Source organism: Mugil cephalus, chromosome 11 (genome assembly GCF_022458985.1).
Source record: "Mugil cephalus isolate CIBA_MC_2020 chromosome 11, CIBA_Mcephalus_1.1, whole genome shotgun sequence".
NCBI lineage: Eukaryota > Metazoa > Chordata > Actinopteri > Mugiliformes > Mugilidae > Mugil > Mugil cephalus.
In genome coordinates, this window is record NC_061780.1 from 5,250,973 (window position 1) to 5,395,151 (window position 144,179).

General features: G+C 40.2%; 1 protein-coding gene across 1 annotated transcript; it reads right to left on the minus strand.

Moving 5' to 3' along the window:
- Window positions 1-26,374: 26,374 nt before the first annotated feature.
- Window positions 26,375-115,415, minus strand: grik3 (glutamate ionotropic receptor kainate type subunit 3). Its single transcript, XM_047599216.1, has 16 exons — window positions 113,503-115,415; window positions 67,357-67,530; window positions 66,918-67,175; window positions 66,645-66,826; window positions 63,723-63,776; window positions 59,824-59,994; window positions 58,646-58,789; window positions 54,176-54,283; window positions 52,081-52,194; window positions 49,535-49,738; window positions 43,527-43,750; window positions 39,249-39,367; window positions 33,829-34,046; window positions 30,692-30,917; window positions 30,222-30,472; window positions 26,375-29,583 (listed from the first exon to the last, which is right to left on the minus strand). Exons 1-16 carry the CDS (start codon window positions 113,615-113,617, stop codon window positions 29,218-29,220), a joined length of 2,928 nt encoding a protein of 975 aa, XP_047455172.1. The 5' UTR covers window positions 113,618-115,415; the 3' UTR covers window positions 26,375-29,217.
- Between the last annotated feature and the right edge of the window lie 28,764 nt (window positions 115,416-144,179).

Here is a 144,179-nt window from a genome sequence, read left to right on the forward strand (position 1 = left end):
TCAAGAATTTTTCAGTTTTGGAACCAAAAATCACAGCAAGATGACATTTTCATGGTTGAAAGTGACATTGTTTGCCTCAGGCTTCCCTCTGTTTTGCCTCAAGTTAACATTATGACGTCACAGTGACGTAGGCCATGAAGAAGTCTATATGAACTACCTAAAATGACAGAAACCTTGCTTGAAAAAACAAATATTTGATGTGTATTTTAGTCCCCTCCAATAACATGGAGGGGGTGGAGCTTATGACCTATACTTGCTCTACTTGTTTTGGCTTCACTTTTGAGGAGCTGTTCCCTTGTCCATCTTGACAGGCTATGGTCCAGACTCTGCTCCGCCCCCTCCTCCTGGCTTACTTCTGTTGCAAGAACTGTTGTTCACAAATTAGTCGATGACTTTACTGCAGTCTGTACTCACATCCAAGGTAATTTACAGGGGAGACCATAGCTGAAAGGAGAGTGAACATGTATTCATGCTAGCTTTCTTCAAGTGACCACAACCATAACTCCATAAATGGAATGCTAATGTTGCTAATGTTGCACCATCTGCTCTAACCGTTAATAGACAACTTCTCTCAGCACTATAGCTGTATCATGATGATAACATGTAAGGGTCCGACGTGACATTTGCAAAAAGAACATCAACCAGTGCTGCTTCAAAATATTTTAATTAATCATATTCATATTATTCATCATAATAATGAATGTCATAATGATGAATAGCATCAGTGGCACTGAAACCTTTTGTTTTTGAAGCTGAAGTTTTAAAGGTAGGTCATGCTATTATAAAATGAGTATAATTGTTCTCATGTGTGATTCAACCATCCATTCCACTATCGGTCAATAATACATCTGCAGCGTTATGCTGCTGCAGAAAGAGTCTGGATAAAGCCAAGCTTGTTTTAGGCATTAGCTTGCGCTTGACGAATAAAGCACTAACGAGATAGCGATCAGAAAGGGCCCAACTCCAAAGGCAGGCTGCTTGCCTGGCAGCGCTTGATAATCTCTTCGTTGGTTTCACTCAGCTCCCTTTAATCTGACTTCACATAATCCTTTTTTTTTTACCCTCCTGATCAAGTAAACGCTTAATTATGGCTAATGAATTCCATCCAGAGCTCGGGTAAACATGTCTATCAAAAAAGATCATGCTGATTTTTAGCTGAAGAGAGAAGGGAGAAAGTAAAAAAAGAAAGAAGCAAATATAGGAGAGCAGTCACTAACCATGAACATATTCAGTGCCAAAATGACTGCGGCCCCTCTTAGGACTTGGAAGAGAGATAGGTCTATAGCTGTAATAGCAGCAATTTGTTGCTAAATGGAAAGAAGTGTGTATGCTGTTGTGCTAGTACTTTGCAAACCTGGATATCAACACAAATTAATTTATGATACAACATTATCATTTCCAGGTAAGGGAAAAAAGACCAACTCAGTTTTGCAATATACAGTTCCCTCCCTGAGCAGGCAGCAGCGTAGAGTACTATCTCCATTCTTTCATAGCATGAGCAGCATCGTGCCATTACTGTATGGACAGGTGTGCAAAGGGATGTTTGTCAGTTAAATATTTACAGCAAAGTAATGAGATGTATATATATGTATGTATTTATGTATGTATGTTTATATATGTGTATGTGTTTGTGTGTGTATATATGTATGTGTGTGTGTGTGTGTGTATGTGTGTGTGTGATCACTTATACAGAGGAGAAGAGCTTAACTAAGCATAGGACACATAATGGGCATAACTGGGTGTATGCATTTCACAAATTGTTGATAAGAGCTCTGTTGATGCCAAGAAAGTCAAAAAAAGAAAACATGAACTACTGGCGGTGTATTTTATAGCGTACTGTTTGACGCATCTGGACTTCTTGCTGCTTTTTGTATCATTAGTTGATGACGTGTTGTAAATGCATGTTGCAGATATTCCATGGAGATTTATGCTGGTAATTATTTATGTCCACCACAAAATATATATGTGCAAGAATACAAGCCAAGCACAAAAAGTGTTTGTATTTAGGATTGTTCATTATAGAAGAATATAAATCCAAAATGTAAATATGTGAGTGTTTGTTCATGTCGCAGTAGCTGTTTGATTGGCCACGGAGCTGCCCGTACATGTTATTTACTCCGAAGAACCAACCACATTGAAGCGATTTACCGTGGTGCTGCACAGGTTATGATGATGACACACTCCATCAGTTTAAGGAGCTCATTGCTTATCTTGGCTGTGAATGTTGTTTACGGGAGGATTTGAACAATCTACAAGATGCCACTGTTTACTTTGGGTCGCCATTGTCATTCACTATCCATGCTTGACAGTTGGGCCTGGGCAATTTGTGCTTGGCATCCTTGAATAGGTTTCCCCTAATGAGGCTGATAGAATGACCATTCATCCACAGGGGGCTCTTGATGTGCCACAGTTCAAATGTTAATCACCCGAGCTTCTTTGGCAAATTGACAGAGCTTCATTCACTGCTTGCTCTGTGAATGTGTCCCCTCTAAAAGCCAGGCTTGTGTGCGTTCTCTCGTTTCTTGATGTGGGACCAGACGCAGGGAGTCCCCGCTGACCCTGTTTTACAGTCCCCAGCTCACCTCCCTCTCATTTTTTTTATTCTAACGGACAGAGTGGTGGCACCCTTATCCGCCGCGGCTCAGATCTGGGGGCCGGCTCTGTGGCTCACTGACGAGGTCCCATCCGGACTCCCTCCATCATCATGTCAGCGTTCACTGAGAGTTCAGTCTATTAAACAAAGGGGTCTTGTTTATACTTACAACTCGGCTAACCCCCCTGGCTCAGGCGTTTACAACCCCTCCACTGAATTTGAATAACCAAACAAGTTTATTCAAGATGCAGTGACAGCAAACCTGGAACTTAAGTTAAGCTAAAAATCCTTTCCTTTTGTAGAACATAACAGCAGTAGCAATATCGGTATGTAGAAAACTCATTCTACAGTGTATATTTATAATCTAAACAGCAAAACAAAACTTCTGTGTAAATGGTTTATTGAGCCTTTGCAAACATGTCACAATTATCACATGACGAGGGAAACAGCGTCAGGATGGATGGCAGACAGAGATAGACTGGGGAAGCCAACAACAAAAACAAATAAAATGTTGCAACGGATGAGTAGCTATTCTATTTTAAATTTAAGCGATGCCTACCAATAGACAGAATAATGTTATGTAGTTGTCATTTCAGAAATCTAGTTACCTTATCATAATGGCAAAGGTGAGACATACCTATTAGCATTATAGCTATGCATTAGCTGGATGCTGCTGCCATACCATAGTGTGTTATGGCAGCAGCGGCTAGATAATGCATAACCAGTCCTGTGAAGAGCTAGCTAGCTGTATGCTTTAACCTGTTTGCCCTAGGATGCCATCGAAACCCAAAAAGTCAACAGTCTTGCCCTCTAGCTAGAATTGTGTTGTGCTACAGCTATCGAGTAAAACGGCGCCTGCACTATCAGTAATTTCAGGTCCATCACATCAGGCTCCGTCTGCGACCCAACTGAAACCATGGGTGTCTTTGAAGAAGGATGGAACCGTTGTGTACATGTACATGTAAAACAGGCCTTGGAGACGTCTGCTCCCACATGAAATGTCCTGAACTGTAATGCACCTGCTTGTTTTAAATTTGACATCCACTGTTCTTCAGCTGTCCTTTATGTCGTTCATTTATCGCGCGAGTGGAACGTGAGGTCATGTGCAAAGGGTCAGTCCTAAATTAGGAATAAATATAAAATAAAAAACTGTCATATCCATTTAATACAGTAAAATGACTTGTTTTGTCCGTCTGTTCATCGGTCTTTCCCTTTTTTTTCAGTAATACATTTTGCTACGTATCACCAGTAACCAGGAGTGAAGATAAGCCATTGTGCCGTACATCCATAAACTCAACTCCCTCCACTGAACCTCCTCAAAAGCATAAGCATACTCTCTAATCCATAGAGGTTACGTTTCTTTATGGATTGCTGTGTTTACCTTCAGCAAACATATCCGGCCTTGGTCACACCGTAGCACCACTTCAAAGCCTCCTAGGTCATGGTTATGGATTTTGCCCCAGTGAGTGCAGAACAATCTATATTTATATAGCACTTCAACAGCGTGACGTCCAAATGATCCAACTCTGGCCAGCTCAGAGGTTCAGTGAAGTCTGGGTACTCCATCACTGGTTGTACAACCTGCTCATACAGATTCACACGATTACACTCTAGTAGTTTATGACTACAGCTCATTCCTGGGTCGTGGTTAAACCCTCAGTGGTCCTAATGGCCGGCAGCAGTGCACCTCCCTTGAAACAGGTGATGCATTACAGCGAGTGTTGCATTTCCAGCTGGGGATCTGGTAGTAAATGAGGCCCTTTCTCGTCTGAGGCATTTTTGTGGCACCAAATTGAGGCAGATATCAGGGGGTCCCTTGTTATTGAGGGTGACACAGTATCTCCCACATAAACAGACATGGCCGGACCGATGGTCTTTACAGAATAATGTACAACCGAGAATGATTTCTTCTCTTGTCACATTAAGGTGTTGTAACAAAGCTCCTCTGCAGCAGCTCAGTGTGGCAGGAGGGGCATCACAGCATCTGTCGCTGACAGTGATGAAACAAGCATTTAACACAAGGCGACAACCAACACGTGTAGAATCATCACTTCCTCAAGGTGTGGAAGTGGCTCTGTCATATTCTTAATCATAATATCCATCCCAGCTCTGTGGCCAGATTAAACAGCCCATTACCCCGGCTCTTATTAAAGTGCAGGCGCAGACACCTTTATTGGTAGAAACTTGTGCAGTGAAGTGGAATATTTCTCACATTCTCTGTTCTGTCGCCCCAAATGTATAACTTCTCACTCTAGTTTCTGACTTCCAGTCAAGAGACACATGTATACTTTCTGATAACCAGTACACACAGTTGTTTATGTGCATTTATTGTCTCCTTTTTTGCTTACTTGAGATTTTAATTATTTGTTTGCAATGACATGCCTATTAATGATATGTCAACATAATTGGAATTTAGCTTCTCTAGAGCTTGACCAGAATATTCAACTGTTGTGCTATTAAAATGTGGGGAAAAAAAATTTGGTAGTACCAATGGTACCAATCTCTGATATCCCCATCACTCAGAGCAGAGCAGTGAATGGCTGTGATGTTTCAGCTCACCTTGGCTATTAATGTGAAAAGAAGACTGTAACAGTGTATGGCAACACTTTAAACTGGGCAGTGATATATGTCATCGTCGTCTTTGGACCGGAGCTACTTAGATAACTTAGATAACACAGGCAGAAGAAATGTAACTACTCACTCATAAAAGAAACAAGAATAAAACAAATGGCTACAATCCCATCAATGTAATGATAAAAGCTTAAAAGAAATTGGTGGAATAAAATAAAATCCAACATATAAGAAAGCTGTAGATAAAACACTAACACTTGTAGGGGAGTTAGCACGACCCACCAGATACTCTAATACGCATTAAACATCTGCTTTATTGCACATTTATGTAATCCTGCAGAGTGCCGTATAATATTACCTTAAGTTAAGGAGGCTGAAATGTGCCATTCTGGAACTCGGATATCGGAGTCCTAGTGCTTCTTAGTTTTTCGTGAGAAGAAGGGAAATTGAAAACACTGCTAGCCAGGTGAGAGTCCTTTACAGCTGTAATGCCCTTGCTTTGTAATCTGGCCCTATAGATTTCCACTAAGGGTGAAGATCCATCTGTCTGTCCTGGTGTGGTTGCCAAACCACAAAGTTTCAGGTAAAGATTCTCTCTACTCCTGGGTACACTTACACAATTTCTGTTAATCTGAAAATTCTCGGTGCTGTCCTCTGATATCAGGGTGGAGGATATTGCCACTTTCGGGAATTCATTCATTTTCGTCTTGCTGAATTTCAGTGCCCTTGACATATATATGCCAATCAGCCAAAACAAACACAATAACATTGATCATCTTATGATAATTCAATGTTCTGATGTGAAACCTTTGGACCTGGTATTCATGTAGATGTAGGTGTTACTTAGACATGTGCTACCCACCTAGACCAGACCAGACACCCCATAGAAATGACACTCCTTGATGGCACAGCTGTCCTCAGCAGGATGCCGACTGACACAAACAAGGACTCAAAAACAATGAGCACAAGGTTTTGACCTGGCCTGTTACATCTGATCTGTGTGTATATATATATATAGTTCACACTGAGTAGAGGAGAGGAGACAGAACACTGATGCTAATGGTCAATGATCCTTGAATCATTAATTATTTTTCCTAGCTTTTACAAGGTACTTGACATTTTATTTTCATACATATGTGAGATATTTCCATATAAAATACATGTTACAAGAGAGCTAATAGAAAATAATGTGCTCTTGCTGTCTGGACTGAAACCTGTTGGTTGCGACAACCAAACAATGTCTCGCTGTATAGGCTGTCGGGTAGTGATGTCACCTTCTTTCCTGACTCCCACCCAATCGTGACATTTTTTCACCCTCTTGCCGCTGATGCCTCCCAGCGAGAAGGTTCGAGTCCAGCTCGGGCCTTTCAGGGTGGAGTCTGCATGTTCTCCCTGTGCCTGCCTGGGTTTTCTCCGGGTACTCTGGTTTCCTCCCACCTCCATGCTCATTAGGCTAATTGACCCTACCCCCTCTGAGAGTGAGTGTGAATGGTTGTTTGTTTCTGTGTTAGCCCTGCGATAGACTGGAGACCTGTCCAGGGTGTACCCTGCCTCTCGCCTGATGCCAGCTGGGACAGGCTCCCTGACCCTAGTGAGGATTAAACGGTAGTAGAAGATGAGATTAGACAAACCCATCTTCAGTCTCACAGTTTGAAATAATGATATAATGAATACAGTAGCCTGAATGCAGACTGACATCTTAAATCGACCCAAACTAAACTCACAAATGTCCTTGACAAAAAACAAAAAAACTAATTTTAGAGAAAGTACTTACCGGTAGCTTATATTTTCCGTATTAATGATGTGCGATCATTTCACCTATACCCACAACCAGTCTGCAGTTAATCACAATCATTTTTATGACCCAGCCCACCCAACACGCTCTGATCATCACTTCCTGTTTATCCTGTGCATGACTCTACATTACATATCAAGTGGTATACTACACAAACTCGATGTATGTTTACACTTCATGTTCATGTTTATACCATTGATGCATTCACTATTTAAGTCAGTAAATTATTCAAATTCAGCCTTGCTCTAAAGGTTGCGAGGAAGTTCCACTTGAATAGAAATTTCAGCTTTTTCCATGCTGAATGAAAGACAAACCATTTGATGTTGAAACCATTTATCATCATGTCCCTGTTGGATGAAGCTTCACAGCTGTCATGAATCAGCAACAGCTATTGTTTCTTTTTCGCAATTCACAGAGTCGGTAGGTTCCGTTTGAACGTCGGGGTTTAAATGAGCACCTGTTTTGACAGAAAGGTTACTGACATGTTCCCAAACGCTGATGTGACCAGCTGAGATATTATCCTCCCAAAACTGGAGGCAGGCCTCTAAATGTAAACGTGGTTAGACCAGGGAAATAAGTAAGATTTATTGCCTGACAACATGTGTCTTCTTAACCCAGACTCAGATATACAAGTGTCAAATGGCAGGATAGATAACGCGCTTTAATCACTGTTGTTTACACTACATCCCACCTCACTGGGAATGTTATATCGCTGACATAACAGGAGGTTATCAACCAAATTATAAGAGTTCATTCGGTACTATACGTGGGAGGAATACCCATGGATGCAGCCTGCGCATGTGTTGCTGTTACAATGGAGGAGCGTTCAACAGAATAGGTTTACACATTAGTTATCATAAAATGGATATTTTCCCATAGGGAGTGGATGGGAAAAAAGAAATCAATATCACAGCAATTGTATAGTAAAACACACCCACATAATTTGACATTTTGACCTAAAATATCTAAATGAATTAATTTGTAGCTATCTGTGTCAACACGAATGTTTCAATTTACATGGTGCACTTCAAGTGTTGACACAGACTGAGACATAAATTCGATATGAAATAAGATTGTTTAGGCACTGAGATGATATTTAATAATTCAAGGCGCAGAAGAATTATATGACGAGCCAATTACAGTAGACCTTCTCCACAAGCAATTCTTCATAGTTTTTAAGCAGCAGTAGTTTATTTCGATAACACAGTGTGTATGCAGAGGTCTGCAAACGCACACTCTCTTCGGTTGTGGCTCTGAAGATAATTTCCTACTGCTGCAAATGTGCTTTTATGTATCCATCAGCAACACTGTTTCTGCTGTGCTGTGTCCAGGAGAATATATGGAACGTTTTACTGCATTCAAATCCTCTGCAAATGTCAACACCATTTTCAGGGTCTTGCTACGAGGTGTTCGGGAAATGGGAGGGAAAATAAAACACAGCATGCAGGAAAAGCTGCAAGGAAAAAAAAATAATGATAATAATAAAAGAGGCAAAAACCGTACACAGAGCTCACAGTGTTAATCAAGATGATAACGGGCGTACGAGGACGGGATTGCTGCATAACTTTCCACTAATTTAACTTATTAATCAAATGCATTTGACTTCAAGCAGCCGTCTGTCGTCTGCCCCACATTTAAATCAGTCCAATCAATTAGTTTTGTCCATTTATTAAGAAATCTTAACCTTGTTGCCGTGTGCCTTTGATTGCTTTTGTTTCATCGGATGTGTCCAGAATAAAGTTGCCTTTAAAAAGTCTGCATCAAGAAACTGAATTTGCAAAGGTTGGGTGTTACTTTCAATCGAGTTTGAAAACAATAACTAATGCGACTTGAGATTTGTGGCAGGATGCTATACAATACTTTTTGTAGGAAAACAGAGAAGAAGAAGTTGTTCCCCTTGACATTTCTACTGACAATGGTCGGCACCTCCCTCCATATTCCCGAGCATTTCAGGAAATGGGAACACACGCAATATGAGAGCAATAACCAGTAAGCACTCATCAGCTCGCGGAGGTGAGGAGAGGAGCGAGAGGTTTTCTCCTCACTGCAAAACAAATTACTGATTCGGTCTTGTTTGCTTCGAGCCTCTTTACACGCTGCCTGTTGTTGGCTATTTGAGCTATTTAGAAGTGCCCCCTCTTAACATGATTATAGCGTGAAAATAAACAGATTTTAGGTGAAAATACTCGGATTTAGTTGAAGATCAGCTTAAACCAGTCCTCCTCTGATTTTGTTTGCATGCATAAGAAATCCTCTGCTGCAAGAATACACTCACTTTTTCTTTTTTTCTTTTTAAATTTTCTTTTAGCTGTGACTTTACCCTGCCTGGAGTTTTTTTTTTTTAACTATATTCTCAGCAATTATTGTTAATATTTTTCATGTTTTCATATTTTTTATGCTTTTGTAGTATGTCAGTAAATATAGAATGAATGCTGGAGAACTGAGGAGGAAAATCAAACAGCATTCCCAAAGTTTTTGCCTTTCCCCTTAGGCACTGAAACTTTTAAGGCAAATCTGCCAGTGGGAGGAGAGGGAGACTATGCTCTTCATGCTACAGCTCACCTGGGAGACTGACAAGACCTTGCTTTATGGGTCTGCAATTCCCTTCATGTACAACATTTGAGTTAATAGAAGTCTTCATCCCTGACCAACCTCATCAGGAGCTTACTGCCAAGGAAATTATGGGGCTAAAAATGGCCGTGCAGCAGCAGCAGCAGCAGCAGGGTAACCGGGGAGAGGGGGGGGGGTGCTGAGGCAGGACAAGGGAATATCATTACAAGGTTAGATGAGATATGGGTATCACAAAATAATAAGCAGGGCTCAGTTTGCACATGTACAGCGGGTTGACAGTCCGGATTAGTAAGGTAGTATAGTACCAGAATGTAGCCCGGCGACAACCCTGCCCCTGCTACGTCTCTCTCATCAGGAGTTACAGCTACGTACAACTGACCCTCGCTGCTACAGCCACTACAGCAGCATTGGAAATGGTTCAAACTAATTAACTGGGTAGATAATTACACTAGTTGAGCAACTGTTTAGCTTCACACTATTACATTTCTAAGTACTCTGTTTTGGTGCCACTGCTGGTTCAAATTCAGTCCTTTTTTCAGTGTTCATCCGGAATGGCTGAACACATATTCGCAAACAGAGTTAAAGGATTCAAATTAATGCGGCTGTACACATCTTCTAACATAATAATAGAGTTTCTCCCTCTCCCGCTGCATTCTCTACAGAGCATATGTGAGGCGGCAGAACAAATAGGTACGAGAGGGTGAGAACGAGATGAGATTTCTCACCGGTGACTTTTTCTTTTAGTTATGTTCTTCTCAGGCACAGTTTTGTAAAAAGGAAAAATGCTGAAACATTTCCCCGAATATACTTTGGCAGCCATTCATTTATCCGGGTGAAACACTAGTGTTTTACTTTTTAGGCGACATATCACATTGATAGCAAAGGTCTGTGACTATCACCTTGAAAAAAAAATGCCCACATTGCCGACATCAAAAGTGGCTGTAGGACTTTTACTATTTAAAATGTTTCCACACTGCAGACTTTTTTTTTTTTTTTTTTGGCTGCGTCCAGCTACAAATAGTTCTGTCTGCTTCCAGGTCCACTGAGACCGTTGACATAAAAACAAAGGATCAGGCTCATGCAGCACCAGCGGAATAACAACAGGCTACTAGTCACTGACGGCCATGCCAGTGGTGATATGAAACTACAAGCTGATGCCTGACACCTGTTGCTGCATGATGCACGTCATGTTGATGCAGTGACTTGTCAGTCAATCATATGTTGGTTTGTTTTTCCATTCTTTATTTTTTTTTTTTTATCATTTTTTTTTTTTACCCTTCAAAATATTTTTGATTTTGAACTGGTGACTGGGCGGAGGGAGAAAAGTGAGTGGACATTGAACTTATGCACAGCAAATTGTAAATATTACCACCAAATACTGTGCGTCTCTGTTTGTGGTGATCCCTCTTCACCCAAACAAGCGCCATCTATTATTGAAGGTGTGAGTAGGTGATTTGTCACTACACAGGTATAGACGGAGAGTTAATTTAGTGAACGAAATCTCTTAAATTGGGACCAGATTTTAAAGGAATCTTTCTGGATGTAGGTTCAGATTTAATTGTGATTGTGATTTTACCATTTGAGATTTAATGTTTTTTAACCGGATGCCGACTTAACAACCACACCTGCCGCTGATCTCTGCTGTTTTCTAGCGTTGCTTGCGCTCAGGCCTAAATCAGTTCAAAATCATCTCAGTGTTCAATCTTCTCAGATCTCCATCCACACCAAACTCCTTCTTTTTAGCTCTATAACAAGGTCACCAATCTCCTTTCTTTGCTTTAATTAATAATAAATATCAAAAAAAAGTACCAACAAACTGATTTGTTAACCAGTGGCGTCCCCCACCCTATTGTAACTCGCGTATCATGCGTCTTAGACGAGAAGCAGTGGTTGCTGGGGTGCATTATTTATCCAAAACATATTCTAACTGTAATCTGAGGAAATGGGGTTAGACATGGTTCAACCGTCATACCATACATGCATTGATCAGGCAAGTAAAATCTCTTGATTTACACATTTGTATGTGGTATTTTGTACGTACAGAGCAGAACAAAGGAGAGCTGATAAATTATGTAAGATATACAAAGTGGATGGATAGCAGTAATCTAACAACCAAATAAAAGCCCCACTCTCTCTTTGTGTGCAGTGTCTGGGAAGTGACTCCCTAAATGAGCTTTTGGATTGATGCATTATGGGAAGGACAAGGGTACTGCCAACAACCATGCCGTCAGTGCCACTTACGAGGGGAGAAGCTCCAGATAAACATATGGTGTATTCAATCTTGCTAAGCCTTGGGGGTTCCCAGCAATGAGTGATACAGTGAGGAGCTCCATTAAGGACTGCCTGCTTGTATTTGCACTTTATTACTGCAAATAGATGCTCTCCCCTTCGATTCCATTGTTCCTTGAGTACTCAATTTGTCTGTTCTCTAACCCTTTGACAAAGCATCGGTTGGGCTTTGCAATTCAGATTTTGGTTTGCGCTTGCTTCCAATCTTTTATGTCGAGCGAAAAGTCTGTGCCACAGTCGATCAAGTTGTCTGTGTGGAGTGGTCAAGTGCGTCGCAGTGGGGACAGCATTTTTGTGTAACATATATTGATGGCAAGCCCTGAAATCAGTCATTCCGGATGTAGAGTACAGTATAACTAAAAGCAAGTGCAGGGGATTCATTCGTTATGGCGAGACTGCTCAGCAGGCAGGCGTCTCCCTCTCCGTCTATTGGCTTTGAACCCAGGGCTGTTGCCAAGTGACATAGCCATCAACTCAGATTACAGACCACAAGCCTTTCCAAGTTAATGTCTCAACTCCTTGTTAAAGATTGGCGAAAAGAGAAAATAAATGTCTTCACTTTTCACTGTGACCTGCAAGGACAGACATCTGTCATAAGCACTGGGGAAAATTGGGGTCAGACGTTGGTTTATTTACCTTGGGTACATGGCTGGAGAAAGTATTTAATTCTCCCCGTGCTGGAACAGTTCCTCCATGGAGCCAGCTGTAACCCGTCAGAGGATTATAAATGACACCTGCCATGTTTTCTGGAAAATAAGAAGTGATAACCTTCAACTGTTCCAACAGCTGTTGTTCTGCGGCAGACATGCCGTCACACTAATGCATTGGAGCGCAGCGAAAGGTGTTTTCTAGAAACCTCGTCAGGTGATCATTTGATTGACGGTGAAAACATTGTCTGCGTGCGCCACAACTCTCCCTGGAAGGGAGGAAAGAGGCTGACTGTAATCAGAGGGAGACGACAACAAAACATCCCCTGCACCTGATTTGTAAAATATCTGTAGTGACATCCAGAGTATTCGGCACACGTGTGTGATGGAGACGGCGCCGGCTGTAAGAAGCATCAGTTTTGGAATCAGTGTGGCAGGCCTGACACGTTGCTATTCCACAAGATGCATAACATGCACTCCAGCTAAATGGAATATTCCCTGGAAATTGAGGTCATTTCTATTCAAATGACGTTTGTTTTTTTGACAATCCAACAGGAGGGGAGCGATGCTATAACATACTAAGAGTAACTTTGGTTATAATGGAAATATTGGCACAAAATATCTTTATTTTTCTTTGCGGGGGGATCTGTGTGTTTTATATATGTGTGTGTGTGTGTGTGTGTGTGTGTGTGTGTGTGTGTGTGAACACACACACACACATATGTATTTAATGGCGACGACTAACATACGCATGAATGAATTCTTGTTCTCATCCTGCAGTTCACAGAGTTTCTGAGGAATAATATCTTTGCATACGCATGAAAAAAAAAAAAGCCCTGTGATTTGGAGGATTTGTAATGCAACATAATTTGGCTGAGCATCCGCCTTAATATTTTACTTGCTTAATCAAATTGCAAGAAAGGGTAATGCGCACCGCTAATTGGATTGTGTCATTTAATTCAATAATGAACAAGAGGAAGGGAAAAAATAAACAAATGAGATACACTACTCATTTATGCAATTAATTCCAAATCATATTGTAAGTGTCAGCTCACGGAGAGTCAGTGATATTAAAAGCTTACACTTAAAACGCCTGTTAGTGCACAGTACAGACGTGTTGGAAAACATGTATGCACAGTTTTTGTTTCTAGTGTGGTAGCTGTTTGGTAGCTTGGTAGCTTGATTCTCCGTGTTTTTATCTATCAGCTCTTCCCAGAGTGAAACATATTTCACCTTAACACTAGCTGCGTCTCCATTACAGTTTTTCGCAAAATTATTGGAGATTCTTTAAATTTTGATAAAGCACAATTGCGTTTTCCATTGAAAGGTGTTTTTACGCGAGGCTTCACTCTGGGGAAGACATTAAATGAACTGGTCACAGTGACAGTGAAATGTGAAAAAAGTGTTTCCATTGCAGTTTTGCAATGAACTTTTATATCAATACGTCTGAAAAACCACCTCATGAAACAATGTTTTAGCGATATTTGAGATATTTTTCAAAATATAGGTGTTTTTACCATTACCATTACCAGTTTTTTTTTAAATTTAGGTTTTGCGCATTTAAAGGACTAGTGGAAACGCAGCAACTGATTTGTTGAAATGAGATGATTAGCCAAAAAGTGTCCAGCAATACTGGGAAACCTGGCTTGAACATGTACCACTTAACATTTTTGATGTGACGATAAGCTAGATTTTTATCATTTAATCTTACTTTTATTAGTCCTGCCGAAAGGTTTTTCATGAAATCTTACGCAAGGTTAATCAGCGTGGACTTTATACTGCAAAAGCGCAGCTTTGTTCACGTTTGAAAGCAAAACCCCACATCCTAATCCTTCTCGGCAGTGCAACATACAGCTGTCAGACTTGTGCCTGAAATTGACAGCAAGGAAACGAGTAGCCAGAGGCAACTTCCCCAGGGAAGCCCAGGACATATGGTTGTTGCAATGAAGAAACTTGTTATTCTGCAGTAAAGGAGTCCCACTGGGCCAGTTAAGTAGTAATGACAGTGCGGAATGAATTGACGAGTCATATTTCCACAGGTGCTGCGTTGATGTCCCACTCAGTTTCCCCGGCTTTCAAAATTGATACTCTGCCTCATCAAAGGGCGTTATTCCTTCAGAAAAAGAATGATTATTTATTGTGTCGATTCCTGCACGGTGAGAGCCACAGCATGGTTGGGGTTCCTCTTCTGCTGCTGTGAGGATGTAATGCTAGTGCTTTCCCAAAGCTAATAAGACTCTGATCACATTTAGTACATCCTGATCTGGCAGGTCAACAAGCGTGTAAAAACTAGTGTGCTCATTAGAGCACGGAACATTGATTAAGATTAAAATTAAAATGCGCAACGGCACAGCGAGGCCCAAGGTTCATGTGCGAGAATATGAGCAATGTTTAATTCACCGCCGCCTGTGTTGACTCCATGAGAAGGTTTGCTTTGCTAGTTTTTCTCAATAATCAGCAACAGGACATTTCCTATACAGCACATATTATCCTAAGCTACATCCTTGTGCATTCCAATACTCAATAAGGTAGAAACGTCGAGCTATTACTAAATTATCTGTGTATTATTCCAGTAATGGGAGATGGTGGAAAAGTTGCGTGTCTTCAGACATAACTAGACGGGACAGGCATGGCCAGCTGAGCACTGCAGAGAGGTGAGCTGCTTCTCGGCTGTCGCGGGTCAGCTGATTATCATCAGCCAGCGTCAAGCAGCTCCCAGCAGATATCAGCACATTATCTCAGGTTTAGTACAGCCTCTTAATCACACCAGGCACAAAAATCCATTAGTCTCTGTCACTTTCTCCCCAACTCAGGAAGCTAGATCGCAATCTGCAATTTGAATGTTATAGTCCCCCCCGAGATTTTTTTTTTTTCCTCCCTCTTCCATCCCACAAGACCTTTCCAAACACTGCCTTACCATTACATTTCCTGCATTTGTTGCATACTGTGTATTTCCATTTGTGTCTGGGCAGCATCTCATCGTTCCATCATCTGCATCCCTCCAAAACACATTCTCCCCTCGTGCCCTCGTCAGGAAGATGCATAGCACACAAGGCAATCTTCCACTGACACCCTTTTCAGTGTCTTACCTGAAGCAGGTGAGGTTCTGATGCAACAGGGAGATTGCCCATATTTTTTATTTTTTGCAAACTGTTGTAACGTGACTGAATTTCTTTAGAGAATTGACTTTTGATTGTTCCAGAACTAATGCCAGTACACTTTCAGTGCAGTACACTAACACGGAAGCATACGAAGTTAAAATGTCCCAGGCAAACTGAACAAAAGTATTTAAATATTGATTTAAAAAAAGAAGAAGGGAAAAAAAACCTGGACATAACCAATATTTTTTGTTTATGCCTCTGTGCAGACTATTTTTGCTTATAGAAAAATCAATAGCGCTTGAGTTATCAAATCCAACGTGTGTTGGAAGAGAGTGCCAAAGGGGAAAGCAAGCGGCAGCAAAATCGATCCTGAGATATTGCCTTATTTAACAGGTGCCATAAATAGCAGCATTATGATGTTAACTATTGCTGAAGTTACAGGGAGGACAAGGAGAGGTCACACTGCGAGCTCCTCTCACTTTTTGTCTGCCTAAATGTGTCCGCTGACTCATTGAAGTGTACACTTTTGAGGTATTTTCAAAATAATGCAGTGCTTCTAATGTAATAGTCACACTGTGCACATTGTACTGCCACCAAATTTAACTCCTCAGATTTTATCAGCTAAATGGGGATCACTTGTCACTGTATAATTAAGTAATCTCCAGTGCCCCGAGACCTTCTGGAAGCCCATTTTTTTTGCTATCTTGATTTCTGGCACGTATGCATATGAAAGCGTCTACTAAATAAAGGAGACGTGTTACGGAACTGGAAAAATTAATCAGTGAGGACAATTAGGGCGAGAAGTTTACAGACATCAGTAGATCAATAAGAGTAATATATCATTTTGAGGAGGACTGGCATGTCTAAGTAGATTCCATTAGGTAAAGAACTACATAATGAAGGTACTTAATTGACAGATGAGGTATATTAATCCAAGAAAACCCCAGTCATAAAAGTGACGCGATGCAGTGTGAGAGGGTCTAAATGCGCAACATAAATGGATATTGTAATTGCACACTGACACTAGTAGGAGATGGTTGTGTGTGTACTTTAAAAGATTCCCCCATGCATTTCTTTTCAAATCTGGCTTCATTCATCAATTCTGCTTTGAATGTATTAGTTTCATGGAAAGGGTACTGTCAGCGGGTGCCTTTCTTTAAAATTAGATTTGGCCTCTATATCTAATCTGCGTCTATATGGCCGTGCTCCAACAGCATCTGCTGAAACTGTATCACTATGCTTAGTGTGCCCTGCTGCAAGGGAGCCAACCTCTTCCTAATCCTTCCACCACCTCCTTGCTTACTTCTACATGTGAGCCATCTTGGCAGAACTACAGAGGGAAAAAAAGGGCTTATTAGAATTTATAAATCATATAGCCCAACGTTGCACAGAGCCACACTGGCCATCAAATCTATGTTTTTTTTTTAGGCTGACCTTAAAAAGACACAAGAGTACAATCTGCAAACAAATACATGTATAGAAATACATGCACTCGTCAGTCTGACTCACTCTTTAAAAACATCTCCCAAGTGCTAGTTGGCGTTGTGTCTTTTTTCCTACCAGTCAGGTCATAGAGAGATTTGTAACTCTTAACCTTTCCTCGATGTGTTCCATCTTTATTTATCCAAAACAATCAATTCAAAATAGCATGGCATGGAGAAGCAGCTGGAAATACTAAAGCGGAAACACGCTACTACCGAGTGGACCAATCACAGATCTTGCGCTCTGCATAAAGATTAGGTAGGTGTTTGCACACAATTTTCTCCGTGGAAGTTTGCATCCCACAGACTTTGTCTTTCTACTTGTAAGTCCTGCACCTTCAAACCCTGAAAATTCCTGAGTATTTCACAAAGGTGTATGAGTTGATGCAGACACAAAATATATTTCCAAATGAATGATTTTCAGTTACAAAAAATGGACAATAGATAACATTTTGAATATTACATAAATTGCTTTGAGACTGTGTTTTACATAATTGAGCTAAATCACCTGAGACTGAGTTGTTAGGCTTAGGCCAGTTGAATTGGGGTGTACAAGCAGGAAGCACTTTTAATGAAGCCATGTGAATGTCAAGAATGCCTCACAAGCAAATGTGCATACTTTCTTGTTATAAATGTATTTCTAGCAAGTATATTAATTGCACTGGGTATAGTCTCTCAACCTAGACATTCATAAACTTGAACAGTATTCCCTAGAAAGTCTTCCTAAATAGGCTAGCAGACATTGTGTTACTGGCAAGCAGAGTTGCACCTGTTTTGTGTCTTCAGGTTGAATTGTTGGATTTTGGTACCTAGGTGCAGGTGCCATGCTGCAAATGTCACATAAATAGATGAGCTTGTGATGTTGGGGGAGAAGAGAGGGTCAACCATGCTATGATGATGAAAACCATTTCTATACAGCATGGTGAGACAGGAAAAAAAAGAGCTTGACACCGACATGTTTCGCAGTAGGGGATTGCAAATCAGAAGTCATTCATCCACATTTTAACACCGATATCAAAACCTGAAGGTCACTATGGCCTTTGCAACGCAGCAGCAAGACACCACACAGGTATGCTGGCCTAGCAGACTATTTTTCTTCCTTTTGATATCTCAATGCATAGGGTGTGGACGGCCTGTCTTTCATCCTTCATCTGGTCTGTCTGTGCCGTTCCATCAGTAATGATCGTGCTAATCAGATTTTGAACATCTGGGCCTGATAAATATCATAGCTGTGGGCCATGATTTAAAATCCACACTTGACAAGTGCGGGCGTTGGTACATGTGGATACAGTGGATTGTATACATTCAAAAAGGTTTTCATGGCGCAATACTTGAGATACTGTGGATTGTACTTACTCAAGTGCAACAGAATTAGATAAGTTAGATAATTAGATATGTTTTTTTTATATTGCTCTGTGGTTGAAAACAACAAGGACAGAATTAATCAGTTTTGCCCAGAATGAGAGTGGATCCTTTTGTCAGGGATGCCATGTTTGCTGTTTCTTTGTTTAGGAAGGCTCATTTTTACAAAAGTAGACTGACAGACCCTGAGGGATTTGTTCCAACTTCTCACTGCTGTCACTTCATGAAATCTACTGCGGTTCCACCAATTAATAGTTCATAGTAAAGAACTGCTCTATGTACTATAGAATACCTCTCATTATTTTGGAGCTGTTTGTTCAGTCACGGCAGAATCACTGGTGGCGTGAGCTCAACAGATGAGGTCTCTCTCTTTGAGCAGCTGTTGCAGGTTATTGATGACCTCATTAGAATGCTGCCTGCGGCATGACGCCTGACTTTGAAGGACTTCCCATATGCAATGGCACAAACCGCCAACGGAGCCCGTGCCATTCGCTCCATGCCAGACAGCATTTCCTAACGGTCTTTTAGTGGCAAAAGTCGAAGGCAAGGAACTGGAGTGTTTTGTAGGGGGTCCCAAATCCTCTATCCAAACTGGAGGCTTTTGATTACTAAGTGTGACTTGAGTGCTTGGAGGAATTCCGGTAAGCTGCTTTCCAGATCCCTTTCCGGACACATATTAACTCTGATCCCCTTCATTAAACAAATTAACAATACCCACAGAGTTTAGTTTTTCAGGCAGTTTAACTGAGAATTGTTGTCAATCCCCAGATTCACTGGCATGCATTTATAAATTGAATTACTCTGTTATTCAATGTCCACCACCCGTTTATTCTCAGCTGCAGGTGCCATCTCTTTATCTTTTATGTCTGAGACACAGGCCTGCATTAACAAAGCCTCATTGAGCAATAATACTCTGTAATTAAATTTGACTTTACATTTGGCCTCACTCATAAACAAGGTAGGCAACAAGAAGCCACGAAAAATAAAGAACAATGGGAGGCGTAAATTGTTATTTTCAGTGGCTGCACATTAGCATTTTCGTAGCTTTGTGTGGATATTAAACCCAGTCTAGCACAACAGAAGTCATCTGCCGTAAATGCTAAAAGCGCAACGCACATTTTAATCACAGGCTTTATGGCTACAGTGTGTGGCTTTGTTTCCAACTGCATATTTAACATGTGGCTTAAGGTGACGCTGGTTCCCTGTCTGAAACCAGGGAAGCCTCGTCTATTACAGAATAGATAGATATGTATCAGAACCGAAATTTGAAAGTCTAATAAGGAGTAAATGAATAACTGTAAAGTGGTGGCCTTAATATGTCATGCAAATTCACTATCTGTTTAATATTGAGTGTAACATATGTTATGCATAAAATAAAAAATTTACAGCTATAACCTTGATGTAAAATTCACATTTTATATTTGGATATTGTCACCGGATAACCTTATCTTGACTCAGCGAAGCAGTAACTTGGTCTTAGAGGTGGGAGGCAGCTGTTCTTTCATTTAACCACCACATATTGGGTTCAACAAAGCACCCAGCGTTCACTTGCAATTCCGCTTGAGGTGCCAACAGCGCATGCCAAGTCCCTCCAACTGTCACTTCCTTATTTAATATTAATGAGCAGTTTGCAGACACAAATCCATGGCACTTCCTTGCAAGATATCAAATAGTTTCCAACAGTTTGACAAGAGTTCTGTTACTTTGCCGAGAGTGTTTTTCCACCTGATAGAGGGAGGAAGGTGCCATGATGTTTTTGTGAGCACAGGCCTTGACAGACAATAGATTTTCCCCCAACCAGCCACAACCACACACTTTCAAGCACCTTCCTTCTTGACAGATCTTATATTGTCCTCTTCTAGACCAGACACATGAAAACAGAAACTTCTCTCACTGAGGGTTTTTCATGTTTGTTTTTTTTTGTTTTGAGGAGGCAACTGGAGGTTTTTCAGAAGACGATTGTAAAGTAAAATTGGCCTCATCTTTTAGTAGAACAAATTAAACTCATGGTAACATCATTAGAGTGAGAATGCCATCCCTAAGTAGCTGCTGCTAGCATACTGTGAATCATTCTTTTAGCACCAGTACAAACCACCTGCCCCGTCATGGTCACGTTAAATCATTAATGGTAAATATTGCCTTTGTTCAGTCTTGATCTTGATCTTATTGTTGAAAGTTTGACTGAGGTCTACATGAAAGAATACTGCAGCATACCTTGGCAGCTTCCCAAGCTGATGGATAAGAATGCAGGTATGAAGTTTGATAGAGAATAGCAAATCATCTGCTGGTGAACTTCATCCCCCTCTGGAACTGAATGGAGTCTGGTCCAGGGCCAACATCAAACAGCCTTGCTGTAGGCTGCAGGCAACCTTGGAATCAAACACTGACGGTATCCACTCAGGTAGAAGTGAGGAAAGAAGTTTGGAGTTCCTGTTTGGTGATGAGAAAGATCTGCTTTGTGTTATCTTAGTGTCCATTCTGCTGAGCACATCAAGCCCGAGCCACTTTTTTTTTTTTTTTGAGTCCATCTGTTTTGTTTAGATGCAAACTAAGTCATTATGCAGTAATTTAAAACTCCATCAGATCCACAAATGGTGGCACCTTTAACAGACTGTACATTAACCACAGAGAGGAGTGATCTAGTTCACATGTGCCCCTTTGCGCACCTGCAGTTAAATACTTCTGTGAATTTAACTTGTGCTTCTTGCATGTTACATCACTAAAATGGGTGAAGCCTGCCCTTATGAAACTTTTCATTTGTGATTATGGTACAACCCTGTCTCTGTTTCATCGAGAACTGAATTTTTCCGATTTGAGGACCCAACAAGATACTAGAGGCTTTCAATCAATCCCAGTCTTTGATGACTGGAATAAATCAGACATTCTCTGAAGGTGCTTCTTAACTTTTCCTCCCTTTTGTTAAGGTTTGAGATCTAGTGTTTGGACCTGTAGGTAGCACTATTCCTGGAAGTGTGGGGACACAATCTTGCTGAAAAATCACTTAAAATCTACACCTTTAACAAATCCTGAATATATCTGCTGACAGCTTAGCAAAACTGAAAACGGTGAGTATTACTGGTTATGAAGGCTGCTGCAGTCTTGGCTTCATGAAACTATATTATGACTAAAACTGAAAAATGTCTGTGACTTGTTGTCCTCCCACTAAATCATTTTGTGTAATATGTTTGATGAAATGATGAAGTGATTAACCCCAACGTAATGCTTTCATTACAGCATAGTGACAAGTGCATAGTGTTGTACATGCAAATTAATACTAGGTTAATTCCACACTTACAGTGGCTTAAGGCTCTTTTTTAAGCTTAACCTATCAATGTTATGGTTCATTGAACTGTGTTTTAATGAAATGTCCCTTGCACAATAATGTTTTACTGTGCTATACACACTGTGAATCTGTCAGCTTTTGACACCTCTTATGAAAAGGTGGTTTTGCTCTTGGGCTCAGCAGCTGGCTGAGTGTGCACAATGTAGTTCTAGGTAAAGTCTGTGGTGTCAACACATTGCATCATGTATCTTCTTACACTTAGCTTAATAGTATACATATTCTTTACAGGGTGCATTAACATGTGACTCGCTCTCCAGAGCGAGAGCGAGTGATTTGCATAAATGAAAAGGTGGAGCGGTCACTGTGTGCTCAAAGCGATGTCAAACTACACAACGCCTTCACGACAAACAGTACTCTGCATTAAATGTTTGAAAGTGGTATTGTTCACACACTGGAGGAAATTGCCTTTCATCCAGATGTATATTTATATTCATGAAATGATTCCAGCCATTATCAGGGTCAAAGACGAGAGGAGAAGGAACGAGCCACTAAGGCATATCACAAGCAATGTCTCCATCAGCCTATTTTACCTTAAAACACCGATGGATAGTTCAACATGAGGGTGTGAAGAGAAAGCTCTCATGCTGGTTAGTGTCAGTGATTTGCAATGAAAGAGATGGGGTCTGGAATACACAATGGTCTTCTCTTATTATGTCTGGCTGCCATATGGTGTCTCCCCGTACAAATATGACGATTGTAACGCCAGGCTCATTACGAAAGGTGGAATATGCATGAGTATTCCCACTGTGCTACCACTTCATTAGAGCATTACAGTGTACTGTAATTACACACTCATTAATTGTTCATCGTTTTCAATGTTATTGGGATGGACAGTCAACTTATTAGTCCCATAAAACTACTGTGGCTCACTGCCCGCATGTGAAACGCGTCAGTTTGAATACAGCCTCAGTACACGCGATCTGTTTTTGTTTTGTTTTGTATTTTTGGGCCTCTGGGCTAAATTATTTTTGATTTTGTCCTGGCATATGAATAACACAAACACGTCTCAAATACACTTGGTAGGGAAGAGAAGCAGCGTAGTTTGTTGTCTTCTTTTCTTCATCTAACAGCTCAATGGCTATGTTAACATGCTCAAAATGTTTGGCCTGAAAGGGAAAAACAAAAAACAGCGTTCCTCCTAAATTGCCTGTGTTGCTAATAGAAATGATTATTCCACCGCATGCTGCAGAAACATTTGACTGTGCAAACATGTTTGCCCTCTTTCATGCCTTCAGTTTTTGTTTGTGTCCTGTTTATAAAACCATCCATTGTCCATGAAGCACATGGCTAGTGAATGCAAACATACCAACTGCATTTTGCGGGATCGCCAGCAAACTGACTGCCCCAGCAATCTAGAAAGAGCGGGTTATGTCTGACAAACGCAGGCTAGTGCCAGCCCACTCTCAACCTGTTCAACCTGTTCAGATTGCATTGCAGTGTGCACAGTTAGAAAAACAACCGCCTCATATGAGACTCTATATAAGAATGATTAAAGTGATTTGAAACCGGACAGAAACCACCCAGAAGTGGTGGACCCACAGCGCTCTGTGAAACGGTCCGTTGCTGACTGGACTACATTCAGCAGAAGTGAGATTGGTAGGGAAAAGTCCCAAGAAAAAAAAAATGTTTAAAGCAGTTTTGCTATTTGGTTTGTCTAACACAATTGAACACAGGAGGCATAGTGGCAGATAAAGTGTTGCAAATGAAAATAGGTTACTGATTTGGTCTGCTGCAATCATTTATTTAGAGAAGTTGTGTGAAAGTTGTGACTGTGGCTCTGGTTTAATCACTCTCTTGCAAAAAAATAAATAAAATAAAATAAACCTGACAAAATGAACCATTTGTGGATGGTTTTGCCACAAACCCAGTGTGGTTACTATTTCACAGTTACTAAATGTTTTGCCAGCCCGGTTCTTTTATTATGTGGCTTTAGCTTTACTGCACCTCTCATATGACTTTAAAAGGCTGACCAATCAAAGGTGAGACTGATATCACTGAAGTCTAAGTAAATGTGGTGCATTACATGCTGCGTAGTGTATTTGTGACTCACTTGGAAGTGTGAAGGCAAACTGAAATTTGAATATTTATTATTATTATTGACACAGTCTGCTACTCCTGTGTCCGAAAAACAATTACTACTGGAAAAACCCACAGCAACCATAAACTTTTTTAAGAGAATAGCTTTAAAGTCAACCTCCCAATCCCTGTTTGTAATACCCTCTGCTCTTTTATCATCGTAGGTGATGTCTGTTTTCGTTCCTCTGTAAGGGTTTTTATGCAGCTGCATTCTTTACAGCTACACATCCTGCGCTTCCTGCAGGGAATTCTGTTTTCCGGGATGATGACATTGCTTATAATAAGGTTCAGTGCACACTGGCCCTCCTATCAAGCCAATCCCCCGGTGCTGCTAGCTGAGATGGGTTTCTCCCTGAGTGGGTCCACAGAGATGGGCATGGCATGGGTCGAACACTCACCCCCTCCCTACCCCCCCCTCCCCAAATGGGTCGATGATGCACAGCCATTGGGATCCAGTACATTGCCCCGGAGTGTCAAGCAGAACGTCGCCCAGTGACAGCCCTGTCAAGGTCATCAAAGAAAGCTGTGGTCTGAACATGCACCGTCAGAGGGAGAGAACCAGCAGGCATGAGCAGCAGACCAAAGCAGTTTCCATAATGGCAAAGATACTTGACTGCTGTAGGTTGTACTCTCTCTATGGGGCGCCTCACTTGCAGTACATGCAGAGAGGAGTGAAATATGCCAGAGTAAATCTGTGGACATGACAGGGAATCTGTAAAGGTAGTTCAAAGTCTAAATCCCATTCAGTAAGGAGCACTGAGTAAAATAACTCCAGATAAATAGTTTATGGTTCTACATTGGGCTGCGGCCCATTAACACTAAATCAAACATAGACTTTCCATCATTAAAAAAAGAAATATGGTCCCTTTCTTAAAAGCCTCTCTAGCATAATTGGGCCCACACATATAACAGCCTTTAAATGGAATAATTATTTTCATTAAAATCTGTTCAGTGACTGTAGCTATTCAGAAAGTTTCTTAAAATAGTATATTACAGTATACTTGTTGACCTACTTCCAGAGATTGTTATCTACAATATTTCAGTGCAGCTCAGTTTGAACATATGCCGTTGCTTGAACACAAAGTAGCTTGTAGTGTTGTACCACTCTTCCCCATTCCGTTTAATGTTCCCCTGAGTTTCCCATGTAGTACGTGGGTTCTCTTTATCTAGCGTAGTTTCACTCATTATTTGTTCTTAAACCTCGGTGGCTACTCTACCGTCTCCAAATCACCCCCTGATTCTCCTTGGCTCTTTCCTATTCTCACCCAATCTTTTTTCATTTCGCCCCACTGCTTCTGCTCCCTCCACCTCTGATGTCCTTCCACGTCTCTCTCCCTTCATCTGGCTGGCTCCCATCCTCCCTCTGCCTCTCTCTGTCTCTCTTTTACATACTCCTGATGCGCTCCTGCTGGCCCCAGTCTGTCCAAAGGGATTAATTGATAGTGAGAGATAATAAATCTTCCCATTAGGCGCAAGGCCCCTGCCCATCGCTCATTAGGCGCCCGCTGCTTCTCCACGCCATGGCCTGGGGTTCCCCTGATTCTTTTTTTTTTTTTTTTTTTTTTTTTAACACGCGCATCTGCCGTCCCAATGTTAGCAAGGTTAATCTGTCTATTGCGGCCGATCCGCTACCTCTCATCAAGACACATAATTATTCATGCGTAAACTCAAGTGTGAATGTTTATCCCTTCTCTCTTTTGCAATATGCAAAATAACTGTTACGCTAGGATACTATGAGTTTCACACGTTGGGTCTTTCCAGCATTGTATATTTTCCGCACCTGCGTGTCTGTAGGTAGCAACTGTACCATCAATCTTCTCATTTGTCTAATTCATCTCGTTGTGAGCAGTGTGGCATGATCGGTTTTGTTTCATCCAAATTGAATGATAACGGTGGCGAAATACATTGTGAATATTAATCATGTTTATTGTATGAGACATCTGACTGAGCTCAGTGCTTTACGTCATGCTTTCACTTCAGGTTTTAGAATTTAATCACATCGTTCTGGCTGATGTACTGAAGCTTGAATTATCACAATGTTTAGCCTTGAATTATTTGTTCACCAGACCACGGCCAAGTGTTTGAGATTTATATTTTAAATGACACGGGTCAACTCATTTTTATTTGGTGATACTGATAGTCAAATTGAATTTTCAAACGATGTGCAGGGAATCAACTAGAGATCTGCATGGAAACATCTGCACAATGACTACTTGGTCGTACTTTTTCTATTTGATGTCGTTTTTGATCTTTGTCATTCAAACACTCATTCACCATTCTATGGGGTCTATGGGAACTGATTGGCTTTGGAGCCTCAGTGACCATTCAGGCAATTTCTAGTTTTAGTCTTGTTGTGTCAGCTGAGCAGTTTGCTGGTCTAATCTAAAGCATTGAAATAAAATAAAATAAAAAAAATAAATAAAAAGCACCTTTTATAACTGAGCCGCCAAGAATTGCTAATAGCATGTCAATTAGCAGACTCAAATAGCACGTCGTATTTAACTTGAGGAACATGATATTCACTCGTAAAAAATAAAACGGCGGATAAAAGTTTGTATTTTTTTATTTAAAACTTCATATAACCCATACAGCAAACTGTACAATTGAATTATTCACAGTGTGTTAAAAAGAAAATAATCCAATAGCTTTTCTATAGTACTTTGTTGATTTTCCCCATGTTTTACTCCGATGTCGGTTACTCTAATGTTCTCTTAACACATACAGTTAACTAGGAAAACAAAATCATTTTTTTTTCTCTTTTTTTTCTTACAAAACCTTACAAAAACTATATTCATAGAAATTCTGCATGTCCACAAAGAAAACCCTGGTTGGCACCAACATTTTTATCGTATTGTTTGAGAGGTTTTCTGCCAAACGATAGAAGCTTTACAACTCAAAAAGAAAGGTATACGTTAAAAGGCATACCGTCTGGAAAACCAAAACTCATATCACACACTGCTAATGGAACACATGTTATGTAGCTTACATTTTGCGTTACTTTTCTCTCACATTTCATACAATTTTGTGTAAAATGACATTATTATTCACATTGATTTATAAAAAAGATGAATATACTCAGTAACCAAACTGACTGAATCCGCCAAATCAGAAACCCTGTGTTGTGTTGAGATTCCAGCTAATTTAGAATATGATGACGTTTTCAATTATTTTCACATATTATAGAAGTGAAATGCAAGCGACCTTGAGTCTCCACTTGCGTGATAAGCTACAGTACACATGAGGGTAACAGTAATATAGTATAACCACGTATCGGCTGCGGCCATACTTGAGACCAGGTTGTAATCGGGATTTCATGAAGTTCTGAGAGAGTGTCCCCCAAGTTCCTGGAGACACTCAACATTTCCATTTCATGTTCAACTCGTAGAAATATATTAGCCATCATAAAAGATTTACATACAATTTCCCATCTGGATGATAGTAATCCAATATACCATACTATAATGCATTTCCATTAAATAAATAAACAAGGTCTGGGGCTGTGGAACTGGGGGTAAAGTGAGGAAGTAGGTTAAAGTGACCTCTCTAATGACATAAATAGCATCTAGAACATTTGACTGTGAACAGAATTCATTTATAACAGTATAAATTTAGCAAAATACATTTTCTCCTGCAGATCTTATCTACATACTCTACTTTGCAGAAGAGAATCGATAAACAATTATACAGTGTATCTCTACCAAACCAACGCTAAACTTTACAGATTGGAGCTTTCTTAAATCATAGATTGTTACGATGTCTTTTATTTCCCACGTATCGACAACATAAACCTCACAGAGGTTTGCTGTTCTTTCAGCTTCCGGGATGATGGCACTTTCACTGACTCCTCGAATCTTCCTTCGGCGCGGCGCCTCCTGAAGATGTACACTTCCTCGATATAGGCGTAAAAGTCAACATGAACACACGGAAACCGTCTTCTGTCTATTCACCACATTGTCTTTCGGCATATTCACGCACAACATGTATGGGTTTACGCAGTCCACATCAGGCGATTAAAGAAAACGGACAGGAAAAGAAAAACCATCAAAATATCTCCTCTCTCATTTAAAACCAAACCCCTGTTGTTTTTTTCCCCCAACAAAACTCCTGGAGATCATACCTGAAACTGCAAATTCAGAAGTACTTGGGACATCCGGTGGTCCTGTGGCTACAAATGAAAGACGACCAGGACATACTTGAATGGTGATGAAGACGTCATGATTAAATGCACTGAAGAAATGCACTTTAGCTTTGAGGTCACAGTTTCTTACCTTTTGTCTCTGTGACTTTACTGAACTAAGGTGTATGTGAAACAGAAACGCCTGTTCTCATTCCTACTGTCAATACATACCATTTCAGTCATGCTACGTTTCCTTAAACGTGAGAACAAACTGTGGAAATAGGTCCTTTTGAATGTTCAATAATTCAATGATGATCCTTTTTTTTTATATATATATAATGGTTGTTTACATTGCAGTGTTGATAACCTTATTCTAAGGTTTGGAACGAATGCAACGTCACATCTGTGTTTCAAATATGATTTACTTTGGATTTATGTTACCCTGCACGGTTGGGGAAAAAATCTATTATAGAAATATTCCTTAACGGTCCCATTTAAACCAAGTGCCTTGTACTGAAAGGCTTACTGAACAGGCCCGTACTTCTCTGTATGTAGTTCTTTAGAACGGTCAGATCTTTGGCAATCCATATTTTAAATGATTAAAACACAATCATGAACAAAATGTTTGACATAAAAATGTACTTCAGCTCAATTTAATTTAATCCCATAACAATGTGATTCGGTTCCGTGATGGATGTTTTTAATTATAGATGTCTCCGCGATCAGCTTTGCATCAGTGATTATGATTGCTAGTGTGTAACAATATGTTTAATCTCTTATCACGACGACAAACTTAAATGTACCATTCCACGTCTTGCTATTCCTACAGACTGCAACTCAGAGACGACCATTCAAGCCTCGACAACATGTTTGAGGTAACATTATTTTCTGCTGTCAAAGGCAAATTCAGGAGTGTGTAACTCAATAGGAAACGGTAAGAACTTGATATCATAATTTTGGCAAAACGCATCAAATTGCCAGAGAAAACTGCACCTCCTTGTCCTCCTTGTAGGTGTATCTGTCATTTATTGCCATTCTTCACCAAGCCTCTTTTTTTGTTTGAGGCCTGTTCACTGATGGAGGAATTGGTGAACATCGTAATTGTGTTGTTTTGCTGCGAACGTAAACATCAGACTCGAAACAGATTTTTTGGGTATACCTTTTCCTCACTTGGGAATAGATTATTTTTTTCCCCAAAACCACCCCAAATATATATATATATATATTTTTTTTTTAACCTCTTGTAGTTTGGATTACAGTGGTGAATATTGTCATACCTGTGTGGCTGACGCTGCCATCTTGAGCTGGCCATGTTTAGTTAGTGTCCCGATGTCACTGTGGTTAATGGTATATCTGGTGATTCCGTCTATGCCATTGTCTCTAGTCTCTGGAATCCCCCCTGACACATTGCTCAGGAGGCTCTTGACTTGTGGGGAACACATTGTCACGGGAACACGGGAGTCATCCCAGTGCTGCAGCTCATGTTGTCCTTTCCTGGGAGTCGTCGGTCGTTGTAGGCGTGCATGTTGATCACCGCATCCGTCTTCACCATGACTGGAGGCTGAGGCTTGTGCTTCACCCGTCTCTCGCAGGTGAACGACAGTCTGATCTCGTCCACCATGGCACTGCACAAAGACCTCTGGGCGAAAAGGGAGGATGCGGGAAGGGGAGCAGAAAGAAGAGTAGGGGAGGGGGGCGGGAGGGGTGGGGGTAAATGCCTTAGTTTTAAATCGTTCTGACAGTAGACGGTGTCAACATTCTTAACAGCGCAAAATGGATTAGGACGTTCAGGTTGTGTTGCAGCTAGCATGTGTGCACGTGCATGCGTGGCTGTCAGTGCTGTGTCAGAAAGAATGGAAAAGTGTGGTGCGTGAGCATGCCGGCAACTGCTCACTTAGCATGACTCAAATTAGTGATTTGTAACAGTAGAGGGTTCATGCTATTCCGACATCTCCAATGACTAATAATGGATTAATTCTCTATGCTCCAATTTGCAATTATGCTCGTTAAAGTAAGTAAATGCTGTGGCGCTATGGCCAAGTACTCCTGGGGATTAGCCAAAGGCAGGCAAATCCTTTTATAACATGTTTGAACTAAAAACCATGACTAGAGCACAGCTTTGCTTTAGCGGATATGTGGCAGAAGAATAACAAAAAGGGCATCAGGGTGAAATACGCTGGAATCGTTGTGGAGTGTAATTAAATTAATCTGAGGTTAATTTTATCTCCATCCAAACCACAAGGTAAATATCAAAGTGATTTATGGGGACAAATACCTGCTCACGTTCCGCAGTCTTCCTTAGCTTGTAGAGGAATTCAGCAATTGCCACAAAAACAGACAGCACTAGGCCAGATGCCAGCACAATAAATATACCACCCAGGTTCTGGATACCCATGGGGCCTGTCTCGCGACGCTCTTCATCCAAGCAGCTGCTCCCACTCCACCACTTCTCTTTCAACATGTGCAGGCGCCCATCCTCCAGGATGCTGAGGATTGCTATGGTGATTTTGTCCCTATACGGGGAGCCTGCGAGCAACATAAGGCCTATTTTAGAAGAAACAGCAGCTGCGATAATAAGGTTCATAAACACTGTCTGACTACCAGCTAAAAAACATTATGCTGCTGTTGCGTCTGAAAATCAATGCCTCACCCCGATCCATCAAAAAGAAATATAACTTATGAAAAGGGCTTGAATATTTTTAGTGCTAGTCTCGAACATATTCTCTGTTCATTAGCAAGTCTTACCGAGGGGAGTGCCGATGCCGTAGCCTTTGCTGTCGATAAGCCCTCCCACCTGAGTCAGGTTACAGTTCCTCCTCGTGATGTAATCAATAGTGGTGGACTCCGTAATGAGGGCATAGTCTGACTTCAGCACCCTCTGAATCCCATCCTCGATAGACTTCACCAGTGACGTTCTTGGCCTGCTGCTCATAAAGGCCCACATCTTCTCAAAAGTAGAAACCCTAGATTTCTGAGAGGGATGGCAAGAGATGTTAAAAGTTAAAAAAAAAAAAAAAAAGAGGAAGAAGAAAGACGTGGCTTTGAACCTCATTTGAAAAATCTCCCTTGCTGCAGGCGAGTAGAACTTGAAAAATATACAATGCTTTTTTTTTTTTTTTTATTAAGAAAAAAAAAAAAGAGAGACTGAACTTGAACAAAATAACTTTCAAATGTTATAGCCCAAGGCGCTGAAGCTGGAAGTGAGATCCTTCTAGTTCCTCTGTAAACCATAAGAATGGTTTGAGAATGGTTTAAGGACGGGGGGCGGGGGGGTATTATTTGTTCATTTTCAGCATTAAGGAGTATGGTTTCTTTACCTATTGACCGAACAGATTTAAATGATTGCTCCTACAGATCTCCATTGTTACAGGATTAACGAACAGTAAATTGAAGCTTTGCACACATCTATTCTCATGAGTGCTACTGAAGCAGCTATAATGGAACGCCTTGCCATTAGTCTTGCATCGGGCTATGTGGTATTTCAGGCAATTTTCTGCGAGGTCACATTTATGCCATGTCTAATCCTAGATAATTACTGTCTAAAGACTATAAGCCATTTCAGATTGTGGAAGATGCTATTATAAAAAAAGCCCCCTATTATTGTTAACTCCAGTGGAAGCCCAGGCCTGGCTGCTTAATAGTGAGATGTGATAGCGTGACATTAAAACTTAAAAGTATCAATTGTGATGTATGGTAAATGTCACCAAGTTCACATCTGATCATGTGGGAAGTACAGTTTATGGTGGTTTGCAAGGTTTACTGCAATGTGCAATTCGTAACGACTCTTAATATGTGTCCCTATATATCCAAGATCTCTGCATACAGTGGTGGTAATGGGTGTTATACTAAGTGAAAGACACTTTTCCTTAGAAGCAGTTGCTCAGGTGCACTCTTCAGTGCACAAAAACTTCCCAACCTTACAAGGCTTATATGTGTTGCTGCAACTGCCTGGATGACAGTGGTTACAAACTCCTGGTTACAATTTATTTTGCTTGTTTTAATATAGTGTTAATAATGCAGACATCATGAATGTGCATTCTATGCCCATTGTGTATATTTGTAACATGTCAGGTATCACTAAGACATTTGCTCACATATGACTTAATCAATTTAATTAGCAGAATATGAAATTATACTGCGTTTGATGCATGTGTTTGGAGAGTGTCTTGTCTCAGTCCACATCAACTTTACAAAATCAGCTCGTCGCCACACAAATTCTTGTTTCTTGTTTATCTTGAAATTGTGTCTGGCTCACAGCAAGCCATCTGGTATCATCTTGCATCAGATTTTAGTGTATTCAGTTTCTTATATTTTTGTACGGCAAATTTAGGACGAAATGCAGCCAGTTACATAGATCTTCCAAGACTTTATGTGCTCCCTGGTCTCGTCAGTATTTATCATTCTTTTCTGCCTCATTGACTTAACATCATTAAGCCTTTCTGTTAAAGCAAGAGAGAGCAGAGGGCACTTGAGCCTTGGGTAATTAGACACCTGTGTCTGCTTCTATTTATGACGCAATGATCACAACTATGATTTATCTAAGTGCAGAGAAAAATATAAAAAAACCTTCTTTAACTGGAACTGCAGGTTGGTTTCTTGTTCTTTTTAAGCTGTATTTATCATTTCAGGACCTTAGACAACTGTAAAGAAGCCATTAATATAGTAGTATTTGGAATTTCTAGTACTTGTGTGCAATTGTTAAGACATCCCTGCTGTTTCAAATGTAAATAATATTACTAAACTCTCATTTACATAAATAAAACCCACCCTCAAAGCATCTTTTTTGCAAATGAATGCCATAAACTTATTGACAGTCTTCATTAGGTATGTGCAGTGTCTTTATTTTCTTGCACTGAGACACTGTAACTTAGTACTACAGCAGCAGCAGCAGCAGCAGCAGCAACTAAAGCAAAGTTAAAATGATAAAGTCAAAGACCCTGTGGACAAAGATTGAAACTTTGTAATAAAAAAATTAGCACTAACACTTAGCACTAACTAAGATCCAACTGGATTTTGTATAAACTGCATGTACAGTATGTATATGAAAATAATTTATAGAGTGCTATACAAATAAAAAAAACACAAATTTATATAAAAATCTCAAGTTAGTTAGTGAATAAGATTTCTGAAGCTTGGTCAGGTATGTTGGTTCCATGTCATGCAGGGCCATACAAGTCAAAAGTAAAATTTAGAAATAAAATAAAATAGACACTCAGAGAAGGAAAGCTACAATAGGGGTGATGTAATCAGGCACTTTCTGACACCCTGAAACCAATGCAGTCATGTCTTATGCCATTTTAAAAAAAAACTGCATCAAACTAATCCAGCAGAGAACCACTTAAAGCATTTATTTTAAAATCCTGAAAAGAAATGAACCTTCCAATTCCAGGAGACAGGACCCACTCCAAAATATCTCCAACGTATTTAGCAGGAGGTACCACATGTTGAGTTGGCTTTGCCGTGGCCGTATGCAATACTAGTACCATACTAGTAAAAGACAATGTCCTGGTTATCAGTAGCACGTTCTATAGGTCAGCAGCCTCCGCCTATTATAAGGGAGCTGAAGAAAATGCACTACCATCCTGTCCTTATCCACTGCAAGGCAATTATGCAGCAATGGTAACTTTAGCTGATTCAGATGGTTTGTAGGACAAATATGGCTGAGCAGCGAAAGCATTTCACTGAAAGAAAATTTTGTCCAAATGGAGTAAATGAAGATAAAACAAAATGGTCCAAGAACGGAGCCCTGCAGTACCCCATGCCAATACAAAGACTTTGAATACAAAGAAGATTAAAAAAAAATTTGTGGTAGATCGATAGATGGATAGATCGATCACCTTATATCACTAAGTAATAGCTACTGTGTATTATTTGTACTCTACCTTGAAGAAGGTCATGGTTGCGCCATCTTTGACCACACCATACTCAATCTTGGTCTGCTTGGCAATGTCATCAGCTGAGTCCATGGGTGAGTCCATTCTCTCCACAGTGAGAAAAGCAGCCAAATTAGCTGTATATGATGATATGATGATGAGTGTGAAGAACCACCATATTCCACCAATTATCCTTGTTGACAGGGCTTTGGGCATCAATTCTGAACCTGTATGCAACACACACAAACACACACAGGCACAGAGAGGGTATTAAGCAGTTAACTAAAACTGTACATGCCAATACTGTAAGTGAATTAAACAAATTCCGCAACATGATCACTTGCATTTTTATTAATTATCCTGCCAATGTTTTTGGCAGTAACACTGGTGTTGATCAAGGTACTGTCAGTGAGGAAACAGAAATAGAAGCCAGCTTGGCAGGTTAGTCAACCTAAGAATTCAGAAGTGGCACACCACACCACAAAACATGATGTGCTGCCCAGGTTTTATTGTTTTGTTTACATTCAGTCATCGACTGTCTGGACAAGCCCATCGTGACGTCACCCATTGGAAACCTCAAAAATTAAGCCCGAAGTGGACAGAGCCTCCAGTCGCCATGTTGGATGAGCTTTCCTCCACCCACACTTGGATACCCCAAATAGGCATGGGGGTCGTGTTGGGGTGGAGTCAAAGCAGCCTGGATGTTGAGACCCGCTCACACTACTGCCTGTCACTCAATGCAGGAACACCACTAATTATGTAGAATTTTAATTAATACAGTTGTCATGAATAGTGGAACAAACTATTGAGACCAAAATCGTTTTTTGTACCAGGCTGTAAACATGTGTAATATTCTTGTTTGCATTTTAAACAATAACATTTGCTGTTCAACTATTGTATGATGTCAAATTGACTGCGGTTTTACTAAGATTTATAATGTATGAAGAGAATTTATTAAAAGAATATAAAAAATGTCCTTAAATTAATAATCAATATCTCTAAGGCAGTTCAAAGTTTGAGATTTGTTGCATTATCACCGCAACATGGAGATAAGCTTTCCTACATCAATCAAAAAAGCTGTTAAAAAGGAAGCTTCTTCAGTCTAGTAACTGTTCACCACTGTGATCACACTTAACTTTTTGTGGTTGATCACTTGTGGTCTATTTACTGTGCCTTTTGTCACAATTTGATGTGTGAAAACCATTTGTATAGAATGTGTTATCTCATGATTTGCAGTTTTTCCACATAATTTTCACAAAATGTGTCACCTCATATGTCATTGGGTCTAATGCTTGTAGTACGCAGTAAACAACTGCAGAATCATCACAGCCAGTATAAAAATGAAAAGGAAAAAAAAGAAAAAGAAACACCAAGTTATACTACATAGCCAGACTGACAATACACCTCTCCATCAGCCTTGACATTGAGTGGTCCTCTGCTGAGTAATACTATGTTTACAATGGCTCACTGACTGGTGTTGGAGTTACTTTATATCTCATCTCTGACAACCTTTAAAATACCCTTGTGCTTTGTGCACTCTGCTACTTTACTGAGAAGATTTATGGGGGCAATTCTGAAGAGTAACAAGCCCACAGAAGGGGGGCAGAGTGGTCAGCTCTTTAACCTCCTCCAACAAATTTGATTGGATTTGTCCTTTGTGGTTTGACAAAGACTCTACATGGTTACAAACAAAGGAAGACGGTATCCCTTAATTCACTGACTTCAGAGAGGGAAGACACCAGGCACTTTCTCTAGTCGCACTAAAAATGAAGTGAACCAACGGGAGACTCAATTGAATTCCACACTATAAACTGTTTGTTGTCAGCAGGGGACGGTATATGGTGCTGCCTCCGAACACTCTAATAAATACAAAAAGCACATCAGTCATATAGTGTCAGGGAAATAAAATGGTGTCAATATACAGTACCATGCAGTTCTTTGAAAAAGGACTTGTCCCCTGAACCGTGAAAATACTGCAGAACTGTTTTTTTTGGGGCGAACACAACAATGTGAGAGTGAGCCATGATAGCCGGTTCCCAGAGCTAAACTAATTAACCCTTTCCAGCTCCATTTTTAAAGCGAGTACATACGTGTGGTATCATTTGTTGTATCCAGTTCCCTCATAAGAAAAGTAAAAATCTGTTCACAAATTGGCAAATTGTTCACAGCAAGCCTCATTCACCACCGCGTAGCTGCTAAAAACCATTGATTGTTCTTTGTCTTGCCATATATTAGTACTCATGAATCCACACAAGCCATGTTGTAATACCTCTTTGAGTCTCGGTAGAAGAACTGTCATAATTTCATGTAGGTATTACTGTTATACTCTGAAGAAAAAAAGCATTTCACAGTGAGTACTGTCCCTCATTGTAACTAAACCTTATTTAGCTTATATGGAGTTGACACTGTGTTTGCTGGACATGTAAACAGTCTATGTGTGGTATGTTAGACCAGGGGTCTTCAATGTTTTTCAGGCCAAGAACCCCCAAACTGATTAGAGAGAATAATTAGGGGCCCCTACCTACTGTATGTGTTCTATATTAAACTCGGCCTAGTGCTGTTTATAAATATAAATATAATACACAGTTCCAAATATTATTTTTTTTATCAAAGATGTGCAACAGTAGGGTGATCTTGCTGGAAAATTGTGGGGAAAATTAAAAAAATAATAATCATAAATAAATAATACATATGAAAAATGTCTAATTAACTAAATATTTTGAGACCCCCCTGCAGTTTCTCTGTGGACCCCCTAGGGGTAGCGGACCCCCTGTTGAAGACCTATGCGCTAGACAATTAAAAGTGCGCTGAAATTTGACATTACATTTTGGCTTATTTTAGTTGAAACTGATGCATTTCTTATGTATTTGATTGTTTTCTGTGCAGTATTGTGATTCTATGTTTGAAAAATGGACTATGCATAAATATTCTTAACCAGTGCTCAGGGAAACTGTCAGTGTTTTCGAACTTGATGTTGTCTGAGGGTGAAACTATTTCAGTTGCAAATTAAATGTCTTCAATGTGAGTTCTTAGTTGCTGCAAAAAGGGGAGGTAATATGCAATAGATGGACTACATCTCGAGCTCCTATTAACACCCAAGGATGCATTTCTGAAGAGATCATAAAGAAGTCACTCTGACAGTGTAATTCTCCTTTGAATAACTGAATGGGGTGGTTGTGAATCTGATGACGCCTTCTGAATTCTCATCCTGGGGATAAAAACATTTTTTTTCTCTGTGGTTTTCGGGAGTGTCTCTCCCCACTAGGAATGCCCCACCTCAAGACGAGAAAACTGGGCTTTCCCATGGGAATGATTACCTGCACTTAGCTTTCTCTTCTGCACAAAGGCTTCCTCTCAGAGCTCGAGGCTTTCTGGTTGTTAATTGTGTTAAAATGATGACACTTGTTAATGGAAATGTTTATTCCGTTTCAAGGAAATCTTCAACCTAATCTCATAAAGACATAAAGTCTTCAGTTCACTTTGTTCACCAGAGACAAAGGGCCACCACAGAGTCTTTCTTGCATAAAGAATAAAGAATGCTATTCTATGTAAAAAATTAGTTATGCAAAATCCTATATTACAGAGAAAAGAATTTTGCCACAGAGAAAAAGAGAACAAGGGAACGTATAAATCAGAACTTTCAAAAATTATTTTATGCAGGGAGACCAATTTACGGGAAATAATCAGACATATGTTTGTTGTGAGCAAAACCCCACTGAGATCCCCAGGAACGCATCTGAAGTACACAAAGTGTTTGCTTTTGCACCTCCTCATATTTTATGTTCTTTGTGTTGTCTGTGACACCTCCCTCCCACAGACAAGCTGCTAGATTTTATTTTATTTTTTTCTTTGGTGGATGTTCTCAAACACGTCCATTTGCATTTTAAGCATGTCACGGAAATGGCTTCCGCCTCAGCTGCTGTCACTGTGTTTGGCAGACAAGCAAGGGATGTCTGTTTATGTGACACAGATAAAAAATATAAAATATATATATAAATATATACACCTCGCTTCAGATACCAGCATGCAGCATGTGTTACGAGGTACTGTAGCACTCTTGGGTGTCCCGGGAAGCCAGAACCAGTCTGCGTCTGTTGTCAACTTGGATAGATATATGTTTATTGTCAAGATATTTTGGGGGAGAAAAAAATAATCACGTAGAAACAGTTATGTAACAAAAATAATACAGCATGTGTTCATATTCTTAAAAAAAAAACCCTGCTAGAGAACAAACAAAGCACAAGCAAACCTCATATTAACTTTGATATCCCAGAGTGAAATTTTTATTCAGGGGTCTATGAATAATGGCTGATTTGTAGCAGCAGATTCAGACAGCTACTGTAAATAAGAGAGACACTGGAGCTCAGGCATTTACACAAAACACAGTGTGCCACCGAATAAATTATCATGGAAAATTCTCCCATTTAGTTTAATAATACAGCCTACTACTAACTAGCTCATTTTGTTTTGATTCTCTCTCTCTCTCTCTCTCCCTCTCTCCTTCCCCTCCCAGCACACTGGTGCTACGCTTGTAGTTCTTTGCCTGCACCAGCAAATTGGCAGTGCTGCTATGCAGTTTCACGAGAGTGCTGCCGGGTTTCTGTGCTTAATGAATTGCTGAATGTGTTTGCTATCCTTACGGGCAAAGATCCACTGCCGAGTCTCACTAAGCCTCCTTGATTTGTCTTGTTACATTGAGGTTAAACATTTTGTTACTTGGGTCTTTTTCTCCACAGTTGACTTCATTATGTTATTGCCGGGCCTTCATTTGCTTACCTATCGCTTTAAGGAACACCCAGCGAGTCAAAGCCCATTTATATTCCTCTGTTTTGTTTAGTTTTTTTCAGTTCTGCAGATAGGGGTTTGTTAATAGATGAAACTAAGAAGATGCTCTTGTTCTGACACTATAAATAAATGATACCAATTAAACAAACACAGTGACAGTAGTTGGTGAGCTACGTGTTCAGCAGTTTCATGGATTCTCTCCAGCAGGTCCCTGGTGCTGAAAACATCCCACCAGCCACTTCTGTCATGGCTGACAGCTGGCATTTGTCAGACATGTTCTTAAACTTACCCTTTCCTCGCGACACTCGGTGAGCTCTTGAGCAGGGCCAGCGACCGTGTTACGGGAAAAATAAATGCAACATTGTTTTCCATCCTCACCCGCCAATCTGACAAGTACCTGGCACCTACTCTTCCCTTTTTTAAACAGCAGGTAGGTGACAACAGCCCTTCTTTGTCGTGTAAGACTGAGCTGTGCAGTTGTTCCTGACAGGTAAATGTCTTATGAAGCAGTCCCGGAATGGAAATCACGGAGCTTGTCAGTTAAAGAGGCAGAAAGCAGAAGCTAGCCGCGAACAGGAAAATGGGGGTGGAGCGGGGTGATGTTATTGTTTTTGACAGGGAAGGAGACATATGCGTCGTCATACCTTGTTGCATTAAGGAGCCGACTCCGAACCAGAAGCTGTTGAGCAGGGTGAAATTGTTCTCCACCACGTCTGATCCAGGATTACAAGGGTGGGCGTCGTACCATTCATATGGGCTGAACCTGGGATTGAGAGAGGAGGTTGTTATCAGTTCTTTGTGATATGTGAGAAAGTGTCGAATGATCTCCTTTTTATCCTTAGAAATCAGTTCCTTCCTCGAGAAGCATTTCATAGACAGAACCATATCGGTTTTGGGGGTTGTTATGAGCATTCCTGTTGTTACAGAGTTTCATCTTTGGTTTGGAGACACAAAACTGTTGTTGACTGCATATTTTAACAGCTGCTGTCTCTCATGGATCTCTACCGCTGCTCCACAATCGAGTGCGGCGCTGTTTTATGTGTTTGCGTCATGACTTCAGCTTCACACGTTAAGTTATTATTTACTGATCTCCATCCTGACGTCAGTTACACCTGCACAAAACTCAAGAAGTTTCCATGTGCATTGTAATGTCCAGTAATAAAGTTAAATAAATGAGGAAATGCATGACTCAACTCACCGTGGCTCCTCGTATAACAACATAACCACATCAATAATTAACAGAGTCACACTTGTGTACTCATATTAAATACAGTCAGTTGTAAATTCTCACTTAGATTCATGTATTTTTTAGTAAACAGCTACAAGAACAGAATATTTAAACAGGCTCTCATTACTAATGAACACGTCTCACTTACAGTACATTTATAATAATGTTTGTGTTTTGTTTCTGAATGATATCTGATATATTCTGATAGTGCTACCTTTATATGAGACTGATGGAAGATGAGTAACCCAGTACATTACACCCATAAAAGAGAAGAATGGCTAATTTTTATAATGTATTTATGTGCATACCTTGCAACAAAAATGACAGAAAAAGACATTATCTAGAGCGACTTTAACCGTGTAAGTTTGCATGCAATAATGCCATCTATGGAACAACAGATTTTATAATGTAGCCTCGAATTTCATATTAGTTTTTCTGTTTCTAGTGTAAATGTTATCCATTCACTATCAAATGTCACATCAACCCATTTTTTTTTAAATCAACTGGTCCATTTTTTTTTCCTTTAGGAATCCCCTAAACTTTTCACTTTGTAGTTAAAGGTGACCAATGAGGCACAGAAATATAATCTCTCAGGGGGGGTCTAAAATGTCATGTTTGAGAATGTAAGGAATGAAGACTCCCCATAGAGTCACATGCAACCATAAAACATGCATCTTTTCATATATCTGCCATTTCATTTGACATCATCCGGAGCTGCTGCTCATTTTCACAGGCAGACGCTGAGATCGAACGAGCCAAATGTCAGTATTTCCCCTCTTAAAATGTACTTATACCATGTGAAAAAAAATCCAGCTTTTTACAGTGGTGGGAAGAAGCATGTCCCTTAACTTCAGGTGGTATTTTCTTTAAACGCGACGACATGCGATAAGCCACAGAAGAAGCTAATAATAAGTGAGTACGGTGACTGCGTGTTTTCCATTCTGATGAGACACTGCGAGAATAATCCACAGAGATTTAATTAACTTAAATGAATTCAAAAGATTGATGCACTTCAGTCTAATTACATGCTGCAGAAATATTTTCTAATATGGAAGCATTCAGTTTTAATCAGATGCTGAACAGGACTGATGGTTAATCATGAAACGGTCTTTTCCAGCCATCATTCAAGTATTTCTCATTTTAGTGAAGCATTCAGACATCTGAGCTGATGAACACTAAAAGACTGTTTCTGCCTCGTGTTGGCTTCCCTGAGTGTTGTTTCTTTTGGATTAAAATGACAACTGTCAAATAGCCCCACCAGTATTTCTGTCTCAAAGTATTTCTATTAACATTCCTGACTATGCAGCCCATAATAGCATTTGTAGACATCAGAGTGGCCTTGGGCAGCTGTTGTACAAATGTGGCGCTCCCTGCCGTTCCATTGAATTCCTTCAGTCTCATTTTGTTTCACTTTAATGTTAAATTGAAAGCCATGGTCATATAATATGTGATAGTGGAGGGCCACAGAAAATATGGGACAGTATGAGTCATTATTTTGAGTGCTTTTTTCCCCACACAGACAATGCAACAGCACTGATTCAATACTGCTGGTTTCTAAAAAGGCCATGCTGTCGAGCAGAGACATAAGCTTGCCCAAGACTGAGTGCTGACAACACCGCGCCCTGCACATAGGGGCTCAGGTACAGAAGGAGTATCTTAACATAAAATGAAGCAAAACCATCATGTTTGTTGACATATGTTATTGAATCTGCACAATTTTAGTCCAATTTTGTGAAATGTTGACATTTACTACATCCTAATAAGAGTTTTTTTTTTCTACTGCCCATGAGCTCATGAGCTTGCACCAGTGATTTATGTGAATATGTATTTTGGTTGACAAGCAGCGCATTAAACACTCGTTTTTTTAACATAAAACAAATATGAAATATCAAAACTTCAAACAAAAGGTCAAAACTCCCTTACTCAATACTTGTACAGAAAATGTTGCCAGTTCTCAGGAGAACCTCCTGTTGGTTCCAATTGAAGATTGAAATAGATAAAAACATAGTTTATATACATAGTTTTTTTTTTTTTTTTTTTTAATCATATCGGAGGAATTAATGCATTTGCATGTCTTGTTAGAAATATGATTAATTCAAAATAATGTCACCTGATGCAACAATGCATTTCTTCATTTATTGATGGTGGAATAGCACATAGCACAAACTTTGGCTTTGGCTTCATGTGCAACAGCTCTCCATAGGACGAGTGTATTTTCCAGATTTGTTAACTGTAAGACATGGATGGTCAAATATCTGAAATATATCTCCACCATTACAGTAATAAAAGACCATACAAATGAAGCTTTAATATAAGTGTTAAAGCAGACGTTGCTACAGGCTAAACTATTATCTATTGTGGCCGTGCATACGCATGAGCAGATGTCTGAACTCCATTAAAGCTCCACGCATTACCATGTAAGATTTCTCTGCAGGAATGTGTGAATATTACACAGTTGAAATTCTAAAAGTCTTCAAATAATCTGTAATCTACAGTTAATTAATTTTGATCTGTTTTTTTTGTTTTGTTTTAAGCAAATCTCTGTGTTTTGAGTTACAGATTGTATGAGAAGCTAAATATCTTCTTCCTTTGTATCACTTAAATTCTTCTTAGTTCTGGGGCGATATAAGAAAGTGAACACCAGCAGTATTTCACCCTATGTAAGTCTGTATTGTACATAATGTATTTATAGCTATGAAATAATACTTTGGACAAATGAACACCAACATACCCAACAGCATAGTCATTATGGTGGAGCAGATTTTTTTTTGTCTGGTATTGTTGGTACTTTGAAACTTCTGTCCATCATTTAAAGTTGTTTCTTGTGCTTGACGCGGCCTTCTCACAGTTCTCCGAGATTTCTTTCAAGCGCGATGCAGTCTTATAGATGCGGCCTTTTAACTATCTAGGCCAGCTTCCAAAAAAAAACTGATGCAACAATTTAAGATGATTTTGTACTTGTGAAGCCACTCCAGAATTTGTTCGGTCCTAACCACAACGAATGAGGATGGAGAAGTGCAGCTGTTTGCTCTCGAGCCCCAGAACTCCTTTCAACGCTTCTAGAACTTCCTCAAGCACCACTTTGCATGAGAAGCAGCAGGAAATGTAGACAATGATCCTGAAAGGATGTTCATCGCATTCATGACCCCACGAGTGACATACTTCTGAGATAATCGCCATCTATAATGTCCATCATTTTGATTGACTTATTGCTGCTTGGAATTTTAGTTAGTTATTTATAATATATGTAAATGCTGATGCTCAACTAAAAATACCCTCCGCAGGTGCCGTTTCGCATCAGGTGTGCGTTTTTGTTTTTCTTTTTATGCTGCTGAATATGATAATATTCAGGTATTCTTCTTTATTTGGGCTAAATTCTTCCTTTTAAAAGGTCGTTCTAAGCTGCGTTGCCGATTCCAAAGACATGCCACAGGAAACCAGAAATTGCACACTGAATGTGACTTTTGAATTCATGTTTTTTCTATATTCCTCCTCCCACTTCTAGGCTGCAGAGAGCTCATGCAGACATAACTACCTTGATCTCAACCCGGCAGCTAACACAGTACGATAAACTGCTCACATGCTCAAAGCCCGGCCTGTAATGATAACAGAGTAAATTACTGTCTACTGAAAGACCTCACGGAGCATGCATGAAGGACTGATAGGACAAATGGCCTGTAACTCCAGCACTTACCTGGCAATGACAAAAAGGACACAGCTAACACCCAGGTACGCCAACAGGATGTAGACCCATATGTCGGGAGTCATGGGGTTCAGGAAGGAGAAGAAGCCATTGTTGGTGCTGTTGGGTTTGCGATACAGGATGCTGATGCCTGTGTTCATGAAGGGCTTGGAGAAATCGATGAACTTTTCACGCATGTAGGTGATGGTGAGAGGAGCCACGGCCAAGTCTGCCCTCTAGAAGTAGAAAAGAAATGTAATTATCAAGCTACCACGGGAATCAAAGGCAGTCTGTCGGCTCTCCACTTTGGTCCACACTGAAATATCTTAACATTCAACGACAGAAAATCTGGTACAAGCATCCACTGATAGCACCTAATGAGCTTGTGATCCCCACCATCAACTGTATTGTCCAGTAAACGGTCTATAAATTAACAGACTGAATGTTGGACTGATTGCAATGAAATGAACTCAGCCTTAGTCATTTTATATAATAGATCTGGAGTTGGCATGGTTTAGAATTGTGTGTATTTTCTGAGACCCTTTTTGGTTTTCCTTGGTGTTTCTCGTCATACTTTACTTCCAGTGTTTGATTCTTGGATTGGTTTCTCTTTCTGGTGTGCTCCGCCCTCATTAATTTCTCCCGGGTCTCTTCAACCCCTCTGTCTGTGTGTATACATAGTCCTGCCTTTCCCTTTGTTCTCTGTCAGGTTGTCTGTGAATTCACCGCTGTGCGAGTTCCCTCGTGTTCCTGGGTTCTTGTCTCGCTTCTGGTTCTTAGATTCCAAGTCTTTGGATTTCACCTGCTTCACAACTGCAGTAAAGTTTTCTTTATATTTAAGTTATTTTCTTTCCTGCTGCCGCCTCCTCCTCCATTTTGGGCCCTACCTCACAACTCAGAACGCAGCAGCGGTCCGTAGACGCACAGTAATATATGGCTGTGACATTTTCATCCAAAATGATGATGAGAAGGCGAAAAATGCTCTGCTCTTCATTGATGCCTTTTGAACTTGGCAGACACATCGTTCCAATGTATCAAAGGAGGTCCCATTTGTAAAGCCTTTATATACTGTCACAGGAATGACATATGACACCGTATTATGCACTACACATGGCTGAACATGGCGGGATAAGTAGCAGTCACCTATTATATGTGTATGGCTGTATATTCAGAAGGTTACCATTTATATTAGCCGCCCCCACAGCTCCCCTGCACCATGGCTGGACAGGAGGTTAATGAAACCAGCTGCTTGGTTCACGCTCGGATACCTCTTTCCTCCAAGAAACGACACAACTCACAAAGGGAGGCTTTCTTTACTTCCTACATACTGAGAGATGGGAGTGGAATGGGGCTTGTTCACACAGCAGTTCACTCCTAGCATTTTAAAATAAGTTCTCTGTTTGATCTGCAGCTTTAAGGAAAACCACAGGACGGAGCCCTGCAGAAACTTCAATCGCTAATTACCTAAACACACACAATGTTGATCTAATGTAAAGAAAATGAGCCTCCTCTTGTGAACTGATGAAAATTATAAGGACAGGTTTTTAAAATCCAAATTCTCCTCTGAAGACCTTCAGGCTATTCTCAACATGCATTAAACTTCCTCAGATGGCGCCCCCCTCAGCTCCATATGATAACTACAACACAGCAGCAAATAAAGGTCAGAAAGAAAACAATTTAACTTTGAGTGCAGCACCGCAGATTACATGCTCCTGTGGTCCACACCGTGCCGGTTTAATAGACAGTGGTCTCTCAGAGATTAAAAAAGAAGAAAAAAAAAAAACGATGGAGAAATCAGTGCATCCTGCTTCGCACCTGCTGTCTCTCCTCAGCTATTCAAATTTCTACATCGCATACTGCTCCCTCTGTTCCTCACCGCCGACTTCAGCTTTGGACCAGAATGCCACTCAGCCATAAGATCAACCTGTACGTGACTCCAGACATCCCTACGGTGGGCTAATATACATGCCCAACGTCCTTGTTCTCCTTTCTGCTTAGGCAAACAAACTGGGCACAGGCGAGATAACCTGATAGTGCCCCGCTATGTGCCACGTGGCTTGGTGTTATCTGGGTTTGCAGATGGTGGGCTTAGTGATGTTCTCCCCGAGGACCTCTTCACCTGACAGCAAACTCGAGGATTCCTGTTCCAGCTAACACAAGCCACACATTTTCAGCCCAATGGCTGCCCTTTTTGCTTACAGTACATAGCACTGCTGTGTGAGATATTTCTTCTTTGTTTGTGTAAAATAAATAAAGATAGGATGCTGTAGGATACTTGATCCAGCTCCAAGCATACACTGATTACAACAAAGCCTTTTTATCAAAACATTTGCACACTGTGTTGTGTAGTACCTGGAAGCATTTTCTAATATGCATCCAGGATTGTGCAACATGCCACTTACGTGTATTAATGTCCTGTTGGTTTTTATACGTTTTCCTTGCCATAAACATGTAGAGCAGGAAGTGCACATTTTGCTTCCACAGAATGTGTTGTAATTGAAGAAAATACGCTTTGCTGAACTGTGCAATGGTTACTGCAGATAACAGACAGCAATTTTTGCAACAGTGATGCTGGGAGAATATATATATATAAAAAAAACATCACTGATTGGCCAGTTGTAAAAGCATTTACAAAACCCTCGGCGGAAAAAATAAATGCACAGTGTGACAATAATGTGCAACGAAAACCCAGCTGTAGATATGCGTGGATCTCCTTTATATAATATAATCTAGTGTGAAAATATACAAAGGGACAATTATGATGCTTACACGGCGCAGAGTGTTGCTGGCCTGTAAGCGTAATTTCCTCTTGGGCTCTGTGACAGACATGTGTTTGTTGTTGTACTAGCTGAACTTGTGTCCTTGCAGCTATGGGTCAATCACTTTTTTTCGGCAAGTCATCTCAGTGCGTGCTTAATCCCCCCCCCCCCCCCCCCCCCCCCCCCAGACACTATACTGTATATGCAAACGTGAAGTGTGCTGACTATAAACTTCCGTTGTATCTGTCGAGGCAAAGATGAACTACCGTGGCAAAAACAAATGTGTGCTTTAGATCATAGCATGATTAAAGCGGTCATCTATTGCAACTAAATTAATTTTAACAAGACTTGTTGCATCTTTTAGCGCCTTTCAAACGACACCTCTTGGTACTGCAGTGAGCTTTGCGACGATCGGAGGAATATAAAGCGCTGTATGCTCCACAGTGCTGTAAGTGTTGTAGTTTTCAAATCACATAATATTATCATATTCATACCAAAAACTAAAAAGCCACTTTTACACTGTATATCACACATCACCACGTAACTATCCTGACGAGACAAAGGTACACATCTGATTTTAATTTTACACATTACATTTTCATGTAATTGTGTAGTACAGTGTAGATATATGACCATACAACATGAATGCATGAACCTTGTGTTTTAAGACCTTTTTATTAGCTTAAATTAAGTGTTTGTCTCTTTTTTTTATCAGACATTAATATTGTAATTACTATAAATACTAATAGTTGTAATTTATTTTAACTAAAGGCAGTGATCCTCAGTAAACTGTCATATAGTTAATCTGTCTGTATTATAAAGGGGGGGCAACCGGTTTTAAGAGATAATGGAAATTAATTATAAATACAAAGTTAACACATAGGAAATATGACATGCATTTTCTTACAGGGAGATCATACAATGTGCTTCCTAAAAAATATGGGGGTACATAAAGAAAACGCCAATAGCCTGTATAGTATGTATGGTGCAATTTTCGTCAAGGAATTACAGCTGCAGTATTGTGTGGTTTTCCCACTCTCTAAATTGGAATCAGTATCCATACGGGTCTCCTACATCATCTGAGGGTCCGATCTCTTGAGCTTGCCTTGAAGTTTATGTTTCTGGTCTGCTGAATCATGATCAGCTTATCCACATCGACAGGGCACGGAAAGCACTCAACCACAAAATAGGACCGACTAAAACTCCACAAAGAAGTTGCCTTGCATCCTTGGTCATGTGATAAGAAGCGGTAAAAGCAATATCTAGTAATATAGATTGTAATCTCCCCTTCTGCCTCAAAGGCAATAGGCACAAAAAAGGGCTGAAATATGTTATACAGTACACAGTATGTGCATTTTAAAAAGCTCATGTCTTTTAATCTGCTACTTGAGAATTGTCCAAGCTATAGATAACAGAGCTACACATTGCCATGTATGTATGTGTGTGCTTACATATGATATAGGCTCAGTGCAGAACCTCAGCTACCATATGCTACATCTCTTCAAAACTTTTTTGTATTTGACTGTAAGCTAATGTACGGACTGTGTTTTACTCCGCTACCTTCCTTTTAAACCAAAGAATGTGCTGTTTGATGATGGATTCATGCGTCTCCATTTTGTGCCAGCATTGTCTGCCGTTGGTAATCCATTTGTTCCCCTAAAGGTTATTGTTATCAACATGGATCTAGCAAAAAGCTTGGATGGAGAAATAAAGTGCTGCAGTGGGAGCCCACCTTTTCTAACCCTTTCAGCACCACGCTATTGACTCCTGCCATACAATTCCCTGCACTAAATGCCACTTAAGCTATTACAAGTTTTCAGCTGAGTACAGCGCTGACCCGATGGGGCTGAGGACAAAGAGAGAGCACTGACAGGGACACTTATGAAATGCCAGCAGAGAATTGCCACCATCACTTCGATGTGAGGCAGTTTCAAGGCCACTGAGGCTTTGACTTTGACACAGACAGCTGCGATTGCCCGCTATCCCTCACCGTAGCCTGTGTATTCCCCCGGAATCCTTACAATGTATGCTGTGTTACATGCTTATTCTCGATGTCCGGTTTATCCAGCTTAGGAAAGTGATTTGTCTCACTCAGTGGCATCAACAAACTTGTAACTTTTAGGCAACCTTGACATAATTGTGCCATAAATGTAACTGACAGCTTTGCAGGCTCTTCCTGACTTGTACTCAATCATAACAATATCACTGTCCACATGGAGGACAAAACCTGAGATTCACTTCAATGACATTTTTTCTGTAGGTCTTTGCAGTGATGTAATACACTTCTGCAGTGCATGGAACTACAGATTAGTACATACAACTTTCATTAAATGAATAGTTTGAGAAATATTATGATCACTCGTTTTCTTGTAAATAGAAAGACAAAATAGCAGCCTGTATAGCAGCTGGATCCAGCAATACCTCAAAATTAACACATAACACGTTTCCCGCTATAGAGGGTATGCACGTGATGTCACAGCTAGCATTTGAGTGTAGAGATTTTGTTTGAATCATAGGCGTTAATAACATCTAAATTGTAAAATTGAGATATATTTTTTACAGATATCTGCTAAAGAAAAGAAAAGTAAATGGATTGATGCATTATGAAGAAACAGCTGGAATCCAGGCACTGAAACCTGGTGTCGTGGTTCACATTTAGAGTCAGGTAATATTAATTTATGCTGTATTTTTTGATGAAGTCTTACTTTAAGGTATTTCTTAATTAGGGTATGAATACACACTTTAGACACTATAGTGTTGTATGGCTAACGTTACTTCTCCGTAAAGGTCTCGGCATTAGCCTCTTTTATTTAGCTACATTTATCACAATGAAATGACCTAAAACTAATTTAAACTAACTGAAACTGAGGCTAATCCACTTTTCCAAACCCGTACTAGTTCGTATGGATTATTGTCGAGTTCAATTGTTCTTAACTTGATTTGATAATCCACATTTTTCTGGTCTCGCTGTATTTACTGATATATTTCACTGTGTTTTGCCACTCAGGGGGCGTGGCCCCACGCAGCAGTGACATCAATGCAAACCCTCTATTGCTCATGGGCTCTTGGTTGGAAGTGGTTGCTAGGCAACTTTTGTACTTTTGAGGTACTGGTAGTTGTGTTTTACCACAAAACTAGACTAACAATTTTCTGTCACTAAATTAAGCTAGGCTAAGCTAAAATAATCTAATTGACTGCCGACTTGAGCTACATATTAAAAGCTTCTTCTCATCTAATAAAACCATATGTAGTAAAACTTACATGTTCTATAAGCTCTCTAATCATGCCATTCCACTGGCCCTTGTCGTCCTGAGAGCCGTACTTCCCATCAGGCACCAGACGGATCTCGTAGGTGAAGCCCAAGATGTTGGCCAGCTCCTTCAGCAAGTCGATGCAGAATCCTTCAAAACGGTCGTTCCCAACCAGCGCCTTGTCAGACTTCCTAAGCATGACGTATGGCTCCTCCTGCGCAGTCCAAAAAGATCAAATGAGAAGCAATAGCGGGGTCAGCTTTTTCAATTTGTTTCAGCGCATGCACCTAATTGAAGCAAAGTGATCTGAGCTGACGAGCCACTGTTGCATTTAACAGGCAGTGGCAGCAGATTCAAGTAGAGTGTGTGGATACAGGGAGCCATAAAATATGGAGGAAAGCTGAGTTTTTTTTTTTAAAAAGGGAGACCTAAGCTTTCACATGGCAATGGTATATACAGTGTTTCCTATAGCGATGCCAGTGCCCACAGACACAACTCCTATTAATGTGCTTCTAGTGTTGAGCCAGCTGAACTGACTGTCTCCCACACACTGCTGTGTATTGACCTATATAGCTGGTGCACAGGTCGGTTCATTTTATGGTCAGGTTGCCGACACTCTTTACTGGCCTGTAATGTCCTGCCTGGCTGCTCATAATTTGGGCTGTATAAAAGCTTGATTAGGAACAGAAAACAAGAATGAAATGTAACATTCCCACATTGTTGCCTGCATCAGTTGTCACCAACCTCCAAGGGAGAGCAACAGAGCAGATGCCCGCAGTGACAATGACTAACACAGAATAGCTCATAAATGATTTCCTTTATTTAGTGCCTGTTACCATTTCTCTGCCGGGTAGACTTGCATATCCCGCTGCGCATTTCAAAACATCTTGGTCCATTTATGCAAAAGACGTAATACAATTTATTGCCTTCAATAGCCAGATGTATAATTTACAAACAGAGCTCAGAAGCAGAGTAATTGATTCTCCACCGAAGGTGACCTCTTGCTTTTTGTTTTTATTTTTTTCAACTCCATGTGGCACTAGATGCAGTCAAAGAGGGGAAAGCAGACAGTCATGGCACTCTTTATTCCCTAAGGAAATTATCTTTATGGAAGATGGCAGAGGTGGCTCAAGTGTAGGTGGAGGAAACAAAAATACACTGTAATAGGCTGGTGGCATATGGACACAGTTACACTGTATCCACTACTACACAGAATTGTTTTTAGAATAAAAAAAAAAAACAAGAAGGAATTCATAGAAAACATATAAATGATGAGCATCTTTGTTTACCATCAACATATATGGAAAATGCACTACCAATTAAGATGGCCTCTTAAATAAATAATTAGTGATGACAATGCGTTTAGAGAGCGAGTGCTCAGCCCCAAAGTTTGCTTAAGTTGTCCAATTAACTTGATCAAAAAGTTTGCATGTTAAGGGAGAAAGTCATTACCATCTGTTTCTAGCCTTCCAATTCTTGTTATTCCCTAAGGTTTGGACTCAAATCAAAGTGTTTATACCAGTTCTACCCTCGCAATCGCAGCATGGGCGTGCATAACCGAAAGAGGAGGAAGGTGGGCCTGTGCAGAGACATTACAGGCAATGGAGTGCAAACAATTAATGTAAGGGGAAAAACACATTAAGTGCCTTAATCTCTTCTGCAAAGTTATCGCTATAACACTGTCAGACGCCTTGTTCATGCATCACTGGAATCAGTTTGACGCAATGTCATTACACCAAGAAGCGAGATTGATATTAAAGTTGAAGCTCTCTCCAGAAATTTGAAAATAGTTTTATGGTCATAAACTAATGACTCCCAAAGAAACTGCAAATGGAATATTGTAAGAAATATATTTTAAGGCAAAAAATGATCCCAGTGATAAATAGGAAAGCACAGTTGTAATGCCACTGTGACTTACAAATCAGCAAGAACTGGGACTTTAAACATTACACCACTTAAATCCTCATTAAGTTTCTCCTCTTCGAGGCAGAATTAATATAGATGGCACCTGATAGGCATTAATTATATTCCACCTTGACCTCACTTGTCATGATTATAGCTTTGGGGTCCTATATAGGCATAATAACAGTGTTTATCACTGTAGCTTTTTTAGCTGTTCTGAAGCACCTCCCTGACAGCCAGACAAAGACCCCAGCAACCAGCGAAGTACAAACAACTAGCGATCTACAACTGAATGTGATCTGGAGGAAGGATCACACAGTTCTTTCTGTGTAAACGAGTAATTAATGTATTCTCAGGAACGCGGTATTGTATATCACTGACGTTTCTTTTTCTATTTTCCTCAAATCTGAAAAGTCTGCTCAGTTTGGTTACGGCGGCTATGATAATGTATCTAATGTCCCATTGTCGATGGTAAATATACAGTAAATATACACACAGATGTAAACTGAGAACATCTTCTATTGTTGTTGTATTTTCACAGTAAAACATGCCTAGAGACTTCCTATGAAATCTTTCAATGCACTCTCTGTAAGAAAACTGGGGGAGGCATGAAGCATAGGACAGCTTTTACACCGGTCTACACAGTTGACCTACCAGGATGGTGGTGATGACGAGGGAGCGGTTAGCCAGGGAATCGGTGATGTTCATCCCTTTTCGCTTCGGCACTTCTGTGATGTTAAGACCTCCCGACGCACTCCACTTCCCTACCTGTGGAAGATGAAAAGTGTGTAGCTAAGTGTTCCATGTCTGTCTGTGGGCTGTGACCTCAGCAGGCCGCCCCGCCAACCATCTCCCTCATGAATGTCAGGTTTAAACGCATCTGTGGCAGCATTAGATGATTGGCTGAGTCACCTTTTATCAGAAGGCCAGGACGTTTTGGAAAGCAAGGAAAGTCTTAAAGGAAATCAAGGATAATGGGTTAATCAGAAAACTGGAATCACTAGAAGAATCGTATATTAAAGCAATGGATTGCATTTAGGTCAGTGAGATTAAGCTAAGTAATGAGCCTGACACAAAGAAAAATAAAAAAAAATTAAAATGTGCAAATATTGCATAAAGATTTCATAGCGAAAGTTATTTTCTTCTGTAGTCTGAGTAAGAAAAGCTAAGAGATTTGAACAAATAAAAGGAGTTATACATGCAAGAACCCCTCAGGCAAAATCTCTGAATATTGTAGAGACACACTCTGGAACATATCATTAGCACAAATAGTCCTGTGGCTGTCGGTAACAATCTCTGTTTGCAAGTCGAGCGCTCAACCCAACTCTCCTCACATCCTCCCACTTTCTCCATTACTACACACACAGCTTTTAATATTCAGAGGGGTTTGTGCTGGAGGTGGATCCATTTAATACATACAACCCCCCCTCCACGAAAAAAGCATGAAAAACGTCTGTCAGTGTCGTCCTAGCCTAATCCAGGGAGAGGAATATGCTCTAATTTGAAAAGCACATTAGTTACAGCTTGTCACACAACCAAAGAGGACTCCAGGAGAGAGATTTAAAAATATCTGAATGCTTTCCACTTTGCAAAATACTTTCTAATTGTGCCCAATTACAATTAGCTCAATTCATTAAACATGATTAGCAAAAGACTTGATTCAAAAGTTATTTACTCATGCAACCACATGGAGAGCATTACGTTTATTTCACACTCCTAAGCATGCTGCCATTGAGTGTAAGTGGCACTCTGAGAACCTGTTCATAATTCTAGCATGAGCTCAAACTTAGGCTAATATTCAATTACAATGGATTAGTTGGGGAGGGGGGTGGGGGGTCCACATCTTAACAGGCTCAAACGGTTAAAGCCGATTCCACGGATATACAGTAGAAGAAGAGAGAGAGAGAAAAAAAACAGCTATCTTCAGCACGCTGCCGGATCAACGCTAACACACTTGAGCGTAGGATTTGTCAGACAATGAGAAGGCGCTAATATGGTATCAAATAGTTTTGCAAGATGACTGTGCTTCAACGTAATTGACCGCATGCAGGACAAGATGCCAGGGAAAGGGAGAAGAATCATCATCTCAAAGCTTCAGCGTTACGAGCTACATTCTCGAACAAGAAGGGGTACAAGCCGCAAAGCCCCAGCTATTATATAGTCTTGAGCCTGTAGGGAGTACTTGAGGAAGTCATAATGGGACTATCCCTATTTGATGTATTCACAAAGTATGAAAGCCCTTTAGTAGAGAAAAACTGTTGTAGTCTAGAGCCCCTCCAGTATAATAAAATAAGTTCTACAGTACCAACCCTTTAATCCCCCCCACCCACACCCACACACACACACACACATTTTTTTGTTTATACAGCTCATTACCACCAAACAGCATTTTGGGCATCACCTCAAATTATCATTAAGAGAGGCTGCAATTAACACCCTAATGCGTACCCTAATCCAATTTGCTTTATGATCCACTAACTTATGCTTATGTTGAAACAGCCAATTTGCTTCCTTGTTAGGAGGTAAATGATACTGTCAAATTTACATTATCGGTTCCACATCGAGAGAAGCATCTAAAAAAAAAAAAAAATAAGATAAAATCTGTGAAATCAATAATCCATTAAATTCCTTTTTTTATTATTTTATGTTCATTGCAGAAGTTATATACTTTTATACACAGATGATACATCACTGTTGTACTTTAGCACAGTCTCAGCAAAGAAAGTATGGAAAATAAACAAAAAGCTACCTTTTCAAGTCCGTCCTCCTTCAGGCTCACGATGTCCAGGTCGAAGTCTGTACGCAGACCAGTCGTCTTGTTGAAGGACAATCTCCCCGTCAAACCATCCCAATGGGACTGAAAGATAATACAACTCCATATGTATACCTAAATTCTTAAAAAAGCAATTATTCCAACTTTATTTTTGCATTTTCTTTTCTGTATATACATTTAAACACCTCTACCATCTAAATGAGGACTACAATAATTCTGCAATATACAATACTTGCACATTTGTACCTCAACCAGACTGGATGAAAGGTGTAGATTAAAAGGGATGGTTTGATTTCTTTGACAGGTCTATGCGCTTGTGTGTTACCTACAGTAGATGGTGATTACACAGCCCCAGTTTTGAGAGATAGGCAAGACCATTAGCGCAGAAGCCAACCACTATACTTCTGTGGACGAGTTCAAAAGCAAAATGTATTTCAGCCACACAAAACTGAATCTACCTCGAAAAAAACAAAATCCATATCAGTTTCAGTGTATGCTAATTTAATGTTGTCATCGCTTTACCTTGCAGTCAGACAGCCCTTCCTGACACGGAACTGCACTTTATGGCACAATACTCAGTCTCACTAATGCACAGGTTATGCTTCTGCGTTACAATGGATTCTTCGGCCAAATGTCTGTGTAAGTTTCAGTCGACATCGTTGAAAGAGAAGCGGGAAGTAGAAAAAAAATGAACCTGACTGACTTTTAAAAGAGCATAGATTGGCAAGAGGCTTCAGATCTCCACCAGAACAGTCTTGGTAGAGCAGTGATAGTATTCTAAATAAACCATACACTTGACCTGATATCGATTTTTGTTGTTGTTAGGTCTTGTTTTCTGTGGCTACAACACATTATGAAACTGACCCCATCCACAGCAGTTCATTGTTTGGCTTCTGTGCTGGTACTCTTGTCTGCTTCTCAAAAGTGAAGGCGTGCCAAACACTATCTACTGTGGGTGACACACGGATGATGAATAAATACCTCATAACTTAAAAGTCAAATCAAACTATCACTTTTAACTGCAGAGTTGACTCCTTTCACGTGATATAAATGCTGCTGTTGCATGACATTCCCTTACACTGTTTACCTCCTTACTGTCACACCCATTGTGCAGTTCATATACTGTATTTGGCACAAAATGGAAAACGCGTAGACAAACAGGCACAGAGAAATGTACATAAGCCAACAAAACACACTATGATGCACTTTATCTTTTACTGAGAGCACATGCACACCCCCACACACATGGGCCAAAAGTACACAAACCGTATTGGCTGCATTTCCTTTTTTAATTACTTTTTACATCTCAACGCCTCCAACACATTTCCCCTCCAGACTACAGAGTTAATTAACAGCCATCTCCTTTAGCTTGATTCCCCATGAGGGGGAAAAACATATAACTGCCCCCTATTACGATTCCCTGATACCCGCCATCTCCAGAGACGTGTGCACAAGCAGGCGCGAGCAAACACGGCAATCTCTGCTGCATACCTGTTCTTCTCAGGCTTACGCTAACAGAGTCGACCATCTTTCAGCACCGATGAAACCAACCACACTGACTGTCATTATCACAGTTTTTGTTTTGCCTTTCTGTTTGTACTGCATGCTCAGCCATTGTGGTGAAATCCTATGTGTTTAAATGCTGTGCTAAGATAACCTTAACTCAGATCTTTGTGACTTTTAATTAGCGGGTGTCATTTTCATTAAGTCACACTCAGTGAGGCAAAGAAAAAAAAAAAAAACATTACTCGTACTTTCTGCTACATCTAGCTGCAGTACTTTCCTGATATCCAAAGTCCAAACTTTGACAAACCTACAGGCTACAGCTGTCTGTCTTCCCTGTGGCTTGCCAGAACTTCTTGTGAGAAGATGGAAGCTTCAAGGAGAAATTTGTGGCACTCGCTTTTTCCCAGACCCCCTCATACCTCATTCCCTCTGGCCTGTTGCCACTGAGGTGGGTGGCATGTTCAAACAGCTCTAATTCAGAGAGTGACATAAACGCCTCAGCCATATCACAGCCAAAGGGTCGAGTCGACCTTCAGAACATGTCACATTCTTCTCTCGAGGCGTAAATCATGTCTTAGTTAGTGTTTTTATAACCAACGCTACAGTGTGTTTGTATAAAGACAACGGTGCAGTAATATTTCCTTGCTTTAATCAAGGAAAGTCAAACACATGTCCAATAAACTTGCAAATGGTACAACATATTAAAATGGTTAGCAGTATTATTTTTTTTCCAAACATTTCAGACACACCAGACATTGTTGTGCATTGCATTGGCCTAAATTGCACATTTAGCAGCCAAGCTGAAATATTTCGACTCTGACAAAGCTAATAATAATATTAGCAGTTGCGCTAATTGGTGATGTGTAACTGGAAACGATTTCTTAGGTCATTGAGCAGGTAACACAAGCAATTCTGGATGTTGTTGAACGGTTCAGAGCAGTGACATCTCGTACTTTCTCAGCAAAGATGGAACCATTTCCTTTGTTGATACTGATTATCAGAAATAAAATAGCGACATGGTAGTGACAACGTAAATGATGCAGTATTAATATTTTCATTGTTCACTGCTGAAATCCCTCATTTACTAGGTCCTTTTTAAACTCAAGGAGCTGCTGGGATGGATGTTCAGAGGAGCCCACATGTGTTCATAGAAAGACAGACTTCTCAATCACCATAAACTGCACCAGTGGAGTGGCCACAGGCCGCTGTTTTAGTAGTAGACCCAAAGCGTGCTTATGTCAGATATCAGTAGGAACACTTGCAAACACCGCAATGGTCTTAGCATGCTGCATTTAGAGGGCAACTACCTGCCTTCTATCGTGACAGGTTCCTTTAGGTTCAGTGCACACACAGGAAGAAGACCATGAACATGCAAAGGGTCACCCTAGCTCCTAAAGAGAAAGTGGATGGATAACAGAGATGACACAGGGTCACCCCCTCCACTTATCTTTGCAGGTGAAACAAAAATGCAATTTCACTTCCTATTCACTGAGGCGAGCCCAGAATTTGGTCAAGAATTTGGGCTGTACCTAGGTGATGAGGCCGACGCCATATGGAAAGATCAGGCTTAGCTCACTCAAAGATGCTGTCTGCTGGTGGAGGAAACCCTGAGAGGTGCCACAAGCTGTGGCCATTTTAAACTTCCCACACACCCACACTTTCATTCAAAGGGCAAACAAAGGTTACACTTATTTACTTTTTGAACTTTGATTACGCCTCTGTTCACCACAGAGCTAGACTGTAAGTCAGGCCATCGGTTACCCTGCACTTAGCTTCTCACCAAGTCCTAGCACTGAGGAGTAGAGTGGGAGTGGCCACTGATACCGTGTATTTAGGGTCACTCTACAGTCTCTTCAGTCAACTGCACCAAGCAGATGAGGAGCAACACAAATCCACTCTCCCGTCTCTGTACACCTGTGTTGAAGGGAAAGGTCAGTGGACAGACTGCTTACCCACTGCTCTGTTGCCTCTCTCATTGGAGGCAAAGTACACACCAGGTGGTAATGACAAAAGGATTGTGTTATTTGTGATATTTGAAGGCAGCCCTGGTGTGTCAGCGTTGTAGCAGTTTTTACTCTATAATATGACAATGAGACAGGGAGACTGGGTGGGTGCATTTAGACATATTGATTGAGAAAGTTACAATCATGCTATGAATGATCTGGAAACCAGAGTCACCATTGAAAAGCTTAAGAGAGAGCCTCACTAAGAAGCAGGTCCAAGCTGGCCAGAGAGCTTTACGGGAAATTGGTCACAAATGCATGCTTAGCACTGAGGCATGCAAAACAGTAGCAGCTGTGGTCAAACATGGAGACCTCGTCTGAGAAAGAAGAACTAGGAGTAGTAGAGGTTGAGGAAAACATTGTCCGGTTAAAGAGCAAAGCCTGTGTAATTTACTGTACATTCAAGAGGTTAATGGTTTAATTTAGCAATAACAGGAGTGATTGTGTGATAGAAAAACAAACAAACAAATGGAATTCCTTCTATTTGTAACGTTTCACAACCACACCCAAGACAGATACAACAGATCTTGTTTGAACAAATCAAGATACAAATAGTAGCATCTCTGCACACCCTTTATCTGCCATTTTGCACAGGCTTGTTTTTGTATTCTGAGGCACTGTCAGCCTCTCATGTTAGATGAAATAAGAGCCGATTACACAAGTTGTGTTTTCAAGAGGTTACAGTACATGCTTTCTGAAAAATAGGTTATGAATACAGGGAATTTATAAAGCTGACAAGAAGAATGCTTTAATGTGTCTATCAAGGCTTGGTTTACTTTGTATGTGGATATGATTGATTTGCTGGGTGAATATCTGAGTCCCCAATGACTACATGACCCCCACTCCACTCCTGTTGTCTTGTTCGACACTTAAGCAACGTGTTCCTATATAAATAAGTCTCAAATCAAATAGCAACAGGCTAAATGGGCCCCATCACCTCTTTGATGAAACTCATGAAGCGTCCTCCAAATCTCCAGGGTTTGTGGCGGTGGCACTGCAGAGAGTTTACCGTCATCTGTGGAGCATGCTGGTATGAGACGGACACAATGTGGACCGCATCATAGGTCAGAGCTGCATCTGTCTGGAATAAGGGGTGAACATTATTTCAGCTGATGGCCGTAGAAAGAAGTAGTTTCTAACAGTGTCCAAAGATCTGTGCTTTGACGCTTGTTTCTTAGGTCATTTTAGTGCAGGTGTTGTTGTATAGTCAGATCAAATAAAATGAAATTCTCGTGAAATAAATTCAAACTTTGTTTTTTTTCTTTACACAACTGGCGAGATAAATACCATAAAAAAAATGAATACAGTTTCTGCAGATTTTTGGTGGCATATTCATGCTGTGAACATCTTGCTCTGCCTCACCCCAAAAGGGCTATAATGACTTGTTGTCTGGACTGTATGGGCCATTTGAGAAAGCCACATTCACTGTGATTTTCCTGGCAACACAGTGAGACAATGGTGCATGAAGCATTACAAACTACCCATTTGAACAAGAATGACGAAGAATGATGAAGGGATGCAAACGGACAGAAAGAAAATTTTAGGGGGACTGGTGCGTTTATAACTAGTGTGAAATGAATGTTCTCTGTGCCATTACATTACTCATAAATCATGATGTTGTGCTATTCTTGCCAATGTCTAACAGAAACTGGATTAGACTAGACTGCGTATGGCAAAGCCTGATAAGTTGTCCTTTCTCCTACAGTACCTCCATACAGTACCTAAACGGTTCTCTATAAGACAGTTTTGTGCCTTCTAAAGTCTCAAATCAAAAATGTATCATAATATAGCATATATATTATAGTTTATTAGAGGCAATGAAAAAATACCAGTAATTTTGCCAATAATCATACCACTTTGGTAAATATGCATATTTCCCTTTCAGCATTTCATCTGAAATCAGATTATGTACTTAATAAAGGGGCCACTGTAGCGACTGCTGCTGAGACAGAAGAGTTTTCCCTGCTTTACAATTGCAAAACAATTATTTCTTAGGAAGAACAAAAGCTACACAATATAGATGGATAGATAGGCAGATATAGAATACAGACTGATATATAGATGGGTTATCTGTGAAGACTGATTTTAAATGCAATTAGGAGTAATAAAACATACCGTCATGATGCCCTCCAGCAAGCCTGAGTCAGGTTTAGGTGGTATCTGCCTTTCCATTGACCACTTCTCCACAATGGATGCAACCTGGGGATTATCCACATTGAGGATGCGGAAGCCGGTCATGTTGACACCGCAGAAGCGATACGGCTCCAGGTCAATGGCCATCAGGTCCTTTTGAGAGACATAAGCAATAAAGGAATCATTCTTTTTTAGTCTGGTAGCACTGAGCATCTTTGATTTAAACATTTCTCCATGGTCTTAACTCTATTAAGATCAAATAAAGTGAATGGATGTAGACACATCATTTCATAATATGTCATATCAGGAGATAAATTAGGGTCTTTCATTTTATAAATGTTAATTGAATTCAGTTAAACAAAAAACAACAAAAGAAACTGATTCTGGTGGAGGAATCGTTGCTGGCAAATCTATTTAGAATCGACAAATTTTAGTGCCCCCATAGTGAAATATACCCCACAAGCTAATGGCATATTTTACCTTTCTGAATCACAATCATATATAAAAAATAAAAAAACACACAGCGACAACATTTATTTATTTATTTTTTAAAATTTAGTGAGATTATAAGTAATGTTTGTAATTCAGAAAAAATGATAGAACAACAACAACAACAAAAAAAAACCACACCCAATCTAATGGATCGTGTTAATAATTCAGCACTTGCTTTCCCTCTGCAACTCCTTAGCAAAAAAAAGAAAAAAAAGAAAAGCTATTCATTCTGAGCAGCTGTAATTTCTGGGGCAGCCATTGTAGCTGAAGTGTGAAGTCACATGTTGACACATGTCGTGTCAGATTGGGCCAGGGGGCTTGGAAAAGACATTTGGATGAGCATAGATATTTCATTAGCACCCTGTGGGGTTAGTGCTGGGGGAAGAGGAGCGTGTAAGACACTAAAGAGAGGTCGGCGCTAGTCTCTGTAATATTTCTCCTCATTTTTTTTTTCTTTTTCTTCTCACTTTCTCACAAGAACACATTACGGTAGTTTCTTTTATAAAAAGCGCGAGTAAACGACTATTTTTTTCTACACGACATTCAGAAATGTTCTGTGAAGGAGATCAGGTTGCAGCCCTCTTTGCTTTGAAGCTAAGAATACAAACTAACTGGGGCAGAATTGTCAGTTGAATATAATTAATCTTTTGTGACATCTTCATTTGCAATGCTGCCTTCGCACACACACACACACGTAAAACAAATTCGGCACAATCCTACAACAGCATTACACTGGAATCTTCACTCGGGGGACACACTTCATATCTCTAAGTGGACGCTGGAGTGTTATGGTGGTGGCAAACAACAAAGTTCTGAGCTTTAGGTTCTCAAAGATGGCTGTGGCAAAGCGGGAGCGATGACAGGCTCATTTCAAAGGACAAGGAAGTTATTACCCCGTACTCCGCTGTTGCCTTTTCACGCTCTAATAAGTCGGCATTTCCCTCACCTCAGAAGATAAAACACAGACATCAGTGAATTCCATCAAGATGAAATTGTATTGCCATGTATACCATGCAAGTATTCATCATTTCTGGACCCGATGGAGCCGCCAGGTATAATCTTCTTAATGGTGTGTCTGTCAATATGACAGCAGATAGCAGCTTTAGCTACATACCACACTCTGATTCTATAAAGATACCCAGCCTTCGAATGAAAAATACAGGAAATCTGACGAAAGTTTTTCAGTTAATTCTCAAGTAAATACCTCGCTGTGCCAACTGTTAGGAAATGGTTACACTCAAACACACAGAGGTTCAGAAACGATAAAAAGGGGTTTAAGATCTCCCTGCTTAAAGCAATAGACATGCTACGCAAACATGACACATGGCAGAACAATGTCGTTGCCACGCCATCAAGCGTGAAGGATGACACACATCAAGCCTGGACCTGCATGTCATATTGCATTATCACGACAGGCCGGTTAACAACGGAGAGGTAGCGAGTGCGTGCGCACAAGAGAGACAAAAACCAGGACAATAACAGAGAGTGAAAGGGACGGTGCAGAACACGCTGGTGTTCATTCCCGTTCAGTCTGTTTGTCACCAGATAGCCAGGGTCGCGGCGGAGAGCAGCAGTGGCTCCCCGATGGGGCTACTTGTGTCTGTCGGACGCCATGATTTTATGAGAGTAAGGGCTCAAAATATTCCTACAGAAGGATCAACTGGACAGTAATTACAATCTTATTTCAATTACTTCTAAAAGGCTAGGGGATCTTACTCAAACAGGAGAAAATAGTTGTTTGCTGGGATCTATTTTCAGCAGTGGATTGATCCACATTTGGCACTCTAGGGAATATCTCCAGCAGCAGAACTGCGCATGAAGGATCAACTCAAAATAAACTGCTGCGTCTGTTTATTGCACCGCAGGAACCCGTCAGCCGGTATACTAACTAATTTGCCACAGTAAATATGTGTGGATCAAATCAAAGTTTTCTATTCGGGTCGTTAGTTCATATTCTTGGCCAGAGGAGAAGGCATCAAAAGGAGATCAACGGTGCGTTCAATGTTACAGTTCAAACGTGGCTCTCTCACATACCAAGCCATTCTATCAATATTCCATTCCTACAAAAATGACTGAAGATTTTTGTTGGAATGGAATATGCATTTTTAATGGCCTTTTTCTTAAAAATAAAAAAAATAAATACATCTCATACTGTGAGCCAAAAATCTCCACTCCAGTGCCACTTTCTAAAGGGCTGTTTGTTTGTTTGTGTTGGTTGTTACAGGGGGAGTTTTCTCATATATCATTCATGGCCTGACTTATGTAACATTTTATTCTGAAAACTATGGCAAAAATAGATTTTCTTCAGATTATTGGCAGTTGTTTTTTTTTGTTTGTTTGTTTTTTGTAAATCCTTTTACTTGAGTACATCACCAAAAAAAAATAAGAATTATAGTTTTATTCAGCTATATTTAAGCAGATAATACGTTGTTAGAACACTTAAACTAATCGTGATAATAACAATAAAAATGGATGTAAAAAAAAGTGTCTTATTGCAAGTAATCAACTGTAGACATTTAATGATATCTTTAGATGATTTATCTGTTAGGTTGACGTCCAGACATGTTTTTTCTTGGCGTTGTGTCAAGAATTTCTCCGTAAAGGTGCTGTAGTACATCTCAGGCCTATGCATGATGCTGTCTGTTTCTGCTACAGAACTCAAAAACAAAAAAAGAAGAAGAAAAGGCGGAGCATGCGCATCAACCTTGCATGCCATATACAAACACATATACACATATACATATACAGTCTGGATTACAGTCTGTAATCCTTTTTAGCTCATTGTAGCGGTGAAGTAACAGTATATATTACCCTAGCCACCCAACAAGACTCAACATTTGATGCAGCACCGTCACAAGCCTGTAGTCTGCCATTGATGTTGTAGTTATGGGACGTTGGAGGCTAGAGGGGCGAGGTGATGATGTTCTTGTGTTTGTGTCAGGCATCCACACGTTAAAATAATAATAATTATAATAATCTGCACAGGCTCCGTATTTGCCTTTTTCACGTTGCATAAGTTGTGCCGTATTTACCTGTACCGTCATCCCTTAATTACTATGCATTACGTCCTATAAAAGCTGACAGACAACTTTAATATATTCTTCTAACGCCAAAGTCACATTCTCTTTTGAATTTCAATCTGTTGTTTGTTTGTTTTTGGGTTTTTTTTGCTGCTATCTCAAAGACTTCTGTTGAGTTTACTATAAAGCGTGAGTGTTGCCTATAGCAGACTGAGGACTCCATTATGCCTCCGGCTTGTCAAACAAAATTGATATTGTGGACTGGATCCAAACTCCACTGGCAATTAGCCACTATTCATCAAAAACTCAAGCGCCGGGCAGATGAGAACAAACGAGACTCTATTTGCATTAACAAGCATGGTACATTACCAGAGTGGTGAAGATATAGTGGTAATACTCTGTCATCATCCCCATGGTCTGGGCCTGCAAGCACACAGAGGATGGGAAAGAAAGGTGTGAATGAATAGAGAGAGGACAGAGAAACTGGTCATTCTGTCATGTCTGAGCATTTTCAAATCGACAGCACTGTGAGAACAAACGCTGGTGAAGACGTGAACAATAAGACATATCAATAAGGAAGATGCTTTTAACGAGCATATTCATGAACATGCTGTTCATCGTGTGGACAGGATTTTGCTATCAATTGCTGGGATTTCTGCACCATGTGGTCCACAGACCTAAAGAATAGGAAGGGTACTTGATGCCTTTCTATGCATTTAAATGGTTCGGAATGGCTCGGGGCATGTGACTTTATCCCAGCAGAGGAGAGAGCCTTCAATCAAAAGAGCTCGGTAATCTTTGCCTCATATCCCAGCACTCCATCACTGCCACTTGTTTCATTCCATCTACATTCAAAGGCACCACATTCCCATGGCAGCTGTGCTTCCAATTTAATTGTACCATCTGTTTGTGTAAAAAAAAAAAAAAAAAAGCCAAGGTTATGTAAATAAGATGTTATGCTCATGATGTTAAGCAAATTTACTTCTGAATCTATAGACATCAAGCCAAACACACGACATTGAAATGTTGTTTCATGTTTTGTATTGCAAGCGAGACTTAGTCATTAATGAAATACATTATGGACAGATTTACAGCACATTTACCTTTCTTCATCATCACCTCTCTTATTTTTGTAAACCTTCATACATCCCCGTTCCCACAAACATCACGGTCACGTTTTAAAAAAAGTAATAAGGAAAACACGTGGCGACGAAGGACAAAGGAAGTCCTTCTTTTTAAAATACGATGCTGACATGCTTTCCATTTCATCCTGTCCAATCTGAGAGGGGAATATAACTTGACAGAAGCAGGATGAGTGCACATGAGCTCGTCAGAGTTAAGATGGCACCCGACAAATATTTGAGATCAATGCCTGTCAAAGGAAACATTTCAAGGGCATAATGTAGCACTGCAGAGATGCCGTCCTTCTTGAAATTAAAGCGAGGTTTACCTCTGTGTAACTTACACGCATAGCCTACCCCGGTGCGAGACACTTATACTTGTCAGTCTGGCTTGTTCTCTAAAAACACCATCCAAACACTAGTCGACACTAGTTGTTTTTTTTTTTTGTTTTTTTTTGCCGGTTGGGTTAATTTTTGTTTCTACATCCTGCTTCACTTTCAACAATGGTGACTGGCAATTTCTTTTTTGCCAAAACGAATCGTACAAAAGTTTCTATCTCTGAACGTCCTCCGTTAAAAATATGAATATTTTAAAAACCTCCAGCTAATCAACACACTGGGGTAAATAAACCAGGATTTACTGGATTATGCTGTCATCTACTAGACAAAAATATAAGTTCAGTCACATATTAGTGACTGAAGATTAAATAGCTGTAGGTTAGTGAGTATTTCAGGCAAAAATATCACAAATGCTCTAGTTGCAGCTATTTCTGACCCGTGGAACCTGTAGTGAATAGTTTCCCTGTTTCCTCCCATTTTACAGCTCAACTGATTAAATATTCTTTAGATGAATCAATAATACATCACAACCTTTTTTTGCAGATCTGCTTTATATTGCAGGTTGTGATGGACAGGTATTACGGCCTAGTTGTGTTTTATACATTTTCTACAAATTAAACCCTCACAGCAAAACACAATGTGTGTCAGAGCAAAACAACCCTTCGGTTGCAGGCTTGTATATTTGTACAGCAGTGAGCAGCGTACACTTTCAAATATGCAAATTGGGAACTCTGTTTTAGTTGATCAGTGGTGCAGTCAGCAATAAAAGGTGCACAGGATTCACTTCTTCATCCATAAAGACGGTGGTCGGCTCAGTCATGGAAGAGGACTGTCTGGAGCATTTTTGCCTCAAAGCCTTCTCTCAAGAGGACACTGATTTCTTAGCGGGAGATGTGCAGACTGGCCAGGAGCGGATATATGTCACCTTAGATCTCAATAACTAGGGAGCATTGAGTTATTCAAATAACTTTGGAGGAGATGATGCATTTGGTAAACATGTTAACAGGAGCTGACAGCGAACTGAATGCAGAGGGGATCCACCAGCCTGTTCCTGACATCTATAGAGCATCAGACCACCCACACATTCTCTGCTCTGTGCATCACACTGACAGCTCTTTGTTGACTGACAAACAGTTATATCAAAACACATGTCTACACTGTTCCACTAATGAAACATGCTGGATCTTATTCTTGCCCTGGTAGTTAACGGAGTAGTTGTCAGTTTTGAACGAAAAACATACATTGTACATATATAACAAAATGTAATAGGGTGGTGACACAACTGGAAATCCTCATTTACTGCTGTATCAATATTATGCCCCTTTCGTGCATGCATGCATTGTGGTCCTTAGATTTTCTTAATGTCACCTGGCACTGTATGTGATAACAGATGTCCGAATCAGTCGGACCAGACATAAAACAGACCTCAACCCGCCAGCTCCCAAGTACAAATTTCATGTGACGTCCAAGTGTGTGAATAGAGTAGGAGACTGTCTGGGACATTTAGTGCAACTGAGTGAATTGATAAGGACACAGCTGCTTCATAATCTTGATGTAGCCTGCATCAGTGCAAAAGCAGTCATTATTCCGGCGAGTCCTTCTATCCGTGCATACTCTACCCAAGTGCCACCACTCGACAGAACCAAACAAGGTATTTCTGGTCGGTAAGAATGCGGCTCCTGTTGTCTGACGAATGTGTGAAAGGGCGATGTCTTGACGATGTCTGGACCCGGCTCTCCGGTCATGAGCGATAATGGTGACACACATGCTGTAATTTGTCTGATAAGATGAGATCAGATAACGGGAGCGTCTACAAAGGCCTCACACTTACCTGTTTCAGGATCTGTGCAGCCATGTGGTGGCTGCAGTCGAAGATGATGCGGAATTCTCGACTCCTCTTCATTTCTTTGAGAAGAGGCCTCGTATCCTGCGAGTCAAGAGGAAGCTGGCGGATCTTTAGTCGGATGTTGTACCTTGATGGGGCCATTATCAGCTCCTGTAGCCGTATAAGACCTTAAAATGCGAGAGACATAACTGTGAGTATGTCGCACATGTTTAAGAAAGCACAACAAATGCAGTATTTATTATATATATATCTGTTCACCTGTGCTGTCGTCATATACAACAGTGGCTGTTTTCCATTTGAGGAACTGCACCAGGTCCAGGATAGCATAGCTCAATGATGAGTAATCCGGGTATAAATTGGCATAAAAGGAGTCCCTGTTGTCCATGGGGTGATGTTTCCACCGCACCTGGATGTGTGGCACCTCCAGTGCATTGCAGATGGACTGCACAGCATTTGATGATGAGCTATGTGAGGGGCCAAATATTGCAACCACACCTAAAGACAGCTGGTCACAAGCTAGAAAGGAGGAGAGACAAGCGCTTGACAAGAAAACAAGCCAATGCCCTGTCACAGTGTGAAATAAGAATTAGCAAAATTCAAATCCAAGACTTTGTTGTTGTTTTCTGACCAACAATCTTCTAGCCCTCATCCACAATGTGATGGGAATCCTTGAAGAAACACAGGACAAGTCACTCACCTTTTCTTGATGCCTCAAAGCTGTCATAGATATTAATCCTCTGTATGTCATATGTTAACGTTGTGTTTGGCAACAAAGTCCTGTTTCTGTTAATGTTATTGACAGCGAATTTGAAGGCCAGCTCCTCCGCGCTGACCAGAGAAACAGGTCCGTCAGTTTGTTCGAAAATCCCACCTGAAAAACAAAAGAGTAAGACGCATAAGGGCCATGGACACTTAGTGTCAAACATCGTTGCTAGAGGAGAAACGCAGTTCCAGTTAGGAGAAAAACACTGAGAGGAATTTGCACTTCGGACGAGCAGCGAAAGGAGCAGAGCACATTACACAAGGTATTAAATTTGCTCTGCAAACATGGAGCAACCTTCTCCATTTTGAGGGAATGCTGAAAAAACACAGTGTCAGCTTTGAAGCCATAATGGATTAAGGAGTGTGTATGTGTATGTGCACGCGTGCTTATGCTTGTCTGTTTGTTCCATCAGGGCAGCAGGACGTCTCAGGCTCTTGTCTCTCCATTAAGGCATCCTTTTATTTCACCTGAATACCACGTTGGCGGAGCAGATAACCGGACAGGGCCACTCTTCTTTTACATAAAATTCTAAGGAAAGTCCTTTTTTCATTTTTTAGATGGACATATCCTTGTGAACATCAAAGTAGAGTTCAGCTTTAGATGGTGGTGGTGTGTGTGTGTGTGTGTGTGTGTGTGTGTGTGTGTGTGTGTGTGTGTGTGTGTGTGTGTGTGTGTGTGTGTGTGCATCACTTTGAGTCCTTTCACTACATACTAGAGTGTAGAGGAAAAACGGCAACTTTTAGTTGTTCATATGCTGCAGAGGAAGCAAATAAAACATTAACATTCAGAGTAGTCTTTCAGATTATATGTGTCTTATCTGGCAAGTACAAAACTTCTATGTTACAGATTTAGTGTAAACAGCTTGCACCTTGAGTGCCAACCTCCTGAAACCGTAAAAGCGAAGATTAATCAAAACTAACATTAGCCTCTAAAAAAAGAAAAGGTTATGTCTACATGGCATTAAATGTAGCCTATAGGCTACTAGGTTATCATTTTCTGTTCTTCACAACTGAGTCCTCTGCTGCGGACTTGAAATCAAAGGTCGAATGTGTCTTGTAATGCGCATAAGCTGCACCACCATCCTCCCTGCAAACTCACAGCACCATATTAATTAGGTTTTGAGGAGAGAAGTCCATCTGCCGAACTGCTTGACTTGAACAGAGCAAACTTTTGTCAGTGCAGCCGTTTCCACTAGTTCTGACCTCTGACAGGGGCTGGGGTTTTTTTTTGTTTGTTTGTTTGTTTTTTTGCGGATTGAGCTTTTTAGCTCTCTCTTGATTGGCTGTCGGAGAAGATTGATGGATGTCCCAAAAGTAAGCAAGTGGCACAATCAGGAGCGCGAGCACAGACTAATACAATTCAAATACACAAATATATTCTCACAGCAACAAGATCATCTGGAATGAATAAACTGTGAACCAGCTGTTCGGCATGATCTAGGAGAGGCCATCCCCGCGTGACGGTTTGTAGCTCTGTCTACCCAAATGCAATGTCTCGGTCCCGCCTCAGGCCTTGTGAGGCAATGCCACAGTCTGCCTTTGTTGCTGGTGGTTCTTAAATAGTGTTTTGAAGTGTCCAGGCCAATACTGTCGCTAGTCAGTGGTAACTGGCGAAACTGGTAATTACAGACTCAAGGAAACTTCAACGGAAGCTGCATAGATATTACACATACGCACAAAAAACAGTTTATTAGTCATGGAGAGAAAAAAAGATGCATGATGTGGTGAGATTTTTACTGTTTGAGAGAATAAAGCCCACGGTGATGTCATCGGAGTTACCGTGGCAACTCAAAGCGGTGCTTGAAATCACTGCCTCATTCAGTCGTTTGCGACAAAGTAGTAATTATATATGATGTGAATTATGGAGGCCCCTACAGCGTTGCCGGATGACGCACGTCCCCCCTCCCCCATTCAATAAAATTTATTTGAAATGAATTCAAAAAGCCAATGCTGCATGTAACACTAAAATAAGCTAACTTCTCCTATTTGCGTGTAATTGGCAGAATAACAAACATTACCTGTATTGTCAAACATACGACAGCCCAGCCCTTGACTGCAGCCTTTAAGAAGACAGCTCAGACAGCTTCTTTAAAGATGCCTGCAGGAACATCAGCTTATGGAGAGACTGGCTTCTCCACCTCCACTCTCAACATATTATCCGTTTCAGCAACAAAGCAAAATGTCTCCGCTATCTTCTGTCACTTCTGACAAAGTTCACTGTCATCAGAAGTTACAAATGTCTGCACTTAAGTTTCATAGCCATCACTTCAGCTACTGAGACAGCCTTTCAGAACTTAGTTTGTTTTCATTAAGATAACAGGTTTCCAAACAGTAACACTGCACAGTAGATGTCTGTTGAGTTAGACATGTAAATTAAAATGAAATAAAATGATTTTATTTATTTTTTTTGTCTGATTTGTTCCATGTTGGCTTCTAGTTTCCAGTTCTATCCAGTAATTATACTGTGCTATTATTTTTCATCAGTGTATTTTGAAAATGATGTATTCTGCAGGGGCTTTATTCAGCTGAAAGTTACGAGCTGTTAGTGTGAATGGGAACGTTGCCACAAACACCAGATTTAAAACTCTGCAAAACAATGAGATTTACCTGTTGTTGATTAGCTTAATCAGCAACGTGTAAAAACTCATTTGGCATGTATATGTCAACACTTCACCACAGAACAAATCTTCCACCTTGTTAATGAATTTAAATGCATAACATTTCTATATAAGGAATATGCTGTATATGAGGGGGAAAAAAATTAAATTGACCTTATATTGCAAAGCGATGTATTTTTTGTGTGTTTGATGGTCTACCACACAAACACTGTCTTATGAGTGTCAGCATGGTATTATTTCACTAATCCGAGAGAATGCCTGGTTTCAGAGAGCTGAGCTTCAGAATAGCACCTGTGACCCACTGATGCCCCTGAACAGAGTCCCATCGCTTGGATTACAGAATCATACACCTCTGTTGCTGTGGGCAAAGTGGCAATTCTGGAAGCCAAGCTCATCTTACTATTTATGACTCAAAGCCTGCCTGGATTGTGAGGGGACGTGATGCATAAACCTGGCCGGTGGAATGCGTCACATTAAAATAAATGAATTCTTCCATTTCATGGGGAAATCTCATTAGAGTACATTAAGTAATTGCTGGAGTATATAGTAATTTGACTGTTAAGCGGATAAACCATGCATTGCTCAGAAGCACTCTAACAAATTTAATAAACAGGGGGGAAACCCGCTCCTTGGGAGGAAAATCTTGCAGATAATTTGCTTCGCCCTATTTAGAAATCTGCCATAAGCACAATGGCAGGGCTTAATGCACAAGACCTCCCGCAACTCCATCCTCCATCAAATAAAGTCCAAGCAGTTCTCTTTAGTGTCGTATTTACTCTAATGATGATAAGATTGGAATATTATGGTGCATGTTCGCAAATTCCCATTTAAACAACTGCGGTGAATGTTCATTATTGCTGGCGTTGTGCGAAAACTTAAACTTGTACGAATTTCTGACTTGTTCTTGTGAATCTCAGTCAAAAGGCTTTTTAAATGAGCATGTCTTCAGCAGACAAGAACACAAAGGCCTTTAATTAGTCTCCAAGGTCTCGCCACAATATATAGAAATCAGCCACTAATTGCAGCTGTTTCCATAATTTGTCCTTTGAGGACGTTGTGGATCAGTAGCATTCAAAAGGCGCAGGCTGATGTATGCGAAGATGGGATGATTGGAAGCTAAATGGCAAAATGCATTCAACTAGGCCGCCTAAACTTAGCAACATGTTAACAGAGAGAGAGAGGAGAGGCATCTATTGTGCAATTAAAAATGCAATCCGCAACACAATTGTATCCAAATGTTTTCCTAATGTTGTGCATCTGTAGCAAATTTTCACTGTACTTTATTTTATCATCCATTTTAATATTCACTTCAATTGGTAGATTGAGTTACTCAAGTAAAAAGTACAATAGGAAGATGCATAATGGTAGCTAATGGGCTACAACCCAATTACAAAAAATATATGCATCTTAATATGCCGTCATAGTGTCGAAGTTGGAACCAACACAGACATTTTAACGATGCACAAAAATTGTTCAGGTAGCAAATGTGTCCGAGGCAGGGCTTTTAAACTCCAAAAACGTTATTATTTAAGCTTTTAAATTATACATTAAAACATTTGGCTTCTATGCAAATTAATGCTTGTGGTGATCTGCGATGTGAATGGAAATCAGGCTGAATTTTCTACTTAAACAGAAGCTGCGTATGCAGAGGGGTCTGCGGGGCCTGCGGGGACCGACAGAGACAAGCTGTGCAGAGTCGGAACCAGAGGTTTCACATTTCGGCTGCACATGCCCTTGTAAAAATCGATGTTGTAGCATGAAAGCTGAACATGTTATGTGCCCGCTAACAACGTGGGCAAATGCACAAGCATAAACCCAACCTCTGAAGTTATGCACTGGCAGGCTGCCTGCAAACCAGCTTAGGTGGCTCGCCTCGAATCATCTGGGTACTTCTGAAAATACTTGTGTTTATCATCGACTGCATCTATGGAATTCAAGAGGGTCAACTGAGTGACATCACAACAGTCTGCTGAAACAAGAAAACATTATCTTAATACAGTGACTAGTTTGGAAGAGTTTCTGCCATGTACATAGTCTTAAACGTTGTTGCCAATAATTTCACCTGATCTTAGTGCTGTTGTGTCATTATACATGTAGCTAACTGAATGCCCTTCAGTTCATTCAGTGCTTACATCCGATAAACATCTCATTTGTTTGCAACAAAATGTAAATATCAGCGTTTATGAGAACATGATGGTCCTTAGAATAATTACAAAGGCTGTCATATTAGAATAAATTTCCTCACATAATCAGGCAGCTTTTCACTGACATATCACCAGTATCTCCCAGCTTTAAGCAGTTTTTCATTTAATTTTTCATTCCCTCTCTCAAACTATATGTGTGTTCAAAATAAATGTAGTCACCACAATTGTAAAGCAAGGCAAGGTCGTTTCCTGTATCTGAGCGTTTTACTGCCGAAGTAAAATCTGTGATGGCATTGCCCTTGCAATGGGCAACATTAAAACTTGCGGTGTTTCCGCCAAACAACAGCCTGACCTTACTTGTAGCTACAACCAGTACTTTCATTTATTTATTTATATCCTAGTTATTTTAACTAGGATCTAAATTTAAGATTTGTTCTCAATGAAAGTCAAAGTAAGTACGCAGAAAAAGCTGCTGTGTATATAAACAATAAGGAAAATCCATCACATGTACAGTTTTCACTAGATCAACATATATTAAAGATGCAGTAAAGGTAGACATTTTATTTCTATTACCCTTCATTGCTGGATACATTGAGCTTGTCACAACCAATTCCTTGCAGCCAGGCAAACCAATCCAGAAGCCTGAACAATGAAAGTAGCTCATTATGCTCTAGGATGCATGTGTGCTCGCCCACAGCATTTCTGAGTGTTGCTCTTTTGTACTTTCCCTTTGCTGGTGGGATTCCCAATCTCACTGTGAATAGCTTCCTGTCTCTCTGGATGTGCAACAGCACTCAGCTTCACAATGATAGCAGCAAACAATGACCAGCACAAAGCGCACACACAAACCACCATGAACATACGGAAATGCAGCCAATCTTGGGAAGAATATGTTCCTTGGTAATTATGGGTAACAGCTCAACACTAGGGACTAACTGTTACACAGCGCTGAGACCTGTGGTTAAGTTTGCTGCGTTTTGCTCGTATAGGGAAAAAAAACAGGCCAGGAATCTGTTACATTTAATCAATGATGAGTATCATGAGAGGAAATTAAGGGTGCTGGTTAATTAATGGTGTCTGGCAGCATGTTGGCTCATTAGTTAGCAAAGTCATCTCACAGCAAGACGGCTCTGAGTTTGATCTTAGCTGTGGTTCTTCTCCGCATGTTCACTTGGGTTCCCCCCAACTGCTCTGGTCTGTTGTCACAGACCAAACACGTGCAGGTCAGGTGGATCTAAGAGTATAAATTGCCTGCAGGTGTTAGTATGAACATGTTTGTCTGTGTGTTAGCCCGGTAGCAGATCAGTGACCTGTTTAGAGTGTTTCCATGTCGTTCTGCTAACAATCCAATCCCTCTGTAAGCCTTCACGAAAAACAAGCAATGAGCTAATTAATGCTTTACAGTCTCAACAAATAGCTTAAATCCTAGAGTAGAGAGGCAGTTTGCCTGTTACTCCGGCCGCCATCTTGTGGCATCTTGTGTGTTCATGGTTAGGTACAGAATAATAACAGAAAACCCGTCCAGAGGAATATAATCTGTGGCAAGATATGATAAGAGTTCACAGACTTAATCAAAGTGTAAACTATTCCAATAAATTCTAAAGCACACTACTGTTTCATTGCCGTTTTATTTAAAACTGTTGTAAGAGTGATATCAATTGACGGGTATATGATACCGGTGTTGGCACACATGTTAAGAGCAGAATGGCAGAAGTGACTGCTAACAGTGTAAATGATTTATGAATCAATGACATTCATTACATGAAGGCATTAAAAAAGACTCCTATGAATGCCTGGTTACACCCCGTTAGGATCACCCTCCCCGTATATCAATCTGTAAAAATATCTAAGAAAGAATAAAGAAAAGCAACTCTGCTTATTTAAAAAAGTGTTTGTTTCTTTAGCAATGTAAATGGTGCCTTTCAATAAGCAGCTCATTCATGTCACTATGCAGTGAAAAAATTCATTTTGGTCACAATATTGCTTTTTCTCACTATATCAAACATTAGCAAAACATTACCAGTAATAAGGATTTGTATGTGGATTTAGTAACAATTAAATGGCACTATAATGCAGTACACGTGTGTGTGTGTGTCTGTGTGTGTGTGTATAGATAGATAGATAGATAGATAGATAGATAGATAGATAGATAGATAGATAGATAGATAGATAGATAGATAGATAGATAGATAGATAGATAGATAGATAGATAGATAGATAGATAGGGTGTGAATTACAAATTAACTTTAACAAGTGCCCCTCCATATTAGCAACCTGAACCACAACGGCAGCAAGGAGATGCCTTAAGTGCTGTGGTTCTTACTCATAACCTTGACACTTAAGTGATTCCTGAGTCATTCTGCACTGACATGGAATAAAAAATAAAAAATGATAAATTTTATAATATTTTTTTTCTCAGAACCACAATATGCCATTAAAAAGAAATTAACATAAAGTAAGTTATAAATAAACATTAGTGGTAGCCTTTCATGTTGGTAAAAATGTAAAAATCTGAGAAACGATTTTGAGTGATCACTGTTTTTTTTTTTAAAGAAGACTTTTCCAAATACAATATTCGCTGACTGAAAAGAAAATGAAACCAGCTGTTAAAAAAACTGCAGACATAAAAGTGTCTGCAATTCTTTATGAGAGGAGATTGTTATTTATTATTGACTATAATGGATGAAATGATCTATTTGAAATATCAAGCAATAAACATCAGGTTAAATATTTTCAAGTAGATTTATCCCCCCTGTATATTTATTCGCCGTGCAGCGGCCTCACACACGTACAGGCCATTCCTGCGGGCAGCATACTACAGATAAAGCGTGCTTGTGCGCGCTCGTTTCTCATACACACTGGCTTCTCTGCTGAGCCGACTTGAATTAGAGCTTCTATTTGTCATTCAGACAGATTCATTCTGTCCTCATTGTTGTCTTAATGATGTATTCAACTTACAATTGTAACCGCCAGTAACAAATAATTGTTTCCTCAAATACTCTGTCACACAGCCATCCATTATGTACAATGACAATTTATATTTCTTACTGTGACAGGCTGTGCATGTAACAAATGTGACTTTTGTTATGCTTTTATCACTGATTTCTTCCTGTTACTGAAGCCACCAGCATTGTGCCTTCCACCTAGTGGTGGATTACAGCACATTGTGCAGGTTCAAGCTTTTCAGATATCAAGTATTGTCCTGCAAATGTGTCCTTGACTCATGCTGGCCCTCCTGAACCCATATAAATGTGTTCTTCTGTTCTTTCTTTTTTAATTTTAAAACGTTGAATCAACAGTCAGTGAAACTGTTTTAAGTGTCACAGCGTTTAGACAAGTAATGCATACAGCCTCCGCACAGCATAAAATATTATCATATAGATTGAATTTGTGTTTCCTAATGTTTGAGTCCGTGATGAGAAAAGCTCTTTTAATTGTGTTATTTCTCCGTGTAACTTGCCGTCCACGCTGAAGCTCCACCCAGCTCCATCACAGCTGAGAGGCGTTCTTATTTATTTGATACGATTAGTAGTACTCATGCAGCCCTATAATGTTGTGATATCTCCTCTGTCAGAGGACTGTCAGGTAACAACACATTTGTAAAATCTAATTTTATGCTCAAGTGGTTCTGCTTCTGCAATTTATCGCAGCTATCGCTCACTTTCTCCCGAGCTCTCTCCGGCAAGCTTCCTCTTACTCGCTCTCCCTCTCCAGTCTCCACCCTCTCTACCCAGCTTAGTGAGGTGTTTTGATCTCATTATCATTCCCAAACATTCACACTGGATAATCTATCAGGGCGGGAGCTTGTGCTCTGCACCATACAGGGCGCCCTGGTCATGATTAGGGCTGTCAGGGCGTGCTTGCAATGAAAATACCTTTTTTTTTTTCTTTTTTCTTCCTTAAACGAAACAAGTATTAATTGTCATGTATTTCTCCCTGCATGCTATAAAAACCTCTCTCTGTCAGTTAGATTCTTTACTAAAGACAAGCTGCCTTCTACTGTACTAGGACAACTGTGGGACAACCGAGCAAGAACACCGAATTGATTAGCTAAACCAAGCAGCGGGGCACAGATGCCCTTTAACAAACCACAAATCCCTTTCCAGAAACACTGCACAATGCGCAGCGAACCTCCATTAGACAATCCTGTTCCACAATGCATGATACAAACAGCTACCTCCCCGGCCCGTGGGCCTATTGTTATCACGGAGGCAAAACCCTCCCCATGCCAAATCCTCACCTCACCGCCAGTTCAATCAAAGGCTGTGCCAGAAAAACAGGGAATGGGACAATGGTAACTAATGCCAGGTGGATGGGGGGGGGGACTCTGAGCCGTGCCAAGCTACCTGTGTCCATCACTATCCCCACCACATCCGTCTCCTCACCCACAGCAACCTTTCTTTGTCCACATATGGTGGCAGAAAATACGCAGACCTGCAGCCTTGCTTCTTTGTCACAGTGGGACTCAAAGGTGGCCAGCAGCACGAAAAAAAAAGACGCACACTGTGCATAAACAACAGCTTTGGAGGGTGCACCTTCAGTTCACTGTTTGTGTGTTTGGGAGGTAGACTTACATAAGGATAAATGCGGGATAAGGACTGTATCCTTGGCAACATTTGTCAATAAGCAATTTTGTCATGACCCCAAACAAGCTTACTCACCAGCTAGCTGTGGATGCCTCCTCTTTCTCTGGTTTAAAAATACAGTCCACACACTGTGATGTGTCTGTTTCGTCTTGTCAGAAACAAGCAATACACCACTGTTAGGCCTATAGCATGGGATACTAAAACAACAGTTTCATTTCCCATATTCTATTGTGATGAAGCTGTATCTTGTACTTAAAAGGATCTCCTCTACCTCACTGCAGCATGGTGGTGTGCCCAGGAGAAGGCTGCGCCACACACACCAGCTGTGAAGCCTTTTACTTATTCTGCCGCCGGCCATCTATACCCTCTCTCACTTTTTCGGCACAGACTTATAATGTCAGTAGTATTCATGCGAGTGTGAACACTGCAAAACTCCTCAAATGCGTTCGTATAAAACTGGTCTTGACCTTGCACGTGTTCACTTTTAAAGGGTAATTGAACACGGTCCAGAAATCTGTTTACAAACTTTCAAGCTCCCCACACAAGCGATTAGTCACACGGGGTGTTTTCCATCAGGTTGCCAGTCAAATAAGTAATTTGTAATGGCGTAACAACAGCAATGAAGAAACGGAGTAAGAATGATTATACTTGATAAGGGTAATTATAGTATGTGTTCGGAAGTCAGCTAATTTTACAAGTAATTATCCACAGATGACTGAGGGGACTCTCCACTATATTCTTCAAAAAAAAATTTTTTTATATCATAATATTTTATGATACTTGTGGCCCCTAGCATTAAAATCTTCAACAGGCATTTTGTAAAATTTCACCTTTGCAGGACAGGACTGATTGTTTAAGACGGGTCTGTAAATACAGGCTGCGCATCCATCCAAAAAAAATACAGTACAGCAACATTCGTGAATTTAAAGAAGGGATCTACATAAGTGTGCAAGTAAGTGAGCTCAATTAGCCAGGTAAGGAAAACCGAATGCATCACCACAGGCACTGCAGCATAATAAGACTGTGGTGTCCACGCAGACAACGGCACTGTGGGAAAACAACAATTTAAGCTCTTTCAGTAAACCTTTCCATGTATTTTTTTTTTTTTATTATTTGTTTGTAACGGGCAGCTACGGGGGAAAAACAACACTGACAGTTGCCGAAACAATGTCAGTTGTACGGTATTCTGTGTACAGCTGAAACTAATTTCCACACACGGTGGACTGTGGATGATGAATTCAGTAATCTCAAACCCTGACGAAAGAAAGTGCTCCAGAAGTCTGGTGGTGACACTGCCGACTACCTCGTAGTGCTTGTCAGATGCCAGCAGGGTGCATGAATGTCTTCTGGTGGGGGCATTGTCTTTTAGCATCCATTAAACTGATGTTACTAATGCTCGGTGGATGGTTACTGATGATGTTCTGTTCCAGTGACCCTCTGCAGAGCCTTCCTTTCTCGGGCAGTGCACATTTCATGCAAGTGTGTGATATCCTGGTTAGGATGCTTTACATTCTATTTTTGCTATTCAGTTATTGGCACAGCAGAGATGTCACTGGAAGCAAAAAAAAAACAAAAAAAAAACATCAAAGCACACATGGTGCAACAGCTTAGTTTATATATAGCATAAGATGCCTTCACATTGCAAAGGATAGGTTAGGTGAGGTTAGGTTTTAAATGCAGGGCTGTTTTCAATCTCATATCTTTCTCTTCCCTACTTCCCTTCCCTACTCTTCCCTACACAAACACATTTAGTTTTCATTGCTACACGGCCTTCATCATGCTATACTATGTTAGAATCAATATAATGTGACGAGTGTCAGTGAGACAGCAGCAGCGAAGGCTGAGCGTAATAGCCTTCCAACCTCAAGGCTTCACAGTAGAGTTTTATGTTCTTTTCATCTGGTCACTTGGGCGCTCCGGGACTACGTTTTCATTAGTAGCACTTTGGAGGAAGCTTTTAATTTTACGGTCACAAACCTGTTGCGGGCCAATTGACTCATCCCGAGGGTTAAAGCACTGCCTTTGGATGTATTGTTTCAAAGTGGGAGGTTAGATAACTGTTCCAGGTCACTATAATTTTGCTGCTTAACCAGCATCGATTTTAAAACCAAAGGTACAATTAATACCGAGGCCTTTGTATATCCCTGCAAGCTGCTTCAAAGTGTGTACTGGAATGGAAAGGCATTGTTTAATTTAGGCCATCTTATTACCTTGCAGTTTTGACAACTACTTAGTTGCTTTAATGCTTAACATAATTAGAACAAGAGTTTGAGTTCAGCTGCATATAAAACTCTTTGACAGAGCTATTATCGGCACCCACCCACGAAAATTAGTGTCTTTTGCCAGGGGCGTAATGAAAACAGGGTATGAGTATATCTTTATGATCTCTGGCCTTACTTTTGAAGAAAGCAATAAACATCTTTGACAGGCTATATTGAAACTGCAAAAGAGAGAGAGAAAAAATAGAGCTTGTTGTCAATATAATGACAAAGAAGAGGATGTGTCGATATGTGTAATAAATCCAAATCACATGAACATTTAAAAAATAAATAAATAAAAAGCTCAGACAGGATTTCTTAAAGGAACTGGAAGGTAGAGGTTGACGTCGGTTTGAAGACAAGAGTCGCCGTGCTTTTCAAAGTCACTGCAGGTGCAGCTAAATATAAACCTGTCCCACTTATTATTGGAAGGACCACACATGCAAAGTTAATGTAGACAAATGAGGGGGAGGTGCAGGTCAGATCATTTGGGACACCTCTAGCTAGTTTCTGGGACAGGAGGCGCTCAAATGGAAATTAAGTGCGCTGTGTCTGTGTGAGCGTTCACATCCTCTGGAACAAGACCAATCTCAACACACCAGAATTGAAGCCCCGGGCTCTCGTTTTTATCCAACTTTCCTGGTGGTATGAGGAGGAAGATTATTCCCCTCAGGGCGTATATAGAGGGCCATGTACTCATGAGGATTAGCAGAGAGCAAGGAGCAATGAATTTGAAGGACCAGTCAACCGGGGGACATTAACTGATAGCAGAACTCGACATTTATGGAACCAAAACTTAAGTTATTACAGGTATTTTTTTATATGTCTAACTCACTGCTATAAAATCTCTCCCATGAAAAAAATCTAGCCCTAATGATCAGCTTCAAAGCACATTTCCCTCATGACTGCATGTAAATCAACATGCACTGATGTGATTGACAGTCAACATCTCAGGCCCTCTTGTAAACACACTCTCCACTGCCAGTCATGGGACAGATGAATCAAGTTATTTCTATATTTGAATCACACAAATACACAAGAACAATCCTTATTTTATGATCTTTATTTCAAAACCAACTTCTTAAATAAACAATCTACAGCCTCCTGAAGACACATCCACCTTTATAAAAAAAAAAAGAAAAAGAAAAGAAAAGGAGATGCTGTGCAGGAAAACTGTTGCGCGTGATGTGTAATTTATTCTCCGTATGTAGAACAAAATGCGCAAAGCTTATATTTTAGTTCTTTTTCAAACATGGCTTGACTATTGTAGGTTTATAATAAAAGCTGCCTGTTTTATCACAGAGCACAAGCATTATTCCTAAGCACTTTGCACCGTATTTTCAAAGCCGATTAGAGCACGGAGAAGGAGGCCAGCTCATCCTTGCAAAGGCAGGATATTTACATTTCAGTGCCATGTGCAGTGAATTTTAATTTGGCTCCTACGATTTAGCACGCCAGCTTCCTCGCAGTTTCACACATGAGTGCTTAATGGCTTCGTTAACATCCTGAGGGACTTTCCTCATTACCTGATCTGGTCAGCTCTGACAGGTGCAACGAGTCTCATCACTGATCTTTGTTCATAGTGCCAAGTTCCTTCGCACCACCAATCGTGGCGAAATCAAAGCAAACACTTGTGAGTCAAAAAGCCAAAGCGCAAAAAAGAAAAACGTCAGTCAGAGGCATAAGGGAATAATTCTAATGAGATCAGTGCCCTTGACCAAAATATACGGCCTGGAGTTAAATGTTTAAATTATTCCTGCATTGCCTTTCTGAGTATCTTTGGACCCAGACCAAGAACACCATTAGGCCATTTTAAACAAACCCATTAAGTATGTGTTTCATTACACAGCCGCTGATAAACTCCTGAGGCAATACCGAAGAAAATGCACTTTTTTTTATTATTATTATCAGACTTTCTCTTAAATACATTGCAAACGTCCGACTGTCAGGAGTATGTGTTCTTAATATGAGGATGCAGCACTATATTGTTTATAGTATTCTAGCATGCAATATACTTCTCTATCTCTATGGCACGTAATTCAAATTATTTGAAGGTAGCTACACATGAAGTAACTTTTGTCAGAAGGGTGTGGAAGCCGCCTAAAATTGAAGACATCCTCTATAACGAGTGCTGAAAAGCCTTGATTCTAAGCAACAGACTCATGTGACAAACAATCCCAAAATAAGCAAATCTCAAGGTCATATCAAAGTCTTATCAAATAAAGTGTGCCCAGTGACACCCTTCCACACGCTGAGCTCCAGGCATACTTGAAGGTGACTTGAGAGAGAGCTGGAAAAGCTCTGTCTTCTTGCCAGGGACTTCTTAGCGCGGCTACAACATGTTTTCTCACATCACTTCCTCCCCACTCGCCCACCAAGTGATGGTCACACACTCTGCACAGCATAATTTGTCTCCACTGTTTGCTTTGATGCCTGACATGGACATGGTATCGTGCTAAAGCAGCCCACTGTGAAGTACATCCAACACTGTGTTAAGAGAACGCAGAACATGTGTGCTCCGTGTGAATCGCCCGTGCAACGGGCTAAGCTTCATGTCTGCTCATTCAACTGAAGAACACATAAAGACATGTCTGAAGTGGACTGACAATTCACACAACAGACAACAGGGAGAATGAAAGTTTTTTTCTGATATTGTGTTCATTCATATTGTTTTTGCGTATTTGTTGGCAAGATCAAGTATATGGTAAGCAATGGCAATGGTAAGAATTACATAAGAGCAGCTACATGGATATATTTAGATTTTTAATACAGCTGTATATACAGCTTAGAGTAATGCTGATTATGATGTTTCATAAATCACTCACAGGATTTTAGTCCATTCGTGATTCATGATTAATCTGGTTGAAATCCATCTCACACTCCACCAACCCTAATAAAATGACTTGTTCCAGCTCATTTCTATAGCCAATACAGTACATGGGTGTGAATTTCTGACTGGCGGACTTATTGAAGGTGTAGTACCCCCTCACAATAGAGACCTGGGTTTGATTCCCATCAATAATCCCCCACATTCCCATCATCAGTTGTCTTTCATTTCAGTTTACACTTTGTTAGCTGCTTTCTTTTTCTTTGTATTCCTGATTTCATTCATTTTCTACCCTTCTCTGCTCATCCTTGCTCGATCCGTTTTACCCAACAAAACCATGCTTGGTTAGGTTGAGGAAATTGTCTGTGAAGGTTCTCAGGTATCCAGGTCAGGCTATATTTATATATAAGCTTAAAGATAAGGCAGCTGGACTTAATTTTAAGCCCATGTGTCTTGTTGGGTTTTCAAGATATTTTGCCACTCTTCCATGTTGCTTCTTCAGTTCAGTTCTTCACTTCTATGTGGTGTAACATATGAGTAATGTGTGGCGTAGGCATGAAAAATAATAGATTGCTGGGTGTTTCAATAGCTCACCTGGCTGAGCAGACAACCCCATACAACTGAGGCTACAACCCTTATGGCTGTGCCCTTTGCTGCATGTTCCCTCACTCTCACCCCATTGCTTCCTGTCTCTCTACACTGACAGCTATCCAATAAAGTCATATTAAAGAAATAAAGAATCACAGTCCCTGTGTTGTGCTCTGTGTCACCAAAGAGCAAATCAGTTGAACAAATCTAGGAAAATGGGACAGTGGTTGTCTGGCATTTTCCCCAAAACATTATTTATTAATATAAGTACGTATTAATGTCAAAATAATTGTTGTATAGTCAATGTTGTGAAGGAGTCATGTTTTTCAACCCAGTTAAAAAATCTGATCAGGCTGTTGTCATATAATCAGGGTTCTAAATTAACACCTGCCAACCCGGCAAATGTGAGTTAAAATTAATTTTGGCGTGTGTTAATAAAAACGTACTAGCCAGTTTGACCGGCGACGCATGAGGCAACCATGTCAGTCAGAGCCGCTCTACTGTTCTCAGTCATAGGTGCCCCTGGCAGTACTTCCTACATTTCCCTTGAACACTGCCGTAATGCTTTGTAATGATGTATAAGACACCCATTGGCTGCGCGCAGGCACGCTACAGTCTGCAGTGCAACCAGCGCAGAAATGAACAGAAGGTCAGCCAGAAAAACACAAAGTAGAAAAAGAACGAACAGACTCGAAGCGAGAGCAGGGGACAATAGACTAAAAAAAGAAGAGGGAGCTAGCCAAAAGGTAAAGTTAAACTAAATGCGGCGGTGGTTGGGACAAATGTCTGGGGCAAGAAGAAGAAAGAGGCAGGGGATGAGAATATCGTCAGAGGGTGCGAAACAAAGAAATCAATCAATTTATTTATAAAGCACATTTAAAAACAACCGAGGTTGACCAAAGTGCTGTAAAAAGAATTAAGTGAAAAAACTGCAACAAAACAAGAAAAAATGAAACAAAAACAGCAAATAACCACAAATCCAGCAGTAAAACAAAGAAAGGAATTTTTAACACGGTATGACTGACAGGTCGTGTTTGTGTTTGATCACGAAAATGTCGTCATGTTTTGTAAGGATTGCCGCATGTATGCAAAAGAAAAAATAATGTGAAAGCGGTAGGGGACTAATAATTGCGTATATTTTACTTTCTGTGCGTTCGTCACACCAACAATGTTAATAAAATGATCAAATGCATACTTTGACCGGAAAGATTTTGGCTAGTGGAAATGAGTAGCTCCATTCTTTTTGGTCCACAAAAATATCATGAGGCCATACCATAAAAACTTCTCTGCACCTATTGCAGAGTAATGAATGCTACCTAAGCCGATGGCATTTTCCTCGGCCAAATGAAAAAGTCAAGAAATCTCAAATGAAGTGAAAAGGGACTGAGGCAAATCTATACCTCATACAAAACTCTCCTCCTTGTGCAGTCAAGTCTCTGTGCTTTTATCTGGCAGGTTTAATACTATTGATGGGCTGCTGAAAAGGAACAGAAAATCCCCTTGCCACAACAGCATTTTGGCTGCTTAGCATTTGTGGGAATACACAGTACGAGCATTACGGGAGCAGATTATTTATTTTGAAAGAAAGGCAATTCGATACTCGTGGTCCACTGAGAGGAGCTAAAATGTGTTCCTGGTGCAAAAAAATAGAAGCCAAGTAGAGACTTGAGAAATCAGCAGAGGGGAGAAGAGTGACCAAGGTGCTGAGTTGAATAATAATAATAATTAAAAAAAAAAAAAAAAAAGCCAACAAACTCTGAAAGCTCAGAGCTGACAAGTTCATTACCCACTGAAACCACCAGGTTAACGGCTTTTCTTACGAGGCTTTTACTAATAAAAGTTTTTTTTTAAAAAAAAAAAAACTAACTGCACACGCTGCGATTTCTCTCTTGGTCACCACGCTGCTGGTGGCTCGGTGTCAAATCAAGGTCATGTTTTGAACAGTTTCCTTTCTCGCACTCATGGTACTTTATAGGTGTTGTAACTAAGGCATTGTGACTAAACAGAGATATTTTAGAGATAAGATGGCATAGGAAATAGCAGAATAAGACACATACACAATAGGACCACCACAGTGTTTCATCTTATTCAATATCGTCTAAAGAGTGAATAACAAATATACTGTGAGAAACAGTCTGAAGTCTGAATTCTAACAAATTAAAGAATCTTGATTAATTGAAGCTGTAATATTTAAGATTTATGTATTAAAATGTATAAAAATAAATAAATAAATCCAGTATCCAAACCGTTTCCACCAATGCTCAAACAGTCTGTAGAGTGCAGTGTAGAGTATCAGCCAGCTAGATAGCCATGCTGTTGTTTTCATGCCATTGTTGGTATTGCTCACTTGCTGTGGATCCATTTTAATTCCTTACCACGTTCATCAACACCACATATATTTCCAACACATCCAGCGATCCTGTGTTACTTTTTTTTTTTTTGATTGAGAGACCCCTGCAGCTGAAATTACGTACTGTGTAATTGACATATCTATCAAGTTGCAAAATGTTGACGCAGGGGGGAATCAATAAGATCATGCTGTAAGTGGTATAAATTAAGAGTTGAATAAACTGTGTTGTGACGTAGGGTCAGTGTTTAGGCACTCACAGGACTAGAAACTACATTTGCGTGTTTATGTATGTGAAAAGATGCAAGACCAAAAAAAAAAAAAAACACTTGACAAAAGTTAGTAACACATACACAAAATTTCTAGGGAATGAGGTTGGACTGTGGGAGGCGTGTGAATGCACTTGGGTATACTGCAGACACCCTTGAAACTTGGTGGCACCCTGGCCTACAGCCTCCAACACAGAGAGAGAAAAGTGCAGTAGTATTCATCTGCCAATCTAACACAGTCTAATAAAGGCCATATGCTAGGAGGCAACTAAACCCGCGCGGCCAATCTCAAGGGTGCTTGTGGGATCAAGAGCCTAAAGCAAGCGTAACGCCCGACCTAAAGAGAGCCAACAGTGTGGCGAGAGAAGAGACTAGTGCATGGAGAAACAACCATGATACACTTGCTTCCTTAAGGACTAGTTTAGTAACAGTCACTCCAACGCTAGTGCTTGAAACATGAAAGCAGGGATACTGTAACGCCGCTGAGTGGATGAAGTCAAGAACCTATTTTGTCATTCAAAGCAAGAGTCAGCCCGAAGCTCTGAGATGTTTGAAGAAACTTAAATAAGACCTGGTCCACCTTGTTTATAATATCCTGTAATAGTTTTCCCGCTGGTGGATGATAGACTGCAGAAAATCAAGTTGTACAGTTGCGGTGCTGTTGTGCACCACTGAGTCTCGATCTCAGACATCAAGGGAGCCTCAATCAACTTTTAAAGGACACTGCACTGAATCATTTGGGATGTCTGGAGTAATCAGGAAGAAATGGTTCACGAGTCATTACATGTGATGTGCAGTGTTTTATGCACTGTCATAATCCGTTAACAGACTTAATTAAAATGCTGAGGGACTGCGAAATCATAATTCAGTCTACTTTCAAAGCAGTGCCCTCTGTTTGTTTATATAACCTAGATCCAAATAGGGACAGTCAGACGAAATCAAGACATCACTCTGTAATGCCCCTGTGAACGTGTAGCGCGCCACCAGTGACTCATGAAATATGTTACTCCGATCACAGGTTACATCCACACCATCAATCCTCAAGATTAATTTGGCTTGGGAAATGAGTTATTCAATAATTCATTGTGTAATATTTGCCTGCAAATTAATCCTTATTCAATGTGACAAGGTGAATTAAATGATTGCTTACCAGGTAATTTGAACATAATTATTCCTCTTTCAAGCTATGGTCTACTCTGCACAATCTACAGGCTTGTTGTCTCTGCCAGGTGTTTTTTTAAGATGAAGAACCAGTCTGGATGCATTTCCCAAAAGATGAAAATAGCTATGTATAGACTGGAGTGTATAAAAATGATGCATGTGCTCTAGATGCTGCTCATCTCCAAGGAAGAGATTTATGATTGGTGTGATGCATAAGATATTAAATTATCATGTTTATGCCATATGTCCTTAAAAAATTATAGCGTTCGCGTACTGTTCCGCAACTTTAATCGACTTTAATCCATTGCACGAAGGACACTTTTTTTTTCTTTTTTTTTCTTTTTTTTCCTTTCAAACCAAGCAATTAAGCTTGCTCAGCAGCCAACCTTCTCTGCTTTGGGTGACCCACATTTAGCCTTAACACCAGTTGTGAAGCATGAAATCTGACACCAACAGCAGATTTTGTTTGCCTTTGAGAGCATTCACACGAAACAAAAAAAGGATAATGCTTGGGTAAGCATTTACCTGAAACTTAGTAGTAAATAGAGCAGGTACAGTATGTCTGGTAGTGTGCAAATCAGAAAGTGATGTATTTTAAAATGCAGTCTTACTTAGTTTACACCTCATCCTAGGAACTAAATCTTTTGAGATAAAGCACAGTGTTACGCCGAAGTAGCTGCATTGCTCGCAAATTCAACTAAAACTGAAGGTCAGCTTTATTAAAACTCGGAATGGGCAGGAATTAATTCATGTGATGCTGTTAACTCTAGATTAAACACTTAATTATAGTCTACAGGATAGAAATAGTAGCACTTAAGTGACTCAAAGTTTTCCATTTAATGCTTTAACAGTAACAGAGTTATTGCACTCTTACGCCAACATTTTAAACTCGAAATCCGCAACGCACATCACTGGACCGGGAAGAAAAGATGGATCTGTTGCCTTAAAGGAAGTGAACAGCGTCTTCTGAATGCCACAGTTTTACAAACAGCCCAGAGTTAATAGTAAAAAGTAAAATAAAAAGAGAGATGTGAGGAACACTTGGAATGATACAGCCCACTCAGAGCAGGTATAAATATAACGTTTTAACACACACCTGCTGTCTACCTGTCAAAAGCCTTCACTGTACTGCTGGCTGCCCTCCTTCACTCTCAGCCCCCCACACTACTCTAGCCTATTCAGAATAGCGGGCCCCCTATTGCGGTCTGTCAGATGCCGTCCTCAGACATGGTGCACCACTGCGCTGGAGTCTCTGGAGCTAACTGTCACTTATTTTTCCCTGTGCTTTTCACGGGGAGCGGGAGTGAGCAGCCCAGAAGCACGCTCACATGGCCGAAGCTGTCAGTCTGTGGTAGAAATCATTAGGCCGTACACATGTTGGGAGGCATGTAACATTAGTGTTGTCAGTAGGGCTGATGTTTTCTAAGAGAGATTTCACAGCAAGACAAGATACATCATATCTGACGCATCTCTGTAAAAGTGAGGGCACAATAATTTGGTATTTGTATGGCAATGTTCTAAAAAAGGAAGAAAAAATTTGGATTAGAATATCATTTGAATATCTTAAATTTGCTAATATTAAAGCTGCACTATTTAGTTTTGGTATAAACAATATGTTAAATGATGATCACTCAGAATATAAGACATATAGACAAATCAACTTGCTAAAAGCACTGTGAAAATACAGTGACATGTGCAATCACAACTCAAAATGAACGTTAATGCAAGTCCATGTGTGCCCCCCAAGGGGCTAGAAATCAATTGATGCAGATTTAAAAATGGCTACATAGCCAGGCTCCTAAGATTCCAACATGAAAACTCACATGGGCTCTGGTCCGCTAAATCAAGATGCGCCTATGGAAAATTGCAATGTGCCCTTGAGGAAAACCTCTGTTGGACAAACCTCCTTTTTGCTCAGAGTCAATTTGTGGAACCACATGGAACTCAAAAAGATCATAAAATCAATTTAATATCAAATTGAAATGCCTTTTAGGAAACAGCTGACAGCTGATGTCGGACTGGATTTGATTAGGGATTGTGTTGTTTCTTGTTATTTTGTGTGTTTTTATTTGAGCTAAATGTATTTGTATAAAACCATCCACGAACAGGCAATCAGGCATCACAGACATGCCGCCATAAATACTGTGGTATTATGTGCTGGGAACGCACTAGAATGAACCAGGGCTTGTTTATGTGATGGTAGAACATTTCAAAATGGTCACTGTGTTATAATGTGTTGGGTTTTTGATCAACAAATCATCTAAAAGCAGATAAATTAAAGGATTATCTTATTTGTTCTCAATGAATGTTTGCAAACATTTTCAAAATTGCAGTTCATAATTACCATTATGTGGATAATATGTTTTCAGCTTTTATTTCTTTTTTTAGATTTGACTGTGAATAAATGAACACATTGTCTTACTGGGTTAACCAAACCCACAGTAAACACATAAAAACTACTACGAGCCCAACCTCAGTATACAGTACCCTGTCTAAACTGTATAGATGGCCCTCCTGGTTCCAGCATTTACTTTTGAGAACAAAACTGTTACGCCCCAGAGTGCTGTAACATAGCTTTTTGACGATAAGAAAAACTTTTAAAGTCGTCCTGCTGGGAAAAATTCAGAGATACCGTTAATCCAAGAAGAAGATAGTGCTTTGTGTAGATTTTTGTGTAGATTGTCTGTCAATCTCCAGCTCCCGGTGTGGCACTTGAATGTAGCTGGTGCACATTTTTGTCCTTTTGGGCTCATCCTCTGTGGCAGCTATAATTCTTGGTTGTTTGACTGATTCATTTGAGCAGTAATGTTGAGAAGAGCTCTTAACCCATTTTCGGTCCAAACCCATATATTTCTTCCTTGGCAGTCGAACGCATTACACGGGCCCTCAGCAAGTCCTGCAGGTTGAACTTGGCTAGCAAAACCTGTTTTGAGCTGACTTTGACAAAGGAAATAAAAACACGAAATACATTAAATCTATTGGGCTGCCTGGATTAATTGGAATTGTAGCATAGTTGAGACAAAAAAAAACAAACAACAACACATAATGCAATATTCTGTGTACAAGATATGTGCAGTAAATTCAAAAATAATATGCAATGTATGAAATTTAATTTCCACCACAACCTATTACATTAGTTTGTTAAAAATAATCATATATACTAAAGTTATATTTACAACCATACACGACTGCGTCAACTCTGCACCTTTTACTTCTCTATCTCTCTTGTACTTTTACTTCTGAACGCGACCACTCGAGGTGATGCTTTTGTTGTACATGATATTGGGCAAGTACAGCCCAGCTGAGTTTATCTGTTTTCTGCATCAGTGACTTGCAACAAGTCCACTCTCTTTTTCATTAAGTGACTGAGGGATCCGGCAGGCTGAGCAGAACAGAGAGCAGAGCTGCTGTCAGAACGCCCTGCCCAGCCGTCATACACATTAACGGGCACCTATTTTGAAAAATAACGGGGCTTGCTTACGTCCGTACCCACACCACACTGCATTGTTGTCCATATGTTAGCAACAAGTTAGCCAATTTTGCACAGCCAAGGAATCCAGTTTGAAATGTTTCCAAAACTATATACTCCAGAGAGAGGGAGAGAGAGGGAGATTATCCTGAGGCACAGGCATTCAGCAATCTGTTTGTGTTTAGATTTTTCCCTCTCAGTTAGAAAACTATTGTTTACAGCTTTCTTTGCTTCCATAAGGTAGACGAAGGAACAGGAGGGATCGGCCTCCCCGGCCACGAGGTGCCACCATCTCCTCTCTCCATCTGTCTGCCCAATCTTCCGGGGGCTAATTATCCTAATCCCTTGAATCCAGAATGTAGGCTGGTGGCATGCGCCTCAGTCCCAGGATGCTAGCGTTTTGCCTCCCAGTTAAAATGTGGAAATTAATTACCGCCTGCCCTGCTGCCAGTGGGAGGAGGAAGAGTGGAAGCGGCTGCAAGAAGGCCCGTCCCTGGCAGGTGTGGGAGGGTGCTCGGGACTTCTCTTGAGAGCTTCACGTGGGGGCTGAGTGTAGCTGAAGACTGTATGGTACCGGTGGAGCCCTGTTAGTCATATGAAGTCCCCGTAGACGCCAAAATGTTTATTCCACCAAGCTACGTGTAATGTTTTAACCCAATGTTTGTTTCACTTAGAAAAAGGTGCTAAAGGAAACAGCTGTCTCTATTATAGTTGATCTAAATTAATTTGAACTAATCTGGGAAATCAGTATAATTTTGGTGTTCAATTGGAGATCTACAAAAGTTTCCTGCCATCCGAGTGTCCCTAACTTAGTTTTCACTGGAGAACATGATGTCATTCATGCTGGTAATTTGATTCATACAAAACAATACGACAGCGTGTTACGCTTAATCTTTTGAATGAATGATGATGAATGGGAAGCTAACAGAGACAGAAAACACCCTGAGCTTCATGGCAAAGTATGATTTGTTTTTAATAGAACTTCATTTTGCAGTCCAGGAGAAACGCGGAGGACCATTTTGAAAATAATTTAATATGTGAGAAACATAATATCGGATGTACGTTTCCTTAACACAGTTGAGTGAATGAAAAAATAACCTGCTGGATATGCGAGAGCTTGCACTCTATTCCAAAACACCCACGTGGGTAAATGACACAGACATACTCAGTCACGCTTCTACTTTGCCAAGGGAAACAGGGTGAAAAATACCTCTATTAAAACATATTCATAGCTGAGAAATTACTGGGTTTGGCATCCATAAAAATCACACTTTCTACTTTTCTCAGAGGGGCTTACACACATTAACTGTAGTGGTCTTATAAACAAACCTCCTGAACAGACACCAGTATAGTGATGCATTTGCAGTTTCTACTCGTAAGACCAATAGAGGGAGCCTTATATTTAAGTTGGCATGTGCTCCATTATACCGTCTTAGTTCTGTCACAAAGTGGCTTTGTCTTAACCCTCCTATTATCTTTGGGGTCAATTTGACCCCATTCACTGTTTAACGTCTCTAAATATACGATTAACATATTTTTTTTAGCTTCATATTTAATGACTTTTCCTAATTTAACAGGGACACTGACACAGACACTGGCCCCAGGATAATATATTTCATAATTCTTGATAATAGTTGTGATAATAGTTTTTGATACCAAATGTTATAGATAACAGGAATATGTACTTAGAAATGATATAAGGCCACTTAAATCTTTCAGATTTAAGGTCAATTGGTGAGATTTTATGGTAATTTGCATATGTCTCCAGAGTTGGTTTTCTGAGTGGATACGTGGAATAGGGTGGGGGATTGTTTTTATTTGATAATTTTTTGGAGGTTTAAAATGCTGGAGTCCATAAAAAATTAAATCTAATAGGAAATTTAATTAATTTTTACTTTTTGGTGACTGTAACGTTACAGTCTGCTATCAAGACCATATTTTTTAAATTGATGACATGACCTTTCAGTAATGATTTTTTTGATTCGGCTGGCTTTTAAGAAATAACAAAGCAATTTATATTGGAATTTTAAACACAGTATAATGGTAATAGTGTATGAAGCCGGCAATAAGTGTAACATTACAACAACTGTCACAGTCTGTCAACAACCGAACACTGACAAGTTAGTTATTTTTTCACCTGCATTTAAATATAAATGTAAGGCTGTTATGACATTCAGTATTATTCTGTCTGAATTTGGAGGACACTACCAGTATTTTTTGTGTGTTTGTCCTTTTTGGGTTTATTCTATGAGTACTCATTGGTCACAAGTAAATCTGGAAAAAATATATATATTTGGGCCATTGGAAGGAATAAAATAAGTCAATTGTCCATTAAAGACAAAGATTAATGTCAGCTTCACTGTTGTTGTTGTCTTAACATTGTGTCAAAGAGCTTAACTTGAGGCACTGATCAGAGATGAATACACAATCAGGTCAGGATCATCTGTGTCCGTCAATAAATCCAAGTATCCTTTTGGATGACTATGTAAAACAACACCGTGAATGATTTATGGCAGTGGAGAGCAGAGTGAAGTTGTGGAGGAATCACATTTGCAATCCTGGACACCAACAGCTTCCCCTAAGTATAAATAAATATTTCACAATTCTCATTTAGCTCCAAACCGACATCTGGGTGGGATAATGCAGTATGTAGAAGTGCAGCTCAAGACTGAATTAACCCACAGATGCACAGATGGCTCCATTGTTGTCGAGTGCCCTCCTGCAGCCTCTCAGCACTTTTTTTTTTCTTTTTTGTGGCCCTGTGTGTGATATCGTCACAAGGTAAATTTTATTTGACGCAAAACGTGTCTGACCTGTGTGCCAGGTAGGTAATGGGGGTCATAAGTGAGCAGGTTGCCACGGAGATAATAAAATACCCCGAGGAGCTTGGGGGTGTGCGATGTCAGTGGAATCATGCTCATTCATTCCCAGACAATGATTTTTTTCCTCCCCAAAAGCAAAGATGGAGTGAGTTCCATCCACACCGCTTCATTAGTGTTTATATACTGATGTGCATTAGACCTGGACATTTCAGCAGTTTAGAAGTAGGCAGTGGGAATCGTCATTAATGCATTTTTTTTCTTCTTCTTTTTTGTAAATAACTGCAAGCACAGCATAAGAGCTGTATTTACTTGCTGTTTGCTCTCCCATCCTCCAGTAGGTGACGGAACTGAATCCAATGCTGATGAAAGTTTCTGTTTCTGTTGGAGAAAGTCAAGGGCTTCCCACAGATTGTGAGTGGTTGGAGGTTGCAAGGGGCCACAGCCTCCATCTTTGGCTGATGTGAGGCCTTCATATGTGATTTATATCCAATTATTGTGACTATTATTGCATCCGTGTTTGTTTCTCTCTTTTTTTTGCACCATATAAAATTCTACATGTCAGCTTCTAAGTACACACTGCACATGTTTTCTTAAATGGTATTATACCATATGCATAATTTATAATGAAGGAACAAACTATTTAATCATTTATTTTTAATCAGTGAATTGAAACACCCGAAAGGGAAGTAGCTAGAGTCCCTCTCTCTGACTCTACATTATAACGCAGGGATAAGCAACCGTGTGACAGGGAATGGCCCGGAGTGAGCAGGTTTTCATTTCAACTAAACACTGCACGGGGCGATTCCACTGATTATCATGCCTTCTAGCTGACAAAAGGAACTAATTAGTGTAATCACCTGCTGTACCAAGACACTCGGCTTCCCAACGCTGCTTTAAAATGAAGCAACTTTGTTTCTCCCTGAAACAATGCTAGCTAAGTTGATTACACCGTCTAATGACCTTGATAGTGTGATGAGTGGGCCTGTGTGCATTCATGGCTTTTAGCATACTGCTGGAATCTTAACGCTGCACTTGATGTGATCCCACCTTCACGTATCCTCATTAGGAGGCCTTTGCTGATCATTAGTGCCTTAAGTGCCTTTAATTGATAGTCATCTCTCACAGATGACTTTCCCATCATTTGTTGACTAGCCCCTGCCCTTGTTAGCCTTACAATTGCCCACTCTCCCACCTTTCACCCCTGACAAGATTGCACAGTGATGCATTGAAATGTCACTTATCGTTTGTTGGAAATCGAAGCATCTCCTCTAGCTCTATGCTGCGTGCTAGCGCTGGCGGATCGAGCAGGTCATTTGTTTTACTATTACGGATTCATTTCCCCCATAATGCGGCATACGATCAGCCTGCAACGGTGCGTATCATTTTGAAGGTGAGTGAAATTAAATGATATTTTGGGTTTCAGGCCTGTGAACAGAGCACCGTGACGCAGGCAACAGATGACACTAGTTGACTGCGACAGCCCTCGTCACTTTTTCTTTAACTTTGTCCTCCCTCGTGTACTGCATTGTCGTGGTTCCCTTTCATTTTCCTATCAGTCCTTGTCTAGCTGTCTTGTATTATATTGGTTTTATACATCAGTGACAGGACCTGGACAAGTCATTTGTGCTGCTTTACAAATGACTGCTTATGATTTAATTGTTAAGGTAGGTGGATATGAATCGTGCTACCTTACGAGGACGTGAAACCCAAATACAGCTGGCCTCTCCGGTAGTACCACTCAATATAAATGATTTGTTTTGATTGATGCAAAGGGGATCTCCAACAGCCTCTTGTCTGTCTATAGACTTATATTAGCTCTTACAAAGCACACCTGGCGTAGATCTCCGCTAGACAGTCTCAGAATAGATGCAGTCAAAATAATTCCTTGTTAAAACAGAATTATTTGAGTGAGAGACAAAGTAATGCATTTGCTCTCACTGCATATAGGTTTAACATTTGCCCTTGCCTTTATTTAAGTATGAGGAACTAAGCCGCCTCTCTGTGGAATCAGAGATAGTCTGTTTGTGAATATCTGTGTTTGCTGAGCTGACTATCTATTCCCGATACAATAGATATGAATGCATTTATTAATCACTCATCTTTAATCCTGAAGAAATGTAAAATCTCCCAGAGACATGCCGGCGCTAGCGTTTTATCTGTTCACAGATGAATGCATAGACAGCTAGAGCCAGCTCTTCTTTTTCTACAGCAGCAGGAATTTGGCAGAGTGTCTGACCTCCAGGCATGCTAACAGGCTAACGATACGCTAATGTGTCCCATTACGCCCGATTTGCCAGGAGGGGATTCTTTTTGTTGAGCATCATGCTGCTGGTGAATTTCAGATGGGCACTGTATAATGATGCGCAGCTTTCTTCTTGGCTCATAAAAGATACAAGGAGTAGTCCTGCTGGGAGTCATTAAGAGGGCCATTTACACTGTGCCTCTCTTATTCACACACTTTTTTTTGTGGTCTTTGAAGGAAGCCACAAGGCTACACAGACATCATGAAAATGAAACGTGAGCCGCCACTCGGGCACAGTGTACTGTAGTTCTTGTGACATTCCCCAGAACACCAGCTCAGACCAGTGCGAATATTACCATGGAACTGTTTTTGATGACAGTGCTTTTCAAAATAATTAAAAAATACAATTAAATCAAATACTCACAAACTAAAAAATCTAATTGTGAGCCAAGGTTTGCGTTCCATGCTTGCATTTGCAGAGCATGAAAGACAAATTAGCATGGTGCAAGCGAGTTGGAGGAAATCACATACTATTTTCTGATTCCTCTCTCTGGCCTCCCTATTACCATTCCATCGACAAATTGAATCCAAGGCTGATTTGAATTGCACCACTGTATAACCTCTTATTTATTCATTGCTTTTCTCTCTCCTACATACTATTAAATCAAATCATTCTTTTTTTTCTCCAGTACAGCAGTCAGTGCAAACTGTGAACACCAGAGAGATCCCGTGCTTCCTACTGTGTGCTTCCCAATGAAAAAGTGAGAGGAAAATCTGCCACATGGTTATTAACTCCATCGTTCTCATCTCTGAGACTGTTTTGTAATTTTCCATCATACTGAGCGATGTTGACCAAAACCCTGACAGCAGCTTTGCCGGCAAAGAAAAAGAAGCGGGTAGGGTAGTTGCAAAACTACCAATAGAGCAATTTAGCCGACATGTTTTTCTTTGTCTGTTCCAGTCATTTAAACACCTGAAACACTTGAACACATTAATGCCAAAAAAAATCATATCAACAACTCAATCAAATGTTCCAATAAAGCAGTCCTACTCATTAACTTGACTGACTGTTCCAATAGATCAAGAGATACTGAAGAGATAGTTATTGCAGAATAAATCTGTATAGTTATCACTCTTGTCTTGTCTAATAAATTACCCTTATAAATGAAAATGCTCTAGCTTTTTTGTAGTTCCTTAAACTAATCACAGCTGTCTTGGTTCAAAAGCGAAGCCCCAGGTGCATTGATGATAGCCCTGCAGAATAGTGCGGGGAGGAACTTGGGGAGTTTGCCTGTGGGGAGACAAGCACTGCCATTAAGACTGCTGAAAAGAAAAAGCCAGAAAATAGCAAGGAGCACAGGGAGTCAAATGTGTGATACGACTTTTACAGGCCCTTGGAGGTGATGACGTAGCTGCTTCATGTCATTGTTAGGCTAAGTTTGTGGCGAATAAACCCTGACTGACTACGGCCACGTCAGAAAATGATGATGCAAGTATTTCAGCTCTTACAATTGTAACAGTACGAGAAAAGCTCAACTGCAACACTCCCCTTAGCGCCATCATTGTAGAAAATAAGTGAATCATAAATAATGAATTAAAAAACAAAAAACAAAAAAACACCAACCTGCAATGAGAAAGAGCAGCACATGATGAAATGGCTTTGATACACAATCAACTGAGCAATTTCTGACAATGTGACAGGATGTGCTCAAGTTAAAATGGGTTATTAACTTTCTCTTCAATAAGGTTTTTTTGATTAGGCCATTCTCTGCTAATTAAATTAATCTAAACTAGAAGCGTCTGAATCTCTATGGCTAGCTAAAACCATGAGTTGTAAAAACTTTTATCTCAGTGGTGTCGGTGAGTGCATTCCAATTTTCTTCCATCACTCGTTGGGTTGAAAAGTATGTCAATAATTTTTTTGAGGACAGTGGGCATTGGCGTAAAGGATATAAACATGGAGCAACTTGAACTAAGCTGCCCAAACACGCTATTGATTAAAATTTAATACCTTATTTCAGGATTCCTTTTGATTCTCTTGAACTGGAGTATTGGTAAGCAGAACTGTGCAGTCCCATGCTGACGGGTAATTACTCCATTACGATGATACATCTAAAATCTGTCCACTGTTTACTCTGTGCTTGCCCTCTCACATTACCCTGTCTGCTACGTTTGACAAGAAAATTATGAAAGAGGCTGGCCAGGCTGCACTGAGATATGTGTGTGCAAGCATGTGTGCGAGACGCTGTCATTAAATAGGGCTGTTTTTTTATGTTTTTGTTTTTTTTTCTTGTTCTTGTTGTTTGTCTCATATTCATTGTTGCATGGTGTGATAGAACATAGCCCAGAGAACAGAAACGTCTTATCTGCACGTGTGGTGGAATAGGAAGAGAGAAGAGAATGGAGACAAGACAGGGTTGTGAAATGGTCATGGTGACGCTGAGCAGAAAGTGTGTTTTGGGCAAGTTTCACTTCACATCAACACACTCTATGATCAGAGCTGATTGTGAACTTGGTAGGAAATTCACAGACATCCTTTTTCAATTAAACACTGTCAGGGAGCATGACAACCATGAGATGATGTGTGAAGGAATGTAATGCAAACTCCTTTGTTAATTAAGAAGAGAGGCGAGAGAGAAGCAATACCACTTACTGTATAGTTGAACAAAGTTTGCACTGAATACATTTGGAGATAAAATTACATCACTCTGGCAGAAACTTAATTGAAGGTCATTTCACATAAGAGAGAGATAATGTTTATATTCTGCAGGATACGTGAGAAAGTACTGGCAGAAATGGGAAAATGTGGAAGGTAGGAATCTGCTCCAGTAAATGTTAAATGGATGCATTACTTATTTTCCTAAAGAATGAAGTTATTTTCATTATGTAAGACATTGAATCTCTGGACAAGTTCATCGCAAAGTGAAAAAAAAAAGCAAAATCTATTGATTCCAACATTTCTCATTACGTTACTAGAGATGTAATTGAAAGGGAAGGCAACGTTACATATGCATGCACTTGCTGTTCAGCATTCAAGTGGCCTGACGCCTAGAGATGAGGTCAACTCAGTGGGTTTGGAAACCAGGAGGTCATGGATGTAGCTTAAAGGAGATCTCATCTCACTCACACTAACTACAAGCTCAGGCAATTAATTGAGATATGCTGTGTATATGATGTGTAAAAAAAAAAAAAAAATAGATGAACAGCATTTCACGTTTTAATGACATGGCTAATGATTTTAAAGCTGCGTTAGAGTAGGAAGTCGTTCAACCAGCCAATTTAAGGGATCCTGTGGAGATGTTGACCACCGGTGGTGCTATAGAGCAAAATGTCATTTTGTCATTTTCATTTTACCAACATGACTTCGGGTGGCAGTAATTCAAATGTTAAATGTCTTTAAGCTGCAAAGTAAGAATGAAACTTCTGGGTTGGTATATCAACATTGGCAGTTGGTTTTGCATTTCAATATGCTAGCAAAAGACAGTGAAGATTAGCATTACTGCCAGAAAATGCGTTCAACATGTTTGTTAGGACTCCAGGATTTTCAGTGAAAACACGACTGTTTACCAGAAAACTCTACAGACTGCCTCTAAGCTGAACTGCAGCAAATGTAGTTTAGACACTAAGCCTTTGAACATATCATTGTTAAGCTTTTATGAATTTTTGCGGTGACTCACCTACACTGTCCCTTATCTGCGTCTTTGGTAGCAGTATACTGTTTCTGCTTTACATTGTGCTTCAGCTCTATCAGTATTTGACCTTAGCTGCTCAGCCACATATAAATGCTCCAGTTAAGTGATCAGAGCATACACCACTGACAGACTGTCAAGATACAGATTTTTCTGAGAGAGAATCTAGAATTATGTCTTTTGAAGCATGCTCACCAGCACCCAGCCACCGCGTGTCAACAAAATGACATGTCGTACTTTGAACTGAGGGGAGTGTACCTGTCTCCAGCAGTGACATGCTACCAGGAAGGCGTACAGCTCTGCAAGATTTTACATATCATTCAGTCCGTAAAGATGGACTAAACTGAGTGGGCTCAGGAGTCATGTTTCAGCCGATATTCCAACAGAAAATGAAGAAGAGCGCATGGCTTTTTGCCATACGACAAATACTGCATGCTGTCGTGATTATGCATCAAATTAATTAAAAAAAGGCAAACACATATAATAATGTGACAGCAAAAGGAATGACAACTTTTACTGTCCTTTTCAATTCCAGTTTTGACTGACTGATACCCATCTACAACAATGTGCATGTGATCTGGTTGATCTGGTCATGATGCAGTTGAGTTTTTGTTGCTGCTTTGGGAAAAGGCTTTTCTGGTTAAACAACAGATAAAATAAGTTTCTGGTGGGTGTTCCCACAGAGTTTTCCTATTTAAACCTCAATTTACCACCTATCAGAACTGAAGAAGCTACTCGGATGAGTGGCGAAATCTCTTCAAGAAATTCTACAACTCCAGTTGCCTTTATTTAATGCCTTTTGGAAGAAACCCTTCCAACAGACCTTTATTTCCTTTTCTTTTCTTTTTTTTTTAATCTTACTACAAATAACACCACAAATAACTGTCAAGCCAATCAGTAGATTTAAAAAAAAAACATTTAATTCATCTTTGGTTCTTGAAAACTGGACACCAATTATTCAGAGACTTTAAGTAAAATGTATCTTATTTGCTTGACAGCTGTTCAGAGAATGAGATCCATTTGTACTTGCAAACACGCTCAAATTCAGCTTTTACCTTCAGCTCACCTATTTCCTTTGTTGTTCAGTTTGCCCTGCAAATTAAATAGAACGCAAAATGTTCAAATGAACTGAGCTGACAAAATTAAACAAAATGTTATTTATTTGATCCCACATATCTGGCTGCCATGAACCACACCAATTACTTAAAATTCTGAAAAAAAATATAACATTCCAGTGAGTTCAGACAAAATGGCAAACTGTCAATTACTGTATCTTAATTATCCTTGTGCTGCACACTCAGATAGATCTAAAGACAAATACCCAAGGAGAGGTGACATAAAAAGGTCACTTTTACCCTGTTTACAGCACTCTTCAGAGACCATTGCCAAAAGTTGATATTTTCTCTAAGGCTTTTGGTGCACGGCAAATACCTTGACTCATTTTTGGAACAAATGTGTAATGTAACAATGAGCTACTCATCTGCTGCAGCCTTCTGCTTCTTATGTAAATGCTTGTGCTGTGAATATGATGGAGGATTTACTTTTCAATACAAGTCTCTCCCAGAACTAGACAGTCTATCACCACGTACAAGGCTGACATTGATTCCTAGAGCTCTGAGCTGTGACACTATAATTTCTATCAAGATTTCTATCGAAGTAACACAGAGGACAAAGTAACCTATTATGTTCCAAGTCTCGTGAATGTGCAGAAGATGAAACCGTTGAAAACACAATGGTTAAATGTGGCAAGGTAGATTGCACAAAGCCGTAAGAGTGGGAAAAAGACAGGGCAGATATGACATATCAAAAATCAAACTTTTACTTTTGGCACATAGACTAGAGGAATGCGAAAGACAGAAAGAAACAAAACACACAGACAAACACATGTAAGTTGACTTGACAACAGTTAAACAATGCCTCTTGGTGAATTAAACATCTGGACATGAATACGCCCATGGCCACAGTCACCACTTTTCCAAGACAAACACTGGCATACACTTAAATGCAATTGCACATGTGTTAAACAGGGAGCAAGTCATTCTGCAAAACATGGAAGTTGTCTTTTACATTTTCCGTTGCCTTGGTTGAGTAACTGGAGGTCGTCCCAGCTATCTGGTGAAGCGAAAAGCCATACAATTATGTGTAGACATAGATACATATTACTGTTTGCTGGAACAGAAAAGGGCAGGGTAGACAGTGACCTTGAAATACCTCAACAGGTCGTCCACAAGGAGGTGGATTTGGTCCATGGTTGCACGACACATGACACATGACTGATGACAGATGAATATATTCAAGAAAAGCTCCAACGCCAACATTGTCATGTTGTGACCGTATAGAGATGCTCCTCAAAATTGAAGCCAACGCAATTAGGGCTCCCTCTGGTGACTGACGGCAGTAAAGGTCATAAGCTCCACCCCCTCCATGATAGTGGATGGGACTAAACTAAAACACTAAAATACACGTAAAATATTTCCCCCCCTAAGACCGAGAGAGTAGGAAAAAATAGATAAATGAAGTACAGTGTATAATCTAATATTTCCTTGTGACTGGTGGAAGCAGAGCAGTGTGCAGCACTGATTAAATGAAAACATGAATGAGTCAGGCAGAAGATGTGTGGGCGGGTCATTGGTAACGCAGCTCTACGTGACTCCACTCTCGGACCATACTGAGCAGACTCTGGGTCCAAAGTCACAAGATGGTGCCGCCCGTATTCTCGGGAAAATTTCATCAGCTTGGCTAATGCCAGGAAGTAGGGACGCGTTGTCCATTTTTATATACAGTCTATGTTTGTAACAGATGGCATCACCAGCAGTTCTTGGTAGACCTGGAAGAGATGGGTGATGCTTCACTGTGGTGGAAGCTGAAAGAGATCTTACCAGCTAAATCAAACAGCTGTTTGTGGAATTCAAGAAGAACTATATAACTTAGAAGATCACACACTTCTGGAGAAGATGAGCATCCCCGGCATCTGCCAGCCACATCCCGAGAATCTGAAATGGACCACCTACAGAGAACTAAAGTCTTATGCTGAGGAAAGCATCATAACAGGGGGCACCAGTGAGTTGTTTGGAAACAGCACTGCCAAGGAAGGAAAGGGTGGTTTGTTGAGCTGAGCAAAGCAAACCATTGGATCTATACTCCGTGCTCTACAGAACCAGAGCTAGTAGGATTATAAAGGATCTTTGCCACTTCAGTAACAGGGTATTTCTAATTCTACATTCAGGCAAATGCTTCTGTATCACAAAAAGCAAAAGCTTCTTTTGGATACGTGTTTATAGTTTTTTTCCTGCATCGATTTTCTATGTATATCTTTGTATATCTCCCTTACATATTTGTTTTTTTTTTCAAACTTTCATTCCATTTCTTTAAGTGCAACCTTCCTTTAGTCTGTGTATGACACACACACAAAAAACTCTGAATCCTTAAGTATATTGCACACAATCTAGGTCCTAACCCATAGCTATCCAGTGCAGGCTCCAAAGACTTGCTTCAAATTAATGTTACAGCTTGATCGCAGTGGAGTGGGCATAAGTCTCAACTTTAAGAAATTCAAGTGTCTCCTGAGGCTAATGCCAGCACATAAAAATAATTAATATAGTCTATGATTTGATGAGTTCCCCACCTCAGGCAGTTCACCCACATAAGCCATATGAATCAATAACTTGGGTCAGAGCCCTCTAAGTTCTCCATTCTGACTGCTTTAACTTTCAATCATGTCTACCAACTTAGTGATTATAAATGCCACGATGGCAATTCTTTTCCAATTGCCTTACTAAAAAAGACATTACACCAGGTCCATTTGCAGCTGCTGGTGTTGGCAGACACCGACAGGAAGCAAGAAGAAGCAGCACTCTTTGACATAAATGTTGTCCCGCTTTTCCGTAGCTGCATCAGTACAATTCAGTATGCATTGTTACAACGCGGCCCTCTTTTTACTGGCATCTGGAACGGACCTTTTCATTTTCAATTTATTATGCGTTGTGACTGACAGATCAGGCATCAGAGGGATGGCATGTCTGGGCCCTACTATAAATTCCACGCACCAAATGTCTCTCCAAGAGCGATACAGTGTTGTCATTTATTAGTAACTCGCATCTTCTGGATGGCTGAATTGTTTATGTCACTTCGCTTTTATGTAAAACATTTTAAGTGTGTACCTTCTGAACAGCAACGGGAACAGTTGAGCGTCACGTAGCGTCACGCTCCCTGACATGAAAATGAGGCAGCATACCGGACACTACAGCAGAAAAAGGGACAATTATGAAACACTGTGCAATCAAGGGGGTCTCTGACAGGCTGAGCTGGGTCTGATGAGCCTGCGTGTCACTCCAGAACGCCAGGGCTCCACAGCTAATCAACCACCAAGGAGGGGCCTGGGGAGGGGGGGGATCACTCAAGCCCTCCATCACCACGCCACGAGGAAGGCAATCACTAACCCATTTCCATGTGCTATTATTCCCACCCCCAACCCCCGACTCTCAAATCAAGGTGCACAGATGACCAGGGAAGCACTGGATGGAAGCAAAGGTGACTGGTGGGTGCAATCAAATGGAAAAAAAAAAAAGAAAAAAGAGGGACGGAAGAAAGGAAAGGGATAGAAAAAAAAAACTTTTGGATCTGCAAGTGGTTTGTTCAAGCCATTTAATATCTTTAAATAATCATAACGGGATTGGAAACACGAGGGGAACGGATTGAATGAGGCCCAATTGCTTTCCAACCAGCAGCTCATAAGATCCCAGTGATTGGGCTTGCAAATTGAAATGCACGTCTTGTAATACAGTGCACTGAGGAGACAGAGAGGTGTACAGGTCAAGACAGGTGAGAAAGGAGGGTTCTCATTTTACCCTGGCAGGGCATTAACACAATGAGCATATGTTAGCAGGGTCACATTTTCTGTCTGGTAAGAAAAGAGGAAGAGCACTGAATGGGAATTAAACAAAAGCTTTTATTTTACCCTCTTAAAAGAACACGACTTCAATGGTTACTTCTTTTCATGAGGACAGGAAGGTGGGGGATAGGAGAAGACAAGGGGAATGTGGGGCTTCTTTTCTATCGCCATGATACATATAATGGGAAACAAAAATGAATTAATAAATGGAAAAGTGTCTGACAGGCCTGCCGCTTGATAGGGCTCCGACTTCTCAAATGCACCACGGCATGTAATTGGAGGAAATATCTCCTCCTGTCCTCTTTTTCAAGTTTGGCAGTGGCTGGAGAGGTTCCCCACGGTAATGGCTTCTACTCAGAAAAGCACACACTCACAGGAATCATCCTGTCATCTCGCTGTGTTCTCCAATGGCAGAATATTGACAAAAATATGTGATCTGTCTTTGCTCAAGCTAGATTATTAGACTGGAAATCCAGATCGCACAACCTGCTGATTGTCCCAGAGCCTCCTAAAGCCGCCCCCCCCCCCCCTTACCTTTTTGTTATATCTCTGATAGGGGAACTGTTGGATTTTTACTACATATTTCCAAAGCAGCATTTCAAGGCCTTGTGCTTGGTGCTGAACAGACTCTCATAACTGTTATTTTGAATGCGAGCTCCAATCAAACTAAAAGAGCGTTGAGTATTTCAGGGGTTATGTTTGGTCTGGGCAGGAAAATGTCAAAACATTGTGAAAAGTAATCCTTACAGTTTTCTAAAGCTCAGAAAAGAAATTACTTTTAAAAGTAAAAGTCCCCCAAAAGATTATATTTACTATCACATAGCACAAGGAAGAGACATAATGGGGGGAAATGGAACATTGTATAATATGAACGATCAGCTAATTGACTGATCAACTACTTGTTTCAGCTCTAAATCACTTTTTCAAAAACAAACAACATAAAATTAAAATTAAACGCTTCTGTATGATGGATACTTCTATTTTAATTGCATGAATGATTTCCTCATATCTGCCGCTGTACAACTGTTTGTTTGTTCCTGAGCTAATATTTTCAGAAAAGGTTCTTTTGACAGATTAATTGAGTAGTCATTTTAATATATTCATTAAGAGATTGCTCTTTTCCCCCATGTAGTGCGTATTGTAGTAAGGCTTCTCCATGCCCAACCACATTTGAAGTAATTACCGCTCTGGCAGACAGGCAATCCATAAGTGAACAGTGCAGAGGGAGGCCGAGCAGGACATTAACTGAGCATTAATTCTGTGATGCCAGCATGATGCCAATTATTTTTAATGTGGTCAGTGTTCTGATGGTCATAAATTTCTCCAAGTCACAATGGAAGTAACAAAAGCTCATTTGTGCAACTGGAAAATACACTAAAAAGGTCCTTAGACTAAAATAAGACATTGTTTTCAGGTGGAACTGGACAGGAATTTCATTTTGCATAAAATATAACAGCTCTGTGGTGGTTAAATGTGTCTACATTTACCACCATCCCCCCACTTCCCCATAATTTGTGCCATTTATAATAAACCTTTCAAGACATTTAGAATATTTCCAAACAGTGTTAACACCTAACTTTTTTTGAATAGATTTGTAAGTCTAGACATGTAATTACGGCAAAGAGCTTATTTTTGCTTTGCTCGTTTTTAGGACTGTTTTTCATTTTTGATACGGTGGCCACTTGTGGTTTCACAGACCCAAACACACAAACTGTCACCGCTACAGCTGTGAAACAAAGTGTCGCAAACACTTTAAATGTGTTTTAAAGACACCCGATGATATCAAACGCTAATGCTTTATGGCATTTCTGACTCGCACGGCTGCCAAGAAGGACATGCATTGTTTGCTTTAGCAGTGAAAATAAGCAGCCTAATACAACGCAGATGCCTCATTAAATTTGCATATGATTATCGCGGCATTGCTTCAATTGATCCTTTTCATCAAACCAGATAATACTTGCTGATTGCAGATTATTTTGGCGCAGGGAAATTTCATGGTATTATGTTCAGTCTTGGTGAAAAGCAATTAGGAGCATAGCGAGTGGTTTGCCTGGTGTTATACAGAAATTAGCCAGCTTTCACTGAATTAATTTTCTTTCATTTCTCTGGACAAGTAAAAACATAACTCTGAGGTTAAGTGTTTGAAAAATGGCTAATACTCAGCTTCATTTTCTTGGAAGTGAACACAAGGAGAAAAAGTAAAAGGCAGCTGTGGTTTACATGTTTTAATGTGTGGAAAATGTACTGTATTGGAGGTAAAATTAAAAGAGATGCAATATATCAGAATCTGTTGTTTAAGGCCGTGACACTTCAAGGTTTTCACATTATCAGCACACAATGAATTATTACAGAATTTTAACTAAATTAAAATTGATTGTGGGTGTGGTGGCAATGTAAAAATAAAATAAATAAATAAATAAAACTGAATGCTGAGGTAGGAAGAAAATGCTTGAGACGAGAAACAGAAGCACTTGAGACTGGAAAACGTGATTTAGGGACAATCACAAGCCTAATTCTTCATTAACTCTCTGTGATAGAGAATTGATCTGAACAAAAAAAAACTGCTGCTTAATCACGGGCTATAATCTCCGCTAATCAGTCCAGTTCACCAACTAAGTGGTTACTATGACAGCCATGTGTAAATCTCAAACCTGCGGGGCAGCTAGTTTCTAGTCTTGTCTGGCTTTACATTAAAGGCCTTAATTCATACAAGCATCACTAATAGTTTTACTAAAGTGTACTGCCAGCCTCAAACCGCCCACAGCCTCTTGCTTTTCTTCCCTTCCCTGTCAATGATAATCTCCGTCTTCTTCCATATATCTGAAGGTGGTCGCATGCAGACACGCGGTCTTCAGATGAGTCGCGGGGGAACATTTTGCGGTTAACCGCACTGCTCTCCTGGGGGCAACCTGGACAGTAGATCGGCAGCCGGTAAAACACTCGCCGAGGCGGCAGACAGACCATCCCTGATTGTCTTGCCTGCACACAGCGCGAGTGCTCAGTGGAATCTTCTGGGTATTGGCCGTGTTAACTAAATTGACATTGGCTTCCCACCTCCTGGCTATCCATCAGTGGAAGGATGAGCGCTGGGGTCTAGAGGCAACCCCCGAGTCTTATGCACTTCCTGCAGTAGTCTTTGTTACTGCCAGGATGCAAAGGTGGGGATAAAACGGAGAAAAGAACAAAAGAAGACGTGAGAAAAGGTATCTCCGTCCCCCCCCAGATATTTTTGGTGGTGATAGCCATTCACTTGTAGTGGTTTTGGCCTGAAGAGGTTTGTTTTATCTGTTCCTTCTCTTTCTCTCTGGGGGGAAAATAAAGGGTGAGTCTTGTCTAGCCTGCTCTCTCACAGTTGATTAGTAACTCCTGCTCTACCCCTACGCTCCAGGGATTCTATGCCAGCTCCCCTTACGCATCCCCTTGTCATGCACAGACTCACACTTCCTCTCCCGCTCGCTCTCTCTCCCCTCCCAAAACATGCGCTCATGCACACCCTACAGTCATGGAACAGCAATTTGAGGGAACCACACAACCAAGACCTGACATTTGCAGCGCACCTATAACAATGCAGGCTTGATTAAAAGGACAGAATGAAGCAGTGTCACCCTGCATTCATTGTCCTTAGCCCGAGTTAAATAGGATTTAAACCTGTGCACCGCTGCTGATACCTCCTCTGTCAATTTCTCATTGCTTTAAAGCAGCCAGAAGAAAAGGTCTTGTTATTGCAGTTCAGGTGTGGAACTATATGTAACTGAGGTGTCAGAGGTGACCAAGTTTACACAGAGCGTCTGGGAATAGATAAGAGTGATGCCTGCACGCAGGGAGGGAAAGCTAAGCTCATACAGCCCTGGTGAATGCCTTGGCGTTTGAAAGGCACAGGAATAAAGCTGAGTTTTATCTGGCTTGGGGCAACACACAAAAGGAGCCAGCATTGCAACGTGGCGAGTTTTAAAATTGGGATCAAAAGGTTCAAGCTAATTAACCAGCTAAATAAGAGTCCCCTAGCTTCATTTGTGTAACCATCCTGGTTATTTCTCCCTCCCTATGCCTCTTTTGCTGCAGTATTTTGCATGCCCATTGTGTGTGTGTGTGTGTGTGTGTGTGTGTGTGCGCCCATGTGTGTCTGTGTGTGTGCCTGTGTGTGTGTGCGCGTGGTTTGCCAACATATACAGTGTGTCTGTAAAGACAAATTGCTTCCCATGCTGAAATGTAAAAAATAATCACCAAATTACCTCCAACAAGATCATTCTAATTAACTATGTTATATTGCTAGCATGACCCTGAAAGCAAAATGCCCCGTGATCGAGCTTTCTTTTGGAACTGTTATTCGACTTTTCCAGCAGAGCCCCGAGGAAGGCTGAGATGGGAGAGTCAAATGGAAAGGACAAGGGCACATAATAAAGACAAATGGGTAGAGCATGAAATTTGATTCATTGCCTTGGTACAGAAATATTCACAGGGAAATAGCCAACATTGACATGCCATGAATTTCAAAACACTGTCAAATCCAAAGAGCACACGTCCTGCTATAATGACATGGAGTCCCTGAGGGGCCCGCGGGGGAACTCGGTGAAATTGTGAACCAAGTCAATCAGGTTGTTGTTTTTGATTGACATCCCTGTGCTGAAGTGTGTGAAGATATTTAATGGATTGTTTCACTCAAATTACCAATATATACATATATAAATAAATAATAATGAATTAAGCCATCCCTGACTGGTATCAGATCACATCCTTTTATTTTCTCAAGTTTCACGACCTGTGCCATAGTTAAGACTTTTCTCATAGTCTTTAAATGCAGCTGTGGCTTTGTGGCAACAAAAACCTCACTTAGATGGTGCCACAGTGACTTACAAGCCATCTTTACAGTTCACTCTAAAAATGCTTTTAGTTGCCCGGGTTCTAACCTGTGGAATTCTCCAAGTGACTGATACACTTTCATTGACCTTTTCCTTCCCTTATGCCACTACACTGGCATTTTTTATTTTACATCACAATCTCAAAAGCCCCTGAACTGTCTGGCCCATTGCAATGACAGTGAATGGAATTCATTTTTTGACTTCAAAACACATAGGATAAAGACTGGATGATTTACGTATAACATTTCTGCCTCCGTACCACAGTACAGTGGATTATATCCTGCATAATCCATAGACTTTATGATTATCCCATAACTTCTTTCTTCTGCAATAGTGTATTATTTTTATGACTTTATAGCACTAAGGGGCAAATAAACTGACCCTTTAAATCTCCTATTTTAACCTAAAATAGTCTCCATAATTACATCTAACAAGCAAGTAACACAATGATCGTCTCACTTTTTGACTGAAAAAGATGATATTTATAACGGGAAGGAACTCACCACCTTATTTATTTCAATAGGAAGAAGCATATGCTTGCAGCAGACCTTTCACTACACAGCACACACTTTGTAGTACGATATGAAAACACCATCTGGTGCGTGAGCAGCGGCTAGGCTACGCTAGCTGGGGCTGGATAGGGCCCTGCTGTGTCACAGGATTATCTTACTCGTTGGTAGATCCGCTCTATTAGCCCCTAGTGGCTTGGATTATTGGATGATCATTACTATGAGTGACTGAACATAGAGCTAAGGACCTGCATTTCAATACTCCGTTCAGTCTTGTTAATTTTAGCGATCGGACGCGTTACAAGCACACTTGAAAGCCATATGCATTTACTGCACCTTGTCACTGGCATTACATGTGCTGTTTATTTAATATACTCTGATTCAGACTGTTTGAGGGTTTTTTGTCTTCATGTTGCCCGAACATATAGACAGACGATGTCTGGAGCACATATTTGTTTGTGGAAGCAGAAACGCTCCTTCCTCGCGCGTCTGAAGAGCCACACAGATGAGTAGAGAAGACGGCACATTCGGAGGCGCGTCCTCCGCTCAACAAAACGAACATCTGCCGTTTCTCATCAGCGAGATTGAAGTTAATGATGAGTCACGAGTGTGCTGACAGAGAGAATGGAACTGGATTGTGTACAAGAGGTCCACTGAGACCAGACATATGTTTTGGAAAATGTTGTGGAAGGAATATGGGTTTATATAATGTGTGTCTGTGTGTGTGTGTCCGTGTGTGTGAGCTGAAATATAGCGGCCCCGGTGCGGAAGTGGCACAAAATGGGTCCCGGCTATTTCTTTTGCGCTTCGTTTATCCATTCATGTTTATACAAGTGGCTGAGGGGGAATGTGTTAGTGCAGGTAAAACAACTGTTGTGTTCATCCTATTTCAATCTCTGCTTTTGCTAACAGATAATGGAATTGTGCTTCAAAGAAGGTTATTTCTCTGTCCAATTCTTCTGTGACCTCTACAAGCCTTTGTTCATATTTACCACAACAACTCCCCGGCCCCAAGCCTCCACCAGCAGGCTTCTCCCAGCTTCCTCTCCCTATCTAGGGAGAGATTAAATTTAGATGAGAATGAAATATTCATTTCAACTCCGCAACTGATGGCCATCTTAATTTGATACAACTTCTGATTGCATGTTTCCTTATTGTTCTTTTTCCATCACAGAACTTTCTTTTTTTTTTATGATCTCCTTTTCCACCCAGCTGTACTCCTCTGGGTAATTCTCAGTACAAGGACCCTTTTGGATTTGACTTTGTTAAAAGTAGAATTGCAAAGTACCATTACAGCTTTGTGCGGTCTCTTGAAATGTGTCTGAGTCATTTCAGATGAGACATTTGCGCAAGCCCCAGCGAGAAGGATCTCAGGGAGCGTGAGAGTGGAGGGTGCACCCTCTCTAGCTCGCTAGAAGAGTTAATCACACGAAAACTTCTCAGTCACTCTCTGCTGCTGGTGCAGGGATAACAACAAGCAACTGAAGTGGCACTGCGTTTGGAGCCTTGAACGAAAAGTGACCACGAGCTTCTGAGTGGTCACACTGCATACAGCCCCAAGTGTCATTTGTCAGCTCGCGCTCAAACACTGCGGCCGTTACACACACAATAATTAAACTGCCTAAAGCACATTTTATAAAGCTCGATGAAATATTCATATGACCAGGTGTTGCAGAAGCAGAGAGAGGAGGTAAGGAAATGAAACCAACATGAAATCATGTGGGAGATTGATTAAGTGGCACTGATTAAGTGCTTTAAGTATTAGGTAGATAAAGTAATTGATTATTCAATAAATCCCTGTCAGGCAGTGAATAACCTCACTGAGAGAAAATTAATAAATAAATTAGTTTCATTAATCTACAGATGAAAGAGACAATATATAATAATCTGTCATTAATGTGTGCTTCAACGGTACAAATATTACGCCATGAATAGATTTTCATCCGAACAATTTTCCAAAGTGGGCAATCCCTATCTGGAGACATGGCTGTGTGTGTCGGGCATTAATAAATTGCAGACAGAATGGCTCTCCTTGGCGTTCCAGGATAAAGCAGAAAACCTACACAGTTTGAATTAAATTACCCATGCACAACTCAAGGCGTGTCTGTTTTCCATGTTGGCATATATATATATATATAAATAAAAAAAATTATCTACAGAATCCACGGACACATCGCATCTTTACAGAGAAAAGAAAAAACGGCATCCGCATCACTGAGCACTTCGCTCTTTATTTTAAAAACACTGCATTTTCAACGGAAATCGCTCCCAGATGAGAGGAGAGGATGCAAAACATGTCGGGAAAAAGGAAAAGGGAAAAAGTATTATGAAAGGAAGCCGAGGGAGACTAAAGAGAAGCACAGCATGTAAGAGGACAAATACAGGAGGAGTAGTCTTTTATTCCCTCCAACAAATAGAAGCTGCTGAATGAGACGGAGCGACCATCTGGCCTCAACTTAGAGCACTGCACTGTAAAAGCACTAAAATCAATGGCAACAACTCTACCTTGGATGCCCACCATTACCCACATGGTGTACTTGGAGAACTGCAGGCCACCTAACCAAGAGCAGACAGAGCGCAGTGACAGAGAGCGACGACGAGCTTGAATACCAACCGCCCACCTCCACGAATTTCACTGGTTCGCTTGTGCTGGTAACCAGTCTGGAGGAGCAACATTAGCCACCGTGCTCTGACTATAAGAGAGCCCTCTGTTGGCTTTTAGCAGGGCGGCTGTGACACATAGCAGCGCGCAGGCATGCACACCAAATTGCACAGAAAAGGCAAAAAGAAAAAAAAAGGGTCTACTACACGCCCACTATAAGAAGCGTTCATCCTTGTATGATTCCGTAGATTTTTTGGAACGCGTAGACAATATGTTTACAATAATGCACACACGTTGCATTTTTTTTTAATACACTCTATCCACTATCATGGATGAAACTGTATTGTGTTAATGCAGTTTTAAAGAACATTATGGTATATTTTGTTTTTTGTTTTGTTTTTTGCACATGCCATTTTTTTGTTTTGTTTTAGTTGAGGTACTAATAAATCAAACGGCCGTTGTACACGAGCACTCCGAAGATCACACAGATACAGGCCTTCTGAATTGTTTTTTTGTTTTTTTTCTTTTTTTCTTTTGAGGTGAATTCAGTGACCTTCTCTTGCACATCCCTCTCCTCAGCTTGTCAAAATACAATGTCGAGAACACACACACGCGCACAAAAAAAGCCAAAGTGATCCTGCACCACCAGCAATGATAGATTCTATAAAAAGCAATAGTGCGACTGTAGCACGTTTCAGGGTAAATTTGTCTCAGCACTTTGACATTTCCAGAAACAAAGCCTGTCAAGACTATTTCAGGTCTTTATTTGGACTGCTGCAACAGTAAAAAAAAATATATATATATAATAATAACAATAATAAAGGGGGGAAATGGCCCTTTGACCATGCAATGTCAGTTCAGATCAGAGCTTTAGGATTTATGTAGTTTCTGAGACATCACTTAAGTCCATACACAGCTATGTTAGAAGTCAATCTCTGGTACATGCTGGGCCATCCTGGATTTCTCACATTATACACACACGCACACACACACACACACTAATAAAATATGTGTATTAAATATATAAAAGGGCAACAGCTTTCAGCCAAGGTTAAAATGCTATAAAATGCAGCAAGACTTCATCTTGTTCCATGTGTAATAACTTTGATTTAAATTATTGCAGTTTTTCAGGGACCACCCACAGACCTTGCCAGGGATTATGAAATACAGAGTGGGATGTTGATGATTTGTAGATATGTCATACAAACAGACAATTGGTTTAAAAAGGTCATTTACCGCCGCTTGAGTACAAGATGTGGGATATGCAATTTTGCATTCATCCACTTTAACCCATTATTTATACCAGGAAGACAAAGAGCCCCGTGTCATTACGATGCTCTCACTCACTGCCTGCTACTCGGGCTGTTGTAGTGCTATGTTAATGTGGGCCAATGCCATTTTGAGTAATTGTCCTGCATGGCACTCCGCCAAATGTCAAAAGCGATTTGCCTTGTGACAAAAAACGTATTGATCTTCATTCCGTCCCTATCTCTTGGCCGCGCAAAATGTTTCAACGCATCGCCAGCTTCGGAATGACAATTCTCACATTATTCCTCAGTGAGTGATTAGAAGGAGACAGCGCCAGCACAAACCTGACTTCTTCTTTCTGTGTCTGTCACATTATTTATTAGAAGGAGTAATCGATACCCACGGGCACCGAAAAACTTGTTTGTCTTCTGCGTTTTGTCTGATAATTTGTTTAAAACTTTCTAACCGAGATGGGTTTCCTGATTTTAAACTGGTTTCTTTAATTAAACACACTGTCCTATGAAAACTTACTTCCAGAAGGCATGGCAGTGAGCCTGAATTTAGCCGGTGACTCAACATGCTGGCTGTGAAAAATGGAACCGACAAAGCAGAGTGCATAGAGGTCACACTAACCCACAATATTTCATAGCATGGTCTCTGAGCGGAGACGGCATCCTAAATTTTATAGGCAATTGTGTGTAAAAATGCACTCTTCTCCCGTTGCTTACTGGTTGCCCTCATTTAAGTAAAATAAGAAATAAAAAAAAAAATCACAAAAAATCACACCCGACCCGACTGAGGCGAACGTTAAATGAAAGGGACTGCTCATTTACTACAAAAACTACCTGGTGCCGCCGTGAAAACGCGGGTGCAGAAATGCGCTCAGTAGACTGCAACTTTCAAGGCTATAATAAAACGTTTGTACGTGTGGATGTAAATTTGGGCATCTTACCTATTCGAATGACATGAGGCATCCCATAAGAGTAGTGAATCCAAAAGAGACATGCAATCAGCGATGTCCAGTATTCCCAAATCGCACTCCGGGGAGACAGCCAAGTATTTCGCATGGTTCTAAAGTCGCGGGATCCACTTTTTTTAAAATTCCAAAGACAAATTGCTCCTCAAAACTGAATTCGACGGAACATGTATGGATTTTGGTGTCTGCGACAAATCTGCGCTCATTGTACTTGGTGCAACATTCTCCCAGGCTTTCTGTTGTTGTTGTTTTTTTGTCAGTTTGTCACAAGTCTGAGAGCGACTCGATCTGGATGAAGCGTTTAGTCCCTCGCGGAGGATCAGCGAAACACCTGCGAACGCAGGCTGCTACAATTAGCCTGCAGGAGTCTCTGTATCCCCTCCTACCGACGATACTATCTGTCTACAAGCAAGTTCCACGGCAACAGCCGAGCCGGGCTCCTGCACCGCTGTGGAAGAGGAGAACTGCGCCTGCGGAACTTTGGATCGCCTCGAATGATTCTGTCGTCCGAATGGCAAGCGGAGAAAAACGTTGCACGATGAGTGCATTTAAATGTTGAATTTCAACACACTTCGGAGATTCAGAGTGCTTGTTGGAGTTAAATGACTCCAGTCCTTCATTCCACTAAAGATTTCAGTTCAGAACACAAAGAGGGGGACCCGCTCCACGACGCTCCTATCCAGTTACGCACAGTGATTGCACGAGGCTGATCATCGAAGCACGTCCAGATCTGCTCAAAGGGATCTCTGTTACACAGTGTTCATTTTACAAATCCCCCAGTTTGTGCTGGATGGAAAGGTAGTGCAGAAAGCTGTGCATCTGCGTGCGTCTGACGACCCTCCTTCCACGGTGCCACTAGAGGCACGCGTCGTTACGCATAGTTGTCAACTGTGTCCAAGAAGTGTTTTATGGAGGTGACAGGGTTCCTAACAGTCACCTGTTTCTTTGCATTTACAAATGTTGGACACACTATTACTACGCTATGCATTAATTCTATCACATTTTTTTTTCTCGTGAGATTTAGGGTTTCTCTCAATCTCTCTCGGATTGTTTCAGATTCCGTCTTTTTCTGGCATCGAGACAGGATTTTCAATTCATTTATTTGCCTCGTGTGAAAACAAGGAAACCCCCGAACTACCTACAGTGCTGTGAATTGGATAAATTATTTGAACGAGGGAAATAAGTGTCAGCTGAGTGTTGTGCCATTGACAAATCATGCTTCTTATCGCAGTTACTTGAAATATTCTGTCTGCATCGATGAGTAATTCCCCGTAACTGTTTGTGCCTTTCTGACTTTGCATTTTTCATTCCTTACCAGACAAACTGCAGGTTACATATGCACATAATGCACATAAAGAGAGAGGGAGATGCTCACGTCTCTCTCACAGCTGCGGAGAACGAGGCAAAAGGCTGGGTTGGATATGCAGAACTGTGGCTTTGGTACAGATCTCAGCAAGTGTATTGTGTATTATATGCTCAAATATATAAGTGAAACTTCCAGCACCATAAAAAGACTGAAATCGTGTATATGAATAGATTAATTGGAATCATGTAATAATATTAAAATCACAAAAAATAACATTTTGGATCCTAAATTTGAATTAACTAATGGCACAAATTGCATTTTTTACATTAATGATTTGCAGTTATTAAACATATTCTGAAAAACGCTCTGCTACATTTTTTGTGCTTAATACCATGCAGTTGATGAGATAGTGCTGCGGCTCATTGGTTTTATTTTTCTGAGGAATAAACTGTGCATCAGGGGGCATGCAAGCAAAGAACAAGCCAGACTGACTGCCACTGCATATTCATGTCTCCCAGAGCAGATTTATCGCTTCTTGGCACAATGTAAGGACTATCAACGTGAGTTATGTGGCCTGGCTCTCGCATTATCGAGATTCATTGACTTGCTGCTCTTTCAAATACAAAATGTACACAGCTCTAGCAAACAAGACATTCTGGGTCTGTGGGTGCCCTCTATGGAGAGATGGCGGTCTGTGCTCTCAATCACCTAGGCTGATAAGTGGAGGGAGTCGGACCCAGGAGCAGGAGAAAAATCCCACTGTGACGGCGAGGAAACGTCACAATTTACTGTTTCAGTCAATACCCAACATTTAATAAGTTGTCGACGCAAATTGGATTTGAACTGTTTCTGTTATTAACAGCAGCTGACATTAAGTCTTCACAGAGCCATCAGTTTTGTCTGCCCGTCATTCTAAGAAGTGCCATATGTTATAATGTCTCAGCCATTATGAGAAATACAGTTGGCAGTGTTGGTGTAAAGAGAGCGAAGCCAAGAGGATTATTAGAAAAGACCAGAGCAGTTCTGGTGTCTAACACATCCACGCTGTTCATGTTGTGTTGTACAGAAGGTTTGAATTCAGTGGTCGGAGAAGCAGTCACATGCTTTATTTAAACAAATATGCTATATTATTTGGAAAAGCTTACGGAATCTGGTACAGGTACTCTATTTAGTGTACCAATACTATTTTCTATCAGATAACAATGAATTTAAAGTATCAAGTTAAATTGAAATGTAGTGTAATAATCGCATATACTCAGAAAGAGTAACTTAAAATCTGCACAAAGCCATACACTATTGTCAAAGATGAAATAAAAATGCATAGGTAAAAATGATTTTATTTTATATTTAAAACACAATTAAGCCGATGCCTATCACCACATTGTCAGTTTTCAAAGTGCAATTCAAAATTGACATGTAATTACTGTATACTCTCTCTCCATTGAGGTCTACACAAATGGGTTATTATGGGATGGAGACTCATACGATCCTCTGTCTACATGATATCTGGTGTGACTGTGCAAGGCCACCCTGAAGCAAAGAGAAGTGTAAAAGTGACACTTGAGGCCTATAATAACAGCCACTTTTGAAATAACTACGCACTCCACCGTGAGTAAATTAAAAAGTCGTTCAAGTTTTTAAGGAGGTCACACACCCACATGCAACGGCGCAGTCAGCTCTATTTTTTTTTTTCCTTTGTGAAATGATTGCTGTTGCATTTACAGCCGGCCAGCGATCAATGCCTTGTCTGACAAGTTGGTCATAACTAATGGCTCCAGAAACATCAAGTCTCCAAAAGCTGTAAAGCTGGGGACGTTGACGAGAGGTGTACTTATGCGACTAGATTGATCAGCACATTTTGTTTATTTATTTATTTATTTTTTTGTAGTTTTGTGAAAGATTTGGAGAGGGGAGAAAGAGCGATCAATTCTCACGACGCCTTTCCCTGCCTGCTTATGTGCCTCTGATTGTCTGGTGGAGATGTGCAATTCAAGATGTTGGATTGTTCGCAATTATTTGGAAAAATTGCTGTTACTTCGATCGAGCCTCACAAATGAATCATGTGAAACATTTACGCCATTGATTTCGCTTTTCTCCTCGAGAGGAACATAAAGAACTCTGCCACCAGACTGAACATAATGCTGAAGATCGAACATCTCCTTGCAACAATGGTCAATTGGAACTCATCTCTGGGTATAATGTGGTTATAAATTATAAGCCGTTTCTGAAGTCTTTATGTTGGGATTTGCTTTTTTTTCTTTCTTTCTTTTTTTTTTGCAGCTTTGGCATTGTTTAAAGACAAGATGATTGTTTCATTAAAAGACCACAGAGTCAACTTTTCAAACTATGAGAGAGATGTATTGATCCATTGGAAGAAAAGATAGTGACAAATCAAAAATGCTTTTGAAGGCAGAGGACCCTGGGAGTGATTGTTCCTCTCGCAGTGAAACCCCAAATATGGAATAAAGTACACCTGTGATGGCTGTTTCATGCTCCTTTCTTTTGTGAAAGCTTGTATTTACTTAGGATTAAAATTAAAACACTTAAAAACCCTCTGATAAAAAAATAGCTGCTGTCACACATCACAACACAACAGCCTTTGGAAGCAGACTGTAATGCCAGGTGACTTTTTGCTATCATGACACTGTCAAGTCTTCAATGCCCATGCAGCTTTTATGTCCGTGTCATTTTACCCTCTTCAGCTGCGCTGGGGCAGTATAGCTGCTCCACTGTCAGACTGAACACTCGCTACAGCCTCCCGCTCTTTTGATTCAATGCAAGGTGCCGTGTGCGACAAGGTTATGAGGAATTGGCTCAATTCGGCTGCTGATTGCAACGTTTACTGGGGCTCTGGACTGCTCTAGCTCGAAGTTAGAGACTGCTCAAGATGTATGTGCTGCCGGTGACGTATGTGGCGGCGGGTGTGTTGGGGAGAGGGGAGACAATCACAACCCTGATCAGTCATCCAGACAGTCTGTGAGATGGGAAATGACTGCTAGCGGGGTCCAGCCACTGGTTATAGATGAGAACGGCGCAGAGTAATAATAGATTCCTGACCAACCTGATTCATCAATTGAATTATTAGTGTTATCATCCTTATCATCCCCATCGTCCATCTTCAATAACTACTGAATGCCAGCTTAAAATTGTGACGAGAGTATAAAGAAGCAGAAAAATCCCCGGCCACAGTTTCACAACCTGTGAATCAACACCTCCATATTTGGATTCTAGCTACTATAGTTATAAAATGATGAATGTGAATGTCACAAAGATGGTTATATGAGCCTGTCACACAGTTATAACAAAATCCAAAGTTCTTGCTGGTTGTTGACGTTTAAGGAGACGTTTAAGACCACGGAGGCAGACTGGGGAATTAAAATTACCCTTGAGCACCTCTGATGGGGAACGTATAGAGTGCAATCAAGGTGTGATTAATTTTCTCACAAAAGTCCCCGTGATTGTACTTGACCCTGTGTGCGCTGTGTGCATCAGCGGTCCTGACCTAATCTCAGGCTGTCATCACAATGCAGTTAGGATGACAGTGTTGCTTTTGCCCTACGCTGGGGTCATATTGGTTTTATAGTCATTGTTTGGTTTGGTTGCTTACAGTGTTATGTGGCTTTTAAACACAATATTAATATATTCTTAAGTAAGAATTTGTCCACAGGCAAAAACTAACTATATTTCAGAAAGACAAATTCACCTTTGGCTTGTGTTACACAATATTTGTGTCTATCACACTACAGTGTTGTCTGCCTCAGCCCTCAGTGCCCATTTCATTATCTATGCCTTCACACTCTGTTCAGTTCTGTTATGCCATAAAATCCACCTCTGCTACGTGTTCAGTTTTTCTTGACCTTGATGAGTACGTGTGTATTCACTCATGTTTATTACTGCAGTCACAGTTAAAGGACACACTGCATTGTGTTGACAAGTGTTTCTAATTTCTATGCCTCAGTGTGGATGATAATATTTACATGATATCAGAATATGTCAGGAACGTCACTGTGTCTTGTTTAGTTTTTTTTTTTTTTTCAGATTAAACACTCCAGCACTCGCTTGGACCCGGGGATAAACGGATTTATCAAACACGAGATTTCTATAGTCAAAGGTCAAAGGTCAAGGTCACTGTATCCTAATTTCCATCTCATTCTTGTGAACGCAATCGATATGTTGAGGGAGTCTCTTCCAGCGCGGCCTCAAATGTCCACTCAGATTCAAGGATGAGCTGATGAGAATTTTTGGTCGTCAAAGGGCAAGTTCGCTGTTGCCTCACAAAACAGGTTGTGAGACATAACTCAACTTATCACTGCACAACTCCAGGAAAAAATACTGTTATTCAGTTCTTTCAAAGTCCTTGCTAGTATATTATTTGTCTGGAGATGGTAACTTGAGATTGTCCTATACATAAGAAAACACCGCGTACTACATCTGTTTCATTGACCTCAGCATATAGTTGTTGTTGTTTTTTTGTTGTTGTTGTTGTTGTTTTTTTAATAAAGTAAATTTTAATTAAGTCAAAAGAGTTGAACAGCTCCCAGGTCACATAAACCAGTGAAGTGTTGTATACTACATCATATGGTGAACTTTGTCACATAGTTTGTAAATTATTATTATTATTTTTAATGCCTATCAGTCTGATTGATATTTGATATGTGAAAGTAAACTTTAATTTTATCAACATTTATGACTTATTTTGTGATCATTTCTGTGAATCAAATTATTCTTTCAAGTATCTTTGTATTTCACAGCATTATTTAAATGAGATAATGAGTGTAGTGAATAAAAATCATTTACAATTACGAATACAAAAACTCTGTCAGTCTCAAGCTAAATGGGATCAGAAAGGAATGTGTCACTGCTTCAGTGAATTTATTTGAGGCAAAAGACAGATATGTATAAATCTCCATAGCGACTGTAAATCCTCTTATTACTTATAAAGCAGCTGATTATTCTACCTGCCTACTGATCAATTGTTTTGCTTCTGAAACATAAGTGAAAGGAACACAAGCCAAAAGCACAAATGTCTGCACAGCCAGACCCACAAACACTTGTCAGTAGACATTTCATTGAAAATAAATAAAATTAAATCATACTTTGACTGTCAAAATTATTTCCGCTTAATTAACTGAATGATCATTTCATTTTTTTAAATTTTTTTTTAGTGTAATAAATAATAAAAACTCTGTATACTGAACAGGAGAGGGGTATCAGGTGGACTTTTAACTGTGCTGGACTTGGAGGTTTGGAATATGAATGTATGACTAATTACGGGGGGTTTGTTTTAGAACTACACTAAAGCCATCGGCAAAACCCCTAAATGTGTTTGCTATCTCCAGAGAGTGCTTCAAAGACAAGCAGAGGCATAGCTTTGTATCGTGAAATGTGCCGTAAATGCTGCAGCAGCCAGTACCCACAAGGCTTTGTTTGGGAGGTTATCTTCACCCTCTACTCAGTTCACTCGAGTAGCCTATCTATCAGTGATGGAAAGGGAACACTGGTGACAGCCACAGTACGATTAGAGGCAATGTCTGCTAATATTGCGAAGGCAGCTGAACAGGGCCAGCCTTTGTTGTTGTTTACACAGCATTTGCCCGTCATTAGGCTTGGCAAGACAGGCTGCCTGCTCCTTTTATATTAATTAAAATGAATGTACAGTAAAGACTGCACGTGTGGCTCCCGGCCAGAATTTTGAAGTAAGACTCAATTAACCTAAATGACCCCATCTAACACAAACAATGAGACATTAATTATATGCAGCATCCAACCTAAACAAGCGTAGTGGCTTCAAAACTCCATTATAAATGGTTTAGCATGTATTTCCACCTTGTTTTCGTTTGCGTCTGCTAAATGAATGGCCCGTTAAAAAATCTGCAGCAACATGAAATGAGTATCGCGAAAGCACAGGTGTTTGATTTTGATGCTACTTGTGTGGATAAATGAACCATGTGGTTTGCTGCATTTCAGCTTCATTTCTCTTGTCTAATGGAACAGGACACATGTCAGTAATATCGGTCAAAGAGAACTGGCATCAAATCACACAGAATTAAGGCGTGTTTTCCTGGATGTTTGCATGTTGTGCAAACCTTAGTCCTGATCTAACACATGCATCCATGCAAATTCAGACAACCTGTGAAACAAAGTGTCTGGCCAATCTGAGCCATGCATGAATTTGCGCACAGTACACAATGATCCACTGACTTTCATGTTATCACTGGCAGTTATGAGTAATTACACCCTGCAGCAGTCCCTACCCCCGGACAACTTTTAATTATGTTACAAAGTGCTCATGCTCTCCTGCATTTGTGTCTCCGTTGGAGTCTTGAACATTCACTGTTGTACAAGAATTAGCTTTCCTAAATCACAAAAAACACATTTATTAATCTCAGGAGATAAACTCACACCATGGTATTTGTTGATGTGAGTCGGGGATTATCCTTTGTGCTGCGCGTGATAAGGAATTTAAAAATGACGTGCAACAAAGTAGTGGAATGCTTGCAGTGGCTGACAGACAGTAGGGGAGCTGGAATCGTTCTTTTGAAGGAGGAGAGAGAATGAACAGCGGAGATTGCTCAAAACATGAATGAACGAACCCACTGTAACGTATTCCTCGGGCACCATGGATCATTTTTGTCTTGCATGGCCTGTGCCTGGAACATATCTCCCCGTGGAGATGAGTGCATGTGTGCTGCCCATCATTGCTGGAGCAGATGAGTGTGAAGTGAAGCACATAAACAACCAGCAGCATGTCAGTCACAGTTTCTTGTTGGGCAGGTCCCTCACGTCACACTTGAGTCGAGGAACAAGCTGAAGCATGATTACTTCAGAACCAGATTGGACTAACACTTCAAGATCTAAAACAGGGGTCTTCAACGTTTTTTAGGCCGAGGACCCCCAAACTGATGGAGACATTAAGTAGGGTTCCCCTAAGTAAGTCCCCCTACTTACTATGTGTTCTATACTGGCCTAGTGCAATTTAGAAATATACATCATTATTATTATCATTCTGGATTAAATATTAAGATATTCAAATAATACACAGGTTCAAATATTCATTTTTGATTTTCTTTTCTATTTATTTTTTTCTTCTGTTAGCTTCTCTTCTGCTGATATTGCAGCATGCCTCTGGGATTTTACCTGGGGACTGAACAGGCTCTCGGAACCTGAGATCCAGCATGTAATCTAATGTTTGCCTCGTGATTGGCTGAGCAGTGATGAGGCGGGTCCTACTGTGTACAGGAGGCTTAGATTGACAGGTCTAGTGTAGAGCTGCACTGTTGAGTGATGAGTGCTGACTGAAAGATAACGTCTTCTGCCTTCATTTATCCCTTTACTAGAATATGTTGGACTCATGTTAATGTGTTTTTGAAGAAATTTAAATTTGCGGGAAAAAAATAAAATAAATAAATTCACCACCCAGGGGTCCCGGACCCCCGTTAAAGACCTATGATCTAAAACATAATCCGTGGTTCTTCTTTTTTTAAAAAACAATTTAAGATAAGCCATCTGAAAGGCATTTGGACTTGTTTTATTTAAAAAATAGTTCAGCATTAAATCAGTTTTCTTTTGTAGCTCACATTAAACTGAGTGAGCGTGTAGTGTTCAATTAAAAATGAAAAAGGAAGAGCTCAATTAGTTTCATACTTTATCAGATACATACTGTTGGTGGATGAAAATAAAAATTATCTCAAATATATTACAGAATTTCTTCGTATTTCATGAGACTAAGGATTTAAAAGATTTTTGGAAGACAAACGATCAGATAACACGATGAGGTGCAGTGAGTCTGAGATCATGATAATAGGGTTATAAATATTATGTATTAGACTTAGCTCCAAGACGTCACTCATGGAATATTTATTAGATATCTAAAATGATGACGGACTATTGCACTGCTCTTGTTTAGGTATAAAACACCTATTTAATGCCTGACTAAGTGCCCTGGAATAATGACCACCACACCTACTAGTAATCACTGGGCGGGTTAAAGAAAAAAAGAGAAAAAAAAAATAACTGCAATGAGAGACAGGGGTCGTTTGGAAATGTGCTCATTTAATCAATGTACACTGCACCGTGCCGGCTTAATCAAAGATCTTGTACATGGATAATCGCTACAAGTGAACCTTGCCTGGCTGACATTTGCATATATTGAGTTACAGGAGTCAGTCTCACTCAGACTCCGGTGGATCGCTGCATGTGATGTTATCCGAGCTGAAAACATCAAAAGCGCTTTTGTCAAATAGATTTCACATATCTGTGTGGTTACAGTTTGATGTTGCATGTGAGTAATGGAGGGTTGGAATACAATTTAAATTGACTGTACAGAGACAGTCATTCTGTTGATGGAGATGTGGAACAATTGTGGAACGTCATGAGTGCAGTTAATGTGCAAACATTTGACGAATCATCACCTCGTAATACCCTCTATAATCACGGTCCGACTGGCCTCAGGCTGTTGCAGTGGTTCTTAATTAGAGTTTAGAGCGCCCACTGGCATTGGAGAGATAAATCTATGGTGTCACAAGATGACTGACAAGAGTGAAAAGCAGCCAAAAATGATTTGATTTCTTTTCATAGTTTCCTCTAATCCATGTCTAAAGATAATTTAATGAGTCATACTGGCTGGGACCGTGAAGAAGAACCAAACATTTTTAGTCCAAAGATACAGGTGAAGACACTGGTACATTTGTAATGGACCTTTTGATAATTATACACTGTAAGCTTTGCACAGACGAACAAGGTAAAATATTCAGTTAATTTCCAGGACAATTTTTTACTTTAGTTTCTTTCATAAAGGAACAAAATAACATTTAAAAGACATTTCAGGGTTAAAATAAGATGAAAACATGGCCCCTGTCCAATATTTTACTGTATTATTTAACCTAAAGCCTGTCTAAAAAAGACTCATTGTAATATCACTTAGAAAAAAACTGATAGAAACTGAGAGAAGCATCTTCTGACAGTTGAATGTTCTGCTGGAAAGCTTTTGGACCTCTTGTTCATATGGATGTTACTTAGACATGTAGCACCACCTAGGCCAGACTAGACACCCCCACCCCACTCCTTAAGGGCAGCAGCAGCCACCCCCAGCAGGATGCAGCCTGTATCTGTGGGATGATCCACAGAGGCCCCTCCCATAGGACCCAAAGACCCCCACGAACAACATTGTGTTGCCAGACACCACAGGACACCCTGAGAAGCCCCATGTTCATTCTCTAATGAGTCACAACTGTTCAGCTGGCACAAGGGAGACCTACAAAATGTTAGGAAGGTGGGTTTAATGTTATGCCTGACCTGTGTATGTTAGAATATTTTTGTTACGTCTAAGAAAGAAGATCCTTCTACTGATGCTCCTCTTGCAGCAACAGTCTCTATCAGCACTTCATCAGCATTTTTTTTTTTTTGATTGTGCTCTGTTGTTAAATAAATCTCTGTGAAGATGCTTGTCATGGACTGATACAAGTCTCTTGGGAATTAATTAACCTGTATTGTTCACAGTGACACCCCTTGAATTCCCTCAGGGAAATAGTGCAACTGAGTGGTCTTCCTTTGCCTACATAATCAATAAGAGGGAGTGACCTGACAAAAGCATACATTTTATTTATGTTGCTGTATTGTCTCTGTCTGTGGAACCAAATGGACAATTGTACTCATTTCTTTCAAAACGGAAATGACATGGCTGCCGGGTTATTGTTATTGACACTCAAGCCACTCTTCCAAACATATAAGCATATTCACATCTAAACATATTCAAACCTTCTCAGTGAATTGAATGAGAAGGTGTGGATAGTAGTGTATGTCACTGTCTTTATATTTTGACATGTCTGCTTTTAGTCTAGATGAGCTTCAGCATTAAGTTAGCATCCCTCATTTTGTGAAATAAACCACAGAGTACTAAACTCTGCCTCCACCAGGGAACAACCTCAAAGACTGGAGCTTCAACTCAAAGACCAGACAGTGTTTCAACACTGGGAGGTTGCAAAGGTCTAATTAGTTACTGTGTCTGCTCTGTCAGCAATGGCAGACCTACACAAGGCCTCTCCTTCCACTGCCAAGTGATCTTCACTTTACTGTAGCTCCATATTCACTGTCAAGCACAACTACGCTGTGTTTCCTGTGTGTTGCTTGGCACTCCCCATGGGAATGCTTCTGAGGAGAGGATACAGCAATTATCCATGGGCTACAGAGTGAAAGGTGAAAGGATTTGTATTTACCAGCCAGAGAGTGGTTAATGACAATACAATATGCTAGTATTATGGGGATTAGAGGCCAGGGATTTGTGTACAGTCAATGAAATTTCAATCAACACCTTAGTGCTACCTCAGTAAATTGAAAGACTTTGGGTGAGGGAGGGGAGTTGTAAGCTGTGGGAAAGGACAAATGAGTTGACAATGAGTTTTTTATTTTACTCGTGGGGTGCATCCGACCTTTGTCAGTGAATTATAACTATGTAAAGAAACAGGACTACAAGGGAGACATCACAGTAGTTGAAAATTAAGGTGGCCCAGGAGGTCTTTCTAGGCAAGTCCAGTGTAATTAATTGTCCTTAAATACAGGTACTGCCCCAATGGTCTCCTCCATACCTCAATAATACATAAGGTTTATGTTATTTAAAATGGTTAAAAACATCAGTAACATATCAGCACACAGGAAAATACAAATAGAGGATGAATGTCCATGTCTGGCATAACATACGTAACGTATATGAACTGAGTTTCATATGTCGGCGTTATTAATGCAACACCAGAACGAGAGCTGACGGAACAAACATGACTGTGCACTTTAACTTTTAATCTGACACACTAACCGAAACAAAACACCACACAGGAAGCTTGAGAATCATGTGCAATGGCATTAATATATATATATGTTTTTAAATAGCTGCCTTATTCAATTTCTTATTATTTTATTGAATCACTTAATTTTGGTTTGCCAGCAGTGGAGCAAAAAATTAAAGCGGCTTTCTCATATTATTACAAGCGAATCTGACAGTTAATACAAGCTATCTCCCATATGGATATTTCAGCTTATTTGACTGAACGTGACTGAACAGTTTGACTATAGAATTAGAGGAAATGTGTTTTGTATTTGAACATCTTGTAATATAATGTTTTGTTTTGTTTTGTTTTTTTCACTTTACCTACTAAAAATAAAGGAAAAATAATTGACGAGGTCAAGATTCCAGCAGAAGATACTGAAATTATTTAAAAAGATTATTACCATGAGCTGGTTGAATAAAGTTGCTCCTTATAGTCTAAGTCTGATTTTCAGCCTAAAACACGACCGCAATCCTGGTGATCATCACCATTGAATTAACATTATTCAGTCCACCCAGGTTTAAATTTACAGGTGTATTTGGGTTTTTGGCCAGAACACAACCTGACATTTTGACGACATGCCCCACACGGAACAGCTGCAGTGACGCCCCTTGAATCTGTCTGTGAGTTCCCAGGTTGAGATACAGTAACAGATGGGTTAACATGATACATTGAATAGTTGGATGTTGGCATACATTGTGCTTTATGAATGCTAACGGCTCTCTGTATGATGATTAATCATAATGAAGTTCTTGAAAAGGTATTAAAACGTAAAGGGGGCCAAGAGATTTCCTTAAAATAAAGAAAAATCCAAGAACAGATGGTGTTTGAAGATGATAGGGATACCATAAAAGAGAAGCAAAACATCCCATGAAACAAGCAATTCCCCAACCTAGCCATCGCCATGAAAGACCATAAAAGTTTAAGAATATCTGTCCAGAAATCTGAGATGTCTTGCTCTTGGCTGAGAGCAACAGATAGAGACAGAGAGATGGGCCGGCCAACAAGCCAACGTTACCTTTTCTAGCCCTGCTGCGAACAGGGCATAAATATTAAATTCCTCCAGCGCTGTTTGATTTAATTGAGGCACAGAGCAATTAATTGCCATCCTATTATGAGGATCCTTTTTGACACGGTGTGCTGACATGTCTGTGAACCCAGAAATGATCTATAGTAGACAGTAATCAAACACAGGTGCAGTAGCAGTAATTAACAGCGGGCTACATGATTTCTCTTTGCCTTCCTGTCATTGCTAATGTAACTTGTGTGCTATGTTTGCAGGGTGCAATGATTGCATTTAACAGTGCAATCACAAAAAACAACACCAGCACTTATTTTGGCATAGTGGGAGAGACAGCACAAAAACGTTTCTCTCTTCAAGTCATTCACCCTTAATTTCAGGAAGGATTGCAGTGCTTTAACCAAACGGCATCATCCACTCCGTGGAGAGCAATAAAATGATAACAACCTCTGGGAAAGCACTCATCAAGGGGACTTTAAACTTATTATGCATAGTACACTTGATTTAAATCATCCACATTCGAATAAAGGCAGCAATCCATTTTTGTGGTGCTTGTCCCAGTCAGGATGGGATTTTTGTCTGTAACTAAGCAGTTTCAATCAAATAGACACAAAATGCTCAACATGTCACTGATTTGGTTTCTTTCTGTTTTGATTGTTGTTATCATGATCATATCACCCTCAAATACCATCCCTATCTTTCACATTCATTGACAACATTTTTAAAATCCATTTTTTTTCTCTGCACAGGCCATTGAAATGGTTGCAAATAGGAAAAGGGTTGTTGCCACAGAAGTCATAAACACTGTGTTGTTCATGTTGTTAATGATGCCACTGGACACAAATCATGCAGGTTCTCCCAATATTTATATAATTCCTATGAACAGAAAGGCGTTTCAGATGAATGCTAATCAAAATCGTCATCATCATCACACTTTAATTTGAAGGGGTTGTTTTGGATAGCCTTCACTAGAGGTTCAACAACTTAGGACAAGCACCCCCACACTGATGAGAGAATAAGTATGGACTCCCTACCTTAAACTAAAAAATTGTTGAAGACCTATGAAGTAGACCAAAAGATCCTCAAAAGCTAGACGTCATGTTGAGATCCAAAGAAATTCTGGTATGAGAAAGAATGAGAAAGAAAGTAATTGAGAAAGAAAGTAATTGAGATCTATCAGTCTGGAAAAGTTTCTTAAGCCATTTCTAAAGCTTTGGGACTCCAGTGAACCACAGTGAGAGCCATTATCCACAAATGGTGAAAACATGGAACAGTGGTGAACCTTCCCAGGAGTGACCAGTCCACTAAAATTACCTCAAGAGCAGCAATTCACCCAAGATGTCACAAAAGAACCCACAACAACATCCAAAGAACTGCAGGCCTCAGTTGCCTTATTTAAGGTCAGTGTTTTTATGACTCCACCATAAAAAAGAGACAAATATGGCCTGCATGGCATGATTGGAGTTCCAAGATGAAAACCACTGCTGGGCAAAAAGAACAAAAATGCTTGTCTCGGTTTTGGCTGAAAACATCACTCCAAGACTTCTGGGGAAATACTCTGTGGGCTGACGAGACAAAATTTGAACTTTTAGGAAGGTGTGTGTCTCATTACATTTGGTGTAACACAGCATTTCAGAAAAAGAACATCATAGTAACAGTAAAATCCAGTGGTAGTGTGATGTTCTGGGGCTGTTTTGATGCTTCAGGACCTGGAAGACTTGGTGTGATGAATGGAGCCATGAATTCTGCTGTCTACCAAAAAATCCTGAAGGAGAATGTCCGGCCATCTGTCTGTGACCTCAAGCTGAAGCAAACTTGGGTTCTGCAGCAGAGCAATGATCCAGCAAGTCCCCCTCTGAATGACTGCAGAAAAACAAAATGAAGACTTTGGAGAGGCCTGGTCAAAGTCCTGACCTGAATCCTTGAATCCTATGGAGGTGCTGTGGCATGACCTTAAAAAGGCGGTTCATGCTGGAAAACCCTCCAATGTGCCCGAATTACAATAATTCTGTAAAGATGAGTTGGACAAAATTCTTCCACAGAGCTGGAAAAGACTCATTGCAAGTTATCACAAACACTTGATTGCATTTGTTGCTGCTAAGGGTGGCCCAACCACTTATTAGGTTTAGGGGGGAATCACTTTCTCCCATAATAATAACGACCTTCATGTAAAAATTGCGTTTTAGTGTTTACTTGTGTTATCTCATCTCATCTTCTACTACCACTTATCCTCACTAGGGTCACGGGGGTTGCTGGAGCCAAGCTGTCATCAGGCGAGAAGCGGGTTACACCCTGGACAGGTCGCCAGTCTATGGCAGGGCAAACATATAGACAAACAACCATTTGCACTCATGCTCACATGTAGGGTCAATTCAGGTTTATTTTTGACTAATATATATATATATATATTTTGATGACCTGAAACATTTAAATTTGACTCTATCATAACTTCTGTCTCTTCGATGGTGCAGTAGCTGACATCAAGGACAGAAAACACACTCTACAACTACAGCAACAATGTCAACTAGAACACAACAGAACTGAAGATAAACACATCAGCTCATCAATACTGTGTGCTTTAGATATGTTTTGCCTACTCCTACCATCAATAGCATTTAATAGTACTTTACAACGTGTTGTAAGATCGGATAAGAAAAGAAATAAAAAAAGAAAAGCAGTATTTCTCTGAAGCCTTTTCCATGTACATCAGCTCAAGGTCTAATAACTTTAACAAATAAATTCACCTGCAGTATCTGAAGTCTCCTCTCTGTTACCTCGGGGCGTTTAGTGAAGTTGTTAATTGACTGCTGTTGACAGGATTTGGACCATTCCTCTGCCAGTGAAAACACAGTCTCTCCAAAGAGTCAAAAGTCTGCCTTAGAGACAGCCCTTACACAAAGTGGTCAGCTGCAGCATTTATTTTTCTTTTTTTTTCAAAAAAAAAAAACAACTGCCCTTGTCACATTACAGTGGGTGGCTCCTTTCAGTTTGAAGAAATAGTGGTTTGAATCCAAGATCCTGTTAGATCACTGAGATAGACTTGCCACCCTACAGGGGTTTTTATTGCAAGCCCATAACCTTCGATGTTGATCATACTTTTTTGAGAATGCTTTATCTATGTTTTATTGAATCTGTGCTTACCTTTTCTTTTGTGAGCTGGTACGGGATTATGATCCAAAAAAATAAATAAAATCAAATCCAGGGAATTGTTAAGATATGTACCAAGGTTGTGGGAATTCCCTTGGACAACGTGGAGAATGCATTGAGGACTAGGACACTAAAGAAGGCTCGTTCTGTTCAGGCAGACCAGAGTCATCCTCCTCATGGCTACGTACATTAACGTTTATTTGTGGTGCCACAGGCAACAACAAATAGACCTAAGAACTCTTTTCTCTCGTTGGTAATTGGGCTTTTAAATAAGGTTGTCTGACTTATTTCTTTATTTTATTTATTTGTCCTGTCACAAAATGGTGTCTACTTTTTGCATTTTGTGTATTTTAAACTGTTTTATTTGTTATTATTTTGTTTTCAGGTGTTATTTGACTGCTTGCTGCAAAACCATTTTCCCCATTGGGGATAAAAAAGAGAACCTTGAACAGAGAAATCTAATTTCAGCTGCTGCTACTCATGATCCCTATTTTATGGTCACTAGCCAAAGCTTGTGTCCAAAGATGCGGGTCAGAACAAAGGCTACCACTTTGTTGTCTGGGATGTCTCCATCATAGTCTCCTTCATAGCCTGCATCTCCTCAACCTGCAACATCACTCACAACTGCAATGATTTTTATTTATTTATTATTATTTGTCTTTTTTTTTTTTTTTTTTTTTACCAAGGTTGACTCGGAGTAGCACATCAATTGTGACAACGTTATGGTCCAGCCACGCATGTAATAGAAACAATCGATTGCAATTTCATAAACACAAATGTGCATAAAGCACAGAACCGGTAAAGTGAGTTTCTGTTGGTTGAGTGATCAGAACTGCATGCCTATCAATCTTTCCGTCTCCCCCTCCAGGCTTGTTTATTGTTTTCCCATTCAATGCTGGATAGGGAGGCATTGCACCATTCTTTTATCATCTCAGGGAGAGGCAGTTCCTAAGCTCTGCCTAAGGATCAGTTACTTACGTCAACACAATATAAAGTGTTGTACAACAGGCTCAAAATGTGTTCTCAGTCACTTATTGAACTGAAAATCCTCTTTGACAGCGACATGATTTCTCTGATCATGACTTGACAACAGTAACTTGGACCTTAGGTCTGTGAAGCTTTCCAGATGTTAAACGAGGGTGTATTTTTGCTCTACTGAGGCTGATAAACTGTATCCAGAGAGTATCTGATTGTTCTCATTGCAAGCTAAAAGCAAATATTCAAGAGTTTAAAGAAGAGATTAAACTTAATGTAGTATAGACATATTCCTGTTGTATATTCCTTTCTACACTACTCAACCCCGGTGGTTGTACGGAAAAATGTTTTATAGTCTACATGAGTTTAACCTTTTGAATCCACTGTAATATTATTTTATAAATCAAGTGAATAATAATAATCAAAAAATCCTAATATAATTTCTAATAGATAATAGATGTCATCCACAAGGGAAATTGCTTGTTCACAGTAGCTCAGTTGCAGAAGAACCCTCTTGAGAACCCCTGGTAAAAAGAAAAAAAAATAGTTCAAGATAGTTAAAAAAAATAAAAACAATGCAAACGTGTTAAAAAAAAAACTAATACAAAAATTAAAAGAACACAAAAAAGTTCAAATTCTTATTATATAAAAATCTATCTGTCTCCTCTGTCTACCTCTCTCTTGCATGCAAATTGTCTTTCCTTCTCTCTGTCTCTCTCTCTACCTTTCCTAGTGTTAAATTAGATGAGAATAGATAATGAGAACATTTCACACCAGAAGCATTTGTAACAATAATAATTACTGTCCATTGTCTTTTGGATCAGGTAAATATTAGGCATCAGGCAGAATTATCTCCCTGCATCAAATCACGTTAATCAACATTTGGGGCCACCTGGTAATCAAACTAATGTGCTCCCTATGCAGTAAATTGGAAAGCGAGGGGTGTGGAGGTAGCAAATTTGGCGGTGAGCATTTCGTGTGAAACAAAAACTGAATATTAGTATAACTAATGTATTTGGATGTAGCCGCATTCAGGTTTGGTAGATTTATGCATCTACATAAATGTGAACACCAGGTTTGGATGTGAGATTCAGAGATCAAGGACCTCTTTCTAAAAGTATGTTAATGGCTCACGTAAAGTAGACATATCAGAAAAGATGAAGGACAGATTTTGAATGAATGGGTGCAACTCATCTGTATATGGCCTGAAAAATGATCACTTTCACCATTTTGCTATAGTGCTTTTCATCCACGTGGAATTAAAGTCTGAGTGTTTTCTCTTGGTATACTGAAGGTCATTCTGGGACCTATATCTTTTTTGGACGTCATATTAGATTATGTGAGGCAGGGTGGCTAAGGACAGTGCTTGTTTACAGAACTTATTGGTAACGTGGGAGTTATGGAGGTTTTGGAGCCACAGCTGCCTTATTTTGGACTTATTGATTTAGTTTGATTGGCAATGGCAATGTTAGACAAGTGAGGCAGTGCAGAGTAATAGAGCTCCTCCAGCAGCCTCAATGGCACATGGATATTTTAGGGTAACGTCAGACCTTCATCGCCCACTGGCTGTGTTTTGTTGCCAGATCAATTTACATGTCATGCATCTGGTACAAATCCTGACAAGTATAAAAATTGCATAGCTCCGTCAAACCTCAGGCTTCCAGTGGAAGGCTTTACGAGAAGAAGCACTTATAATTTCTCTTTCTGATCTGAACCCTTCTTTTTTCCGGGGGATCACTGCACACTTACCATGGTGTGTTACTACTCACAAGCCCCGGCTGCCTCTCTTCCCTCCTTTTCTGCATTTGATTTCTGGAAAATTCCAAGTGAACGCCTCACTAGGATTTCCCCACTCCCTCACTTGACATCGTAGGAAAATGCTAATCCAAGTCCTCCTTTTGTGCTCATAGTGCTGCTCACCAGAATTTCACCATTTCTGTATGATCGACAAAGAGATTAGCATACACACTTACTTGCTAAATAATTAGGTACACTAGAGAAAAATCCCCTTGTGTGAGTGTTCTAATGTTCAGTTTATGTTAAAGCAGCATACAAAAAAAGTGGTCATTCAACTGTTTGGATGTGTTGGAGGATGTAGTTTGTGGTCCCGAATAACTATGCTGAATTAAACACAAAAGTGTTTCTGTTATTTAGCCCAGCTCACTATCTATAGTAGAGTTTTCAAAATAATAGGAATATCTATTGGTGCAACCCAGTACAAGTTGTTATTTCACGACTCACACACAACAAACAGTGTTGTTTGGGGTTCTGAAATACTAATGGGAATCCATTAGAGACACTAGCTGTTCCAATATTCTGTTGTGCCCCGAATGATGTCAGTCTTTATATGCATGCAGGGCGCGAAGCATGAGATTAGATCTCAAGACGCATTTTGGAGATGTGTTTAAAATGTAAGGTGTAAACAGTGTATTTTTAGCTGCTTACTTGTTATCGGATCGCAGAGAACTAATTTAAATAACCAAGTCTGAACGGCTCCTTGGTTTTTTTAAACACATGCAGAATGCCATGACCTTCACGGAGCACAGGTTTAGTTCAAGGCTGTTATGTAGTTGATGTTAGCATGTTAGTTCTAGTTTGGTTCATTTGGCTACTAATGTATTAAATGTACCAAACACAAATTTTATTGCAATGCTCTATTTGCCTTTGAGTTTAGATGTTCACATTCTCCTCAAGGTGACTTTTAACAACTTTTGTGGCCCTTTGACTTTTCTTTTCTTCGAGCACCATCACTTTCAGGGTGTCCACTTCTTCAGTTACAAAGAAGGTTACACAGTGTCTAGTGGGTTAAGTGTTAATTAGCAGATCATCACATAAAAGAGTGAATACGGCAACATTATACCTCCGAAACTGCACCCATGTTGTCATTGCATGCCGAAATTACTAATAAGCTGGAATTACTGACTTACATCACAGATATGCTTCCAGATACTTATATAAATCATATCAGTCATACCAGATTGTAAATTCTTAGGTGAAACAACATTGGCGACTTCCAAGGATCTACTCCCAGTCAGTAATTCAGTGGGTTCTGATGTCACACTGAGGGATACACTGCCAAACACAAAATGACAGTGCTTAGATGTAAGCTGAATTCATCATGTTCCTGCGTCAGGAACACAGTCAGAGGTTTTTCTCAACTGTCCAGCCTCATCTCATTCACTTGCCAGAAAGGATGCTTCTGCCGAGGTCGTGAACTCTAGAGAAACAATCTCTTGCATATCAGGAATCATCTTGTGATTACCGTAATGCTAATCAGCCAGTAATCACCTTAAGAGCCCGTCAAGCCCTTGATGGAGCGTCGCGGGAGCCACCACTCTCATCAATGTGACCACACAGCTGACAGGAGTCACATCCTGTTACAGGCCCTCATTTGAACTCCCTTCAGCAGGAATATGCTGACAGAGATACTCTTCCCCCAGCTATTGTTCCTGCTCTAATCTCTTCACACAGAACATTTTCAATTTGAGTTTTTCTTCTTAGAAAAGCTACCGTTAGGAGATGATCTCAGTGTCTGATCTCACATTCCTGAATGAAGAGTGATGTAGCATCACAACTAATCATTATGATTTCAGTCACAAATGCAAAGCAGCTCAAATTATAACATATTGAAGAGGCAGACAATGCCCACATTTGACAAGCTAAAACGGGAAGATGTTCAACATTTCTGTTTGACTTACCTCAACAGTTTCTGCAGCTTCTGATTATTCAGAACTTAGATGTGTTTGCAGAAACACTTCTTATAGATTCAGTGTCCAAGAAGTTCTAAATATTAGTTAAATACAAGCTGTTTTCTTTCTTGAAGTGCCAAATGGAAGGGTGACATGAGGTAGTTGGACAAACAGACTGGTCAGTCAGACATTAGTGACTCATTTGTCCTAAACAACTGTACAGCACTGTTCATTTTGAAGTGTAAGCCCAATGGCACTGCTATGTATTCTGCTGTTATTCTTTGCAGACATGTTATCTCTTTATTCCAGAACTGCCACTATGTGGTGGAAGAAAACGATTGTCCTACAGCCTATTAAACTAGTCATGAGCGGAAAACACTGTGAGTCACTGTTAAGATGGTCATTTGCTGGAAGCACAGTTTTAATTTCTAGTCTTTCATTCAGACAGTGTTGGTTCTCTGAATAGTACTGAGAAAAACAAGCCAGTTTCATTTCAGTTTGACAATACCTCCTGTGAGTGATCGTCATATGTGTATTAGCCCACTGGCCTATGTTCAGCTGTGGCATTGTTCATTAATCTCCCCTGAGAAACAAGTACAATTCTGCAAAATACTGCAGCTGACATTGTAGGTACAGATTCTGATATGGATGCTCATATTAAAGCACATTTTGTGGACTCAAACACATACTCTGTGGACCTTGTGAGTGCTGGTTAATTAGTGTTTTATATGTATAGAATATTTTTCATGACTGCTTAGAGGCAGGGATAAAAAAAAATAAAAAGCAGTCAGAAGTCAAACTGAAAATATGGCACATAGAGAAAGCTATGAGAGCTTATTTTGAGTTTACTGCAGCCATGGCGCTGTCTGTTACCAAAGCTCTTTTTCAAAGTACTCCTCCTTACCTCCTTCCGAGGCCAATTTTTCCCCCATTAAGCTGACACATTTACTCTTGTGATTTAATTCAATCAATTGGAAAGGGCAATAAGATATATTCCAGCCATGGGACAAAGGTCTGCATCATTCGTCGACAGTCAGTTCGACCAAAACAATTATACAAATGACCTTTGAACACATTACCTTATTTACTTCATTAGGTTAAGTGGTTCCTTTGAGCTGTGCAGCCAGATAATCTCCACTTGCCTCTGACTAGGCTACTTTTGCAATGAGCCGTATTTAAAGAAAATGCTGAGAATGAAAAGGTCAAAAGTCATTCTACGGCATATATCAGTCAGACGACATCCTCCACTAAAATTGTACCTCAAAGTCAGCAGAAGCTTTTAGTCACCTTTTTGTTGGTAGGCTCCGCCGAAGGAAGGGGGGGGCGCACCATTTTGGTGGAAAGTGGTTAGTAGTGAATATAGACTGTCACTGCTGGGAGAGCAAGAGGGAACGAAATGAGAGAAAACAGGTACATCTCCCCCAGGTCTATAATCCTGAGATTACTGTTTGCTCTGGGGCCTGTCTGACTGCACTCCGGGCCGCCTGTGCTTCACTTCTAATCTCCTCGGCCCCAGCTGTCTAAGAATTGATTTGAAGATTCTCTGAATCAATTACTCTCCTGTCCAAGGTCTCATTGCCTCAGAGATATACTCACACATGCACATGCACACATGTACACATGAAAAACAAATGCAGGGAAAATCCACGCACACACACACACAACACATCCATGCCTCTGCAGTAAATACTCTTTCACAGAGGTTAATTGCACAACCTCTGACACACCAGTCTTGAACCAGACCTTGTACTTCTTTGCGATACATTTTACAGTCGGGTAGCTGGCCATTAACTGGCCTCCAATGAGTTTTGATCCTTTAGTTAGTAAACTGATATTATTGTCTCTTTCCACCTTCAGCTTTCATTGCACGCGTACGCTACAATCCTCTGCTTTTCTCTGTGTAGTTATTTAAACTTTGAGAATGTCTTTATTCTAATTACAGGCACATCTACTGTACCCCTACGGTAGATGTCAGCATGCACCATACTCTCTGTATTCTGTAAAACTTTTTTGTTTGGTGACAAGATTAATTGGAGTACCTAAATATTGCTCCATGTATCTGTGTATAATTCCATCCCATCAGTAAGGTTTCCAACCACATACTTGCATTCCCACTTGCATAAATAATTCATGTGAGCAGGGAGTGAGGAGGTTTCTGTGTAAGGGAGAAGAAGTTGGAGCATGAATGTCGACCAAGTGTCTTCAATTGAGCTTATTATTTATTCATCTGTTTTTTATTGAGTCATGGAAGCCACAGACAAACCTACAAATGTATTATTATTAAAGCAAGGGAGAAGAAATCGACTCTTTGGGGTCTGCGGATTTTTCTGGATGAACTTCCCTACCCCGTGAGCGGTAATTATGATCACTTTGCACAGGACAGAGAGGCAGAAATCCAGGGAAGCTGGCGTGATTTTCATTTGCTAGTCCAGCAGTGTGCGTAATAGCTTAGAAATGCAGTTTGCAGCTGCAAAAATAATTGCACTTTATTGCCAATTAAACTAATGAGTTCTAAAATAGCCTCAAGTGTGTTGTCTGACAAAGCAGTGCAGGGAAAAATAATGTAATGTAAGAAATTATTGGGAAAAATGGACGCTGAATAAAGCTTAAGTAAGGTAAAGGTCAACTAGGAGAGTCCTCCCACACACACACATACACATACACACTTCTCCGCCCCACACGTCAGTTTGGACTGAAGTACCCCAACCTAGAAAGAGATGTGCTATTCTTTGACAGATGCCATCCCTAGGCTTAGCCTCCGAGCGGTGCGTCATTAATAATGCAGCATACTTTTGCTCAAACCTGCCTGACAGATGTGCATAGTTGAGGCTGAGGTTCCCTGCTGCTCATCAACAGTCTGCTGTTATTTTTAGTGGCAGGTTGTACTACAGTTGTACACCATGTTTTTTAGGCAGAGGTGACTCAGTCAAAACAATAGAGCAAACAAATTTGTCATTTCCCCTGTTGGGCTGGGAATTCAGATCGCGCTGGACAAATAACATGGAGTTAGCAAATCACGATAAATCTCTCATATATGTAGGTGTATCACATTAGTGGAAACAGACAGGTTTGTCCACTTTGTAAACTGTAAGGACAGTTTCTGTGACAGTTGACAGTCTGTGGTAAGTAGATGTAGGTTATTTATACCCTGTGTAACACAGTTAATTTGTTCGATCACATATACCGTTATATATTATACAAAAGTGCCATAATATATATATCAGTACCTTAGTGCTGATTGTTAGTATCAAATAATGACTGTACCAGCACTGTTATATTTACTTATGAATGAGAATACCAGAGCCTATAGATACCAGTCCCTCTCCTGTGGAACCAGCTCTCATTTTGGTTTTGGGAGGCAGTCAGCCTCTCTACTTTTAAGTTTAATCTTAAAATTTTCATTTTTTGATAAAGCTAGGGCTGGCTGAGATGACCATAAACCATCCATTATTTCACCCATCTGCAGTCCATCCTCTATAAATCATGTATTTGTATATTGCATGACTCAAGGATCCACTCTGACTGATATAACCGCAGTATTGTGTAATATCACTAGTACACAGATATCATCCAAACCTGCTGTAAATGCGTAAAGGTACGGGCAGCAATGTGGCGACAGAATACCACGTAATGTCAGCAAGTTGATGATGAGAGGCAAAACATGAGGAAATAAGTTTGGCTAAGCAAAGTTGGCAGGTACAAAGATAAAGTGCTGACATGACTGAGTTGATCAAGGAGTCACCATCCTCAAATTTGTTTTACAACAAAGGATTCAAAGTCACCGGCAAATTGGATGAGAGCGGGCTCGGAGCACCAGCTGAACCCAAACAGAGCAACTGCATCGATGATGGCATTGTCTTTTAACACACAGGACAAGAAATAAGAGCAGTAGACACATTTTTATATTCTGCTTGTTTCACTTGGAAACATTTGGGGTGGGAAATATACAAGAATGTTACCTTGGCAACCAGAGCTTGGAACATCAAGTAGCAACCAACTGTCAGCTACAAGGCAATGGGCAATGAGTGAATATTTTTTTATGTGGATGGGGCTTTAGGCAGGATTCAGCACAGTTTGTCACTTTTTTTTTTGTTCATTAACAAGCCCTCTGCTCTTCAGCGCCTTTACATTGTGCTCCCATTATACACAGAGAATCTCATAGCACTACCATCCTGCCATTCACATCAAATTCCACTGTAGACTTATATATTATTTACCACCGGCCAGTCGATAGTCAGTTCTTTACTCTGTAGAGCTCTCCATTTCACTACTTAACTGCAATATGATGTGTGAGTGAGCTCGAATGTCTCAGTATGCGGGAGTTATTATGCTCTTTGGTTTCTTTTAATGATTACCTTTACTGGATTTTAATCCAGCGAATCTCTGCTGCTTCCGTGAGCTGCTGAGGGAATGATTGGTTATGTTAAACCTACACAGCAGTGAGTCATTAAAGCAGCAGTATGATGAGCACAGGCAGTGATTCATAATGCTAATGAAAAATGAGCAAGACTGTTGCCATTAGAATTCAGTGCGCTGCTCAAAGATGAGATCAGTTCATGTTAACGCTCTGCGGCCAGTTGTGGCTCTTACTGTAACTGTCACGAAGACAGTTAAAGCAGCTTTGCTGAAGCTTGTGAGACGTCAGTCCAGCCGTGAAGGCGTCACATGGAGTGAGCTTTGCTACGAAGATAAATGTCTCTGACCTGACAGTGGCTGTGTTTACTTGAAGGCTGTGGCATCAACGTGAAACATGTAAACAAAACAAAAAAAATCTGACATGCTACATTAACTTCACTGTGCAGGAATGGTGCATTAAGCTAATTTTCAAATTAAGCAGCCTCAAAGGAATGCAAACGTGTGACCAGACATCTGGCTGTTCCATTTAAATCTGACCACATGAAAAAGAGACATTAACATTTCAAAGCAAAATGAAAGAGCAAATTCCACATCACAAGTGCCCCTTCTACCATACTGCCATTTTTGTAATGCTAGAAAAGATATTATCACATTGGTTGCCTTACAGATGTGACAGCTAAGAAGGCACGACAGTGTGGTATCCCACACTGGCACCCCTGTGTCCGGCATCGCTGCTGGGCCGAGATGGCACTGAGGTTATTACAAACACAGTTTCGCCATCTGTCATAGCATGGTGTGTTTCTGGCCTTTTGTCGCTTTGAAGATGCAGGCTGTCAGGCTTTCACCCTATGAAGTGATTGGAGATAAAACCGAAATCCTTTATCAGCATGTCTGTCAACTATCGACAATCCCATCTGTCTTCACAGATAAGACTTGTCTCGCGCCATGAGTTTCCACAAGGCGTGGACGGTTCTGACTGATGCCTCTGAAAAGGGAAATGTGATAAAATTAGAAGCGGTCTCATTAAAGATTAAATGTGGTAAATGTTGAGTCTAATAGAATTTCTACTCACATAGCACCATAAGGGCAGAAAACACAAACAGCTAGTGAAGAGTTTACCAGATGTAGACACTGAAAAACTGGAACACGCAGAAAAACACCCCTTGACTCATGCATTGCTTTGTTTCTTTTTTGTCATCATAACCGTTTACTGTATTTCAGTGACACTAGGTTTTTCTAATAAATTCCACAGCCAGAATACATTTGTGGGCTCAATACAGCAAACTCACAAAGCCTCACTGTTACACAATAGCATGAGTGTGAAAGTTAAATGTGTCTGAACACTAGTATGCAGCTTAATTATTAAAGTGCGAAGGAGTGCTGCCCTATCCGAAGGCAGATAACCAAATGAGAAAGTGTGGAAATAAATTTTCATTAATAATGAATAAATATGTCCCAGATTTTGTTCCAGGTTGCAAACCGCTTGTGACCGAAACCAAAACATTTAGATTTTCATTTCATTATAATGTGTGTTACAAGTGTGTTCTGGTGTTGAAATATTGAAAAGAAAGTCTTCTATGGATTTTGAAGTACAAAATCTAATTTCATACATTTTATACTCTGTAATAAAAACCTAACCTAGTTTTTTTTTTTAATGTATTTCATTGTGTAAGTTGAATAATTCACTACATAAACCCTTAACTGATGCTGTCAGAGTCAACACTAGGATATCTGCACCATATGAATTTTCATGTCATTGGGAATTTAGGAACTCATCAAAGAATAATGTTTTACACTGAAAATAGCCTGCAGAGTATTATTCAGATATGAATGTCATGCTGTAACTCTCCTGTGAGTCCCTGGAGATGGACAGTATTATCTAGGATTCACAGTGACACAGTTTCTTCTCATTGTCACCTTCATTTAACCACAGGACAAGGTTTTAACTGAATAGAAAATAGAAAACGTTTGTGGCTACATGCTCCAGTTTAAACGCACACCTTACCTTGAAGGTGAATTTGGACAAAACATAAGGCTAATTTTTTTGTCTTTTTTTTGTGAATATCTCCTAGTCACTATAGTGACTGCTCGTATAGTGACCAATTGCCTATATTTACAGTCTCAGTGTCAGAACTCACCATTATTTGAATCCTACCGATTGTTTCTTTTCCTCCTGACGGTCTCGTTTTATTAAAGCTTTCAGTTTGCGGCATATTTATATTTAGTTTATGGCATATTCATATGTGACATAAGTCTTCAGTCGACTTAACACTGCATAAAGCACCCTAGGTTCACATCATCCTCCACCTCTATAAAAAACTAAGCTCTGAAGCCTTAATGTAGCAAACAGCTAGCTAACAAACATTTCTGGAATTAATAAATTAAAGGATTATGTTATTTTAACTGTAATACATTATTACGTTGAATCACTGCCTAACAGGTGTAAATGGTTCAGTCCAACTCTCTAATTTGATATTGTACTTAGCTTTATAGGTGGAACTCGCCTTCCCTGACATTGTGACAATGACTGGGTTAGCTAGCCAATTCATTCAACTGGCCTACTACACCTTGCCTGCACAAGAAGTGCGCATGGCCATTTACTCTGGTAGAGATCCTAGGTAACACCAGATGGATTGAAACTGTATGTTGAGTGAGGACTGTCTGCTTCATAAATGATCTGCAAAGCGGAATTACTCATGTATCTATGTATGACAATCATTTATAATAGAGTTAGATCCAGGAAAGTGTCGGTCTGAGCACCATCTTGTACTGGAACCAAAATTTCCGACCGCACAGATTTTCTACAGTGTTTCTAAGTAGTTCTGCAGATTATCCAGAGTTCAGTGCCTACGGTAATTGAATTTTGACTCCATCATACACTTTTTCATCCCTTGAGGTAGGTCACAGGTTCATTCATACACTCCCACCATACTAACAGGGGCTTCCAGGGCTCCTCTGAAACAGGAGCAGTAATGGCCAGTTGCAAATCAACGATGGCATTACCACTGGCTGCTAAGGCTAAAGAGCTGAGGTTGAAACAGTTTTAAAAAGGGGGCCGTCTGCCTGTCACAAGGGATCCACAGTAAAAGCCCACATTTCCAAGAATGGCTCTGCTCAACAGACTTCAGGGAAAATCCTCTTTCAGTGTTGCTTTTTTTTCCTCTTTGACGGCTAGTTGTAAACCTAGGGGGGAAAATGCAGTTAATTGCCATGATAACGACTAACAACTGGTCAAATTATCCATTAAATACGAGCTTTAGATATTATGCAAAAGGAAGTTCATATTCACAAGAAGAAGAATAACTGTGTAGTCAAGGGAAAGTCACAATAAACTCAAAAAGAGAGGAAGGGTGGGGTGAGGAATGGAAAGAGTGAGGGTGCTCAGTAAATGAAAAGGGAGAGAAAGAGGGAGGACAGTCACCAACTGACTAAAAAGAAGGCTTTTATCATTTATTCATTTGAAATGCAAAAGCAGGGAGGCAGATACTGAACATACCCAGCTAAGCCCTCCTCTCTTTTCCTTTCTCATTTGCATTGAAAGGACTGCGGCGTTCATGTTAAGGCTGAAGCTCATGAGCTTCATGCCACTGTGTGGGCCCCCTTCAGCCAGTTCATACTCCCACATGTTGGTGAACATGTAAGAGCTCAGAGAAAAGGCAAGGGAAACAGCACACACTGCCCCCCAGTCACATTTTCGGCAGCTACGCATAAAATAGACACGAAAATTCAAATAAATACCAAGATGTAGACTGGCAATGCATGCGGTTAAAATGATGAATTTTACAACCTGCCTCGGTAGGCTGAACAAAAAAGTAATCACAAATTTAAATAAGATATTTGAATGAACTGTATATATCTCCGTTTTTTTGTTTTTGTTTGTGTGATTGGATGCATGTAGTAAAAACTGAAGATACCAAAAATTTTAAATTTCTATAATTTTCTACAGCAAAAGCTCCCTAAATTGCTTCATGTACCGTAGTTCGAGAATATGAGGGACCAACTAATAATACAAGCTATTTAATTATATCTGTGCAAAGCTAGTTATATCCCATCACTGTCAGCGACCGTACCATCAAAGTTGTTAGCCATAGGTTAGGACCATCAGTGATTTTGAAAAATCTGTGAGTCCTAATATTATACCATTTCAGAAACTCACACAGAGTGAAGGATTTTATAGGATGCCTATAACAGACTGTTGGAAAAGGACAGTACTCCCAATCAATAATAGAACATGACCAAAATCACTGTGTAACCGGTATAAATACTAAAGCACATTAACTACACTTTCATTTCTATTAGGATAAAAAGTGAGTGTCTAAGTTCACATTAAATGATTAAATAATGATTAAAGGGATTCCCCAAACCCACAGAATACGCACTTACTTAATACTTACGTATTTATTTTTCTGTCTCCTGTGTGACAGAAATTAGAAAACATGTCATGACTTTACAATTTGGAAATTACAATAGTAAATCAATGAGACAATTGCAGTAGTTGTTGCTGAACTCCACACCAGAATGTCATTCCTCTTTGTTCTAACTATGAAATATGATCAAACTAGGAGCCTTTTAAGCCCGTCTCACTAATACAATAAAACTCCAATCCACTCTGGACGGGAAATTTAATCAGAAATCTCACTGAGAAATTATAGCCCTGCACGAGATAACTGTCCTCACAAGAGCATTACTCGCTTGCCTGAAGAATGAAATATGTAAACAGTATGGTTACAATATGAGTAGGCACTCCATAGTATGGTCCAAAACTAAAAAATTAATAAAATAAAATAAAGTACAGTTGCAGTTATTTTTTTGGAGTACTTCGACATAATTCAAGACCTTGCTGTACTGCACTCACTCACATTTTCGGTTTCTACACATGCTATGAATAAAAAAATATGTATTGGAGCATAACTGCAGCCACTGCACTGTGATCACCTGCTCCAGCTCCAGACGCCCTACTAACTACAACAAACTTTGTGCACAGTGAAAAGTGTGTGTGTGTGTGTGTGTGTGTGTGTGTGTGTGCGCACACAGTGTTAAGGTGGTACTGGAGGGAGGGTGCAACATGCTGACCGTCACTTTCCCTTGCTGTCAGGACCAATCAGTGTCTGGCAAGTTAATGGAGAACACAAAACCTATTTAAAAGCTACATTTACCACTTGGCTGATTCCATTACATTGTGTAATTTCCAGGTGTCACATTTCCCCTCCACACGTCTGTCTTAATGCTCTCCCAAGCACCCTCTGATTAGTCAGCCTCGGCTGGCTCCCCCAAATCCACTCTAGCAGAGCACCCCATCCGTTTACATCCTCCTTGAAGGGGAAAACTCCTTACTGCACATT

What these genes read in the sequence shown, in the direction of transcription:
- grik3 (XM_047599216.1), bottom strand. Translation starts at nt 113,617, where the DNA reads ATGCGAAATACTTGGCTGTCTCCCCGGAGTGCGATTTGGGAATACTGG. An exon ending in GTCCTTTTTGTCATTGCCAG is followed by an intron (nt 39,368 to 43,526) that starts GTAAGTGCTGGA and finishes TCTCAATCCCAG; the next exon opens with GTTCAGCCCATATGAATGGT. An exon ending in AGACTGCGGAACGTGAGCAG is followed by an intron (nt 29,584 to 30,221) that starts GTATTTGTCCCC and finishes TTTCGCCCAGAG; the next exon opens with GTCTTTGTGCAGTGCCATGG.